We start from the raw sequence: 116,915 nt of genomic DNA, 5'->3' as shown, positions 1-116,915 counted from the left end.
GGCACAAGATTGATCGGGAAAAATTATCAAAAAGTCCTAAATTTATTGTAATTGTGCAAATTCAATTCTAATTTCTTCTTTTACCAATTGAGTCCTAAATCATTTATATTTGTGCAGTTCAGCCCATCCCCCTCGACCAGTTGCCGAGGTTCGATGACCAATTGGAGGAAGAAAAGAAAATGATTAAAATTAAAAGAAAATTAATAATTTGAAATGTATTAAAAAGTGTGCATGCCAGCACCGGCCGTCCACATAAGATAGTTGGCGGCCAAATTAGCGATTTTCAGCTAAAATTGATCGGATGGACCGAACCGGCACAAATTTCAAAGGTTTCGAACTTAATTGGTCAAAAAAAAGTCTAGGACTAAATTGACACAACTACAATAGGTTTAAGGTTTTTTTGGTAATTCTCCCGATTGATCGGCTTAGGTAATACCTGGTTTGTAACTTAGCAATGCCCTACAATTTGAGTTCAATTATATAGGAAAATTATAATGTCAATGGACACATTAAGAATTGAAGGCGAAGCCCAAGTCAATGATTGTGAGTGGTCGACAATAGAAAAGACAATTCATGAATACGAAAGGAGCTGGCATGTAGACAATAGGAGCAATGACACGGGCATGAGCACAAACTAACGCGATCTATTAATGCTTGGGCTACGCTAGCCGGACCGATCCAAACAGAACGCTACAAGGGGCCAGACGGATGAGTGACAAAGTTTAAACTCCTTGGCGAAAGCCGAACCGAAGGTCGAATGAGAGCTCCAAGTGCAATTCCGGGGAGTAACGATGATCGAGCCAATATCGATAAGTGTAGCATTCAAGAAAGGGTCTAGGGTTCGACCCCTAGTACCCAAGAGCCAACTTAGGGACACCATATGCATGAGCTACTTTGATACAACAAGCTTGCTCATGACTTGTGTAATCCACATATGGTGGGGTCAACAATGGACTCTAGCACTCATAGTCATTATAGCCTAAACGGTTCGTTAGATTCTATGAACTACTCATGGATAATTACGATTCCCATTTCTTTATCATCTTCCGCTGCGTAATCATGCTTTGAGTTGGCTTTTGGGGGTTGATGTTGGCGTTTTTGGGAGGATACAATCATGAAAAGGACTCGCGTTCCTGCGTGCGTGGTAACATCACATGATTCATGCCGACCCACGGCCATTTCCTGTTCTCTTTTCTCTCCTTTAAGAGAAAAGAATTGGGAAAGTCGAAGTTGGCCGACCGATAACATTCGAGTTCCTCCACAGTCAAAGGTTCAATGTCGGGATCCACCACTTCGTCTCGACATGCCGAAGTCCTGTTGCAAGATTCTTCATGTGTTTTTATTATTTCAGGGGAGTTGAGGGTTGTGCATTTTGATAGCTTTCGTAGGATTACCTATTTTGGACACCACACGTGAATGTGATTCGAACACGGTACGCTGGATACGATTAGCCAGGAAAAGCATCAAAAAAGTCCTAAATCTATTGTATTAATGTTAATTCAATTATAAACATTTTAATTGTATCAATTTAGTCGCAAATCTTTTGTATTGACATCAACCGAGTCTATTCGGCCAATTTCGATCCGAATAGATAACGTAGACGTTGACCATCCTAGGTGACGTAATCGGCGCCGGCATGGACATCGTTCAATAATTTTTTTTAAGAATATTGAATTTTAATTTTTTTTTCCTTTCATTTTGGCCAACGCCAGCTACTAGGCAAGGGCCCACAAGCCCTTGTTGGCCCAAAAAAAAAAAAGAATACAAAATTTAAAAAAATTATTTTTAAAACGAATAATTAAAAAATGTTCACATTAGCACTGGTCACGCCATAGGACGAATGTCGTCCATAACGGTGATTTCTAGACGTAATTGACTCAATTGATATAAATACAAAAAGTTTAGGATTAAATTAGCACAATTGAAAGGTTTAGAACCGAATTGACACAAATACAATAGGTTTAAGACTTTTTTTTATACTTTTCCCCAATGAGCCGACAATTCTACTGGGATTTCTCGTGTTTTTATTGGAAATCGACTCGTGTTATCAACTTAACTAACGATGCGTGCTATATGAAGGAATTTTGTGTGGTTTACGAAAGGGAATGACATAGTCCCTAAATTTTGGCACAATATGCAATGTTGTCTCTAAATTTTCAGTTTGTTCAATATGGTCTCTAAACTTTAACCCATCATGCAATATCGCCCCTGAACTTTTAACTCGTTCAATGTGAGCCCCGAACTTTTGGTAAATGTTCAATCCAATCCACAATATATATGGAAAATATCCAATATTATCTTTCAATTAATTCAAGTTCAGGATAACATTGAACACTTTGATATAATCCGACAACTAAGTTGAACATGCATTAAAAGTTTAGAGGCCACATTGAACAAGTGAAAAGTTTAGGAACGACAATGTACATAGGGATAAAAGTTCATGAATCACACTGAACAAATTAAAAATTCATGAACGACATTACACGTTGGGTCAAAGTTTATGAATCATTCATGTCATTTTCCCTTTATGAAATTCACTAATTTTCATCCAAGATCTGTGGAAATTATTTCTCCATCAAATGTAGAATCTCAGCTGAATAATTCAAAGAGAATCTCGCACGTTGTGACAAGTTGCTGGAAATCAGAAAAAAAGGAGAAGTAAGAGTTGACACCTTTCTGGAGGTAGGGTTTGTCAAAGAGTTTTAAATGCTTACATTTTTAAGTTTCAATGAATTTAAACTAATGTTAACTTATAACGCGTAAGTTATCATCCCTAAAATGTTGAAATTTTTGAATTTCTTGAGGTTGCCAAACCTCCCGAATGAATTTGAGGATAAAAGGAAAAGTTAGATGGATCAGAATTCTGAAAAGTCCTCTTCTCGTTATATACTTGATAGATACTTCAATGGTGGACCGTGCTTGGAATTACAATAATCCACTTCACTTATATATCGAGCCATTTATATCCTTATATTTATCACGTCTGGGTGACCTATTAACGTTACATTATGTTATAGGCAAAGTTCTTGCATGCATGGTTAATCGAACGATCTACTTATAATAAAGTTGAAAAGCCGTGTTGGGATTGAACTATCTTACATTATATTCTAACTTGACACGACACGACATGACACAAGCATGATCCGCGACCACAAAATAGCGTTGCTGGTAAGAAGCAATCTTGACTATTTGCTAGGCTTTAATTGGGCCTCTCGGCAAATTGCAATTGACCTTCAACAATTTAAGAGTAAAACCAGGCGGCCCAACTTCTGGGATAGCAGGCCAGAACGAAAGCCCATATTCAATATTGATTAACGAGATTGATGCTGTTTTTCCATCTTTCTTTATATGTAATTGATTGGGGGCTCGGAGATTTCATCATTCAAATCTTCACAATCCAAAAAATAATTGCTTGTATCGCTTATAAAAATAAATAAATAAAAAATATCTTCATCAACCATGAAAATAGTTATGTATAAATTGTTGTCAATAGTGAAAACATTTTTCATTGACTAATTTTTTGAAGCTATATAACCAATCATTTTTTGAAAAATATTTTCCATATTTTTCAGTTTTCCATGAAACAAACGCACCAGTAATGCCTACGCTGTTTGGTATCATGATTGACATATTTAATAAGGGGAAGGAGCATTGAGTTCTCGTAGTTCCTCTAAAATCATGATAAACATGGTCCCGTGGGTCTAATGTCCAACATTATTATTAGACATATAAGTTATCAGATCAGAGAATTATTTATTCTTAACTCCCTAGGATTGATACAATTGGCTAATTGCGCGAGTTCTAGATCGATAATTAGAGTCACTCATTCAAATTACACCAACTGTATACAAACTACTTTTAGGGCCACATGTGGAGACTAAAGTCTTAGAATTAATCGGTGCATGGCCTTTGCAAGGCGTTTCATGGGCCTCCGTGTAGTTTGTCTCCATGCATGTGTCCTGAGATAATAAACATATATTGATTCTACTATAATAGAATAATTCGAATAGAATTAGAACTTAAGGCATAACATATGACTATATTAGAATAGAAATTATAATTTGGTAACTATCATTTTAATAGCCAGTCATGGGTGTAATGCCCTATATATATTATCAAGATATTGAATTTTGATATAACTTTTATTTGCTATTTAACAAATAATTTATACTTATGACAAAATTTTAATCACTTAATAGGCCATTACATTACAACACAAAATAATTATTATATAATGGAAAATGACACAAATGGTCTCTAAAATTTGGTCCATTGTGTAATGTGATCCCTAAACTTTTAATTTGACCAATATGGTTCCCGAACTTTAGCCCAATGTGCAATGTGCTTTCTGAAATTTCAATTTGTTAAACGTGGCCTCCAAACTTTTGAAACATATTCAAGTTAGTCCCCGAACTATAAGAAAATATTAAATGTCATTCCTAAACTTGAATTAGTGGAAGAACTACATTGAACAATTTTTCTATAGTTCAAGGACTAAGTTGAACATGTTTAAAAATTTAAGGACCATATTAGACATTGGGTTAAAGTTTAGGGACCATATTGGTTAAATTAAAAGTTCATGGATCACATTGCATATTGAGCCAAAGTCCAATGACCATTTGTGTCAACATATTAACTATTTATCATAATATTCACAATTTCAAAGCTTTGGTTACCGTACCTAATAATAAACAACTAATGCTATGTTAATTACTGTATCATGATACATTTAATATAATAGATAGTCATGGAATGAGTGTCAATGTAAATTTCACTGCCAGGTTGCGGACTAATCACCGTCCCAAGGCCGTAAACTTCTGAAAGGGAAAGGCGTAGAAAAGAAGGGCCAAGAATATATTATAAGAACCTTCTTATTCTCAAGTCAAGCAGAAAAAAAGTGATTCTTTTTTTCAATCAATTCGCAAAGGCTAGATAGCTGACACAACACAATTTGAAAATGGGGTCAAATTGGACCAATTGCAAAGTAGGTTTATAGAGCCTTCTACATAAGATTGGACATATTTTCAAATTAACCTTTTTTATGTCAAATGGTGAATAGCTTGATCACACTTCCTTAAAAAAAAAAATTTGCCTCAATTAGTCAATTCTGATTAATCTAATACATAGGATTACTACACTTACTACCAGCATGTCACATATAGCTCCTACGACTAGGTAACCACTAATTTGTCAACTCAAGTTTGGCCCCTCGATTGAATTTCGGCGACTTTTCTCTAGGAAATTCAAGGATATCTACCTTTCCAAGAAGAGTTAGGTCTGCTCGAAATAACATATCAATTGTCTTATGTGATTAATCCACCTCGATCACAAGGTGGTAAGCATTCTTGAACATATCCAAAATTCGGCTGGAGTTTGGGAATAACTCGACGCCCGTCATTTGGTAATGGTAAGAATGGACCACATGGCCCTCCGACAAGAAACTCGAGTTAAAACACCTGAAACTTTGTCATATCACGTAGATTTCACATCGAACTCAACACAACTAATTTTGATTAAGTTCGTATGTGAGTGATGTTCATAATTTACGGCCATTTACTTAAGAGACCCGATTGGAGGGAGTTTCCTTCGACCGGGATTGGAGGAACATATTCTTCCACATGGAATATGCTTGCATTCCTATGGAAAATCACTATTGGTTACGAGAAAGAAAAAGAATCCAATAGAAAAGAAAAAGGCTTCGTAGAATTGCTGCCCTTCCCCTTTTTCAATGAGGTTAACTCCAACTATGGAACTATGCTCCATCCACGCAACAGATGACACATGCTCTCAATTAAATACTTGCTATAGTCTGACTTTACAAATCTATAGTTTTAGTAACACATTTAAAACGTCTTGAACAGAATAATAAAATTTATCGACGTGAAATTACTGAGTCTCGAAAAAATTTGCCGAACCTAGATTAAAAATCCGGGATTCAGGAATCAGAGGATTTTACGACTTGATCGCAATTTCAATTTTAATAAGCTTTGCATTCACATTCTAGAATATTACTGTATGTAATTGTATCCAAAACACAAGCTAAGCCCGGTCGGTTCAACCCTTCCAACAGAGCATATGCCAAAACCGTCTCTCACCCAGAAATTGACCACTTCATCATCCAACTTGTCAACCACGTCGCTCTCATCTGCCGGCAACCACCGCCAAGGGCGACGCATGAATGGATCAATCAATGTGAACGTGTTGCAGAGAAAGAGAAGACCAAATGAGGTCAACTGAGTGGCAAATTCGTGCACATCTGTAGTCACCTTTCAAAGCAACAAACACAAGCCTTTCTTAATGCTCTCTTCAAGTTCGGCAGTTGAAGGGAAGCTAACAACAGAAGACGAGAGAGACCCACCAAACACAGATTGACCCCAGAGAGAGAGAGAGAGAGAGAGAGAGAGAGAGAGAGAGAGAGAGTTTCAAGTCAGGGGAACCAACAATCGCCTCAAGACAATGAAGTCGAGCGAAATGAAACTCGTAAAAGGAAGGAGAAGAAGTTACCGCACGTACCTGCTCGGTAATGGTCAGGCGAGGCAGCCATGTTTTAAGGTCTCCAGCCCGTGTACTCGTACTTCAGGAAGCCAGTCGACTGAAAGCTCGCGAAGGAAACTCGAAATATTGCAGCAATTGACATTTATTTGCAAGAGGCTCGATGACCAGGGTGGAGAGAGAGATAACAATCCGTCTCACTATTTCCCTTTGCCACCGTAGTGTGTATAAACAATTTCTACATCAGGTTCCGCCTTAATTTTCCATACGCCAACAGGGTAGATGTCAAACATCTAAAAGTAAACGAAACCGCTATAGTGGCCAAGCGAAAAAGGGTAAGAGATGAATCCAAGCCTATTGTCTCCGAAGAGAAGATGCCAGATAATGTTATAGCAAGACGAATGAAAGTGATCAACTGTTGAAACAGGTACAGCGAATCTAAGTGAAAGAAAATTCTCCCTAATTTTGGTATGAATGAGATCTTAAAGTTGGCTTACTCAGGGAAGCGAGGAATAAGACCCCATGAAGAGGATAATCTAAAGGCCATTCAAAAGAAGCTAATCATGGCCAGACCATATTAAACCCTGAGGAGATAATACAGAGTATCAGATATCGAACAGGCAAACATTTTCGCACAGTTTGAACACAACAAATTGGACTACTGGAACGGCTCTCATTTCGGATTCTGTTGATTCTACCATCAGAGAAACAACCAAATTGACAGAACGGGCAACACACCCCTAGTTCAGAAAAATGGCTCCAGTTTCCTTTCCTCCAGCCACTAACTTCAAATTGGAAAAGCCATACTCACTCTGTAGAACTAGCTCTCCTCCATTCCTTGTATTTCCAAACAACCGAAAGAATAGTCTGTCAAATTATTCAAGTAGCTTTTCTTGAAGCCATTCAATCACAAAATGGGGAAGAATAACCTTTCTTAATCCCAGAAAATACAGAACAATCAAGTACAGCTTGAGCAACAGCTCATGCTTGTTATCTTTATTCAACTTTACAAGATACAGAAAACATGTTCTTCAATAAAATCTAAATCTCTTTTTTTTTTTTTTTTTTTGGCTCTGTACAGAAATCTATCCAACAAAAGGTACGAAAGACACAAGAACAACAAACCTGACTCGCCTATGCATCATCCAAAAACCGAACCTTGATCACAAAAAACACGTCCAATTTCATGTCAACCTTCTACCCCCTCACAGGATCATCTCACAGAACAATTGGGATCACCCCGAAGAAGCTGAGCCAAGCTGGTGGCGTTTCTCCTAATCTTCTCATTATCATCCTCCAGCAACCTAATGCACATGTCCAAAACCCCCTGCCTCCTCACTTCCACACAAATTCTCTCACTATAACAACAAAGCGAATACAGAGTCAGTAATGCACATTGAACTCCCTTACAACCCCCATTCCTCAACACCTTCACCAAAACTCTCACACACCCATCACACCTCCCCATCACTTCCCTCCCTTCCCTGCACTTGGCCAACATCGCCAACACCTCGACCGCCCTCTCAAGCCCCGAATCTGCGGCCCTAATCAGAACAGGCACCGACCCGTTTGCAGCCGCCCGTTTCCGGTTATCCGGGAACGAGCATATGGCGAAGAGCGCCGTCGCGGCCTCCTTCTTCTCCCTGCCATTCCCATCCCTCAGAAGCGAAATGAGGGCACTAATCGCAAAAGGGTACTCACCAATCGTGGCCTTGTTGACTTCCACGACCGCCAAGCTGGTGATTATCGTGGCGGCGAGCGCCCGGCAGTCGGCCGAATCCGCCCTCAAGGCGCCGACTATTTTCGAAATCGCCCCTTCGGCCACCAACCCCACCTTGTTATCATCGTCCAAGCTGAGATTCAGCAGCAAGCTGAGAGCCCTCTCGCGCAACAGCCCGTTATCCGAGTCAACACAGTTGAGAACCACCGACACGGTGCCGGACTCGGTGAGCCGCCGCCGGAAACCCGGGTCGCGATTGGAGAGCTTGGTCAAACGGGTCAAAGACTCGAGCTTTGACTCGAGAGGGGACGAACGGGAGGTGAGAGCGGCGACGAGGGTGTTGGGCTCGGGCTTCGGCCCCAGGTCGGGTCGGGAACTGGGGGTGGGAACGAGGGCGAAATTGGAAATGAGGCTGCGGAGGGCGTGGTTTGGGATGAGGGAGGGGTGGTCGGCGAGAGGGAGCTTGGTGATGGGGCAGGTGCGATGGCCGGAGTCGAGCCACCGCTGGATGGAGGAGCGGTCGAAGGTGTGGCCGGAGGACAGGATCACCGGGTCGGACATTATCTCCAGCGAAATCGGGCACCGGAAGTCGTCCGGCAATTGGGTCGACATCTTCTCCCTCTCCCTCTCTCTCTCTCTCTAGTGTTCTCGTCTCCGCCTTCACCCTCTACAGGGGAAAAAGAAGAGGAATTGGAAGCTCGTCAATGACGTTTCGCTCTACTGTCACAGGGTTTATGAGGTTTCTGGAGAACGAGAGAGAGAGAGAGAGAGAGAGAGAGAGAGAGAGGGAGGCGCTTCGTCGATTCGAATTGGAGACGTCCTCCCCGGAATAAAGATTAAGCACAAGTTTTCGTCTTTCCCATTTTTCTTTTTCGGCCCAAAAAACATGATGCGGCAGGTTGACAAACGAAGTTCGGCTTTCGTCTGCTGTTTCCGTGAACGTTCGAAATGCCCAAATTGCACTTCCTACCCTTAGCTTAGATTTTGCCAAACGTTATAGCCACGCCATGCGGTGATATGTAGCGACACGTGCGCGATTTGGCAAGTTAGGTCATCAAGTCGCCGCAACACATTGGAAGCTCTGGGTAGAATAAGGTCGTATTCATTTGCCCTTCTTCACAAATGTGAAAATGTGAAACCTTCAACATTTTCGCACCTGCTCAAAAGTACAATCATTTTTTTTTAAAGCAATTCCATATCTTTCGTGCGCGGTGGGAACGATCTGCTTGAAGCGATACGTAATAATAGCAGCTCGCCTCCAAAAATATTTGGTATACGGAGCTTAACCACCACCTAACGTGGCGGTTATACGTTCCGCGCGAAAAGTGGTATCTCATGATGTGATCGGCTTTCTGAATCGCTCGAAAGGCGGGAACTATCGACAGATGCGTGAACGGCACACAACATTTACGCCACATCACGCTACTTCGCTCGAAATTCATGTTTTCAAGACTATGATTGCGAGGGCGATCGGCCCCTCCCCTCCCCTCCCCTCACCTCCCCTCCCCTCACATCTATCAACATTGATCGCTATCCTTGACTTTTGCCGTTCAGAGCGGATCCGACGGATCGCTCCCCCGAGACTAACGCCCTTCAAAATTAACTACCCATCTTTGCCCCGAGCGGGTCTCAAACCCTCTGGGAAACAAAACGAAACGGAAAGAAGAGCACGAAGAGCAAAACCCCACTCTCTCTCTCTCTCTCTCTCCACGTCCCTTGGAAGTACGCTCTAGTTGGTAGGGTTGGCGTGGCCGCGTCACCCTAGTTAAGGGAACAAAGGAAAGGACAACCTCGGTGTAATAAATTATATACATGGCTGAAAGAAATCGAGGGAGTTTTCCTTTTTTTCTTTTTTGTCTTCTTTTCTCAATTTCTTCTTCTTCTTCTTCTTCTTCCAAAACAGTCTCGTGAGTCAGAATCAGCAATTGGTGCTTGTCGGCTTTACTTTGCCGGAAACAAAGGGGAACAGGAGGGGAAGCGAGAGTCATCATGCTCCTCTCGAACTTTTTCGTTGATGACAAGCCAAAAAAAAAAAAAAAAAAGAAAAAAGGGGGACCAAAAAATGAAAAAAAGGAAAAGAAACAAAAAGCCCTGTTTTCAGCAGATGATGGTGGGGAGAAGGGGGAGGGGCCAAAAAGGTCATTTCGGCCTGCCCCTTCGGGTCCAACGGTCCGATTAGTTTAATACCATTATGGTGGGGCCCAGAGGAGAAAAAGCTGCAGTAACGAAAGGGAAAGTGGGGCCCGCGGCTGTCACGGGGGAAAGTCTACAGTCACAGCCCGTCCGGGGGGGTTTGATCGGACTGCTTGGTTCCCCGTGAATGACGAGCTTTTCTTTGTCAGGTGGTCCCCCGGAGGAAAAAAAAAAAAGTGTCGTTCGAGGAATTATGAATCGCTTGTGTCGCACAACTTCCCCAATTAAAAAAAAAAAAATCTAAAAAAATAATCGCTTATATCGCGTCTACTGTATTTATAATAACGAAATAATTTTTCTAAAAATATGAGCCGTCAGATGTATACGCAAGCTTTTGATTGTGTATATAAATGAATTTCATCGAGAAATCGAGCTTTCGGAAAATGCAAAATGATGATAGGAAAGTCAATTATTAATGGGGATGTCGAATTAGCATTGCGTGATAACATTTTTTTTTTTTTCGTTTTCTATGAAGGAATGTCCATATACAATTGAAGATTTTGTCTTCACAATTGCGATTTATCGACCACGTGTCGGTCCGTGGATGGACCGGGTTGCAGTTGGAATAATTTTAGTGATTTATTCCGTGCCGACGGGGTGGGTCAACTCCTTTACTTCCAATCCGTGGCCCTTTTCTTCGTGCCTTTATCTCAAGCTACGCGTTTTTCCTTTAGTCAATTAATTTCCTTCTGCCCCCTTCTTTTTCTTTTATTTTTTTTTCAGAATTGGTTAAATTTGCAAGACGAAATAAAAATTATTTGAGATTGTGGGGGTCAATTTGTAATCTCGAGAAACTTTTCTCATTGCATTCAGCGACGTGTGCTAATGCATAGGTACATGATCGATGAGCTAGTGCTCTCGAGCTTTGCAAAAAATTGGGAGGAATTGTCTAATCTGTCTAAGACCTATTATACGGATGTTAATTCGGTCCTAAACTTATTAAATTTGTAAATTTAATCCCGAGAGTTTTCCCGCAATATTTCAATGTAGTTATTCCCACCAATTATCATCGGAAATCGCCGGCATGGCGGTATGTCATGTAGGATGGTCAATGATGACTGCACCGTCACACCGGCGATTTGCAGCGAATGTTGATCGGAAGGATTATATTAGAATTCCGCGCGCAGATGTAAGACGAAACTAGTAAAATTAAAAAGTTCATGTTTGGATCGACCCTTTTTCTTGCCATGTTTTCGTCCTATTCATGCCCTGGGGCATTGTAAAATTAATATTCGTTTTCATGATGGCGCGTGTGTCAATTCATCATGTTATATCATTTTCACAAAATTAATTACACGCTTTGTAAAAACAGTTGATGCATTGATTTCCCAGTATTTACTTTCTAAGTGACCCAATTTCCACATACTTTTTTACTTAAGCAGACCCTTGTCATGCTAACTGACATTACATTCGTATGATTCGGTTCAATATTCAATAATTAACATTACCCCTTGGTAATTAATAAAATTAATCTCATCATCTCTCCTCTTCACAAACCGTTAGACACCAAAAACAGCTCGTCCGTCGACACACGTGCCTAGCACGAGGGAAGAAATCAAGGCAAATATCATAACATCAGCAGATCAAGTGCGTACACATGGACGAAATCGTGCATTAGCTGGTTTGTTAAAGGATGTTCATATATCAATCGATGACGGCATATATCGGTGCCATATGTCCAGTTGACAAACATAATGAGGGAATTGAGGTGATTCTAGAATTTCGCACATAAATTTAAGATTAAATTGACAAAATTGAAAAGATTGTGCCTGAATCGACATATATACAATAAGTTTTGGACTGATCGGACAATTTTTTAAAGAAAGAGAGGCCACGTTGGAGTCGTGTCTCGTTGTCCTCAAGATAGGTCAACGGCTTACCATGCGGGGAGAACGAGGATTGAGTTGAAGTAGCCATCCTTTTTCACGTGTCTTGTGCAGTGCAACCCCCGTGCCCGGCTCATATGCTGTTCAACCTTGTGAATAGTGATCGCATTTCGAGGCACGCAATCATTTGGGAAAAAAAATTGTCCAAAAAGCTCTATCAGTCATTGTAAATTTATTAATTCAATTTTAAGCTCTTTTAATTTTGCTTATTTTTTATCTAAAAATTTTGACAATTTTTTATTGTTGAATTTTTTAAGTTTTAAACTTTTTCATGTTTTATCAATTATGTCCATCCGATCAATTTTGATCCGAATTTACTGATATAGACATTGTTCATCTTACATGGCACCGATGTGGATAATTTATAGTAATTTTATTTTCCTTATTTCTGCTTTTCTTATGTTTCTTTTTTTTTTCTTTTTCCTTTTTTTCCCACTTGCTACCGTTAGATCCCGTCGATAGCTCGTTCGAGTTGACTGAGATCACATATAATGATGTAATACTCAGGATAGAATTGAGGTTTCCGACGCCACATAGTCCTTCAGATCTTAGTCCTCAGAAAGCCAAACAACCACAATTTCTATTTCACAGATGATGGTGTAGTAAGCATGTCAAAGTTCATTCTTTTGGCTCTAATGCATTCTTTTACAAGCAATGAAACTAGAAATGAGGGTTTCAGAATAAGTGAGACTAGCTCAGAGGTGTGATGAACATCGGTCTACGATGAAATGTTGGTTCTTCTTGGAGAGTGATACTGTCCATGGACGAGATATACTCGGATGGAGTTCGACAATGTGCCCGGACGGGATATACTCGGCCATGTATCGAACGTATTCACTCTCGACGAAATAACCCAACTTAGGAGAGATGATAAGCTTATATAGGATCATCATTTGTATCCAAAAGAATACGGAAACGAAAGACCGGAAAATAGTCAAAATGAAGGATCGGCTGAGAGGGGGAGAGGTAGTGGCCTCGCGAAGGCGACAGTCGTTGCGGCAGTCACCTGATCTCTCTCTCTCTCGCTCACACATGCGCATGCGGCGTCGTGCGTGAAATTCTGTGCGGCGCCACCACTTGTTTGGACTTTTGGAGACCAACTTGCGGTTGTCATCCTAACGGATGTTCTCTATATCTGTCTGGAAATTTATCATGGATGCATAAATTTGTATTGCCCCGGGGTGGTGGCTGTATTATTCAAGGGACAAATCAGGAGGTGGTCGCTGTCTTAAGCGAAAATGACTAAGTTGGGGTCGTTGTGGTAGGCCTAATATACAAAAAGAAAAAAAATTATCTTAATTTTAGCATATGTTTCAATTATATCTACAATTTTTTATTGTCTCATAGACAATTCTCAACCTTTGTTTTTATTCCAATTCTATTGGCCTAATACAAAAAAAAAAAAAAAATTATAACTTTAGCTTATGTTTCAATTATATCCAAATTTTTTTTATTTTGTTAAAAACCCCCCGCTTTTACTTTTGTCTCGATGCTATCACCGCTAGCCTTCTATCTATAATCATTGTTAGTTAATCCTACATGGCTTCAACATTCTCGCCTAACTTACCAATGAATTTCCGAAATTTGGAAACATGTCTAGCGGATGATGAGATTTGAAAGCGTTCATCCAAATAATCAAATATCCACGTCCGGCCATTCTTTGAGCTGTTGGCTACCGAGCCATCTCGAGTGGCTTTGTGTCTCCCGATAATGTGTAGGAGAAACAAATAACGTAAGAGAAGTTGAATTTTTTTTTATGTCGGCTTTGTTGAGGTGTAATATATTAACGACATAGAAATGCCACATAGAATTACCTAATGACAGTAGTAGAATTGAGACAAAAGTAAAAGTCGAGATTTTTTATAAGACAAAAAAAAAATTGGATATAATTGGGACATATGCTAAAGTTAGAGCTTTTTTTGGGTATTAGGCCGGTAGAATTAGGAAAAAAGTAAAAGTTGGAGATTTTTTATAGGACAAAAAAAGTTTTGGATATCATTGAAATAGATGTTAAAGTTTGGATTTTTTTTTTTTTTTTGTGGTATTGGGCTAGTTATGGTAAAGTGAAAGTGGTTGCAAATAGAAGATATTATACGTGATCATCACACTATATGATAATGACTTAGAGAAGTGATACTCAATAACTAGATGCTAGCATATAAAATTCAAAAGCAAAATGTTGGTTGGGATTAAACATGTCAAATGAGTCTTCCGAGTCTAAGTTCCAAGATCGCATAGAGGTATGAGCCTTTCTCTCGGCCCCTTTACAAGGAGCATAGAAGGGAAGCTCATTTGGAAGCTTTTACGTGAGTGCTCTAGTTAAAGTCCGAAATAAGGGCAAGCGATCAAAGCTAATGTAAAATGTATAAAGACTCTTATCAATTATCCACTTCATAAAAACGTAAGATTGAAAATATCTACTAGAGCAAGGCTATCATAGAAGATGAGTTTGAAGAAAATGGTCTCGTCCAAATTGATTCATTTAACTCGCTTTTACTCATTTTCATGCAATACAAATCTAACGACTTGTACTTGACCCGATTTATACCCAACCCAATACATATCACTAAAACACTTTCATATCTAACCCAATTTATGAAATTTATTTCTCGTAAATTTTTTAAAATAGTTATATTGCTAAAACACTATTGACATTTTTTTTTCTAATTTTTTAAAAGCAATTCCAAATTTTTATTTTTTATTTTATTTTTTCCTTCTAAGTCCGACAAGAGTCCCGACTCTTGTTGAGACATGACGAGGGCCGCAACCCTTGCCCTCTGCCCATAAGGATTTCGCAGCCCTCACCAAGTGGGCAGCAAGGATGGGCCAATAACCCTTGCTGGATTTTGTAGAAAAAAAAAAGGTAAATAAAAAGATGAAGAGAAATTAAAAATTAAATAAAATGAAAAATAACTTGTGTATGATCCACTTAAGCTTGTTAAGTAACCCATTTATGATCCAAGTAAGATAATTTTTAAAATTTAAGTCCCATTTATGACACCCACTATGAGTTTTAGATCCATTTTGCCATCTCTAATTGAAATGTGTATTATTTGGGTGCTCAAAGTACCGTTCAAGGAAATGGGGCTAAGGGATAAAACGTGCATTTGAATGGGGCATACAAAGGTACCATGTAATTGGTTGATTACGTTACAACATCAGTATGATCGATACATAGAATAATTTAGTTCGTCCATGGGGATCTTTAGGTTTCAAATCGATAACTTCTCTCTCTTCTTTAATCTTTCCTTTAATTCCAAAATCTTATTAACTTTCCACGTTGTATATGTAATCTGGTGTGATTCCATACGTGTAAAATACTCAAATTGAATATCATACGTACGACATAATCAAATGATTGATGCTTTGGTTATGGACGGACGCTTCGAAAGGTGCCCTTCTCGAGTTTCGGGCTCTTTCCTTAGGTGGAAGTATCCTTCCATCCCTCGACCGGGAGGGGTGGGGGGACCCACTCCGCGTTCGTACAAAATCACGTTGCCAGCTGTCAAGAAAGTGATGGCTCAAATCGACCGACATGGGACTAGGACTCATTCAACCATCTCGGCCTCCGGTTAAGATTCACCCGAGTGAGGAGAAAAGCCACGAAAGTGGGGGCCAGCTGACGTGGCCTAAAACAATTAAAGTTTAGAACGTGATCCACGACACGACAAGTGAAAAATTCTAGTGGCATGGTAGTTGGGCCGTTGATGTAGGTCAAATTGATTTTTGATTTTCTTTTCTTTTTTTTTTAATGTTTTTATTTTTTTATTGGGGTTTGGTTTAGCTTTTGTTGTCTTGCACGCAAATGACTTTATTTAAAGTCAATCTCAGTCTTTTTTTTTTTTTTTCCCGTTTTCCATGCTTAATGATTAACCTTTTTCTGCTTTCTAACCTCTTGAAGATTTGCGCCTGCCTTTTCCTTAAGCCATTGTCGGAAAAGCCACTTGCCAAATTTCTATCAGATTGTTAACTATTGGCTTATTCTCCTTCTTATATATAATTTTATTTTATTTTTCTAACTTTCGGTTAAGTTGAGAAATCTTATTGAATTTAAAACAAAAGCAAGAGGATAAGCATGGTTACCGCCTAAGCAGCACCGATACCGACACGGAAATAACATGTCGTCATGTCATTTCTAAAAAAAATATAGAAATTCGACGTGTTAGGACACATTGTATACTAATGATAAATTAGCATATATATGTATATATATACACACAAAAATAACATCGGTGAGTTTCTTCTTTTTCCTTTCTTAGAGATTCATGATTAGTTTTTTTTTTTAATGGCCGAGTATATTAATTTTAGGGTGGTTACGTATATGACTTAAATATATATATTTTTGAAAAATTTTCATTTTGGTCCTTAATTTATTTAAAATACTTAAAATTGATCCCATGCGTATCGAAAGGACGTCTCAGAATGTTGGACTCACTTGCCGCCGACATGTTTAGAACGCCGACCACGTATCAGCCACCTGTTGGAGTATCGGACACGACACAGAGCCTCCAAAAAGTATCTGTGCTTCCTAGGCCACCATCCCATCTTTCATGATAAAGCATCCAACAAAACATCAAGGGTCTATATTAATTTCCGTAAAGGAGATTTGTATTAATATGTAGTTGATAAGTGTTATGCATCTTTCTATAATTACATTTTTATTTATATCCTTACCGTAGTTAAGTTAATCTATTAAATACATATCAGGCAAGCACAATTAGGGTCACGCCACCATGTGGTTATCTTCTATTTGACTCCAAATAGTAACATTACATGCACAAAAGGTTCGAGTCAAATTCTTTTGATGCCCTTATTTCCCTCAATTATTACAAAGGTCCAATCTTACTCTTGGTCAAATTTCAAGCTAAGCATGAGGAGAAATGATAGAATAGTTAAATATTAAATTATACGTATCTCCGACATATTAAGTTTTTAGAATAGTAAGCGATGATCTCATAATTTTTTTTGTTGTTGTGGATTTACTCCTCTAAGTACGGCTATGCATATTAAATCACGAGAATAACCTAACTACAATTTTTATTGTATCAAAGTAAACTAAAGAAGCATCATGCAGTATTCAAAACATATCAAACATAAGCAATCCATATCGGTTTGACAGCCCAGGCAAGCAAACGTTTCTCTTCAGGACTTCTGCCGGCTCAATACACCTTGGAATTCTAGTACCCAATACTTCCATAAACTCCTAGGCTTTCAAAGTGAATTTGTGTTTCTATAACTAATCCAGGGCGAGAGAACGGCACAACTAGCGGCCTTCGACCATCGAAATCGTAACGTCATTCGCAGAAGCCGTTCCGTCCCTTGCAGATGGATTCCCGCCATGGTACCTGCTCTTGACAACGTATGCAGGTCGTTTCGGGGATGCAAGAACCACATCTTTATTTGCCAACATGAACACAACGGCGGACATGTTCGGCCTATCCTCAGCCAATTCTTGCACGCACAAAAGACCGATCTGGATGCACCTCAAGGCCTCCTCTTTGGCGCATGAATCACCCATCGACTCGTCGATAACGTCCTCGCAGTTTCCTTCATTCCATAGCTCCCATACCTGCGATTGTGTTGTGCACAAGCGAGTGTTTCAGGCTATGTATTATGTCCTAGGCTCAGTCCTGTCGCCTGTACTTATTAAAGAGTTCAAATACTTACATGGCCTACCAAATTGTATGATGGATTTTCCGGGTGACATGCGGTGTTCCTTTTGCCACTGATGATCTCCAACAGCAAAACTCCGAAGCTATAGACGTCGGATTTTATCGAAAATATACCTCCCATTGCGTACTCTGGCGACATGTACCCGCTGCCGCAGCAAAAAGTGACAGTAAAAGAGGGTTTTGATTGTTCAGTTGAGTTGAGGTTCTTGGACACAGTAAGCACAGAAAGCATTGTGATGGCAAAAATTCTTACTATGTTCCGACTACTCGATTTGTGTTTCCTTGGATCTGATCCGCGCCGCATATCCTAGCCATACCGAAATCCGATATCTTCGGATTCATTGCATCATCGAGTAGGACGTTGCTGGCCTTTAAGTCTCGGTGGATGATCCTAAGCCTCGAATCTTGGTGCAAGTACAAGAGTCCTCGAGCCACCCCGGATGCGATGTCGAACCGTTTCCTCCAATCCAGCATCGATCTTTGCGTTGTGTCTGGACCACGATCTAGATATCAGCAAACCATGGTTCGTCATCATGCGTTGATTATGAAATTGGAGTATTCTAGCTAGTGGGAGAGGAGAGGATGTACCGAAAAGGAAGGCATCCAAGCTTTTGTTTGGCAAATACTCGTAAATTAGCATTTTCTCATCTTCTTCAACACAGCAGCCAAGTAGTCTCACCAGGTTCCGATGTTGAAGCTTTGCAATCAACCGGACTTCGTTCTTAAATTCTTGAACTCCTTGTCCCGAATGTTTCGATAGTCTTTTGACCGCTATTTCCGTTCCATTGCCCATAATGCCCTGTCAAATTACTTTTCAATTAGAAGTCTCTGTCAGTTTTTGTAAGTAGCTTTTTGTGTAATGGAAGGTTACCTTGTATACTGATCCAAAACCACCTTGACCAAGCTTACTGAGGATGGAGAAATTGTTTGTTGCCGAAGCTAAGGTGCTCAGATCAAAGAGTGGCACATCTCTGTTTCCTCTGGGTCCGTCGTCACGGTCTTTTACACTCCGAGAGCCATCCAAATGTGTTGGATTCATGATATCACTCATTAGTGGATTATGGCTTCTGCGATCTGTTTCCAAGACAACCACATAAATGCCATTACAACCTTGGAGAAATTGTGAGATTCTTCATTCGGGAATTCATTTCGTTAAACCAAATGAAAGTTCTATGCTTAATAAAAAGCGTACTGATGGTGAGGACTAAGTGACGCACCCTTTCTCTTCTTGATCATGAAGCGATAGGAGAAGGAGCCAGCGAGCAGTAGAGCTGTCACAACTGAAACCAGAACTATCGCAACCGTCGCCTTTCGGCTGAGGGAGCTTGTTTTCCTGTAACGAGCTGAAAGGAAAGTACGACAGTGTTTCAGATTCAATGACCTCGAATGTGCTTGTGCCAAGAACAGAATGAAAAATTCTCTCAGCCTCAACTTGAAACCCGATATCACCAAGTGGATCTCGAACGATACACAGTTTATGCGAAGCAAAATCTCAAACTAGGTTCCTAAAATCATGGATGTGACTTATTATGCTCATGAATTTAATCTGTTTTGAAGTTCGATTCATCATTTTCTTGACAATGATAATCTAATGGTACAAATGAAGTCGCGGGAGGTAAATCGCATTAACAAAAATAGTATTATTAACATAGAGTAGCAGAAGTAGGAGTACCTAACTCGACCGCATCGACCCGTACATATAAATCTTGACCTATATCGGCAAATGTTCTTGTATCGACTAAATCGCCATGCCATGTGAGGCACCCCAAACCCCCCAGGCCCTCATTGGCGCTAGCATAAGCTGTGCAAGAGCAATCCCCCAGGCATTCCTTCTCACACTCCTTCAAGCTCAAGCTCATGTTAGCACGTGCTTTTGAAGTGTCTGGCACCTTCACGAGTGCAACCTTCACGAATCCTTCCCCGCTTCGACACACTGACACCCCTCCCCTCCTTACACACCCTGCCGATCCATCTCTTAGGTACCAATCGCCCGGGGACTTGGGCTCGAACCCTGGCGGGCATGTGCACTCGAACTGGCCCGCAATATATGGATTGCAGTTGCTGTTGGGCCCACAGTTGCCGTAATAATCGCACTGGTCCTTCGGCGCGTACCAGTATTCTATCCACCGCTGATCTTGGTCGTGCCATGTGGATCGTTGGATTGACCCCGACGGGTTGATCGACATTCTTGTGATGATTGATGTGTTAACAGCGCCATACATTATAGAAACTTCGTCTGGGTCATCTACAAAGCTCACGTTGAAGATGTGAGGGTTAATCATTTCAGGTACGCCGCTCCACCGGTCTCCAATCCATGATCCGGCACGCCAGTACGGAACCCCATCCTTGTACAGAAATAATTGAGGGTAGCCCGTTGGGTCCATCCTATAGGAGCAATTGCCTGGAGTCGGATCCTCCAGGGACTTCCATGATGTTAGGAACCGGTCCAAACCGGTTTTGCGGTTCAACCCGAGTTTCATGAAAGGAAGCATAGTGTCTGTAGGATAATCAAAGCTTTGCCATATCAACCTTTGGCTAAAATCTTGAACCAGGACTAGATTGCCCGAATCCGTAAGCCGGGCTGTAGTGGAATCATTGGATAATGCAGAAGAGACATTTGTGGACCAAACAGGAAAGCTTCCATTTGTCTCGTGGAGCACCAAATTTCCATCAGAATCAATTGAAAGAGCTCCTGAAGTGCCCCTGATTGGTCTCTCTCGATTAGCAACCCAAACAACAGTTAGCTCAGAAATTTGGTGAAACCAAATTCCGACATAACGATTGCTAGAATTACCCGAGCTGAAGAAACCCAGAGCGAATGTTTTACCACTGGAAAGCAAGAGGTTTCCATCTTTGATAGTATTGTTTTGGTCTAGGATGTCCAAGCAAGTACTTACCTGAAGTAGAAAAAGAAGAAGCAGGGCATACACTAACCCCTTTTCTGTGTTCATGTGGTCTTTTTATTGAGGATACTATGATATGATGTCTGAGGCAACAAAAGTGGCTGAGTGAATGGTACCTCGAATACCACGGAGTGTAGTCGAGGTCTTAGGATCCACCTTTCTCCTGAATTTAAGCAAGTAATTGTCACCTTTTTGGTCTAAGCTTCATACTTCCAATCAATATTTCTTGATCGTGAAGCTAGAAAATCGTTCCATACTTTATGTAAGTTGAAGTAATAGTCACGTACCTTGGCGACTTGCCCCGCCTTTCCCTTCACAGCAGCTTAATCCCTTTAACCAACGTGGTCGAAAGAAGTTGCTTGAGGTGTATTTGCTTTCGCATTGAATCTGTTTAAGGTGAAAGAACAGGGTTCCCGGCTAACATCAGGCTGCTCATCATAAAGAGTACTTGACATTCCAAACCGTTGTGACGGAGATGGATACCATGTTGGTTTCCATCGGCTGCGATTTTAACATAGAAACAGTTAGTCGAGCCTGAAAGTTCGAATCTTGACTCTTCTGTTCATAAGCTCACTGCAAAAAGTGAGGAAAAAGAAGAAGAGTCCTCTCTTTTAACTCATTGACTACAGTTGTTGCCAAGAGAGAATGAAAGGTGTATTTTTTTTGTCCATGCCTTCTATGAAGTCAACACGGCTAGTTGGTTCCACCAAAATCTCCATTTCTCAAGTCTTAATCGAGGCTAGGTCAATGTGCCATTTGATTTCCTATGAACCCTTTGCAGATTAGTCCTTTATGGTAGGCTAGTATTCTAGTTTTCATATGGCAGAGCTTAGCTACCATATTTAAGATGATTCTTTTGGCAGGCTGAAGTTAAAATAAAGCCACTAAGTTTAGACAAGTGCGACCGAAATGGGCATATACACCGTGTAAGTAGACTCGAGATTAGTCCTTGGCAATGCTAGGTGGCGTGAGAAAAAGGCAACCTCAAGAACAGACTCCACTAATCTATCTACGGTTGTTTACTTTCCTTAGTTGTCCATGTAGTCATTCTTTTTGTTTATTGTCGCGTTGCTGTCATTTGTCATTAGCACAATCGTATAGGAAAAATTACCAAAAAAGTCATAAATTTAATGTAATGTGTCAATTCAGTCTTAAATATATATATTTTTTGCTAATTGGGTCCTAAAACTTTTACATTTGCACCAATTCAGTATATTTAGCCCGTCGACGTTGAGATGAATAATTTTTTTAATTTTTTAAAATCATTTTTATACATTTGATAACTTTTTTCGTATCTTTTTCTTTTCCTTTCTTTTCTTTTTGTTAGGGCTAGCAGGAGGTCGCCGGTGACCTCCGACGGCCACGAGGCAAGAGTTGCGAGCTGTTGGTCACGCTTGCGCAAGTCATGAGCCCTCGTTCGCAATCGGCCGCCGGCCGTGAGTCTTGCTGCGACCGGTGAGGTGTCGTTGCTCTAGCCTGGTGGCCGGCAAGGGCTTGCAAACATCTCTCGGATCTAGGCAAGGGGCGGCCGGCCCTAAGAAAAGAAAAGAAAAAAGACATGAAAAAAATTATTTAAAATATAAAGAATAATTAAAAAAACTTGAAATATGTTAAAGTATTATAAAAAATTATTTATGTCAATACCGACCGGTCAAATGGACTTAATTGACACAAATGCAAAAGGTTTAGTGCTCAATTAGCCAAAAAAAAATATATTTAAGATTGAATTGGCACAATTATAATAGGTTTAGAATTTTTTTTGATAATTTTCTCTGACAGTGTATCTAGTTCATAAAGGGTGGATGAGATGGTAACCTGAAGAAACCCTAACCTGATTAATCCTTTATGGTAGGCTAGTTTTCTTGTTTTCATTTGACAGAACTTAGCTACCATATTAACCTGATGCTTTTGATTTGATCACACTTACTGTTTGTTGAAAATATGCCTCGAGTTTGAGTCCGAAGCTAAATCTGAATTTTTTGCGAATCGGATATTTTACGGATATCCGAATCCAGCAAAATATAATCTAAAGCTGCGTTGGAGGATTTGGCTACTGGAACGGGAAATTTGAACATGGATTTTGATATGCTCTCGGACTCAATCAACATGCGTGATCCAATAAAAGGAAAGGAAATAAAAGCAAAAAGAGATCTTGGTTTTTTATTGGCGGAATTCTAATAGATATCCTGTGCATTGAGTATCCTGTTCACGCTCGAAGTTCAAATATTGATATAAATGCACGGTGGCTAAGGATAATGATGGATTCGTCTTTTTGTGCCTATCATGCATGTATATATATATGAGAGGAACAACGTCAGGAACAATGAAGTATCGCTGAAGCGCCGCATATGTGAGTGCTTGTGCGTGTCTTCGTGCCGTTCATCCGACGAGTGAAGGTTTGTTCGCAGAATTGCATCAAAAATTCAAGTGTCGAAGCCAATTAAATCTTGAGGTTAGATTTGTGTAATTCCTTTGCGAGATTGAGGGATTGTTTCGCTAGGAATTGTGGGCTAAACACTGTGTGCATTCTTGAATGTAATTGGGGCTAAGAAACACCGAGAGTGTTTGAGTTACTCGAGTGTGGTTCCGTAATCTCCGTGTATCGCTCGTTCTATAGTGGAATTTGTTGCTGCTCTCCCCGTGGACGTAGGTCTCTACGACCGAACCACGTACATCCGGTGTCCGATTTATTTTCTTGTTCTGTCTATTTTATTGTTCGATCGCTTGGTTCCGCGCAACAATTGGTATCAGAGCCAGGTTTGTCAAATTGAAGCGAATCGATGGCAACAGAAGAAGTAAAAGTAAAAATCGACGGATTTGAGGGGAAGGACTTTGGCTTCTGGAAGATGCAGATTGAAGACTATCTATATCAGATGAAGCCGCACTTGCCCCCGTCCGGGGAGAAACCAGAGACGATGAAGCAAGCTGATTGGGAATTGCTGGATAGACGAGCGCTGGGTGTTATTCGACCGACGTTGGCTCGTAACGTCGCGTTTAACATCGTCAAAGAGAAGACAACTGCGGGTTTGATGAAAGCCCTGTCGGATATGTACGAGAAGTCTTCCGTGATCAACAAGGTCTATTTGATGCGACGTCTATTTAATTTGAAGATGAGCGAAGGTGCGTCGGTTGCTAATCATATCAATGAATTCAATGTGATCGTTAGTCAATTGAGTTCAGTTGATATTGACTTTGAAGATGAGGTATGTGCTTTGATTCTATTATCCTCATTGCCCGATAGCTGGAATACTACCGTCACCGCTGTTAGTAATTCCTTTGGGTCAACAAGTTTGACGTTTGATGGTATTCGAGATTTAATTCTGAGCGAGGACATCCGTAGAAGAGAATCCGGTGAATATGTATCTACCGCTTTAGTAGGTGAAAATAGAGGAAGAACCGATACTCGTGTTAGTAGAAGTAGTATGAACTCGAATAGACGCATCGATCTAGGACTGGTGGTGCGGTCTGTTGGAATTGTGGCAAGAGAGGGCATCTTAGAAGAAATTGCTTAAAGCTGAAAAACAAAACGGTTAAGGGAATTAGAGTTGAATCTACAGATGATGTTGCAGCTATAGCCGATGATTCCGATGGTGTCGATAGGATCTTGTCTCACATCGAGCATTCGTCATTTGACGGATGGATTATGAATTCTGGTTGTTCTTTTCATGCTACACCAAATAGAAACTGGTTTGCTACTTATCGGTGCACAGATAGTAGTAAAGTGCGGTTGGGGAACAACGCTGAATGCGATGTTGTGGGTGTTGGTGATGTTAAAATCATGATGCATGATGGTATTGTGAGGACATTGATCGGAGTAAGATACGTTCCAGAATTGAAAAAGAACTTAATTTCCTTGGGTGCCCTAGATTCAGTTGGATACAGGTATTCTTCACAAGGTGGAGTTTTGAAGATTGTTCGAGGTGCCCTAGTGATAATGAAAGGAATCAAGCATGGTGGCCTGTATGAACTTAAAGGTGAAACATTAACAGGGTTTCGCTCGGAGACGTCGACATCTGTTCGAGAGTCTAACGACCGCTCGAGGAAGACCCGGGTGTCTGTACCGGTGCACAAGTTTGATGCTGTTGTTAGGAATACGCGGTCGAGAGCTTTGATCGAAACGGAGACTAATAAGTTGATCAAGCATGTGCGAACCGACAGTAGCATGAAGTTCTGCTCGAAGCTGGTAAATAAATTCTGCATGATAAAGGGCATAGTGAAACACCGCACTAGTGCTAGTAGACCACAACAGTTTGCGGAATTGATGAGCGTAACATTATTAGAGATGACCCGTAAAATGATCTCTAGTGCTGGTATGGCTAGAAGAGTTCTAGCGGATGCGCTTAGTATGGTGAGCTACCCGGTGAACAGATCTCCATCGATTGCGATCGGATATCGGACTCCCGAAGAAGTGTGGTCGGGTAACGTTGCTGATTATTCTGCTTTTAGAATGTTTGATTGCCCGTGTTATTATCGAGTAAGTGATGGTAAGCTCGATGTGAGGGCAAGGTGCATATGCCATGGCTATGCACGAGGTGATCGGGGCTATCGGTTGTGGTGCTCAAATATAAATTCACCTGTTCGCAACAGAAAAGTTACCTTTGACGAGTCTCCGGTACTTCGGGGTAGGAGTGTTTGTGGCGGTGTTAATACGGATCCGGACGGTGTTCGGCTTGAGGTAGAGTTGCAACCAGAAACTCCCGAGGTAGCGAGTACTAGCGTAGTAATCGACACGGATGGTGCTTATAGCGAGGTGGAGCCTATAAAGCCAACGGTTGCTGTAATCGCTGATATTGGCAAGGTACGTATTCGATCTCCCGACAGATATGGATGCGATAAAGGTTTTGCTTTATCTATGGTTAAGAAGCTTGTATCAGAAAGTTCTTGTGGAGCAGTTAAATGTGCATGTTCGGTTGGTATTCTGATGAGGTCTACGGTTATGGCGAAGTTCAAGTGCGACTTGGACTTGAATGAAGTCTGTGGCGGTTGAGCCCATTGGGGCCGTTGGGAGAGTAGTAGCAGATGATGTTTGGATTATAGCGAAGCGATTGAGACTTGACTCAAACGTCGAGCCAAGGTGGAGATTGTTGAAAATATGCCTCGAGTTTGAGTCCGAAGCTAAATCTGAATTTTTTGCGAATCGGATATTTTACGGATATCCGAATCTAGCAAAATATAATCTAAAGCTGCGTTGGAGGATTTGGCTACTGGAACGGGAAATTTGAACATGGATTTTGATATGCTCTCGGACTCAATCAACATGCGTGATCCAATAAAAGGAAAGAAAATAAAAGCAAAAAGAGATCTTGGTTTTTTATTGGCAGAATTCTAATAGATATCCCGTGCATTGAGTATCCTGTTCACGCTCGAAGTTCAAATATTGATATAAATGCACGGTGGCTAAGGATAATGATGGATTCGTCTTTTTGTGCCTATCATGCATGTATATATATGAGAGGAACAACGTCAGGAACAATGAAGTATCGCTGAAGCGCCGCATATGTGAGTGCTTGTGCGTGTCTTCGTGCCGTTCATCCGACGAGTGAAGGTTTGTTCGCAGAATTGCATCAAGAATTCAAGTGTCGAAGCCAATTAAATCTTGAGGTTAGATTTATGTAATTCCTTTGCGAGATTGAGGGATTGTTTCGCTAGGAATTGTGGGCTAAACACTGTATGCGTTCTTGAATGTAATTGGGGCTGGGAAACACCGAGAGTGTTTGAGTTACTCGAGTGTGGTTCTGTAATCTCCGTGTATCGCTCGTTCTATAGTGGAATTTGTTGCTGCTCTCCCCGTGGACGTAGGTCTCTACGACCGAACCACGTACATCTAGTGTCCGATTTATTTTTTTGTTCTGTCTATTTTATTGTTCGATCGCTTGGTTTCGCGCAACACTGTTTGTGCATCCAAATTGCAGATGCAGAAGGTTTATTTTCACCTATTAATGTCAAAAGCTTTTATTAATTTTCTGAAATCTCAAGAGTAAATGCGTTCCATTAGGGTGTATTTCTGACCATTATTGTGCCTATCATCAATGTTTTTGCCATAGTTTTTATATGATAGACGACCGTGCAATCAAAAAACATTGACATTCATTTTTTCCTGCAAACTAGAACAAAGATCATACTTTTCTCCCTTCTTTGATCGGGATTTAGGCTTTCGAAATCAACGAAATAAAGAAAGAACAGAAACTGGTCGACTAGTGTCCTTATGTTGGACTTATAACAGTGGATGACAGATGCCTTGATCACTCGGTCATCCATTTGGCCCCGTCGAGAAAGCATACTTTTTCCTCTTCATTAGATGACTTTGACCGCAAAAGATTAAAAAGAATGTTCATGCACACATCAAGAAATCTGACCCCGAAAAGAAAAAAAAAAGACGGGTCAAGAGACGAAGATGAACCGATGGTTAGTCTAGGCAATGCGAGGTGGCGTGAGAAGAAGGCAATCCCAATAACAAACTCCATCGGACTATCTACGTTTGTTTATTTTACTTAGTTGTCCATTTTGTCACTCATTTGTTTGTTGTTGCCTCGCCTTCATATGCCATCAGCACAATCGTGGGTCATGTAGTTCATGAAGGGTTGATGAGATGGCAACTTGGAGAAACCCCAACCAGGGCTTCTCACCAAAAATGGTGGAAGGAAGTGATGAAGAAAGGGATTTGGATTTCCTGGATTTGAGGCTCAAAAGAAGAGGGGTTAAAGCATGTCCATTCGCACTTGCCTCAGTATGTTAATGTGCCGGTGTCGGTTCGATGTTTCGAACACAATTTGTGCATGATTTTTCTAAGTCCCTTTGGACAAAGCTCCGGTTTTGCATTAGGTACTTGCATTCAGAAGTTAACATACATATGTACTATGCAAATCTTTTTAGAAGTGGCTTTCTGATAATACGGTAAACTTGCTTGTCATGCATTGACCGTAGTAATCCCGACATCATTATCAGAAGCAGAACCAATGCCATTACTAGATAACACATTCGCTCCATGGTAACTAGAAGTTAGCATGATTACAGAGAATGCATTGCAGGTTCTAGATTTTAAAAATTGGGGAATTGGATCTAAGGGGTAGATTTTGGTAGAACTCGGGATTTGAAACTTGGAACAAGTTTTTGTGTTTTTCTTGTTCAATGTATTCGGACCATCTTGCGGTATTTTATGGCATCTTATGATAAGTGTGTAATTTGAAAACACTAGTATAAGCTTCCAATCTAGCAATATCTATGGTTGATACTTTTACTTTGTTAATATTTTACAATTATTCATGTATTTAAATATGAGTTGTGGTTTTAACAAAAAAAATATGAGTTGTGGTCAGTAAATTGTAGCAACAAATGGAGGTGATTAGAGTTGATGATTCACTACAATCGTTTAGTTAATAATATAAGTGAAACCTGGATAGGCCATGGAACCGATCCCGAAATCTGTGATAGGGTAGATTCTAAATTCTAGGATATGTAGTGTAAGTTTCAAGTTTCAAAATTTAGGGAATAGCTTTCGACGAGTAGGTTCAGATTTCAAATGGAATTTGGACTATGGAAACCGTAATATTTTACTTGGTCAAACAAAGAGGAAACGAAAAAAAGAAGAAGGAAAATTGACTTGGTAAAAAAGCATAGACCCGTGTAGACATGGAGAGCACAACGGAATCAACATGGAAAGGAGGTTCTCTCCCACCCTATTTATGATTTTGATTTGATGTGAATTAATTAGAAGAATAAACAATTCATCATCGATAGTCGTCCCTCAAAACAGAGAATAAGTTCAACCTGTAGATTTTTTTCATTATGTAAGAATTTTGTTGGCATCATAGAAAAACTGAGGATGGATTTTGGTAATGTCCCTGGATGGGACATAATCAAACATGTTTCATTCATAAATACTCTGAATTAGATAAAACCCATCTTGGGAGAGATGATAAGCTTAGATAAGATTATTCGCACCCGAAAGAATATTACAAGAAAAACGGAAAAATAGAATGGTGTATTGAGAGGGGGAGAGGTGGCGGCGTCTCGAAGGCGATGGTCGTTGTTCCAATTGCCTAATCTTTACACAGTGCCACTACCTTGGCAAGTCGTACGGTATATCTCGTCATGATCTGTTGTACACTTGTAAATTGATAAAATTAAAAAAAAAAGTCTGAAACCTATTTCAAATGTGTTAATTCAGTTATAAACTTTTTTTTTTGTCAATTGAGTTCTAAATATTTTACATTTGTGCCAACTCGGTTCATCCGGCTAATTTTCGCCATAAAATGTTTACATGGATGCCATCCACCCTATGTAACGAGATCGGCACCGACATAGAAAATTTTTAACAATATTTTTAAATTTTTATTTTATTTTATATTTTTATTCCTTTTCCTTTTTTTTCTTCCTTGTTTCTGGCCGGTTAACGCTCGTTGACGAGCTAGAGGAAGAAGAGAAGAAAAAAAAAGCAAAAAAAAAAAAATGAAAAAAAAGAAAATATCGAGAAAATTAAAATACAATACAAAATTATCAACGTTAGTATTGGGGCCTCGTGTCGGTACGTGGTAAGGTGGTTTGTCACATGGCAACCTCGGGCTACGCGCTCGAGACACGTGTTACGTGCTTGACATGTGCCACCATCCGGTTCAGCTGCAAGCCGTTGAAGCTATTAACTTGTCATAAGGCGACTCTACCGCAAGCTGCCGATTGTAAGCTCACCGGTCTAAGCCGACTGACCTATTATAAATAAAAATCGACGTCAATTCATTCCGTCGGCTCTTGTCGAAAATCTCTGTCGTTACTCTGCTGGAACGCCAATCACTGTCCGACCGCCCTTGGTCATCCGACCACCGTGTACCTCAAGCGCCACCGCTGCACTCTTCACACCACCCTAGCATCATCCGCTGCCTTTGTTTGGTGCCCTACCCATGACCGCCCTTGGTCATCATGGCCAACTTAGCCGTTTGTCCGGCCATTTGTTCGTTTGTTCGTCCGTCCGATCGTTTGTTGATATCTTCCTTAGTCGAGGCAAGTAGATCTCCATCCTTACTACTATACTTTTTATAATTACGGATGCGAGTGTTGGATTCCGGTGAATGATGTTTATGGTATAGATGCTTTGGATATGATTATGAGGTCTTACTATCTATGAGAATCGTGTTTGCTTTGGTAGGATTTTGAAATCTACCGTTGATGTGAGATATGTTTAGTTGTCTTGGATGATTCTCAATTCTGCGATGTTATAGCTGGTTTAGTCGTTTGGCTTAAGAATCCTACTTGGCCTTTGGGTAAGATTTCACCAAGTGAGGAAAGGAACCATGAAACGGAGGGGGGCCCAGCTGATGTGGCCCTAAAAATTTTTAAAAAATAAGAAAATAAAGTTTAGAACGTGATCCACGACACGACAAGTGAAAAATTCTAGTGGTGTGGTAGTTGGGCCGTTGATGTAGGTCAAATTGATTTTAGATTATTTTTTTCTTGGGGTTTGGTTTAGCTTTATTGTCTTGCACGCCAATGACTTTATTTAAGTCAATTTCAGCCTTTTTTTTTTTTCTCGTTTTCCATGCTTGATGATTAACCTTTTTCCGCTTTCTAATCTCTAGAAGATTTGCGCCTGCCTTTTCCTTAAGCCATGTCGGAAAAGCCACTTGCCAAGTTTCTATCAGATTGCTAACTATATATATTCGCTCTAAAACCATAAACTCTCGAGATCTGGAGGCCAGATACAAGAGGATAATAACTATGAACGATTAAAGTAACTATGAAATAGTTCAGTCACGCCTATATCCAAATACTAATCAAAGTAATCAATCCAATTAAAAGTAAGTTCTATTGTAAATTGTATTAAGTTTACGCAAGTTATGATTATAAATATTCGTTTATGACTATATAATATGAAATGAAATATAATTTCAAGCATATAATAAGGAAAGGGTAAATCGATAAGAAGAAGTAAGGATACAAAAGAACAACTATGTAAGACAATAAATTAAGAGCAAACCAACCACAGGATATATATGTATTCTAATTTTGGATTAAGTGAGAAATGTTATTGAATTTAAAACAAAAGCCTAATACCAAGAAAAATCCTAAACTGATACACTTGTGATAAATTTACCCCGAACTAATTTTTGGACCATAAAAGATCCCAAACTGATACATTTGTGATAAATTTATACTATTTTGATAAATATGTTATAAATTTACCTCCATTAGTTTCCGTTAATTTTACCGTCAAATTGTTGACTTAGATGACATGTGGCAGTTAACGGGTTTATTAGTTTGGGGTTTTTAACTCCTCATTTATCATAAATGTATCAATTTGAAGTTTTTCGTGGCATTAACTCTATTTTACGGAAGCTTATGGAGGGTAAATTTGTTATATATGTACCAGTTTGGAATTTTTTTTTGTGGTCAAAGTATTAATTTAGGGTAAATTTATCGTAGTTGTATCAATTTGAGATTTTTGGTGGGAAAAAAAATTAATTTGGAGTAAATTTATTATAGATGTACCAGTTTGGGGTTTTTCAAGGCATTAAACCTAAAGCAAAAGCAAGAGGATAAGCATGGCTACCACCTAAGTAGCATCGACACCGACACCGACACGAGACATGACACGCCGACATATCATTTCCAAAAAAATATAGAGATTCGACATGTTGGGAGACGTATATTAAACATATATCATGTATATACAAAAATATTAGCGGTGACTTTTTTCTTCTTCTTTTATTAGGGCTTCACGATTAGGTTTTTTTTTGGTTGGCTGGGTGTATTAACTTTGGGGTGGCTGGATATATGACTTGAATACATATATATTTTTGATAAATTTACCTATGACTCCTAATTTATTAAAAATGCTTAAAATTGACCCTGTGTGTATCCAAATGGCATGTCGGTTTGCTGACATCTCATATCGTTGGCGTGTTTGGAGCACCGACCACGTATCGATCAAATGTTGGAGAGTATCGGACATGACAAAGAAACTTCGAAAAGTATGTGTGCTTCTTAGGGTACTACCCCATCTTTCATGATAAAGCATCCAACAACCCATCAAGGGTCTATATCAATTTCCGTAAAGGAGATTGGCATTAATATGTAGTTGATAAGCGTTATGCATCTTTCTATAATTACATTTTTATTTATATCCTTCAAGTAGTTAAGTCACTCTAGCAAAAACAAATCAGGCAAACACAATTAGGGTCACGCGACCATGTCGTTATCTTCTATTTGACTCTAAATAGTAACATTACATCAGAACAGGGGGTTCGGAGTTCAATTCTTTCGATGCCCTTATTTGCTTCAATTATTACAAATGTCCAATCTCACTCTTGGCCAATTTTCAACCTAAGCATGAGGAGAAATGATAGAATATTTAAATATATTTTACCACGGATATCTCTAACATATTAAGTTTTTAGAATAGTAAGTAGTGATCTCATGATTTTTTTTTTGTATGGATTTACTCCTCCTAGTACGATAATGCATATGAAATCACGAGAATAACCTAACTTCAACTACAATCTTATTATATCGAAGTTAACTAAAGAAGAAGCATCATGCAATTTGCAGTTTCCAAAATATATCAAACTTATGCAATCCATATCGATTTTACAGCCGAGGCATGCAAACGTTTCTCTTCAGGACTTCTGCCGGCTCAATACACCTTGGAATTCCAGTACCCAATACTTCCATGAACTCCTAGGTTTTCAAAGTGAATTTGTGTTTCTATAACTAATCCAGGGGCGAGAGAACGGCACAACTAGCGGCCTTCGACCATCGAAATTGTAACATCGTTCGCAGAAGCCGTTCCATTGCTCGCAGATAGATTCCCGCCATGGTACCTGCCCTTGACAACGTATGCAGGTCTTTTCGGGGATGCAAGAACCACATCTCTATTTGCCAACATGAACACAATGGTGGACATGTTCGGCCTATCCTCCGCCAGTTCTTGCACGCACAAAAGGCCGATCTGGATGCACCTCAAGGCCTCCTCTTTGGCGCACGAATCACCCATTGACTCGTCGATAACGTCCTCGCAGTTTCCTTCATTCCATAGCTCCCATACCTGCGATTGTGTTGTGCACAAGCGAGTGTTTCAGGCTATGTATTATGTCCTAGGCTCAGTCCTGTCGCCTGTACTTATTAAAGAGTTCAAATACTTACATGGCCAATCAAATTGTAAGATGGATTTTCCGGGTGATATGCGGTGTTCCTTTTGCCACTGATGATCTCCAACAGCAAAACTCCGAAGCTATAGACATCGGATTTTATCGAAAATATACCTCCCATTGCGTACTCTGGCGACATGTACCCGCTGCCACAGCAAAAAATGATAGAAAAAGAGGGTTTTGATTGATTAGTTGAGTTGAGGTTCTTGGACTCAGTAAGCACAGTAAGCATTGCGATGGCGAAAATTCTTACTATGTTCCAACTACTCGATTTGTGTTTCCTTGGATTTGATCCGCGCCGCATATCCTAGCCATACCGAAATCAGATATCTTTGGATTCATCGCAGCGTCGAGTAGGATGTTGCTGGCCTTTAAATCTCGGTGGATGATCCTGAGCCTCGAATCTTGGTGCAAATACAAGAGTCCTCGAGCCACCCCGGATGCGATGTCGAACCTTTTCCTCCAATCCAGCGTCAATCTTTGCGTTGTGTCTGGACCAAGATTGAGATATCAACAAACCATTTGTTTTCATGCGTTGATGTCATGCGTTGATGTATGAAATTGGAGTATTCTAGATAGTGGGAGAGCAGAGGATGTACCGAAAAGGAAGGCATCCAAGCTTTTGTTCGGCAAAAACTCGTAAATTAGCATTTTCTCGTCTTCTTCGACACAGCAGCCAAGTAGTCTCACCAGGTTCCGGTGTTGAAGCTTCGCAATCAACCGAACTTCGTTCTTGAATTCCTCAACACCTTGTCCTGAATGTTTCGATAGTCTTTTGACCGCTATTTCCGTTCCATTGTCCATAACGCCCTGTGAAATTACGTTTCAATTTGCAAGTCTCTATCAGTTTTTGTAAGTAGCTCTTTATGTAATGGAAGGTTACCTTGTATACTGATCCAAAACCGCCTTGACCGAGCTTACTGAGGATGGAGAAATTGTTTGTTGCTGAAGCTATGGTGCTCAGATCAAGGAGTGGCACATCTCGGTTTCCTCTGGGTCCGTCGTCGGGGTCTTTTACACTCCGAGAGCCGTCCAAATGTGTTGGATTCATGATATCACTCATTAGTGGATTATGGCCTCTGCGATCTGTTTCCAAGACAACCACATAAATGCCATTCCAACCTTGGAGAAATTGTGAGATTCTTCATTCAGGAATTCATTTCGTTAAACCAACCGAAAGTTCTTTGCTTAATTAAAAGCGTACTGATGGTGAGGACTAAGTGACGCACCCTTTCTCTTCTTGATCACCAAGCGGTATGAGAAGGAGCTGGCGAGCAGTAGAGCTGTCACAACCGAAACCAGAACTATCGCAATCGTTGCCTTTCGGCTGAGGGAGCTTGTTTTCCTATAACGAGCTGACAGGAAAGTACAACATAGTGTTTCAGATTCAATGACCTCGAATGTGCTTGTGCCAAGAATAGATTGAAAAATTCTCTTAGCCTCAACTTGAAACCAGAAATCACCAAGTGGATCTCTAACGATACACAGTTTATGCGATGCAAAATCTCAAACTAGGTTCCTAAAATCATGGATTTGACTTATTATGCTTATGAATTTAATCATTTTTGAAGTTCAATTCATCATTTGCTTGACAATGATAATCTATTGATACAAATGAAGTTACGGGAGGTAAATCGCATTAACAAAAGTAGGATTATTAACATAGAGTAGCAGAAGCAGGAGTACCTAACTCGACCGCATCGACCCGTACATATAAATCTTGACCTGTAGTGGCAAATGTTCTTGTATCGACTAAATCGCTATGCCATGTGAGGCACCCGAAACCCCCCAGGCTCTCATTGGCGCTAGCATAAGCTGTGCAAGAGCAATCCCTCAGGCATTCCTCTTCACACTCCTTCAAGCTCAAGCTCATGTTAGCACTTGCTTTTGAAGTGTCCGGCACCTTCACTAGTGCCACCTTCACGAATCCTTCCCCGCTTCGACACACTGACACCCCTCCCCTCCTCACACACCCTGCCGATCCATCTCTTAGGTACCAATCGCCCGGGGACTTGGGCTCGAACCCTGGCAGGCATGTGCACTCGAATTGGCCCGCAATATACAGATTGCAGTTGCTGTTGGGCCCACACTTGCCGTAATAATCGCACTGGTCCATTGGAGCGTGCCAGTATTCTATCCACTGCCGATCTCGGTCGTGCCATGTGAATCGTTGGAGTGACCCTGACGCGCTGAGCACCGTTCTTGTGATGGTTGATGGGTTAACGGTGCCATACATTATAGAAATCTCGTCAGGGTCATTTACAAAGCTTACGTTTAAGATGTAAGGGGTAATCATTACAGGTACGCCGCTCCACCGATCTCCAATCCACGATCCGACACGCCAGTACGGAACCCCATCCTTGTACAGAAATAATTGAGCATAGCCTGTTGGGTCAATCCTATAGGAGCAATTGCCGGGTGTCGGATCCTCCAGGGACTTCCATGATGTTAGGAACCGGTCCAAACCGGTTTTGCGGTTCAACCCGAGTTTCATGAAAGGAAGCATAGTGTCTGTAGGATAATCAAAGCTTTGCCATATCAACCTTTGACTAAAATCTTGAACCAGGACTAGATTGCCTGAATCCGTAAGCCGGGCTGTAGTAGAATCATTGGATGATGCAGAAGAAACATTTGTGGACCAAACAGGAAAGCTTCCATTTGTCTCATGGAGCACCAAATTTCCATCAGAATCAATTGAAAGAGCTCCCGAAGTGCCACTGATTGGTCTCTCTCGATTAGCAACCCAAACAACAGTTAGCTCAGAAACTTGGTGATACCAAATTCCGACATAACGATTGCTAGAATTACCCGAGCTGAAGAAACCCAGAGCGAATGTTTTACCACTGGAGAGCAAGAGATTTCCATCTTTGATAGTATTGTTTTGGTCAAGGATGTCCAAGCAAGTACTTACCTGAAGTAGAAAAAGAAGAAGCAGGGGATACACTAACCCCTTTTCTGTGTTCATTGAGTCTTTTTATTGAGGATACTATGATATGATGTCTGAGGCAACAAAAGTGGCTGAGTGAATGGTACCTCGAATACCATGGAGTGTAGTCGAGGTCTTAATTTGTAAGGATCCACCTTTCTCCTGAATTTAAGCAAGTAATTGTCATCTTTTTGGTCCAAGCTTCATACTTCCGATCAATATTTCTCGATCGTGAAACAAGAAAATCGATTGTACTTTATGTAAATTGAAGCAATGGTCACGTACCTTGGCGACTTGCCTTGCCTTGCCTTTCCCTTCACAGCAGCCTAATCCCCTTAACCAACGTGGTCGAAAGAAGTTGCTTGAGGTGCATTTGCTCTCGCATTGAATCGGTTAAAGTTGAAAGAACAGGGTTCAGGGATAACAGCACGCTGCTCATCCTAAAGAGAGCTGGACATTCCAAACCGTTGTGACGGAGATGGATAACACGTCAGTTTCCATATGCTGCTATTTTAACATATAAACTGTAAGTCGAGCCTGAGAGTTCGAATCTTGAATCTTCTGTTCATAAGCTCACTGCAGAAACAGAGAAAAAAAGAAGAGTCCTCTCTTTTGACTCATTGCCTACAGTTGTTGCCAAGAGAGAGCGAAAGGTGTATTTTTCTTTCTGCCCATGCCTTTTATGAAGTCCAAACGCCTAATGGCTTCCACCAAAATGTCCATTTCTCAGGACTTATTCAAGGCTAGGTCAAATGTGCCATTTGATTTCCTATGAACCCTCTTCAAATTAGTCCTTTATGGTATGCTAGTATTCTTGTTTTCATGTGGCAGAACTCAGCTACCATATTTAAGATGACTCTTTTGGCAGACTGAAGTTAAAATAAAGCCACTAAGTTTACACTAGTGCGACCGAAATGGGCATAAACACCGGGTAAGTAGACCCGATTCTGATTTTGTACACTCAATTGTTCCGGATCACCAAATCTATGACCCGATTGACTGCGCTAGAAGATCATGCAATCAAAAACCATGGACATCTATTCAATCCTGCTAACTAGAACAAAGCTCATACTTTTCTCCCTTCTTTGATGGTGATTTATGCTTTCGGAATCAACGAAATAAAGAAAGAACAGAAACGGGTCGAGTAGTGTCCTTTCGTTGGACTTATAACAGCGGATGAGAGATGTCTTGATCACTCGGTCATCCATTTGGCCCCGTTGGGAAAGCATGCTTTTTCCTCTCCGTTAGGTAGCTTTGACCGGAAAAGGTTAAACAGGATGTTCAATCACAGATCAAGAAATCTGACCACAAAAAGAAAAAAAAAAAAAAGACGGGTCAAGAGACGAAGATGAACCGATGGTTAGTCCTCGGCAATGCGAGGTGGCGTGAAAAGAAAAACAACCCCAAGAAGAGACTCCACTAATCTATTTACGGTTGTTTATTTTCCTTAGTTGTCCATTTAGTCGTTCATTTTGTTTATTGTCGCCTCTCCGTCATATGTCATCAGCACAATCGTGTAGGAGAATTACCAAAAAAGTCATAAATACATTGCGCTTGTATCAATCCGGTCTTCAACATTTTTTTTTTTACCAATTGAATCCTAAAAATTTTACATTTGTGTCTATTTAGTACATTTAACCAGCCGGCGTTGACATAAATAATTTTTTATTTTTTCTAAATTATTTTTATGTTTTTAACTATTTTTTTCCTATCATTTTCTTTTCTTTTCTTTTTATTAGGGCTAGCGGGACACCGCCGATGACCTCCGCCGGTCACTAGGCAAGGGCCGCGAGCCCTTGGTCACACCATGGCGGGTCACGAGCCCTCGCTCGCAGTTGAGTGAGGGCCGCGAGTCTTGTTGCGGGTGGTGAGGCCTCACGGCTCTAGCCCGGTGGCCGGCGAGGGCTCGCAACCCTCCGATCTGAGCAAGGGCCTATTGGCTCTAAGAAAAGAAAGGAAAAAGACAGGAAAATTTTTATTAAAAATATAATTTTTTTAAAAAAAATATATGTTAATGTATTATAGAAAATTGTCTATGTCAACATTGACCGGTCAAATGAGCTTAATTGGCACAAATGTAAATTGTTTAGGATTCAATTGGCAAAAAAAAAAAAAAGATTGATGATTGAATTGACATAATTACAATAATTTTAGAATTTTTTTGATAATTTTCTCTGGTAGTGTATCATGTAGTTTATGAAGGGTGGATGAGGTGCTAACCTAGAGAAACCCTAACCTGATTAGTCTTTTATGGTAGGCTAGTATTCTTGTTTTCATATGACAGAAACTTAGCTACCATATTAACCTGATTCTTTTGATTTGATCACAATTACTGTTTGTGCATCCAAGTTGCAGATGCTGAAGGTTTATTTTCACTTATTAGTGTTAAAAGCTTTTATTATATTTTTTCCTGCTAACTAGAACAAAGCTCATACTTTTCTCCCTTCTTTGATGGTGATTTAGGCTTTCGGAATCAACGAAATAAAGAAAGAACAGAAACGGGTCGAGTAGTTTCCTTGATCACTCGGTCATCCATTTGTCCCTCATTTGTTTGTTGTCGCCTCGCCTTCATACCCCATCAGCACAATCGGGAGTCATGTAGTTCATGAAGGGTTGATGAGATGGCAACTTGGAGAAACCCTAACCAGGGCTTCGCACCAAAAATGGTGGAAGGATGTAACACCCTAAAAATTGGGCGATCAAAATAGTGAAATCTAGTCTATGGAACGACTAGAAAATTTTAATTTGATGCCCAAGGTTGGATGTTAAGAAATTAGAAATCGGAAATCGGAAATTTCCGGGACCGTGACTCGAATTGGAATAAATTCCGATTAAATGAGTAATTGCGTCTTAGAATTAGGTTTGGGGTAAATTGACTCGAGTTCGGATTAAATAACCCTCTGTCGGGTTTCCGGACTCACGAATGACCTAGGGTGTGAAATTACCAAAATACCCCTGGCCAAAATGTGAAATTACAAAACTACCCCTGGGGTTTTAGGAACTAGTGGACAAGACTATAATTAGTGGGCCCCACCTTATCACTTCAGCCCTTGGTAAAAAATCTCCAGAATTCTCTCTCTCTCTCTCTCTCTCCCCCTCTCTCTCTCTCACACGTTGGCCCCCCCTTAACCGACTTCACCATCATCTTTTCTTCTCCTTCTTTCTTCATCTTTCGGGCATAATCTCTACTGCCCCAAGCCACCAAGAACAACTACAACACTTCCAGAATATCATCGACACCGCGGGACCACCGTCGCGCCGCCGGAGTCGCCGGAAAACCGGCTGGGAGAAGCCTCAGCGGCATGCTCTGTTTTCTGCCGGGTTGCTGCTGTTGCTGCTTCTCTGTTCTGTTCGGCCTTCCTCAGCCCAGCTCCGCCCTTCCCTGACCTCCACAGACTTCCTCCGACGCCGTCCAACCACCACCAGGTCGAGTCGCATCCGTGCCTCGCCGGAACAGCCACGAACAGCCGGTTTTGTCACTGCCTGTTCTGTTTTTCGCTGCTCCGCCCTGCACCGCCTGAAGCTGCTGCCGCCGCTGTTCCGCCGCCTTCTCCAGCCACCTCCGATCACCATACACCTCCCAACACTCCCTCAGACCTTTTCCCGCAGCCCCGCAAAGTCCCGACGCCGTTCGAGCTCCGGAACAGCCCCGACCAGCTTGCTCTGTTCTGTTTCTTTGCTCTGTTCTGCCTGTTGCAGCTTCTGTTGGCTGCTGCCGGCACTAGCTCCGGCCACCGAGTGCCACCACCGACCACCATCACCCTTCCCCCGCCTCCTCGGACATCCACCGTCGACCCCGGAGCCAACCACCACCCTTCAATCCACGAAACAGCCCCGGATCCCCCTCAATTTCCCCTGTTTTTGGTCTGGGCAGCTCCATTTGGGCCTGAACAGTGGGCCTACGAGCTGGGCCGTGGCCCAAACCGACTTGGGCCGTGATCCAGGGTGTTGGGCCAAGTGATTGGGCCTTTTATTAGGCCCGTGGGCCAAGTGGATCAAGAGTTTAGACTCATTATCCGAGGTTTTGGGCCCACGATCCAATCAAGTTCGAGGTTTGCACCAAAGGTTCTCAAGGATCGCCGTCGCACTCGCCTCACCTATTTGACCGTGAGTTGACCTCTAATCCTTGGTTAAGACGCTAATTACGTTCGAATTTAGTTTAATTATTATTTTAGGGTGTTTAGGTAAATTAATTAGGGCCGATTTAGGGTAAAGCCTTGGTTTAGGCTAAATGGCCCCAATTAGTTAAGTTAGTTCGATTGTGGCTAATTAGAATTAAATTGGGTGACTTAATGATTGTTAATGATTGATCGTGAGCAAGCGGAAGGCTAGAGACGAGCATATGATCGAATAACAAGTCGGGATGGATTATTGCTAGATTAGATTGAATCTTGTTAAGTTGACGTATAAATTGGGATTAATTGGATCGAATATGTGTTATTGACTTGATTGAATGTGCTTGATCGATCGTCTATATCGATAATTTGATTAAATGCTTTGACCGATTGCCAATTGATTTGTCGACTATTGAGGGATGAGCATTCTGTTTATATATGCAAAGTTTGGTAGATAATGTGTGTATCTATGTGACCCTATGTGGGTTCAAGTCGCATGTTTGGCATGAAATGGCCTGTGGCCGAGTCTATGAGCCTGCTCATACGGGTAAATGGCTAAATGTTAAAATGAGAGTTGAGTGGTATTCGACATGCTGGTGTGGCTATTTGATGGTTGGTCCGCCAATCATTGTCTTCTGATTGGCTGGATATCCCCGACAATCACTGTTCTTTGATTGAATCGGATGCACGACGGTCATTGTACTCTGACGGATCGGATGCCGGTCGCAGCTAGTGAAGGACCGAAGCCTTTATAGGGATTCCCGATAGATCCATTCCGTGACGATCGGAATTACACGGACTATTAGATGCCGTCGCCGGAAGTAAGGGACGATGCACGGTGCTGCCAGAAAGAGCACCAATCGACTAGTGTGCTGGCACCAACCGACTAGTGTGCCTGATCGAATGGTTTTGACCATCAATAATTGGACAATGAGTGGTGTTTTGTGTGTGGATTGATATAATATACTGTCGGTGGAGTCACCGCTATGACTGTCACGTCATGGATTGTTTAAATTGTTTAACGCGATTGTCGTGTCACTTTTGCATTATTTATTGCAACCGTCATATCGTGTCTATTTTGTTTTATACGTGTGGCATCCTGGCGGGTAAGTTGCATGTGGTTGAAATATCCGCTCTGTACTATGTGATCCGTTGATAGGACGTTCGAAACGAGTCAACGTCCTAGCCGAGCTTAGGCGTCGACTCACCGAGAAGTATCTCACCCCGTCGTGGTTAACATTTTTCGTGTCCAAAGTGATGGAGTTTAGGATCTTTTGGAGTTGATGCCGATGGCTGTAGCCATATAGCCTCTTTATGGGGTAGTTGAGAAGTGAACCCTTCCCGACCCTATTACCTTTTTGTTGGTCTTAGGAAGCCACCTCAAGTTATGGGGTTGTATAGGACAGAGGCTACGAAGGGTTAGTTATCACCCACTTTTGATATTGTATCGATGACTGTATTTCGTTATTTGACTGTTATGAATGTTCCTACCTTGCTACCCTTGTTATACTTATACATTGGGAGAGTATACGTTTCCGCATGCGTAATAAATTTCAAGGGTCGGTAGCGTGCCCGGGACGCTATCCTTTATGACCCGAGGGACGAGATGGCGGGGACGCCGCGTGCTCGAGGATCGGGGCGTGACAAAGGAAGTGATGGAGAAAGGGATTTGGATTTCTTGGATTTGAAGCTCAATAGAAGAGGGGCTAGTACATGTTCATCCGCACTAGCCTCGGTATGTTAATTTTCCGGCGTCGGTTCCACGTTTCGAATACGATTTACACATGATTTTTCTAAGTCCCTTTTGGACAAAGCTACGGTTTCACATTAGGTACTTGCATTCAGAACTTAACATACATATGTACTATGCAAATCTTTTTAGAAGTGGCTTTCTAATAATAATGTAAACTTGCTTGTCATGCATTGACCGTAGTAATCCCGACATCATTAATAGAAGCAGAACCAATGCCATTACTAGATAACACATTCGCTCCATGGTAACTAGAAGTTAGCATGATTTCGAAGTATGCATTGTAGGTTCTAGGTTTCAAAAATTAGGGACTTGGTTATAAGGGGTAGATTCCGGTAGAACTCGAGATTCGAAACCTAGAACAAGTTTTTGTGTTTTTCTTGTTCTATGTATTCAGGCTATCCTGCGGTATTTTATGGCACCTTATGATGAGTGTGTAATTTGAAAATACTAGTATGAGCTTCCATATCTAGCGATATCTATGGATGATACTTTTACTTTGTTAATATTTTACAATTATTTGTGTATTTAAATATGAGTTGTGGTTTTGATAAAAAAAAAATATGAGTTGTGGTCAATGAATTATAGCAGCAAATGGAGGTGATTAGAGTTGATGATTTACTGTAATCGTTCAGTTAATAATATAAGTGAAACCTGGATAGGCCATGGAATTGATCCCGAAATCCGTGATAGGATAGATTCTAAATTCTAGAATATGTAGTGTAAATTTCAAGTTTCAAAATATAGGGAATAGCTTTCGACGAGTAGGTTCAGATTTCAAATGGAACTTGGACTATGGAAATCGTAATATTTGACTTTGTCAAACAAAGAGGAAACGTAAAAAAGAAGTGGGAAAATTGACTTGGTAAAAAAGCATAGACCCGTGTAGACATGGATAGCACAACGGAATCAACAAGGAAAGGTGGTTCTCTCACACCCTATTTATGATTTTGATTTGATGCGAATTAATTAGTAGAATAAACATTTCATCATTGATCGTCGTACCTCAAAATCGTGAACAACCTGTAGATTTTTTTCATTATGTAAAAATTTTGTTGACATCATAGAAAAACTGAGGATGGATTTTGGTAATGCCCCTGGATGGGATATAATCAGACATGTTTCGTTCATAAATACTCTAAATTAGATAAAACCCAGCTTGGGAGAGATGATAAGCTTAGATAAGATTATTCGTACCCCAAAGAATATTACAAGAAAAAAGGAAAACTAGAACGGTGTATTGAGAGGGGGAGGGGTGGCGGCCTCTCGAAGGTGATGGTTGTTGTTCCGAATGCCTAATCTTTATACAGTACCAGTACATTGGCAAGTCGCACGGTATATCTCTTCAAGATCTGTTGCACACATGTAAATTGATAAAATTGCCAAAAAAGTCTCAAACTTATCGCAATTATGTCAATTCAATCATAATTTTTTTTTTGTCAATTGAGTTCTAAATCTTTTACATCCGTGTCAATTCGGTTCATTCGGCTAATTTTGACCATAAAATGTTTACTTGGACGCCAAATGTTCTAGATAGCGTGGGCGATGCTGACGTGGATTATTATTAATAATATTTTACTTTTTGAATTTTTATTTTATTTTTTATTTATTTCCCTTTCTTTCTTTTTTTGCCCCTGTTTCTGGCCAATTGATGCATGTTGATGGGCTAGAGGAAGAAGGGAAGAAAAAACAAAGAAAGAAAATGAAGAAAAAATGAAAAATATTGAAAAAATTAAAATACCATAAAAAATTATCAACGTCGGTATCGGTCGTGCCACGTATGATAGTCAGCATTCTCATCAATTATTTCCTGTCAAAATTTTCGAATTGATTGAATTGGCATAGTTACAATAGATTTATAATTTTTTTTTTGGTAATTCTTCCTATGTAAATTGGTAGTGGTGGTTGTGTTCCTCAAGGGGAAAATCATGAGGTGATTACCGTAGTGACCACGCTTATGCCATTGTGGTCAAGCGAAATCAGTCATAGAGAGAAGGTCTCTTAAGTGATGACCACATCATGTGACAATGACTTACAGAAATGCCGGGCACTAATTAAAGAAGCAGGTATGCGAAATTCAAAAGCAAAAAGATTGATTAGGATGCATACCATATGATAGCTCAAATAGTTTTGTAAATTACATTAAACAAACTAAAAATCGAGGGATTACACGGTAGACTATCCAGCGACTTAGCTTTAGTGTATACCAATCATGTTGCCAGCTGTCAAGAAAGTGATGGCTCAAGGTGTACAGAAACATATGGACTACTTCAACGATCTCAACCTCTTGTTAAGGTTACCCAAGTAAGTAAAAAATACGAAAGGGACCGGCTGACGTGGCACCACACAATCAATGGTTATAAAATTCTAGTGGTAAGGTAGTTGGGCCGTCCGTTTAAATCAAATTGATTCCTTTTTTTATATTTTTTGTTTTAAATTAACTTCATTGTCTAAGTCGATTTCAGCTTAATGATTAACTGCCTTCTAATCTCTGGAAGATTTGCGCCTGCCTATTACTTATACCAAACATTATGATTCCAGGTTCTAACAAATAGGATTACAGGTCGATGCCGAGTTCGGCAAAGTCTCGAGAACTATTGCGATAGATTTTAGAGTGAATTTGTGTTGTTTGATTAATCAAGGGCTAAGAGAGTGGCAAACTAGTGGCCTTCGATGATCGAGATTGTAAGGCCGTTCGCAGAAGCCGCTTCGTCTCTTGTAGATAGATTCGGGCCATGGTACTTGCTCTTGAAAATGTACGCAGGTCGTTCCGGAGATGTGAGAACCATGTCATTATTTGCCAACATGAGCACAACCGTGGACATGTTCGGCCTATCCTCCGCAGATTCTTTGTCACGTCCCGACCCTCGGATACGTAATATCCCTATCAAATCGCCTCAGGTCATAATGATAACGTCCTAGGTACGCTATCGACCCACGATAACATATGGCACATGCGGAAATGAACAAACTCCCAACCATACAAAACAACAGGGATAGTCAAACATAACACCCGTAACAGTAGGATATCAAAATATATACCTATCAGATAATAACTAGCCCTATGGAGCTACAGACAAGGCAAGATCAAATCCTCATCTACTCCAAAAAGAATCAACGGCTCCCAGCCTACGAATTTCATCACTTCGGACCTGAAAATGTTCCCACAAAGGGGTGAGATAAAAATCCCAACGAGTCAACGCCTAAGCCTCGACGAGGGTGATGATTCATCCGGATACCATATCGGGCAATCACATATTCATATCAATCACATGCAACTTGCTTGACATTAAGTCACGCAGATGTGCACCATGAATATAACGTGAGATCATGCCAACTCGAGACGATCATCAAGGCAATCAAGAATCATGGTACACTTAAACATAAAGCAACATTGGACAGCACACGTAGTTCATTTATTAATGATGATTTTCGTGAATGAAATTCTTTGGATCCATACAACGCAATGCTGGGGTCCATTAATTCGACCCGCACAACACAATGCCGGAATCGACTTCTGATAAACATGCATCGTCCCGACTCCTTTCGGCAACGGCAACCACAAGCGATAACTCGATATCTCAAGTAGGCATTCCCTAAAGGGCTTCGGTCCATCACAAGTCACGACCAAGAACCGACAATCCATGACTCGACATGGAAGGTCGGGCAACCGACAAGTCGTGTGATTCGTACAAAAAGATACGATACGATACGAACTTGACAGGCCACGAATCATCATCCATCATGTGATCACTCAATTCATCCATTAGTCATTCCACTTACTTTATTTAAATTATAACCGGATACCCAAAACTTGAACACGGGCCATTTTCATGCTACGTGCATCACAACAGACAATTGAATGCATATCGCTATCTACCAACTTTTGCAAGTAAATACAGGATGGACGGTTATCAAACGATCATGCAATCATGACAGTCAATGGCCTTCTATTTATAGGCAATCCGTGCTAATAAGTCAAGTTAAATATAAACCCAATTCGACTATGTCAACTAAAATCCATAATAACAAAATTATCGCTAATCAATTATTAACTAATCGATCGCTCTTGGCTAATCAATCCTTCGCTCACTATCAAGCAAGGCCAAACACAAAATAAGCAATCTCAAATCAGACAGCCATAAATATGACTAACCCAACCGATTATGGCCATTTAACCTAAATCCACTTTCTCACCTAGCCGGCCCTAATCGAACTACCTAAACGCCTAATAATATAGGAAGACTAATCCAAACGTAATTAAAGACCTAATCAAGGATTAGAGGTCAACTCACAGTCAAATACTCGAGTTGAGATTGGTGGCGGTCCTCGAAAAATTCTTCGATGCGAGCCTCGAACTCGAACGATCCGCGAACCTTGGTTTCCGTCCAACGAGTCCAATTCTTTAATTTCTTTGGTCCACGGGCCCAATTCAAGGCCCAACTTCGAAGCCCAACAAGGTAAGACACGGCCCAAGTCAAAATGGGCTTTGGCTCCACTCGATAGGCCCAGATAATCTCGGCCCAAGCCCAAAACAGGGCACCCAAGCCCAGAAAACAGGGGAGGCCGAGACTGTTTGGGGCTGGAACGGCGGCTATGGGCGGCGGCCGGAGCTGGGGTCGGCGGCCAAAGGTTGGGGAAGGTCAAAGGGTGTCTTCGGTGGTCGGTGGTGGCCGGAGCAGCGACGGCAAGGGCAGAACAGTCCGGTTTCTCCAAAAACAGGGCAGATTGAGCAGTCCGGACGGCGTCGTGTACAGTTTCAATTTCGGGGACTGATCTGGGGGTTTTATTTAGATGGAAATGTCGTAGAGAGGTAGAGGAAGGTGTGTACAAAGTTTGGGGTGGTTTCGGGCCCTTTTGCTATGCGAACGGGCTCTGTTTCTCCAAGTCAGTCTTTAAAACTGCACTGTACAGCAGCAGGGGAGGGTATTCCGGTTCTGTTTTTTGGTCGTTTGGGGCGGTGGCCGGCGGGATTGAGTGCGGCGGCGGCTGGAACACGTCCAACGGTGTCTGAGGAGGTTGCAGGTGGCCGGAGACAGGAGCTGGAGGCGGCGGAACCGGCGAGCTTGAGCTCACACAGAACCGGCCCCAAAACAGGGGAACCGGGCTGAGCTTCTGGTTTTCCGGCTCTCCAGCGAGCTGCGGCGGTGACGGGCGGTTGGCGACGGTCGAGGGGGTCCTGAGGGGTGGCTTGGTGGTGGTGGTGGGCGTCGGTGGCGACTGGAACGCCGCTGCAGCTCCCAAAACGCAACAGCAGCAAACTCGGCCAAAACAGAGCAGGGGGTGCTGAGTCGCTTCCAGGGGTGATTCCGGCGACTCCCGGTGGCGAAGACGGCGGCGGCGGCCTTCAATGGATAGAGGAGGATGTGATGAAGGTCGGGTGGTGAGCTGGTGGGGCGTCGTTCACTCAAGGGCAGCGAACAAGGGAGAGAAGCTCTGTTGGTTTTTGCCAAAAAAAACAGAGCAGGGGTAGGTTTTCTTAAAAACCTACGTAGAGGGAGAGAGAGAGAGAGGCGGTGGAGAGAGGCGGTGGAGGGAGGGAAAGTCAAAGATGACTTTTGACCCAAGAGAATTCTAGAGAAAAGGTAGGGCCCACCTACATTATAAACTTTGTCTTTTAATCCATAAAACCATAAGGGCACAATCGTAATTTTCCAAAATTTCAGGGGCATTTTTGGTACTTTGACATATGAGGGTAGATTGGACATTTGGCCATCCAATCAAGGGTAATTCAAGATTCTCGAGGGTCGGCTGGACCAATTTGAAGGCTCGAACTCGAGAAATTTCAATCTCAAATCGAATTAACTAATCAATCGTATTTCGATTCTATGCGACAAATTATTCCAAAAACTAATCGATTTTCGATTTTCAAATTCTCAAAATATAATTTTGAGAGACAAACGAAATTCACAGTCATTCTATCGTCTGAATTTCACTATTTATAGAAGACGAGTTTCAAGGCGTCACATTCTTGCACGCACAAAAGACCGATTTGGATGCACCTCAAGGCCTCCTCTTCGGAGCATGAATCAACCATCGACTTGTCGACAATGCCGGCGCAGTTTCCTTCCTTCCATAGCTCCCATACCTGCGATCGGGTTGTGAGCAAGTAACATGTGACGAGTATTTCAGGCTATGTATTATGTCCTAGTTCAGTCCTAGAGTTCAGATACTTACATGGCCTACCAAACTGGAAGAAGGATTTTCATGGTAATGTGCACTGTTCCTTTTGCCACTGATGATCTCCAACAGCAAAACTCTGAAGCTATAGACGTCGGATTTTATTGAAAATATACCTCCCATTGCATACTCCGGTGACATGTACCCGCTGCCGCAGCCAAAATGAGGGAAAAACAAAGAGGTTTTGACTAATTAGTTGAGCTGAGGTTCTTGAACTCAGCAAACACTTACAGCACTGCGAAGGCGAAAATTCTTACAATGTTCCTACTACTCGATTTGTGTTTCCTTGGTTTTGGTCCTTCCCGCATATCCTAGCCATACCAAAATCCGATATCTTTGGATTCATTGCAGTGTCAAGTAGGACGTTGCTGGCCTTTAAGTCTCGGTGGATGATCCTGAGCCTTGAATCTTGGTGCAAGTACAAGAGTCCTCGAGCCACCCCGGATGCGACATCGAACTGTTTCCTCCAATCCAGCCTCGATCTTTTCGTTGTGTCTGGACCAAGATCAAGATATCAGCAAACCATGGTTTGTCGTCATGGGTTGATGTACGAAATCGGAGTATTCTAGCTAGTGGGAGAGCAGAGGATGTACCGAAAAGGAAGGCATCCAAGCTTTTGTTCGGCATGTACTCGTAAATTAGCATTTTCTCGTCTTCTTCGACACAGCAGCCAAGTAGTCTCACCAGGTTCCGGTGTTGAAGCTTCGCAATCAACCGGACTTCGTTCTTAAATTCCTCAACTCCTTGTCCTGAATGTTTCGATAGTCTTTTGACCGCTATTTCCGTTCCATTGTCCATAACGCCCTGTGAAATTACTTTTCAATTTGCAAGTCTCTGTCAGTTTTTGTAAGTAGCTTTTTGTGTAATGGAAGGTTACCTTGTATACTGATCCAAAACCGCCTTGACCGAGCTTACTGAGGATGGAGAAATTGTTTGTTGCTGAAGCTATGGTGCTCAGATCAAAGAGTGGCACATCTCCGTTTCCTCTGGGTCCGTCGTCGGGGTCTTTTACACTCCGAGAGCCGTCCAAATGTGTTGGATTCATGATATCACTCATTAGTGGATTATGGCTTCTGCAATCTGTTTCCAAGACAACCACATAAATGCCATTACAACCTTGGAGAAATTGTGAGATTCTTCATTCAGGAATTCATTTCGTTAAACCAAATGAAAGTTCTAAGCTTAGTAGAAAGCGTACTGATGGTGAGGACTAAGTGACGCACCTTTCTCTTCTTGATCACCAAGCGGTACAAGAAAGAACCGGCGAGCAGTAGAGCTGTCAAAATTGAAACCGGAACTATCGCAACTGTTGCCTTTCGGCTGAGGGATTTTGCTTTCCTATAACGAGCTGAAAGGAAAGTGCAACACAGTGTTTCAGACTCAATGACCTCGAATGTTCTTGTGCCAAGAATAGAATGAAAAATTCTCTCAGCCTCGACTTGAAACCAGATATCACCCTGCACAGCATATGGGATGCAAAAGCTCAAACTACGTTCCTAGAATCATGGATGTGACTTCTTATGCTCAAGAATTTAATCTGTTTTGAAGTTCGATTCATCATTTGATTGACAATGACAATCTAATGGTACAAATGACGTTGCAGGAGGTAAATCGCATTAATAAAAGTAGTATTATTGACATAGAGTAGCAGAAGCAGGAGTGCCTAACTCAACCGCATCGACCCGTACATATAAATCTTGACCTGTGCCGGCAAATGTTCTTGTATCGACTAAATCACCATGCCATATGAGGCACCCAAAACCTCCCAGGCTCTCATTGGCACTAGCGTAAGCTGTGCAGGAGCAATCCCTCAGGCATTCCTCCTCACACTCCTTCAAGCTCAAGCTCAAGTTAGCACGTGCTTTCGAAGTGTCTGGCACCTTCACGAGTGCCACCGTCACAAATCCTTCCCCGCTTCGACACACTGACACCCCACCCCTCCTTGTGCACCCTGCCGATCCATCTCTTAGGTACCAATCGCCGGGGGACTTGGGCTCAAACCCTGGCAGGCATGTGCACTCGAATTGTGTCATGTTATACGGATTGCAGTTGCTGTTGGGCCCACACTTGCCGTAATAATCACACTGGTCCTTCGGAGCATACCAGTAATCTATCCACTGCTGATCTCGGTCATGCCATGTGGATCGTTGGAGTGACCTTGACGCGTTGAGCGCCATTCTTGTGATGATTGATGCGTTAACGATGCCATACATTATAGAAATTTCGTCTGGGTCATTTACAAAGCTTCTGTTGAAGATGTAATGGTTATTTGTTTCAGGTATGCCGCTCAACTGATCTCCAATCCATGATCCGGCACGCCAGTATGGAACCCCATCCTTGTACAAAAATAATTGAGGGTAGCACGTTGGGTCAATCCTATAGGAGCAATTGCCTGGTGTCGGATTGTCCAGGGACTTCCATGATGTTAGGAACCAGTCCAAACCGGTTTTGCCTGGTCCGGATCACCAAATCTATGACCTGATTGACCGCGCTAGAAGATCATGCAATCAAAAAACATGGACATCTATTCAATCCTGCTAACTAGAACAAAGCTCATACTTTTCTCCCTTCTTTGATGGTGATTTAGGCTTTCGGAATCAACGAAATAAAGAAAGAACAGAAACGGGTCGAGTAGTTTCCTTGATCACTCGGTCATCCATTTGTCCCTCATTTGTTTGTTGTCGCCTCGCCTTCATACGCCATCAGCACAATCGGGAGTCATGTAGTTCATGAAGGGTTGATGAGATGGCAACTTGGAGAAACCCTAACCAGGGCTTCGCACCAAAAATGGTGGAAGGAAGTGATGGAGAAAGGGATTTGGATTTCTTGGATTTGAGGCTCAAAAGAAGAGGGGTTAGAGCATGTTCATTCGCACTCGCCTCAGTATGTTAATATGCCGGTGTCGGTTCGATGTTTCGAACACAATTTACGCATGATTTTTCTAAGTCCCTTTTGGACAAAGCTACAGTTTCGCATCAGGTATTTGCATTCACAAGTTAACATACATATGTACTATACAAATCTTTTTAGAAGTGGCTTTGTGATAATAATGTAAACTTGCTTATCATGCATTGACCGTAGTAATCCCGACATCATTAACAGAAGCAGAACCAATGCCCTTACTAGATAACATATTCGCTCCATGGTAACTAGAAGTTAGCATGATTCCAGAGTATGCATTGCAAGTTTTAGGTTTCAAAAATTGGGGAATTGGTTCAAAGGGGTAGATTCTAGTAGAACTCGGGATTCGAAACCTGGAACAAGTTTTTGTGTTTTTCTTGTTCTATGTATTCGGGCGATCTTGCAGTATTTTATGGCACCTCATGATGAATGTGTAATTTGAAAACACTAGTATGAGCGTCCAATCTAGCATGATATATGGCTGATATTTTTACTTTGTTAATATTTTACAATTATTCATGTATTTAAATATGAGTTGTGGTTTTGACAAAAAAAAAAAAATATGAGTTGTGGTTAGTGAATTGTAGCAACAAATGGAGATTATTAGAGTTGATAATTTATTGCAATCGTTCGCTTAAGAGTATAAGTGAAACCTGGATAGGTCATGGAACCGATCTTGAAATCTGTGATAGGGTAGATTCTAAATTCTAGGATATATAGTGTAAGTTTCAAGTTTCAAAATTTAGGGAATAGCTTTCGACGAGTAGGTTCAGATTTCAAATGGAATTTGGACTATGGAAATCGCAATATTTGAATTGGTCAAAAAAGAGGAAACATAAAAAAGAGGAAGGAAAATTGACTTGGTAAAAGGTCGCTTTTTTAGACCCCGCGTAGACATGGAGAGCACAACGGAATCAACACGGAAAGGAGGTTCTCTCCCACCCTATTTATGATATTGATTTGATGCGAATTAATTAGAAGAATAAACATTTCATCATCAACCGTCGTACCTCAAAATCGTGGATAAGTTCAACTTGCAGATTTTTTTCATTATGTAAAAATTTTGTTGGCATCATAGAAAAACTGAGGATGGATTTTGGTAATGTCCCTTGATGGGATATAATCATACATGTTTTGTTCATAAGTACTCCAAATTAGATAAAACCCAGCTTGGGAGAGATGATAAGCTTAGATAAGATTATTCGCACCTGAAAGAATATTACAATAAAAACAGAAAAATAGAATGGTGTATTGAGAGGGGGAGAGGTGGCGGCCTCTCGAAGGCGATGGTCGTTGTTCCAATTGCCTAATCTTTATACAGTACCGGTACCTTGGAAAGTTGTACGGTATATCTCTTCATGATCTGTTGTACACTTGTAAATTGATAAAATTACAAAAAAAAATCTTAAACCTATTTCAATTGTGTTAATTCATTCCTAATTTTTTTTTTGTCAATTGAGTTCTAAACATTTTACATTTGTGCCAATTCAGTAAATCCGGTTAATTTTCACCATAAAATGTTTACATGGACGCCATCCCTATGTGACGTGATCGGCACCGACATAGATAAATTTTAATACTATTTTTAAAATTTTATTTTATTTTATATTTTTATTCCTTTTCTTTTTTTTCTTCCTTGCTTCTGGCCAGTTGACGCTTGTTGATGAGCTAGAGGAAGAACGGAAGAAAAAAATGAAGAAAAAAAAGGAAAATATCGAGAAAATTTAAATACAATACAAAATTATCAACGTTAGTGTTGGGGCCACGTGTCGGTACATGTTAAGGCGGTTTGCTACGTGGCAGCCGCGGGCGACGCACTCGAGACACGTGTTACGTGCTTGACATGTGTCACCGTCCGGTTTAGCCGCAAGCCGCCGAGGCCGTTAACTCGTCATAAGCTAACTCTACCGCAAGCCGCCGATTGTAAGCTTACCGGTCTAAGCCGATCGACCTATTATAAATGAAAATCGACGTCAATTCATTCTGTCGCCTCTTGTCGGAAATCTCCGTCGTTACTTTGCTGGAACGTAGATCACCGTCCGATCGCCCTTGGTCATCCGACCACCGTGCGCCTCAAGCGCCACCGCTGCACTCTCCACGCCACCCTAGCATCATCCGCTGCCTTTGTTTGGTGCCCTACCCACGACCGCCCTTGGTTATCGTGGCCAACCTAGCCGTTTGTCCGGCCATCCGTTCGTTTGTTCGTCCGTCCGATCGTTTGTTGATATCTCGCTTAGTCGAGGCAAGTAAATCTCCATCCTTACTGCTATACTTTTTATAATTACGGATGCGAGTGTTGAATTCCGGTGAATGATGTTTGTGGTATAGATGCTTTGGATATGATTCCGAGATCTTACTATCTATGAGAATCGTGTTTGCTTTGGTAGGATTCTGAAATCTACCGTTGATGTGAGATATGTTTAGTTGTCTTGGATGATTCTCAATTTTGCGATGTTATAGCTAGTTTAGTCGTTTGGCTTAGGAATCCTACTTGACCTTCGGGTAAGATTTCACCAAGTGAGGAAAGGAACCACGAAACGGAGGGGGGCCCAGCTGATGTGGCCCTAAAAAATTTTAAAAAATAAGAAAATAAAGTTTAGAACGCGATCCACGACACGACAAGTGAAATATTCTAGTGGTGTGGTAGTTGGGCCGTTGATGTAGGTCCAATTGATTTTAGATTTTTTTTTTCTTGGGGTTTGGTTTAGCTTTATTGTCTTGCACGCCAATGACTTTATTTAAGTCAATTTCAGCCTTTTTTTTTCTCGTTTTCCATGCTTGATGATTAACCTTTTTCCGCTTTCTAATCTCCAGAAGATTTGCGCCTGCCTTTTCCTTAAGCCATGTCGGAAAAGCCACTTGCCAAGTTTCTATCAAATTGCTAACTATATATATTCGCTCTGAAACCATAAACTCTCGAGATCTGGAGGCCAGATACAAGAGGAGAATAACTATGAACGATTAAAGTAACTATGAAATAGTTCAGTCACGCCTATATCCAAATACTAATCAAAGTAATCAATCCAATTAAAAGTAAGTTCTATTGTAAATTGTATTAAGTTTACGCAAGTTATGATTATAAATATTCGTTTATGACTATATAATATGAAATGAAATATAATTTCAAGCATATAATAAGAAAAGGGTAAGTCGATAAGAAGAAGTAAGGATATAAAAGAACAACTATGTAAGACAATAAATTAAGAGAAAACCAACCACAGGATATATATGTATTCTAATTTTGGATTAAGTGAGAAATGTTATTGAATTTAAAACAAAAGCCTAATACCAAGAAAAATCCTAAACCGATACACTTGTGATAAATTTACCCCGAACTAATTTTTGGACCACAAAAGATCCTAAACTGATATATTTGTGATAAATTTATACCATTTTGATAAATATGTTATAAATTTGCCCCCATTAGTTTCCGTTAATTTTACCGTCAAATTGTTGACTTAGATGACATGTGGCGCTTAACGGATTTATCAGTTTGGGGTTTTTTACTCCCCATTGATCATAAATGTATCAATTTGAAGTTTTTCGTGTCATTAACTCTATTTTACGAAAGCTTATGAAGGGTAAATTTGTTATATATGTACCAGTTTGAAATTTTTTTTTGTGGTCAAAATATTAATTTAGGGTAAATTTATCACAGTTGTATCAATTTGAGATTTTTGGTGGGAAAAAAAATTAATTTGGAGTAAATTTGTCATAAATATACCAGTATGGGGTTTTTCAAAGCATTAACCCTAAAGCAAAAGCAAGAGGATAAGCATGGCTACCACCTAAGTAGCATCAACACCGACACCGACACGAGACATGACACGCCGACATATCATTTCCAAAAAAATATAGAGATTCGACATGTTGGGAGACATATATTAAACATATATCATGTATATACAAAAATATTAGCGGTGACTTTTTTCTTCTTCTTTTATTAGGGCTTCACGATTAGTTTTTTTTTTTTTGGTTGGCTGGGTGTATTAACTTTGGGGTGGCTGGATATATGACTTGAATACATATATATTTTTGATAAATTTACCTATGACTCCTAATTTATTGAAAATGCTTAAAATTGACCCCGTGTGTATCCAAATGGCATGTCGGAATGCTGAAATCTCATATCGTTAGCGTGTTTGGAGCACCGACCACGTATCAATCGCATGTTGGAGAGTGTCGGACATGACAAAGAAACTTCGAAAAGTATGTGTGCTTCTTAGGGTACTACCCCATCTTTCATGATAAAGCATCCAACAACCCATCAAGGGTCTATATCAATTTCCGTAAAGGAGATTGGCATTAATATGTAGTTGATAAGTGTTATGCATCTTTCTATATTTACATTTTTATTTATATCCTTCAAGTAGTTAAGTCACTCTAGCAAAAACATATCAGGCAAACACAATTAGGGTCACACCACCATGTCGTTATCTTCTATTTGACTCTAAATAGTAACATTACATTAGAACATGGGGTTCGGAGTTCAATTCTTTCGATGCCCTTATTTGCTTCAATTATTACAACTGTCCAATCTCACTCTTGGCCAATTTTCAACCTAAGCATGAGGAGAAATGATAGAATATTTAAATATATCTTACCACGGATATGTCCGACATATTAAGTTTTTAGAATAGTAAGTAGTGATCTCATGAATTTTTTTTTTTTTGTATGGATTTACTCCTCCTAGTACAATAATGCATATGAAATCACGAGAATAACCTAACTTCATCTACAATCTTATTATATCGAAGTTAACTAAAGAAGAAGCATCATGCAATTTGCAGTTTCCAAAATATATCAAACTTATGCAATCCATATCGATTTTACAGCCGAGGCATGCAAACGTTTCTCTTCAGGACTTCTGCCGGCTCAATACACCTTGGAATTCCTGTACCCAATACTTCCATGAACTCCTAGGTTTTCAAAGTGAATTTGTGTTTCTATAACTAATCCAGGGGCGAGAGAACGGCACAACTAGCGGCCTTCGACCATCGAAATCGTAACATCGTTCGCAGAAGCCGTTCCATTGCTCGCAGATAGATTCCCGCCATGGTACCTGCCCTTGACAACGTATGCAGGTCTTTTCGGGGATGCAAGAACCACATCTCTATTTGCCAACATGAACACAATGGCGGACATGTTCGGCCTATCCTCCGCCAGTTCTTGCACGCACAAAAGGCCGATCTGGATGCACCTCAAGGCCTCCTCTTTGGCGCACGAATCACCCATTGACTCGTCGATAACGTCCTCGCAGTTTCCTTCATTCCATAGCTCCCATACCTGCGATTGTGTTGTGCACAAGCGAGTGTTTCAGGCTATGTGTTATGTCCTAGGCTCAGTCCTGTCGCCTGTACTTATTAAAGAGTTCAAATACTTACATGGCCTATCAAATTGTAAGATGGATTTTCCGGGTGATATGCGGTGTTCCTTTTGCCACTGATGATCTCCAACAGCAAAACTCCGAAGCTATAGACATCGGATTTTATCGAAAATATACCTCCCATTGCGTACTCTGGCGACATGTACCCGCTGCCACAGCAAAAAATGATAGAAAAAGAGGGTTTTGATTGATTAGTTGAGTTGAGGTTCTTGGACTCAGTAAGCACAGTAAGCATTGCGATGGCGAAAATTCTTACTATGTTCCGACTACTCGATTTGTGTTTCCTTGGATTTGATCCGCGCCGCATATCCTAGCCATACCGAAATCAGATATCTTTGGATTCATCGCAGCGTCGAGTAGGATGTTGCTGGCCTTTAAATCTCGGTGGATGATCCTGAGCCTCGAATCTTGGTGCAAATACAAGAGTCCTCGAGCCACCCCGGATGCGATGTCGAACCTTTTCCTCCAATCCAGCGTCAATCTTTGCGTTGTGTCTGGACCAAGATTGAGATATCAGCAACCATTTGTTTTCATGCGTTGATGTCATGCGTTGATGTATGAAATTGGAGTATTCTAGAAAGTGGGAGAGCAGAGGATGTACCGAAAAGGAAGGCATCCAAGCTTTTGTTCGGCAAAAACTCGTAAATTAGCATTTTCTCGTATTCTTCGACACAGCAGCCAAGTAGTCTCACCAGGTTCCGGTGTTGAAGCTTCGCAATCAACCGGACTTCGTTCTTAAATTCTTCAACTCCTTGTCCCGAATGTTTCGATAGTCTTTTAACCGCTATTTCCATTCCATTGCCCAAAATGCCCTGTCAAATTACTTTTCAATTGCAAGTCTGTGTCAGTTTTTGTAAGTAGCTTTTTGTGTAATGGAAGGTTACCTTGTATACTGATCCAAAACCGCCTTGACCGAGCTCACTGAGGATGGAGAAATTGTTTGTTGCCGAAGCTACAGTGCTCAGATCAAAGAGTGGCACATCTCTGTTTCCTCTGGGTCTGTTGTCGTGGTCATTTACACTCCGAGAGCCGTCCAAATGTGTTGGATTCATGATATCACTCATTAGTGGATTATGGTTCCTGCGATCTGTTTCCAAGACAACCACATAAATGCCATTACAACCTTGGAGAAATTGTGAGATTCGAATTCATTTCATTAAACCAAATGAAAGTTCTAAGCTTAGTAGAAAGCGAACTGACGGTGAGGACTAAGTGACGCACCCTTTCTCTTCTTGATCACCAAGCGGTACAAGAAAGAGCCGGCGAGCAGTAGAGCTGTCAAAATTGAAACCAGAACTATCGCAACCGTTGCCTTTCGGCTGAGGGATTTTGCTTTCCTATAACGAGCTGAAAGGAAAGTACAACACAATGTTTCAGACTCAATGACCTCGAATGTGCTTGTGCCAAGAATAGAATGAAAAATTCTCTCAGCCTCAACTTGAAACCAGATATCACCCTGCACAGTTTATGCGATGCAAAAGCTCAAACTAGGTTCCTTGAATCATGGATGTGACTTCTTATGCTCAAGAATTTAATCTGTTTTGAAGTTCGATTCAGCATTTGATTGACAATGATAATCTGATGGTACAGAGGACGTTACGGAAGGCAAATCCCATTAATAATAGTAGTATTATTGACATAGAGTAGCAGGAGCAGGAGTACCTAACTCGACCGCATCGACCCGTACATATAAATCTTGACCTGTGCCGGCAAATGTTCTTGTATCGACTAAATCGCCATGCCATATGAGGCACCCGAAACCTCCCAGGCTCTCATTGGCACTAGCATAAGCTGTGCAAGAGCAATCCCTCAGGCATTCCTCCTCACACTCCTTCAAGCTCCAGCTCAAGTTAGCACGTGCTTTCGAAGTGTCTGGCACCTTCACGAGTGGCACCGTCACAAATCCTTCCCCACTTCGACACACTGACACCCCTTCCCTCCTTATGCACCCTGCCGATCCATCTCTTAGGTACCAATCGCCCGGGGACTTGGGCTCGAACCCCGGCAGGCATGTGCACTCGAACTGTGCAGCATTATATGGATTGCAGTTGCTGTTGGGCCCACACTTGCCGTAATAATCGCACTGGTCCCTCGGAGCGTGCCAGTATTCTATCCACTGCTGATCTCGGTCGTGCCATGTGAATCGTTGGAGTGACCCTGATGCGTTGAGCACCATTCTTGTGATGATTGATGCGTTAACGGTGCCATACATTATAGAAATCTCGTCTGGGTCATTTACAAAGCTTACGTTGAAGATGTAAGGGGTAATCATTACAGGTACGCCGCTCCACCGATCTCCAATCCATGATCCGGCACGCCAGTACGGAACCCCATCCTTGTACAGAAATAATTGAGCATAGCCTGTTGGGTCAATCCTATAGGAGCAATTGCCGGGTGTTGGATCCTCCGGAAACTTCCATGATGTTAGGAACCGGTCCAAGCCGGTTTTGCGGTTCAACCCGAGTTTCATGAAAGGAAGCATAGTGTCTGTTGGATAATCAAAGCTTTGCCATATTAACCTTTGGCTAAAATCTTGAACCAGGACTAGATTGCCTGAATCCATAAGCCAGGCTGTAGTAGAATCATTAGACAATCCAGAAGAAACATTTGTGGACCAAACAGGGAAGCTTCCATTCGTCTCACGGAGCACCAAATTTCCATCAGAATGAATTGAAAGAACTCCCGAAGTGCCACTGATTGGTATCTCTCGATTAGCAACCCAAACAACAGTTGGCTCAGAAACTTGGTGATACCAAATTCCGACATAACGGTGGCTAGAATTGCCCGAGCTGAAGAAACCCAGAGCGAATGTTTTACCACTGGAGAGCAAGAGATCGCCATCTTTGATAGGAGTGTTTTGGTCTAGGATGTCCAAGTCCAAGCAAGTACTTACCTGAAGTAGAAAAAGAAGAAACAGGGCATATACTAACCCATTTTCTGTGTTCATGTTGTCTTTTTATCGATGATACTATGATATGATGTCTGAGGCAACAAAAGGGGCTGACCGAATGATCCCTCAAGTACCACGGAGTGTAGTCGAGGTCTTAACTAGTGAGGATCCACCTTTCCCGTGAGTTTAAGCAAGTAATTGTCACCTTTTTGGTCATCCATGTAAATGGAGTGCAAGCTGCAACACCTGTGTTATCCTTTCTAAGCTTCATATTTTCGGTCAATATTTCTCGATCGTGAAACAAGAAAATCGATCGTACTTCATGTAAATTGAAGTAGTGGTCACGTACCTTGGCGACTCACCTCTCCTCCCCTTTCCCTTCACAGCAGCCTAATCCCTTTAACCAACGTGGTCGAAAGAAGTTGCTTGAGGTGTATTTGCTTTCGCATTGAATCGGTTTAAGGTGAAAGAAGAGGGTTCCAGGATAAGAGCACGCTGCTCATCCTAAAGAGCGCTGGACATTCCAAACCGTTGTGACGGAGATGGATAACACGTCGGTTTCCAAATGCTGCGATCTTGACACAGAAACTCTTAGTCGAGCCTGAGAGTTCGAATCTTGAATCTTCTGTTCCTAAGCTCACTGCAGAAACTGAGAAAAAAAGAAGAGTCCTCTCTGTTGACTCATTAACTACAGTTGTTGCCAAGAGAGAGCGAAAGGTGTATTTTTCTTTCTGCCCATGCCTTTTATGAAGTCCAAACGCCTAATGGCTTCCACCAAAATGTCCATTTCTCAGGACTTACTCAAGGCTAGGTCAAATGTGCCATTTGATTTCCTATGAACCCTCTTCAAACTAGTCCTTTATGGTACGCTAGTATTCTTGTTTTCATGTGGCAGAACTCAGCTACCATATTTAAGATGATTCTTTTGGCAGGCTGAAGTTAAATAAAGCCACTAAGTTTACACTAGTGCGACCGAAATGGGCATAAACACCGGGTAAGTAGACCCGATTCTGATTTTGTACACTCAATTGTTCCGGATCACCAAATCTATGACCCGATTGACTGCGCTAGAAGATCATGCAATAAAAAAACATGGACATCTATTCAATCCTGCTGACTAGAACAAAGCTCATACTTTTCTCCCTTCTTTGATGGTGATTTAGGCTTTCGGAATCAACGAAATAAAGAAAGAACAGAAACGGGTCGAGTAGTGTCCTTTCGTTGGACTTATAACAGCGGATGAGAGATGCCTTGATCACTCGGTCATCCATTTGGCCCCGTCGGGAAAGCATACTTTTTCCTCTTCGTTAGGTAACTTTGACCGGGAAAGGTCAAACAGGATGTTCAATCACACATCAAGAAATCTGACCGCAAAAAGGAAAAAAAAAAAAAAAACGGGTCAAGAGACGAAGATGAACCGATGGTTAGTCCTTGGCAATGCGAGGTGGCGTGAGAAAAAGGCAACCCCAAGAACAGACTCCACTAATCTATTTACGGTTGTTTATTTTCCTTAGTTGTCCATTTAGTCATTCATTTTCTTTATTGTCGCCTCTCCGTTATATGTCATCAGCACAATCGTGTAGGAGAATTACCAAAAAGTCATAAATTCACTGCAATTGTATCAATTCGGTCTTCAACATTTTTTTTTTTACCAACTGAATCCTAAAAATTTTACATTTGCACCAATTCAGTATATTTAACCAACCGGCGTTGACATGAATAATTTTTTATTTTTTCTAAATAATTTTTATGATTTTAGCAATTTTTTTCCTATCGTTTTCTTTTCTTTTCTTTTTGTTAGGGCTAGCAGGATGCAGCTGGTGACCTTCGCCCGTTACTAGGCGAGGGCCGCGAGCCCTTGGTCACAGCTGGGCGGGTCACGAGCCCTCGCTCGTAGTTGATTGAGGGCCACGAGTCTCACCGCGGCTGGTGAGGGCTCGTGGCTCTAGCCCAATGGCCGGCGAGGGCTCGCAACCCTTTGATCCGAGTAAGGGCTTGCCGGCTCTAAGAAAAGAAAGGAAAAAGACAGGAAATTTTTTATTAAAAATATAAAAAAATTTGAAAAAATATGTTAACGTATTATAAAAAATTGTCTATGTCAACACCGACCGGTCAAATGAGCTTAATTGGCATAAATGCAAAGTGTTTAGGACTTAATTGGTAAAAAAAAAAGATTTAGGACTGAATTGGTATAATTACAATAATTTCAGAATTTTTTTGATAATTTTCTCCGATAGTGTAGCATGTAGTTTATGAAGGATGGATGAGGTGGTAACCTAGAGAAACCCTAACCTGATTAGTCGTTTATGGTAGGCTAGTATTCTTGTTTTCATATGACAGAACTTAGCTACCATATTAACCTTATTCTTTTGATTTGATCACAATTACTGTTTGTGCATCCAAGTTGCAGATGCAGAAGGTTTATTTTCACTTATTAGTGTTAAAAGCTTTTATTATATTTTTTCCTGCTAACTAGAACAAAGCTCATACTTTTCTCCCTTCTTTGATGGTGATTTAGGCTTTCGGAATCAACGGAATAAAGAAAGAACAGAAACGGGTCGAGTAGTTTCCTTGATCACTCGGTCATCCATTTGTCCCTCATTTGTTTGTTGTCGCCTCGCCTTCATATGCCATCAGCACAACCGCGAGTTATGTAGTTCATGAAGGGTTGATGAGATGGCAACTTGGAGAAACCCTAACCAGGGCTTCTCACCAAAAATGGTGGAATGAAGTGATGGAGAAAGGGATTTGGATTTCTTAGATTTGAGGCTCAATAGAAGAGGGGCTAGTACATGTTCATCCGCACTAGCCTCAGTATGTTAATTTGCCGGCGTCGGTTCCACGTTTCGAATACGATTCACACATGATTTTTCTAAGTCCCTTTTGGACAAAGCTCCGGTTTCACATTAGGTACTTGCATTCAGAACATAACATACGTATGTACTATGCAAATGTTTTTAGAAGTGGCTTTCTGATAATAATGTGAACTTGCTTGTCATGCATTGACCGTAGTAATCCCGACATCATTAACAGAAGCAGAACCAATGCCATTACTAGATAACACATTTGCTCCATGGTAACTAGAAGTTAGCATGATTTCAGAGTATGCATTTTAGGTTCTAGGTTTCAAAAATTGGGGACTTGGTTATAAGGGGTAGATTCCGGTAGAACTCGAGATTCAAAACCCGGAACTAATTTTTGTGTTTTTCTTGTTCTATGTATTCGGGCTATCCTGCAGTATTTTATGGCACCTTATGATGAGTGTGCAATTGGAAAACACTAGTATGAGCTTCCATATCTAGCGGTATCTATGGATGATACTTTTACTTTGTTAATATTTTACAATTATTTGTGTATTTAAATATGAGTTGTGGTTTTGATAAAAAAACAAATGAGTTGTGGTCAATGAATTATAGCAGCAAATGGAAGTGATTAGAGTTGATGATTTACTGCAATCGTTCAGTTAATAATATAAGTGAAACCTGGATAGGCCATGGAATTGATCTTGAAATCTGTGATAGGGTAGATTCTAAATTCTAGAATATGTAGTGTAAATTTCAAGTTTCAAAATTTAGGAAATAGCTTTCGACAAGTAGGTTCAGATTTCAAATGGAATTTGGACTATGGAAATCGTAATATTTGACTTTGTCAAACAAAGAGGAAACGTAAAAAAGAAGTAGGAAAATTGACTTGGTAAAAAAGCGTAGACCCGTGTAGACATGGACAGCACAACGGAATCAACAAGGAAAGGTGGTTCTCTCCCACCCTATTTATGATTTTGATTTGATGTGAATTAATTAGTAGAATAAACATTTCATCATTGACCGTCGTACCTCAAAATCGTGAACAACCTGTAGATTTTTTTCATTATGTAAAAATTTTGTTGGCATCATAGAAATACTGAGGATGGATTTTGGTAATGCCCCTGGATGGGATATAATCATACATGTTTCGTTCATAAATACTCTAAATTAGATAAAACCCAGCTTGGGAGAGATGATAAGCTTAGATAAGATTATTCATACCCGAAAGAATATTACAAGAAAAAAGGAAAAATAGAACGGTGTATTGAGAGGGGGAGGGGTGGCGGCCTCTCGAAGGTGATGGTTGTTGTTCTGATTGCCTAATATTTATACAGTGCTAGTACCTTGGCAAGTCGTACAGTATATCTCTTCAAGATCTGTTGCACACATGTAAATTGATAAAATTGCCAAAAAAGTTTCAAACTTATTGCAATTATGTCAATTCAGTCATAAACTTTTTTTTTGGTCAATTGAGTTCTAGATCTTTTACATCTGTGCCAATTCGGTTCATCCAGCTAATTTTGGCCATAAAATGTTTGCCTGGACGCCGGCCGTTCTAGATAGCGTGATCGATGTTGGCGTGGATAATTTTTAATAATACTTTACTTTTTCAATTTTTATTTTATTTTTTATTTATGTTCATTTATTTTTATTTTTTTCCCCTGCTTCTGGCCAATTGATGCGTGTTGATGGGCTAGAGGAAGAAGGGAAGAAAAAAAAAAGAAAGAAAATGAAGAAAAAATGAAAAATATTGAAAAAATTAAAATACCATTAAAAATTATCAAAGTCGATATCGGTCATGCCATGTAAGATAGTCAGCATTCTCATCAATTATTTCCTCACAAAATTTTTCAGCTGACTGAATTGGCATAATTACAATAGATTTATAATTTTTTTTTTTGGTAATTCTTCCTATGTAAATTGGTAGTGGTGGTTGTGTTCCTCAAGGGGAAAATCATGAGGTGATTACCGTAGTGACCCCGTTTATGCCATTGTGGTCAAGCGAAAGGAGTCATAGAGAGAAGGTATCTTAAGTGATGACCACATCACGTGACAATGACTTATAGAAACGCTGGGCACTAATTAAAGAAGCAGGTGTGCGAAATTCAAAAGAAAAAGGGTTGATTAGGATGCGTATCATATGAGAGCTCGAATAGTTTTGTAAATTACATTGAACAAACTAAAAATCGACGGATTACACGGTAGACTATCGAGTGACTTAGCTTTAGGGTATACCAATTAGGGGTGTCAAAACTGAATCGAAATTAAACCGAACCGAACCGAATTGAATTTTTGTATATTTTCAATTCAGTTCGATTTCAGTTCGATTAATAGCAAAAGAATTTGGATACCTTAACAGTTCAGTTCGGATCAGTTCGCGGATACCAACCCAGAGAGACTGAGCAATCACATCATGTCAGCACATTGCTCCTCCTTCACAAAGTTGTTGACTGTATTGTCTACCTTGCATTTAAAGCACCCCTCTCTCTCTCCATGACTTTTTTTCAAACATACGACGAATTGGAGGAAAATTGGTGCGGCTTTTATGGCGAGGGCCTCAGCGGCAGAGGGAGTTAGAGGAAAATCGGTGCGGCTTTATGGCGAGGGCCTCGGCGGCAGAGGCGGGGCCTAGGCCGTGGCGGTGATTGAGCAGCGCCGCGTCAAACGAGGGGCGGCTGAAGCTGCTGCAGCTACCGTAGTAGCTGTTGCTCATCGAACTGGCATGGCTGGCATTCAAAGCCTCGACACTGCTGAGTTCATCGTCCGAGTCACAACGGTGTTCAATCATCCTCTTAAGAGAGAAAAGCCCAAGCCCTAACGCGCTCTCAAGAACTTGGTTCTCTCTCTAGAAGAGGAGGCAGAGAAGAGACTTGGAATTTGAAATCAAAATCAAAATCCAAAAAAGAAAAAATTGAGAATCAAATCGAAAATCGAACCGAACCGAACCGAACCGAACTGAGTTTTTCAATTCAATTCGGTTCGGTTCACGACGAGTTTTGGTTCAGTTTATTCATATTTCTTAATGGTTCAATTTAGTTTGGTTTTTCAAAAATCGAGCTGAACTGAACTATTGACACTCCTAATACCAATCATGTGCCAGCTGTCAAGAAAGTGATGGCTCAAGGTGTACAGAAACATATAGACTACTTCAACGATCTCAACCTCTTGTTAAGGTTACCCGAGTAAGGAAAAAATACGAAAGGGGCCGACTATTCCTTTTTTTTTTTTTTTAAATTAACTTCAATGTCTAAGTCGATTTCAGCTTAATGATTAACTGCTTTCTAATCTCTGGAAGGTTTGCGCCTGCCTATTACTTAATACCAAACATTATGATTCCAGGTTCTAACAAAATAGGATTACAGGTCGATGCCGAGTTCGGCAAAGTCTCGAGAACTATTGCGATAGATTTTAGAGTGAATTTGCGTTGTTTGATTAATCAAGGGCTAAGAGAACGGCAAACTAGCGGCCTTCGACCATCGAGATTGTAACGTCGTTCGCAGAAGCCGCTTCGTCTCTTGCAGATAGATTTGTGCCATGGTACCTGCTCTTGAAAACGTACGTAGTGAAGGGATTTATCGAAACCGAATCGACAATCACACGAGAGAATCAAGAAAAATTGGAATGACGCACGAGATTACCTAGGTTCACCCCAAGATTAGGGCTACATCCTGCAAAGAGATTTCACTATATTTGTCGGTTTACAGCCAATTCAACACTTACAATGATAAAATCGAGCAAAATATATATGCCCAAAAAAGGGCTAAAAAAACCTAAAATCTCTTAATTCCAACCATATGAGCCAGCTTAAATAAAAGCCCAAATCCATAGAAGTTTTGGGGGCACTACCCCCGAACCCCCGCCTGCTCACCGACGAGCGGGGCAGCTGTCCGCCGACCGGGCAGCAGAACCCCCGTCGGGAGGCGTTACCCCTGAACCCCCGCTCGGCGACCGGGCAGCGAGACACCCGTGTCAGGGGCGCTGCTCCCGAACCCCTGCATCCCGCGCGCGGTGGTCACAAGTCGTTGGGTAACACTTCAGCTTCCTAAGTTCACGTGGGCGTACCTGGTGTGAGAAACAAGGGTCCCCGAAGTATTCACCAACTCCAACACGCAGGTCGTTTCGGAGATGCGAGAACCACGTCGTTATTTGCCAACATGAACACAACCGTGGACATGTTCAGCCCATCGTCCGCAGATTCTTGCACGCACAAAAGACCGATTTGGATGCACCTCAAGGCCTCCTCTTCGGAGCACGAATCACTCATCGACTTGTCGACAATGCCGGCACAGTTTCCTTCCTTCCATAGCTCCCATACCTGCGATTGGGTTGTGAACAAGTAACATGTGACAAGTATTTCAGGCTATGTATTATGTCCTAGTTCAGTCCTAGAGTTCAGATACTTACATGGCCTACCAAACTGGAAGAAGGATTTTCATGGTAATATGCACTGTTCCTTTTGCCACTGATGATCTCCAACAGCAAAACTCCGAAGCTATAGATGTCGGATTTTGTTGAAAATATACCTCCCATTGCATACTCCGGTGACATGTACCCGCTGCCGCAGCCAAAATGAAGGAGAAACAAAGAGGTTTTGACTAATTAGTTGAGCTGAGGTTCTTGAAATCGGCAAGCACTTAAAGCACTGCGAAGGCGAAAATTCTTACAATGTTCCTACTACTCGATTTGCGTTTCCTTGGGTTTGGTCCTTCCCGCATATCCTAGCCATACTGAAATCTGATATCTTTGGATTCATCGCGTCAAGTAGGACGTTGCTGGCCTTTAAGTCACGGTGGATGATCCTAAGCCTCAAATCTTGGTGCAAGTACAAGAGTCCTCGAGCCACCGTGGATGCGATGTTGAACCGTTTCCTCCAATCCAGCATCAATCTTTTCGTTGTGTCTGGACCAACATCGAGATATCAGCAAACCATGGTTCGTCGTCATGGGTTGATGTATGAATCGGAGTATTCTAGCTAGTGGGAGAGCGGAGGATTACCGAAAAGGAAGGCATCCAAGCTTTTGTTCGGCAAATATTCGTAAATTAGCATTTTCTCGTCTTCTTCGACACAGCAGCCAAGTATTCTCACCAGGTTCCGGTGTTGGAGCTTTGCAATCAACCGGACTTCGTTCTTAAATTCTTCAACTCCTTGTCCCGAATGTTTCGATAGTCGTTTGACCGCTATTTCCGTTCCATTGTCCATAATGCCCTGTCAAATTATTTTTCAATTCGCAGGTCTATATCAACTTTTTGTAAGTAGCTTTCTTGTGTAATGAAAGTTTACCTTGTATACTGATCCAAAACCGCCTTGACCGAGCTTACTGAGGATGGAGAAATTATTTGTTGCCGAAGCTACAATGCTCAGATCAAAGAGTGGCACATCTCTATTTCCTCCGGGTCTGTTGTCCCAGTCTTTTACACTCCGAGAGCCGTCGAAATATGTTGAATTCATGATATCATTTAGTGGATTATGGCTTCTGCGATCTGTTTCCAAGACGACCACATAAATGCTGTTACAACCTTGGAGAAATTGTGAGATTCTTCATTCAGGAATTAATTTCGTTAAACCAAATGACAGTTGTAAGCTTAATAAGATCTTCGCAAGCATTTTTATATCTGTTTTCCTGGTAAATATATTGATGTACTGTATGAGTTCATCTCTTGGACCTTGATTAATTTTAGCAGATGAATTAGCCGGAAAATATAATAAAAAGCGTATCGATGTTGAGGACTAAGGGTCCGTTTGGCGGTGATTCTGTTCCCAAAAAATGATTCCGATCAAAATCACTTTTTTTTATTCCGTTCCCTGGATGATTTTTTGAGAATCAAAACGCGTTTGGTAACTATTTAAAATTTTTGTTCTTGGAACAGAAACGCGTTTGGTAGCTATACAAAATTTCCGTTCCCAATTTTTCATTTAAATCAAATAATTATATAATCACATTTGATGGCAAAGAGGGAAAATAATCAAATAGTGATTATGGAGCAAAAAAAAAAAAGTAACAAAATTTCCGTTCCCAATTCGTTTGTCGATTTTTCATGAGTATGCAATCGTTTATATTGTTTGAAAAGTAATTCGTATTACATTTACAGAATTTGTCTAAATCATTTGTTTGTTATTATTTATCGTGACTTTTAGATTGATTACCCAAAAAAAATGAAAGAAAATATCCTCATTGTGCAACCGCCTATAGTTTTGCACTCTTGTAATTACACATCGTAAAAGCTTACAAGACCCGCAACTCAACTACATTGATTTTTTCTTCACCCGACTCGACAAAATTTTTGTGCGGTTCGAAAAATGGAGAAAAAATGGAGATTTAGTTGACGACGCGGAGGGTTGGGTCTAATCTTTAATAATAAAAAAAAAGATAAAAGTTGAAAAAACATAATAGGAAATAAAAAATAAAACTTAATTAGAATAAAAAATAAAATAGCTAAAAATTTGAAAAAAAATGCGTATTAGAGGTCCCTTAATATAAAAAATAAATTAGATTTAAAATTTTTCTAAAAACTAATTTTTTAAATATAAATTTAAATTTAAATTGAATTTAAAAATAGGCTTAAAATTTTACAAAAAAAAACAATTTTTTTTAAAAAAAAAAGGGGGAGGGGGAGGGGAAGATCCGATGATGAGAATTTTTTTTCAAAATTTTAGCTATTTTCAATCTAAATTTTTTTAATTATTTTTAAATTATTAAATTAAAAATCTAAATATTTTTTTATTTCCCCCATTTCTTAAATTTTTAATTTTTTTATTAAATTTTCCTTAAATAAAATTTTTAATTTAAGAAAATTAGTTTTTAGCAATTTTTAAAATTGAATTTTAATTTATTTTAATTTATGTAAAGTTGAAAATCCACGTGGACTTTTTTTTAAAATAATACCATTTTATATTAAAATTTTAATTATAAGTATAAGGGATAAGTCATAAGTATATTGTGTAAAAATGTGATCCTCAAAAGTGTTCCAAAACACCAGAATCATCTTTTTTTTGCTTCTGAAAAGTGGTCCAAAAGTGTTTCCGGGACCAGAATCAAAATCATTTTTTTTCCATTACCAAACATGTTTCTGATCCTTTTTTGTTTCTCGGAACGCAAACAGAGAATCAGAATCACCGCCAAACAGACCCTAAGTGACGCACCCTTTCTCTTCCCGATCACCAAGCGGTATGAGAAGGAGCCGGCGAGCAGTAGAGCACTCAAAATCGAAACCAGAACTATCGCAACCGTTGCCTTTCGGCTGAGGGATTTTCTTTTCCTATAATGAGCTGAAAGGAAAGTACAACACAGTGTTTCAGACTCAATACAACACAGTGTTTCAGACTCAATGACCTCGAATGTGCTTGTGCCAAGAATAGAGTGAAAAATTCTCTCCGCCTCAACTTGAAACCAGATATCACCAAACGGATCTCGAATGTTTATGCGAGGCAAAATATCAATCTTGGTTCTTAGAATCATGGATGCAAATTCTAATGCTCATGAATTCAATATACTTTCAAGTTCGATTCATCATTTTTTTGACAATGGTAATTTGATGAAACAAATGACGTTGCGGGAGGTACATCACATTAAAGAAAGTAGTGCTAGTGACATAGAGTAGCAAAAGATGGAGTACCTAACTCGATAGCATAGACCCATACATATAAATCTTGACCTAAATCGTTATATGTTCTTGGGGAAAAGTATACTAGAAATGCCATAACTTGTGTACGACGTTCACTTGAGTGCCATGACTTTCAAAACGTTCACTTAAGTGCCATAACTTTCAAAAATCGTTCACTTGAGTGCTACGTCGGAGTAAAATCGTTCACTTGAGTGCTACAGTAACTTTTCCGGCTTGCCACGTCGGCTTTCCGACATGCCACGTCAGCTTTTCGGCATATACAGTAACTTTTCCGGCGTGCTACAGTACCTTTTCTGGTTGCTACGAGATTTTCTGGCTGTCACGTCGGCTTTTCCGACTGCCACATCAACATGGCACTCAAATGAACAATTTTTGAAAGTGATGGCACTTAAGTGAACGTTTTGAAAGTTATGGCACTTAAGTGAACGCCGTACAAAAGTTATGGCACTTCTAGTGTACTCTTCCCTATGTTCTTGTATCGACTAAGTCGCCATACCATATGAGGCATCCGAAACCTCCCAGGCTCTCATTGGCACTAGCATAAGCTGTGCAAGAGCAATCCCCCAGGCATTCCTCCTCACATTCCTTCAAGCTCAAGCTCATGTTAGCATGTGCTTTTGAGGTGTCCGGCACCTTGACGCTTGCCACCTTTACGAATCCATCCCCGCTTCGACATGCCGATGCCCTGAGCTTCCTTACGCACCCTGCATATCCTTCCCTTATGTACCAATTGCCCGGGGAGTTGGGCTCAAACCCTGGCAGGCATGTGCAATCGAATTGTGTCATGTTATACGGATTGCAGTTGCTATTGGGCCCACAATTGCCGTAATAATAGCACTGGTCCCTCGGGGAGAACCAGAATTCTATCCACCGCTGGTGTCGGTCATTCCATGTGGATTGTTGGAGTGACCCCGACTCATTGAGCACCATTCTTGGGATGATTGATGCGTTAATGATGTCATACATTATAGAAACCTCGTCTGGGTCATTTACAAAGCTTACATGGAAGATGTAATGGTTATTTGTTTTAGGTATGCTGCTCCACCGATCTCCAATCCATGATCCGGCACGTCAGTATGGATCCCCATCCTTGTACAGAAATAATTGAGGGTAGCCCGTTGGGTCAATCCTATAGGAGCAATTGCCAGGTGTTGGGTCCTCTGCGGACTTCCATGATGTTAGGAACCAGTCCAAACCGGTTTTGCGGTTCAACCCAAGTTTCATGAAAGGAAGCAGAGTGTCTGTTAGATAATCAAAGCTTTGCCATATCAACCTATTGCCAAAATCTTGAAACAGGACTAGATTGCCTGAATCCATAAGCCGGGCTGTAGTAGAATCATTGGATAACGCAGAAGAAACATTTGTGGATCAAACAGGAAAGCTTCCATTTGTCTCATGGAGCACCAAATTTCCGTCAGAGTCAATTGAAAGAGCTCCTGAAGTGCCACTGATTGGTCTCTCTCGATTAGCAACCCAAACAGCACTTAGCTCAGAAACTTGGTAATACCAAATTCCAACATAACGATGGCTAGAATTACCCGGGCTGAAGAAACCGAGAGCGAACATTTTACCACTGAAGTGCAAGAGATCGCCATCTGTGATAGTAGTGTTTTGGTCTAGGATGTCCAAGTCCAAGCTAGTACTTATCTGAAGTAGAAAAAGAAGAAGCAGGGCGTATACTAACCCCTTTTCTGTGTTCATGTTGTCTTTTTATTGATGATACTATGATATGATGTCTGAGACAACAAACGGGACCGAGCAAATGATCCCTCAAGTACCCCGGAGTGTAGTCGAGGTCTTAATTGTCACCTTTTTGGTCAACCATGTAAATGGAGTGCAAGCTGCAACACCTGTGTTATCCTTTCTAAGCTTCATATTTTCGGCCGATATTTCTCGATCGTGAAACAAGAAAATCATTCCTTCTTCATGTAAATTGAAGTAATGGTCATGTACCTTGGTTACTCGCCTCGCCTTTTCCTTCACAGCAGCCTAATCCCTTTAATCACTGTGGTAGAAAGAAATTGCTTGAGGTTCATTTGCTTTCGCCTTGAATCGATTTAAGGTGAAAGGACAGGGTTCTGGGTTAACATCACGCTGCTCATCCTGAAGGGAACTTGACATTTCGAACCGTTGTGATGGCGATGGATACCACGTCGAAAAATTTCCATCGGCTGCGATTTTAACATGGAAACAGATAGTCGAGCCTGAAAGTTCGAATCTTGAATCTTCTATTCATAAGCTCATTGCAGAAACTGAGAAAAAAAGAAAGAAAGAAGTAGTCCTCTCTTTTGACTCATTGACTTCAGTAGTTGCCAAGAGAGAATGGAAGGTGTATTGTATTTCTTAGGTCTTATTCAAGGCTAGTTCAAATGTGCCATTTGATTTCCTACAAACCCTTTTCAGATTAGTCCATTATGGTAGGCTAGTCTTCTTGTTTTCATATTCTTTTGATTTGATCACAGTTGCAGATGCAGAGAGGTTTGTTTCACTTGTTAATGTCAACAGCTTTTTATTAATTTTGTGAAATCTCAAGAATGAATGCGTTCCATTAGGGAGTATTTCTACAAAAAGTTAATCTTGTAAGCTACTTATGGGTTGTATATCTACTCTACAAAAAGTTAATCTTGGCAGGCTGAAGTTGAAACTCAAAATAAAGCCACTAAGTTTAGACCAGTGGGACCGAAATGGGCATAAACTCCATGTAAGTAGACCCGATTCTGAATTTGTACACTTGGGGCACACATGATAATCATTATGTTCCCAGAAGCTATTTCTAGCCAGAAATAGATTTTTCTTTTTCTATTCCCTAAACAGGTTTCTGAGCAGAAAAACATATTTGCCAATGACACAAAACTTTTGTTCTCAGAAAAAAAATTCGCTGGATAACAGTATAAATTCTATGGTTGCTGACTAGATATTGGCCAATGGTGACAGGGACACGAGAGAGAGGAAGACCACATGCGAGAGATAGTGAGTAATTGATATGAGAATAATTCTTATTTCTGTTTTTGTTCTAGAAATAGAAAAATAGAAAAAATCTATTTCTCAATTGTGTTTCAAACCTATTTCTGATTTACAAATTTGTTCCGAAAAAAAAAATGAACTTGTTTTACCAAACGAATTTCTATTTCAAACCCAGGAACCAAAAAATAGAAAAAAAATGGTTATTATTCGCACCCTCACTTGTTCCGAATTACCAAATCTATGACCCAATTGACTGGCCTAGACCATCATGCAATCAAAAAACATCGACATCTATTCTTTCCTGCTAACTAGAACAAAGCTCACTTTTTTCTCCCTTCTTTGATCGTGATTTAGGCTTTTGGAATCAACGAAATAAAGAAAGGACATAAACTGGTCGAGTAGTGTCCTTTTGTTGGACTTATAATGGCGGATGAGAGATGCCTTCATCACTCCGTCATTGATGCAGCCCGCATTAAACAGCACACTCAACCAAGAAGATTAGCCCCCATAGAAACTCGATGAGCCTCTCATCAATAAGTCCAAGAGTCCCACATTCAAGTCTCCGCAGTCAAGTTCAATATTAATATTCCCAGAGCCTAATCGATAGTCTTCATCATAAAGCCTTTGACATCTCCCATGCATTGGAAACTCTACAAGTCACTTTGGAACCACTGCAAACATTAATAGCTTCTAGTTTCTAAGTGCTTCCGGTTTCTATGTTCTTTAAGGCTTTATAGTTTCCAGATTAAACTTTAGTTTTTTGTTCTTTATCTATTTTGCCATAAAAGGTCATCAAGTTTTTGTAGAAATGAAGATGACTTTCATTAATGAAAATTGTCTAGTGCATTTCTTTGAACTTCGAAGAGTTCATATCCTTGAAAACCTATAAGAGTTTTCACTCCGTCCTTGAAGAGTCGAAGCTTCTCCCCTTGAAAATCTAGAAGAGGTTTCACTTCGTTCTAGAAGAGTCGGAGCTTTTCAAAGTCTACATTATTTAAGAGTTACAGCTATCAATCTAGAAGAATTGATGCCTTATCGACTTCTTTGGAGGCCTGGAAGAGCAACCATTGAAGTTCCTGTCCTTTTTTTATTCTATTCATTGACGAACAATCCACTTCAACCCCCCATCAACACTTCTACAGTCCTTATCTCATAAAAATCAAAACACGAAAGTTGTAGATGTCACAACTCCTCTCTAGTCCCACATTGCCTAGGAGGAGGTCTTGGGAAGGCTTTATAAGCCTTGGGGTTGCCCTTAGACTTGCAAGACGCGTTTTCCGGGCGTTGTATGGGCGACGCTTGGAGGAACAAAACCGTGAGGATTGTGTGTCCAAAGCGGACAATATCTTGCAAAGTGGCGCAGCGGAAGTGTGTGGGGCCCAGGCCGTTACAGGTGGTATCAGAGCCGACCTTCGACCGCATGTGGGGCCACGGTGGGCGCTCGGCGGTGCTAGAGGGCACAGCGGGGACGCTATGCCTTTGAGGGGGGGAGTTTGTCACAACTCCTCCCTAGTCTCACATTGCCTAGGAGGAGGTCTTGGGAAGGCTTTATAAGTCTTAGGGTTGCCCTTAGACTTGAAAGACGCGTTTTTCGGGCGTTGTATGGGCAACGCTCGGAGGAACAAAATCGTGAGGACTGTGGGTCCAAAGCGGACAATATCTTGCAAAGTGGCACAGCGGAAGAGCGTGGGGTCCAGGCCGTTACGGTAGATCTACGAGTCCTCAAAATATTGGCAATGGAATCGAGTCATTACGATCCGTATTGAAAGAGCTGCGTCTATTCTCCTAAGATCGCGCAGAATTAAAATTTATACTTTTTAGAGATATAAAAAGGGTATAATGGTCTTTTGGTTATCTAGGGTTTATTGTGTATATAGACATGGAATTTTATCAATAAAATTATTACGTTCTCTCCTTTCACATGGTATCAGAGCCCTAAAATCATCTTCTCCATGTACGACTCCTTCTAACGTCAAAATACCCACATACGACACCAAATCAAACACCCGACTCTACATACGACACTAGATCCGACACCTACTAGGGTTGGCGACCCTTTTTCGGGGGTTGCCCAAACCCGATGACTCTCTGCTAGGCATCGCCCTGGCTCGACAAACCCTCGCCTAAAGTTGCCTAGGTTGCTCGGGCCAAGCTACCCTATTTTGGGCGTCGCTTGAAGTCATCCAGGCTAGGCGACCCATTCCCGGTGTCTTCTGACTTCACTGGTCGAGGTACGACCTCTTCTTGTGGTCGCTGGTTGAGGTGCAACCCTTCCTTAGTAGTTACACGAACCCGTAGTCGCCCGACATTGTTGATCAAGGCGTGATCTTCCCCGATGGTTGCTATTTGAAGGTTCGATGCAATGAATATGTACTTTGGTTAGGCGTGATGCTAGTACATTTGAAGGTATTTCGTACGATGTTACTATATTGGTGTTGATTTGCTATTGAGAATGTGGTGATTTGTGCGGCTGGTTATGAATTTTCTTCTAGAATCCTAGCTTTTGTTGGTGGTATCTTGTTAATGTGGCTGCTAGGATCAAAATTTGGTGCTATTTTTGACTTATTTTTGGTATTGTGATGCACAACCGAGAAGGTGACGTTTTGTGAAATTTGTGGAATGTGGCTTCTTTGACTTATATTTTGAGATTTTTTGTGATTGTGACACTTTGTGAGGAATTTACTGATTTCGTGAAGTTATTGAGTTGTTGGAGTTGATTTAAAGTGGTCATCTATTGTCATGCCCCGACTCTCAAGCTTACGACATCCCTACCTTACTCATCTCAGGTCATGAATGATATCGTTCCGGGTAGGCTATCGACCTATGAATTTACGGTGCATACGGAACGTGCAACTCTTCCATACAACAACAACGGCGGGATAGAACAGTAGGAAAATCAACACAGTCAATTTACAAAACAATTTCATTCAAAAGCCAAAGCAGACGAATCTTAACCCTACCGAGCTACGGTAAATACATACAACCCCATTCTTCGGGGCGGCTCACTAGGACCTTAAAAAGACACGAGGTCGGGTAAGGTTAATCCCTCGTCTACTCCCAAAAATCCTACCATAATTCTCCAAGTTCAACGTCCACTACCTCTATCACTGCCCGAAAATTGTTAACCACGACGGGGTGAGAAATTAATCTCGGTGAGCCAACGCCTAAGCCCGGTTAGGACGTTGATTCGCTCGTACACCCTAAAAATTATCACATTAGCATAGAGCAAATATTTCAATCACAAGACAAATTACCCTCCAGGCCACACGTAATGCAATGCGGACTCGACTCAACAATCAACCAATCAAACCAATTCAACCCACTACAAAGCATCACAGCACTTGCATGCACAAGACACCACACGTAGTCCATTTATTAACGGATTCGACCCGTAGGTCCAGCACACTAGTCGGTTGGTGCTCTCCCGACAGGACCAGGCATCGTCCCTTACTTCCGGCGACGGCTTCTGATAGTCTATGTGACTCCGCTCGACCAACCGGAAGACAATGATTATCGACACGGCACGGAGCTAACAGGAATCCTAAAAAGGTTTCGGCCCATCACAAGCTACGATCGGCAAACGTACAGCCAAAAGACAATGATCGACGCGCATCCAAAGAACTTAAGACAATGATTGCTAGGATCGATCGACCCGAAGATAATGATCATCGGAATTATCCCATTATGTGACCACTTAGGCACTTCGACAACCAGCCAGTTCATTTCTTGGATTTAGGTCGAATGCTCACGCTTGCATGTTCAAATACTTGGCCCAAGGCCGTTTTCGTGCAAAAACATACAATTTTATCTCATACGTGATCACATGAATGCGCAATTTATATCGACCGACTGACCAAGCAATTTGGGGCGATTAACCTCTAATCGGATCCTCACGGCAATCAACGACCAAACTAGCACTCATAGCCAACATTCAATAATTCAATTAATTAATTGCAGCCAATCGACTATTAATCCCAATTTCAATTCCAATTACGCACTCGTCTCTGACCTATGGCTCGCTCGCGATCAATCAATACAATCAATCGGATCAATCAATTCTAACCAATCAATCTCATCTAATTAGGCATATAATCCTAACTAATTAGACTAACTTAACCAATTAGGGCCATTGAACCTAAACCAAGTTTCTAACCTAAACCGGCCCTAATCGAGCTACCTAAATACCTAATAATCTAATTAAACTAATCCGAACGCAATTAGCGTCCTAACCAAGAGTTAGCGGCTAACTCACAAAATTAATAGCTCGGGCGGTCTCAACTCGAGCGGCGGCGACATGAACTCGGCCCGGCCCGCGACGATTATTGGCGACCCGCGATCTAACTTGAACTTCGTACTTCAACTCGGTCCGGGACGGTCCAAACGACTTGGCGACACTTCGGGAATGTGGCACGGGGTTCGGGGGTGGCGGTTGGTGGCTCAAGCCGACCGGAACAATGGCGGCCGGCAATGAACAAGAGCGAAACAGGGGCGGCCAGAATAGGGCAGTAGGCGTCGGGGGCCGTTTTGGGGGGTTTTCGGTGGTTCAAGGCCGGGAAAAGGTTCGGCCAAGGTCGGGTGGTATCCGGGGTTGCTGCAGGTGGCACCGGCGGTGGCCGAAGGAGACGCAAGGCGGCGAATGGAGGCCGGACAGAACCGGGCGTCGAAACAGGGGACGCGGGTCCGAAATAGGGGAGGTGGTTTCCGGGTTGTTCGGGGCTCTACGGGCGGCGATCAACTTCCGGTGGCCTTGGGGGATGATGAGGGGTCGAGGGTGGTCGCTCGGGGTGGCTAGCAACTGGCGGAGCAAGGCCGAGAGGGCTGGAATGGGCGCGGTGGCCGAGTGACACGTAAACAGGGGACGTCGGCCGTGGGGGCTGTTCACCACGGTCCGGCGAGAAGCGGGCGGCGGGATGGGGTCGAGGGGGCTGTGGTGAAGGCGTAGGATGACAAGACAATGGCTAGAGGCGGTCCGGAGTGGTGACAAGGCCTGGTCGATGCTCACGCCGCCCACCGACACGAAACAGGGTAGGTTGGGCACCGGGGCTTTCGGGATCGCTCGCGGCGATCTCAACTCGAGCGGCGGCGACACGAACTCGGCCCGGCCCGACGACGACAACGACTCCGACTCGTGGCTCGATCCACTTAAGCTACGGCTTCCAATTCTATCAAAGGCGATCCGCGGAACTTGGCGACACTCCGGGACAACGACATGGGACTTCGGGGGTGGCGGCCAGAATAGGGGATTGCGTTTTAGGGGCTTTTTTGGGGCGGCTTCAAGGGTTTCCGGTGGCTCACGGGCCGGGCCAAAGTTCGGCCATTGTCGGGGGTCTTTGGGGGAGCCGCTGGGTAGCGTCGATGGCGGTGGCCGGAGGCGGCCAAACCGTGGCCGAGCGTAACCGTTGCAAGGGCGATGCCAAAACAGGGGAGGCGCGGGCAGAACAGGGGAGGTGGTTCCGGGGTGGTTTCGAGGCTCTTCGGGCGGCGGCCGGCCTCCGATGGCCTTGGGGGATGGTGAGGGGTAGTTGGTGGTTAGTCGGGGTGGCCGGCGACCGGCGGAGGCGGCCGGAGCAATCGCGATCGTAGACAACGGATAGCGGGGCGGGCCGGTGTAGGGGGCTCCCGGGGGTTGTCCGATGGGTCCGCGGCGGCGCACGGCGGTGGGGTGGTGTCCGGGGGTCGAGGGGGAGGTGATGCGGTGGTGGGTGGTGGTCGAAGGCGGCCGCAAGGGCGGTCGAAGCCCGAACAGCCCGCCGGACTTGAAACAGAGCGGCGCCAAAGCGGGGTTGATTCCGGAGCTTCCCGACGGCGAACGCCGGTCGGAAAGGCGGCGGTGACGGCGAGCAGTGGTGGACGGAGGTTGGGGGTGGCTGTCGGACAAATATCACGAACAAAGGAGGAGGATGAAGGCTTTAGTGAGTGAGGAGGAGGGGGAGCTCACACGAAGAACCGTGAGGAAGAGAGAGAAAAGAGAGGAGAGAGAGCATGAGCAGATGGGGAGTGGACTGGTGGTTGGGGAAAAGACAAGTGGTTCCCACAAGTCCACTCACCATTTAAAACTCTTGTCTCACATGCATTATTGGTGGGGCAAAATGGTAATCCGACAAATCGAGACCGAATGGATTTTTGGCTCAACCAATTGGGACCGAAATTTGGATTTTCATGGGCTAGGTTCGGTGCAAAAAAAGGCTAGGCGCGAGGATTAAAAATCCTAAGCCAAGGTGACCACGATTTCGAGACCCAATCGAAATCGAATGACAAATCGGGAAACGTCCAAAAATCGCCACTTATGTCCTTGCGATCCAAAAATTTGCACCGACTAAAATTCAATTTCTTCCTTTTTATTGAATTCGGGCAAATTACATGGTTCGAATTTCCCAAGCGTCACATCTATTATAATGGCTGATCCTAAGAAGAGTGGTACAGTGACGACCGAGGTAATTTTCTCTTTGTCTTCTCGAATTGCTGATAAGAAACTTGAGGGTATTACCAACTTTCAGCAATGGAAGAAGATTGTTAAGTTCGTCTTGACAGGTAGAAATCAGCATACACACTTGACCGGAACTAAGCTCGCTAATGATGCAACTTGGGATGTTATTGATGCACGCCTTATGGGTTAGCTTTTGAACTCTATGGGGAGTAATATTATAGATTTGGTAACTCACATTGATACAATCAAGGAATTGTGGGCGTCTTGAGATGTATTGTATTATGGGCAAAACAATATTTCGAGGATATATGAACGATCACAGGAGTTCGATTGATTTGAGATCAAGGGGCGTTCCATTGATTAGTATTTTGTTGATTTTAATAGAATGTATGAAGAGTTGAATGCAATTCTTCCTATTTTGTCTAATACTGAACAAATGCGACTTCAAAGAGAACAACTGGCTGTGATGAATTTTCTAGGTGGTCTTAATCCAACTTATGATTCTATTCGGTCTCAGATTCTTGGTGGAGAGACTATTGCCACTTCGCAATACATATGCTCGAGTTCTTCGGGTATCCCGTGGTCATTCTCAGAGCACCACAACTGTCGTTGATAGTTCAGCTCTTGTCTCTTAATATCAAACTGGTGGAGGTAGAGGTGATGAAGGAAATCGGGGAGGATATAATGGTCATGGTGGCCGTGGTGGTCGAAGCACGGGAATAGGAAGAGGCCAATGACAAAGACAGCTTTATGGGCAGTCCCAAACTTCTACCGAGAGCCCGGGGACTATTCGGACTGGTCATTATTGTGGAAAACATGGCCATAATAAGAAATTTTGCTACAAGTTACATGGTAGATCAAGACAAGAATAGCATTTTGCAAATGTTGCATTAGGTACTAACTCTTTGTCCCTACCACAGTCTTCCCAAGGCAATGTAGTGGTTATGTCTAATGAGGAATATGCGCGGTACAACCAATCTCATATTTCACAACCTACTTCTTCTTCCACTGCTACTCTAGTCCGGACATGTAATGCTACTGCGTGCATTTCAGCTAATTCTCGCCCTTGGGTCATTGATTCGGGGGCATCCGATCATATGTCGGGTCTTTCAGGTATATTTTCCTCTCTTACTTCATCATCATCCATTGTTACTTTAGCTAATGGTTCATCTTCTCAAGTTTAGGGAGTTGGTATAGTTTATCCAATCCCTTATTTATCATTATCCTCGGTACTTCATATTCCAAAATTTCCTTTCAATCTCATGTCTATTAGTAAATTAACCAAACGCTTTTAGTGTTCAATGACTTTTTACCTCGATTCTTGTATTTTTTAGGATCCGGCTACGAAGAAGACAATTGGTAGAGGACGAGAGACGGGGAGGGGGGGGCTGTATGTGCTTGAAGATGCTCCTTCCATTGCTTGCCCCAAGATTGCTTCTCCACATCAGATTCATTGTCGTCTTGGACATCCTTCACTATAGAGTCTTCGAAAATTGGATTCTAGTGTTTAGTCTCTTTCTAGTTTAGAGTGTGAATCATGCCAACTTGGCAAATTGCATCGTGTCGGTTACCCGTCTCGAGTCAATAAAAGAGTGGTGTCACCTTTTTCATTAGTCCATTCAAATATTTGGGGTTCTTGTCATTTGATTTCCAATTTGGGTTTTAGATACTTTATTACTTTTGTTGATGATTATTCCAGAGTTACTTGATTATATTTAATGAAAATTCGTTTGGAATTGTTTTCTATATTTCGAGCCGTCATTTCTGAAATCTATACTCATTTTGGTGTGCATGTCAAAGTTTTGCGTTCTGATAATGCTAAAGAGTATTTTTCTGCACCTTTTTTTGACTTTATGACTCAACGTGGTATGATTCATGAATTCTCTTGTTCTTATACGCCTCAACAAAATGGTGTAGCTAAAAGGAAGAATAGACATTTATTGGAAGTCACGAGGTCCATGTTATTTGAGATGAAGGTTCCTAAAACCTTTTCCTCTAATGCTGTTCTTACTACATGCTATCTTATTAATCGTATACCTTCTTCTGTTTTAAGATGAGGTATTCCTTTCTCCACATTGTTTCCCAATTAGCTTTTGTTTGCCTTACCACCTCATACTTTTGGTTGTGTCTGTTTTGTTCGTGATCATCAACCTGGAGTATCAAAACTTGATCATAGGACTATTAAATGTATGTTTTTGGGCTATTCTTGTACTCAAAAAGGCTATTGTTGCTATTCCCCAATCTTGAGAAAAAACTTTATAATTGCTGATGTTTCATTCTATGAGTCTACTCCTTATCATGAAGTTCCAATCACTGTTTCTAAGATGGATGAAGATTTACATGTGACTATTATTCAATCACTTGCGCCAACTGTTTCACCAATGTCCGCACAGGAATCTCCTCCTCTCAAGGTTTATACTCGGCCTTCTCGAGCAGCCACCGATCCCCCTAATGCTCTTGTCACTACTACGTCATCTTCAGCTCCGGATCTACCTTTAGCTGATCCTTAGGTAATATCCGATCTTGATCTTCTTATTGCTCACCGTAAAGGTATACGTGCCTGCACTCAACACTCAATTGCAAACTTTGTCTCATACACTTCAGTGTCTTCTTCTTTTCAATCCTTTTTATCCACTGTTGATCAATATCCTATTCCCAAGTCTGTAGCCGAGGCATTACAAAGCCCTGGCTGGAGGACAGCTATGGAAGAAGAATTAGAGGCATTACAGGTTAATGAAACTTGGGACTTAGTGCCTCTTCCATCCGGCAAAATTGCTATTGGCTGTCGTTGGGTGTATACTATGAAAGTCAATCCCGATGGTTCTCTTGCTCGCTTGAAAGCAAGACTTGTTGCAAAAGGATATGCTCGGGTGTATAGGGTTGACTATCCGGACACCTTTTCTCCTATTGCTAAGCTTACATTTGTTCGTATTTTGATCTCTCTTGCTACCACATATAAATGATCCTTATTTCAACTTGATGTAAAGAATGCTTTCTTGCATGGTACTCTTGATGAGGAGGTGTATATAGAGCAACCTCCCGGATTTGTTGCTTAGGGGGAGTATGGTGGATTGGTTTGTAAGTCAAAGAAGTCATTGTATGGCTTGAAGCAGTCTCCACAAGCATGGTTTGGAAGATTCTCCGAATTTTTACTCTTATTTGGATTGTCTAGATGTGGGAATTATCATTCTTTCTTTTATAAACAATCAGAGAGAGGCAAGATTTTCTTGATTGTATATGTTGATGATATTATCATTACAAAAGATGACTCGACGGGTATAGCTGAATTAAAAATCTATCTCAAGCAACATTTTCAGACCAATGACTTAGGAAAGTTGAAGTATTTCCTAGGAATTGAGGTGGCACAATCAAAGAAAGGTACTGTCCTATCACAAATGAAGTATGTCATGGATTTGCTCACCGAGACAGGTATGTTGGGGTCAAAGCCTCTTAATTCACCTATGAAATAGGGAGTTAAACTGGTAGTTGATGTAGGAGAAATTCTTGATAATCCCGAGAGATATATAAAACTGGTAGGTAAGCTGAATAATCCGACAGTTACTCGACCGGACATTGCCTTTCCAGTTAGTATGGTAAGTCGGTTCCTGTCTTCCCCTCGTACATCTCACTGGGATGCAGTTATTCGAATTTTGAGATACTTGAAGAAGGCTCTATAGAAAGGCATTGTTTATCAAAATCATGGCCATAGTAGAGTTGAAGGATTCTCTTATGATGATTGGGCAGGATCTCTAGATGATAGAAGATTAACTACAAGCTCTTGCACCTTGGTTGGAGGAAATCTAGTGTCGTCGAAGAGTAAGAAACAAAGTGTTGTTGCTCGTTCCAAAGCTAAGTCAGAATATAGAGCCATGGCATAAGTGACATGTGAATTGATGTGGATTCAACAACTTCTGACTGAATTGAGCTTTAAAGCTTCGGCTCCTATGGTTCTATGGTGTGATAACAAGGCAGCAAGACATAAAGCTTCTAATCTTGTGTTTTATGAGAGAACAAAACACATCGAGGTCGACTGTCATTTTATTTGAGAGAAGCTCCAGAGTGGAATGATTCTTCCCACTTATATTGGGACTGGTGAAAACTTGCAGATATTTTTACTAAACCTTTAGGTAATGAGAGGATATGATATGTTTGTAACAAGCTGGGCATGATTGATATTTATGCACCAGCTTGAGGGGGAGTGTTAGAGATGTAAAAAGGGTACAATGGTCTTTTGGTTATCTACGGTTTATTGTGTATATATACATGAAATTTTATCAATAAAATTATTAAGTTCTCTCCTTTAACACTACTCGTGTTCGTGTGAAGTCACTCTCCCTATCCTATTGTTCAAGCAGTCGATACCAAGACTACATCGATCATCCATTTGGCCCGCCCCGTCAAGAAAGGGTACTTTTTCCTCTTCATTAGATGACTTTGACCGCAAGAGATTAAACAAGATGTTCAATCATACGTCATGAAATCTGACCCCAAAAAGCAAAAAAAGACGGGTCAAGAGACGAAGATGAGCCGATGGTTAGTCTTGGCAATGCGGGGTGGCGTGGGAAGAAGACAACCCCAAGAACAGACTCCACCAGTTTATCTACAGTTGTTTATTTTCCTTCGTTGTCCATTTTGTCACTTATTTGTTTGTCGTTGCCTGGCATTCATATGTCATCAGCACAATCGTGAGTCATGTAGTTCATGAAGGGTTGATGAGACGGCAACTTGCAGAAACTCTAACCAGGGCTTCTCACCAAAAATGGTGGAAGAAAGTGATGACGAGAGAGATTTGGATTTTTCGGATGTGAGGCTCAATAGAAGAGAGAATAGTACATGTTCTTTAGCGCTAGCCTCGGTATGTTAATATGCTGATGTCGGTTCGATGTTTCTAATTTATGCATGATTTTCTAAGTGCCTTTTGTACAAAGCTACTGTCAATATACTTCGCATCAGGTATTTACGTTCAGAACTTAACATACATATGTGCTATGTAAATCTTTTTAGAAGTGGCTTTTTGAAGTAATGTAAACTTGCTTATCGCGCATTGATTGCAGTAATCCTGACATCACTAACAGAAGCATAACCAATGCCATTATTGGATATCACATTTGCTCCATGGTAGCTAGGAGTGAGCATGGTTCCAGGGTCCAAAAATTGAAGAACCGTTTCCGGAGGATAGGTTCCAGGTTGTGTTTTTCTAGTTTCATGTCTTTAAGGGATCCTGTGCTATTTTTGGCATCTCATGATGAGTCCGGACTTCCATTCCGACAATATCCATTTCTGAGGTTTTTATTTTGTTAATGTTTCATATTGTTCGTGTATTTAAATATGAGTTGTGGTAAGTGGATTGTAGCAGCAACCTAAATTGTACAATCACTAACATGCGACATGACATGCCAATACGTCATTTTTCAAAAATAGAGAATTCTAATATGTTGGGATATGTTGTATATTAAATGCATATTTACATACTAAATTATAATTTTTACGATTATTTTCAATCAAGTTAATTTGATTCAAATCCACAAATAATAAATAATAAAATAAGAGCATAGAATGAATTTGCACTAAAAATATTAATCCACCATTTGTTAGTATCATTCATCGTTTCAAATTGACAAATTCAACTACATTCCATTCTAATAATTCATAAAACTTGGAGAAAATAAAATACAATCAATCCACATTCCACCGAAACATTAATCCAACATTTGTTAGTTCATGAAGGGTTGATGACATGTCAACTTGGAGAAACCCTAACCAGGGCTTCTCACCAAAAATGGTGGAAGAAAGTGATGAGGAGAGGGATTTAGATTTTTTTGGATGTGAGGGCCAATAGAAGAGAGATTAGTACATGTTCTCTAGTACTAGCCTCGGTACGTTAATATGCCGAAGTCGGTTCGAAGTTTCTAATTTATGCACGATTTTTCTTTCTCCCTTTTGTACAAAGCTGTTGTCAATGTACTTCGCATCAGGTATTTACATTTAGAACTTAACATGCATATGTGCTACGCAAATCTTTTTAGAAACGGCTTTTTGAAAATAATGTAAACTAGCTTATTGACCGTAGTAATCCTAACATTGTTAACAGAATCAGAACCGAGTAATCCTGACATCATTAACAGAAGCATAATCGATGCCATTACTAGGTAACACATTTGCTCCATGGTAGTTAGGAGTGAGCATGGTTCTAGGTTATGCAGGGTACCTAAAACCTAGAACAAATATGTATTTTTCTTATTCCATGTCTCGTACGATCCTGCGATTTTACTGCATCTCATGATAAGTGTGTTATGTGGAAACACTACTCTGAACTTCTATTTTCGACAATATGCATGACTGAGATTTTTATTTTACTAATGTTTCATAATATTTATGTGTTTAGATATGAGTTGTGGTCGGTGTATTGTAATAGTAAATGAAAGTCATTATATATGCTGATTCACTGTAATTGTTCAATTAAGAATACATGTAAAATTTGGGTAGATCTTGGACTCGACCCTAAGGCCCGTGACAAGATAGGTTCTAGGTTCTATGATATATAGGAAAGGTTTCAAGTTTCAAAAATTAGTGAATTATTTAGACGTGTATGTTTCATATTTCAAGTAGAATATGGACCGACAGCTAGGTTCGAGATTTGAAGAAAAGCAGGCTGTTTCGGAGATGGAGCCATAAGATTTGACTTGGTCAAATAAAGGGGCAAAAATCAGACAAAAAAGTAAATAAATAAAGAGGGAAAAAAAAAGGAAAATTGACTTGGTAAATTGGGACCAAAGCGCTTTTTTAGACTCGTGTAGACATGGAGAGCACTGTGGAGTCAATAGAAGCTTCTCTCCTACCGTATTTATGGTAGGGTTAATATTACAAAAAATCTCAAACTGATACACTTATGAAAAATTTACTCTAAATTAATTTTTTATTAGAAAAAAATTTAAATTAGTATACCCGTGATAAATTTACCCGAAACTAATCTTTTGACCACAAAAAATCCTATTTTGATACACTTAAGACAAATTTAGCCTAAAATGGTACATTTATGGTAAATTTACCCTTCATTAGTTTTTATAAAATTGAGTTAATATCACGAAAAACTCTAAATTGATACACTTGTGACAAAATGGAGAGTAAAAATCCCAAAATTGATAAATCAGTCAACTACCACATGCCATCTAACTCAGTAATTTAATGACAAAATTTACGAAAACTAACAGAGAGTAAATTTATCCATAGTGTACCAATTTAGGGTAAATTTGTCACAAGTATATTAGTTTGAGGTTTTTGTGGTAAAAAATTTACTTCGGAGTAAATTTGCCACAAGTGTGCCAATTTGGGGAATTTTTCATGGCATTAAACCTTTATGATATTGATTTGATGTGAATTAATTAGCTAAAGAGGAAAAAAAAAAAAACAAAATCCATCCTCAGCTTTTCTTGATGCAAAATTTTTACATAATAAAAACATCTACAGGTTGAACTTTATCACGGGCTTGAGGTGCGACGGTGGATGATGAAACGTTTATTCTTCTTGGAGATTGATAATGTTCGTGAATGAGATGTACTCGGATGGAGTTTGGTAAAGTCTCTAGATGGGATATACTCTAGATTAAATAAAACGACTTATGTATCTAGAGAATAGTCGCTTCAAAGTGAATTTTCCTAGATACATCTACTCAATTGAATTCTGGATTGATCATGGATATATAAACTATGCTAAAGTTGAAATAAAAGCCTATTTCATCTAGGCCTTTTTTTTAATTAAAAAAACTAAACAAAAAAGAAAGACAATTTCCAATTTATTCTTCTATAAATGGGTTGTGAAATGCTTTTTCTATTTCTATTTGTGTTACATCTTCTATGCAAAAACATTCCAATTTCATAAGGTCGTTTTTCGACTCTTATTCAAAATGGTCAAATAATGCATGTATATTGCACCTTTTGAGGTAATTTTAGGTCCTGGAAGGCAATTCTAATTGGTTAATAAAAATACATTTCAATGCCTCTCGAAGACTATGGTTGTCATTACGATTGCCTAATCTCTATACAGTGTCGCTATATATTTTGCCAAGATTTGTTGTGGAATGGAAATTGGTATCACCTCGAGGTAGTCATCGTAATGAGCACGTTTATGCCATTGTGGTCAAGCGAAAGCGGTCGCGGCGCAGAGAGAGAAGGTATTTTAGGTTTTAATGACTTGTAGAAACGCCGGGCACTAATTAAGAAGTGGGCATCCGAAATTCAAAAGCCAAAAAATTCGATTGGTTCGCACATCACATAAGAGATCGGATAGCTTTGGGATTATATTTAACGAATTAAAAATTTTAGAGACCACGTTATACGATAACCTATAAAGGGGCTCAGCTTCAGTTCGTACGAAATTGTGTTGCCGGCTGTCAATAAAGTGATGGCTCAAGCTGAACAGACATATGGACTAGTTCAAGGGTCTCAACCCCTTGCTAAGATTTCCCAAGTAAGGACAAACTACGAAAGGGGCCGGCTGACGTGGCACCACACGATCGAAGGTTATAAAATTCACAATGACAAGAAAATACAAAAAAGAAAAGAAAGATAAGTTCGGAACGCGATCCACGAGAATTGAAAATTCTCGTGCTAAGGTAGTTGGGCCGTTGATTTAGGTTAAATTGATTTCTTTATCAATTTTTTTTTAAATTCACTTTATGTCTTGCACGCAAAAGAGTTTGTCAATGCCAACTTCAGCCTTTTTAATTTTTTTTTTAATTTTTATTTTCCAGGCTTAATATTTAATCCTTTTTTTGCTTTCTAATCCAACATCAACAGTACATCAGGGCTCTATGCCAAACTTTGTAATTACAGGTTCAAAGAAATCAGGATTACAGATGGATGACGAGTTCGGCAAAATCACGAGACCTTATTACGATAGATTTTAAAGTGAATCTGCGTCATATTATTAATCCAGGGCAAGAGAACGGCAAAGCTAGCGGCCTTCGACTATCGAGACCGTAACGTCGTTCGCAGAAGTCGTTCCGTCGTTCGCAGAAGTCGTTCCGTCGCTCCTAGATAGACTCTCCCCATGGTACTTTCTCTTGAAAATGTACGCAGGTCGTTTCGGAGGTGCGAGAACCACGTCGTTGTTTGCCAACATGAACACAACCGCGGACATGTTCGGCCTATCATCTGCGAATTCTTGCACGCACAAAAGACCGATTTGGATGCACCTCAAGGCCTCCTCTTTGGAGCATGAGTCACCCATCGACTCGTTGACAATGTCGGTGCAGTTTCCTTCCTTCCATAGCTCCCATACCTGCGATCGAGTTGTGAACAAGTAACATATGACAAGCATTTTCAGGCTATGTATTATGTCCTAGTTCAGTCCTAGAGTTCCGATACTTACATGGCCTACCAAATTGGAAGAAGGGTTTTCATGGTAATATGCACTGTTCCTTTTGCCACTGATGATCTCCAAAAGCAAAACTCCGAAGCTATAGACATCGGATTTTATCGAAAATATACCTTCCATTGCGTACTCTGGCGACATGTACCCGCTGCCGCAGGGAGAAATGCAGGGGAAAAAAGGGTTTTGTTTGATTAGTTGAGTTGAGGATCTTTGACTCGATAAGCTAGTAAAGCATTGCGACGGCGAAAAATCTTACTATGTTCCGACTACCCGATTTGTGCTTCCTTGGATTTGGTCCCCACCGCATATCCTAGCCATACCGAAATCCGATATCTTCGGATTCATCGCATCGTCGAGTAGGACATTGCTGGCCTTTAAGTCTCAGTGTATGATCCTGAGCCTCGAATCTTGGTGCAAGTACAAGAGTCCTCGAGCCACCCCCGATGCGATTTCGAACCGTTTTCGCCAATCCAGCAACGATCTTTTCGCTTTGTCTGGACCAAGATCGAGATATCAAAAAACCATAGTCCGTCAGTCATGGCTTGATGTATGAAATCAGAGTATTCTAGCTAGTGGGAGAGACAGAGGATCTACCGAAAAGGAAGGCATCCAAGCTTTTGTTCGGCAAGTACTCGTAAATTACCATTTTCTCGTCTTCTTCGACACAGCAGCCGAGTATTCTCACCAGGTTCCGGTGTTGGAGCTTCGCAATCAACCGGACTTCGTTCTTAAATTCTTCAACTCCTTGTCCCGAATGTTGCGATAGTCTTTTGACCGCTATTTCCGTTCCATTGTCCATAACGCCCTGTCAAATTAACTTCCAATTTGCAAGTCTGTATCAATCTTTCTAAGTAGCTTTTTGGTGCAATGGAAGTTTACCTTGTACACTGATCCAAAACCGCCTTGTCCGAGCTTATTGAGGAAGGAGAAATTGTTTGTTGCCGAAGCTATGGTGCTCAGATCAAAGAGCGGCACATCTCTGTTTCCTCTAGGTTCATCGTCACAGTCTTTTACGCTTGGAGAGCCCTCAAAATATGTTGAATTCGTCATTTCACTCATCAGTAGATTTTGGCTTCTGCGATCTGTTTCCACGGAAATGCTCAATACAACCATGGAGAAATTGTGAGATTCTTCATTCAGCAAATTCATTTCGCTAAACGAAATTAGAGTTTTAAGCTTGAAAAGATATTTGCAAACATTTTTATGTCTGTTTTCCTGGTAAATATATTGATGTACTGTATGGTTTCTTCGTCTCTTGTCCCCTGAAACTTGCCTTGTGCTGGTTTGGTTTCAATGTTGCAACGCATGCCGCATTAAGAATTGAACTGCCATCATCATGCTTTCTTTGGTTCAAGGTTCTTAGTTTCGGAATCGCTCAAACAAAAGCACAGATTTTGCTAACTTCCTATAGCTAAGAATAGTTCCAAGACTCTACTGTACAAAATTAAATGGTGAACAAGAGTGGAATAATTTTTGCAGACGAATTTCGCGGAAAGAAAAATACAAAGCGTACTCTTGTTGAGGACTAAGCAACGCACCGTTTCTCTTCTTGATCACCAAGCAGTAGGAGAAGGAGCTGGTGAGCAGTAGCGCTGTCAAAACCGAAACCGAAATTATCGCAATCCTCGCCCTTTCACTGAGGGAACTTGTTTTGCTCCTATAACGAGCTGAAAGGAAAGTACAACACCGTTTTTCAGATTCAATGTGGGAGATACATTACATTAAGAAGTACACCTAGTAACAGCAGAAGCAGGAGTACCTAACTCGATGGCATCGACCCGTACATATAAATCTTGACCTGAATCGGCGAATGTTCTTGTATCGACCAAATCACCATGCCACATAAGGCACCCAAAACTTCCCAGGCCCTCTTGGGCACTAGCATAAGCTGTGCAAGAGCAATTCCCCAAGCATTCCTTCTCACAATCGTTCAAGCTAAAGCTCATGTTGGCGTGTGCTTTTGAAGTGTCCGGAACCTTCACAAGCGCCACCTTCACAAATCCTTCCCCGCCTTGACATGACGATGCCCTGGGCCTCGTTACGCACCCGGCGGATCCATCCCTTAGGTCCCAATCACCCGGGGACTTGGGCACGAACCCTGGCAGGCATGTGCACTCGAACCGTCCCTCATTATACGGATTGCAGTTGCTGTTGGGCCCGCACTTGCCGTAATAATCGCACTGGTCCATCGGATCAGACCAGAATCCTATCCACCGCTGTTGCCGGGCATGCCATGTGAATCGTTGGACCAACCCCAATTCGTTCACCACCATTCTTGAGATGATCGACGCGTTGATGATGACATACATTACAGAAACCTCGTCTGGGTTATTTACAAAGCTCACGTTGAAGATGAAATGGCGAGTCATTTCGGGTATGCCACTCCACCGATCTCCGGTCCATGATCCGGAACGCCAGTATGGATCCCCGTCCTTGTACAGGAACAATTGAGCATAGCCCGTTGGGTCGATCCTATAAGAGTAATTGCCGGGTGCCGGATCCTCCGGGGACTTCCATGATGTTAGGAACCGGTTCAAACCGGTTTTGAGGTCCAATCCGAGTTTCATGAAAGGAAGCAGAGTGTCCGTAGGATAATCAAAGCTTTGCCATATCACCCTTTTGCTAAAATCTTGAACCAGAACGAGATTACCTGAATCCATAAGCCGAGCTGTAGTAGAATAGTTCGATAACGCAGAAGAATCTTTTGCCGACCACACAGGAAAGCTTCCATTTTTCTCATGAAGCACCAAATTTCCATCAGAATCAATTGAAAGTGCTCCCGAAGTGCCACTGATTGGTCTCTCCCGATTAGCAACCCAAACAACGGTTTTCTCAGAAACTTGGTAATACCAAATTCCGACATAACGGAGGCTAGAATTACCCGGGCTGAAGAAACCAAGAGCGAACGTTTTGCCACTGGAGACCAAGAGATCGCCATCTTTGATATTGTTGTTTTGGTTTAGGATGTCCAAGCAAGTACTTACCTGAAGCAGAAGAGGAAGAAGCAGGGCATATCCGAACACCCTTTCCGTGTTCATGTTGTCTTTTCACTTGAGGATACTATTGTATGATTTCTGAGGCAATAAAGGTGACTGAGTGAATGATACCTCAAGCTCTGTGGGAGTGTAGTTGAGGTCTTAATTAGTGAGGATCCACCTCTTTCATTAATTCATGCAAGTACATGTCATTTTCAGTCCAACGTGTAACTGTAATGCAAGCTGTGATGGTGACGCTGCCCTTCCTAAGCTTGATATTTTCGGGCGACATTTCTCGATCATCAGACAAGAAAATGATTCCTACTTCATGTAAATTCAGGTAATGGTCACGTCCCTTGGTGACTTGCATGGCCTTTCGCTTCCCAGCAGCCTAATCCCTTTAATTAATGTGGTCGAGTTTAGTCGCTTGACGTGTATTTGCCATTGCTTTCAACTGTTTTAAGGTGAAAGAACAGGGGTGGTTCTGGGTGGATCTGACGCCGCAGATCAGATTGTGAGGAAAGAGAACTTGACATTAGAAGTAGGAGAGGCATTGCGCGGCTTCTTGCATAGCGCTTTCGCCTGATGGTGAGCAGCATGCTGTTGGTTTCAAGCTGTTGTGACAGAGATGGATACCATGTCGACAGTTATTTCATAGAAACAGTTAGTCGAGCCTGCAAGTTCACCTCCTGAATCTTCTGGTCATAAGCTCATTGTAGAATGACAGAATCTGAGAGTAAAAGAGAAGACTCAGTCCTTTTTAACTCATTAACTACGCTAGTTGCCAAGAAAATTGAAAGGTGCCTCGTATTGTCCAATGCCTCCTATCAAGTGATCTGTTAGTGTTGAAAGAGGGAGAAGAGAAATCTAATGAAGTGGTAATCGGCTACTCTAAATTAGCTCTAACATGCACAACGTCAGGTAAAATTTGTGGCTCAGAATGAAGTTGAAAGGCCTACTTGCTACCACAAAAAATTACAGTTCTTAGGTCCTTTTCAAGACTAAGTCAAAGAGTGGGAAAATTACCAAGACAATCCTAAAACAATTTAGTTTTAAACTTTTTTTTTTACTGATTTAGTCTTAAACCTTTTGTAATTGTGCCAATTCAGTCCATCAAGCCAATTTTAGCTGGCCAGCGCTGACATGGATGCTAGACGGCTGACATAATATTTGTTTTTTTTCAAATTTTTTTCCCTTTTTTCCTTTTCTTTTTCTTTTTTTCCCCCTTCCCTATTCTTACTTCGGCAGCCACGGCGAGGCTCGTCTCGCCATTCACCGATGGGGGTGAGCTTCACATAAGGCCGGCGAGGTTCAACGACCGGCTGGAGGAAGAAGAGGGAAGGGAAAGGGAAAAAAAAGAAAAGAAAAAAAGAAACATGGAAAAAATTAAATAAAAATTGAAAAACATATTAAAATATTATGTTGCTGGACGGTCGGTACCGACTTGCCAAAATTGGTTGGATGGAATGAATTGATATAATTGTGAAAGGTTGAGGGTGAATAAGCAAAAAAGAAAAAAATTTAGGACTGAAGTGGTAAAATTGTAATAGATTTAGGATCTTTTTGGTAATTTCTCCGTCAAAGAGTAGCAATGCCATTTAATTGCCTACAAACCCTTTTAAGATCAGTCCTCTAAGCTGGGTATAATTCTTGTTTTCATATGACAGAACCTACCATATTAAGAAAATTCTTTTGATTTCATCGCAATTTCTGTAGTATGTGGAATCACTTCACTGCTTGTGCTTCTAATTTGCAGTTGCAGAGAGGTTTGGTTCACTGATCAATGTCTACAGGTTCTGGAAATTTTCCGAAATCTCGAGTGAATGCCTTCCATTAACGTGTATATCTGACCAACAAGCGAGACAAGGTGATCGACAACTACTCTTGTAAATGCGAGGTGGGGCGAGAAGAAGGCCACCACATGGAACAGAAATGTCCTCGATATATCGAACCTTTTTTTTTTTTTTTTGTGTTTCTGTATATGTACTCTTTCATGTGCTTAGTACCTGTTTCATATGTCATTAGCAGAGCACAAGTGTGGATCACTTAGTCATGAAAGGGCTGACAAACAGGTAACGTGGAGAAACTCTAACCAGGGCTTCTCACGAAAAATGGTGGAAAAAGAAGAGAGACCATTCATTTCTTATTGAACCACCTTAGTCCTTTCGTGACCCCATCAATATCTGTTCCCTTTGCTGGAGTACATGGGTAATCATTGCGGTCTGCCCATGCGAGCAACCACACCCTACCCATTTGCCGATAACCATCAAGGCAGTAATCAACAGTTATTTATTTTTTTTGAAACGTGAAAAAAAAAAATCACGTCTTTTGGAAAGACGTAACTTCTCTCTCTCCCATTCAGTCTGTCGTTCATTCAGCAGAACACCAAGACACTGAGAAAACAATGATGCTCCTCTCTGCTCTCCAAACGCGCCATCGAAGCGAGGAAACTCTCGGAATTGCAAAGGCGACATCTAATCCGAGGCAATTACGGTATGTCCTTCGTTTATCGATCAGTGATACAAGTTAGGTTAAGGCATGTTTCCGCATGTTTACTATTTAGAATCAAGGATTTAGTATCCTTCACTCTTAAATGCATTCTTATATAAAGCTTCCCTGCCCTCCATGGAAGTCTCCTTTGGTCCAAATAAGAAGCTACGACTTTGATTGAAGTTACGGTATGTACAAAAGAAATTCATACATGATCGCTATCGGATGGACATAATATTATCACAGACAAAAAATGTTTGGAGTGCATCAATTGTGTTCTAACAGAAGCCGACGAACATTCCCACGTCTTCTCTGCAAAAACGTCCATGTCAATTTGAGGTTTCAAATTCAATTTATGTATGATCTTTCTTACGGTCAATGTAATTTGCATTCAGGTAATTGCATTGAGAATTTCTTATATATACGTAATATGCAAGTCACTTTAGCAGTGGGATTTCAAAATATAATGAACTTGCTTATCGCGCCTTGACCGTAGTAATTGTGACATCATTAACAGAAGCAGAAGCAGAAGCAGTGGCATTACTAGATGACATATTTGCTCCATGTTACCTCTTCTTGAAGACAAACGCATGCTGTTTTGGGGACGGAAGCGGCGCATGTTAATGGAATGCATGTGACTAGCGAGCTTCAACAACAGTAACTGTAACTCCATTAACAGAACATGTTCTGTTGCTTGCTGACTGAATATCTCCATTGTAGTCACTCTCATCAATGAACGCAGGCTGTTTCGGGGATGGAAGTACCACATCGGCGTTCCCCAACATGAAAACCACCGTGGACATAGTCGGTCTGTCCGATGCAGATCTTTGCACGCACAAAAGACCGATTTGAGTGCACCTCGATGCCATTTCCTCAGAATATGTCTTGTCCATTGATTTGTCGACAATGTCCATGCATTTTCCTTCTTTCCACAGCTGCCATACCTGGGAAGAACACAAACCAAACACCTTGGACTGTGATGATGTGAATGTAGAGGCTGGTCAAGTTGTGCCTTGCATTGAATTGCATAAGAGTTCATACTTACATGGCCAATTAGACTGCTAAAGGGGTTAATATGACAGCACCCACTATTTCTTTGGCCTGTAATGATTTCTAACAACAAAACTCCATAGCTGTACACATCTGATTTTACTGAAAACCGGCCTTGCATTGCATACTCTGGTGCCATGTACCCGCTACAGAAGCAGGAGAGTAGTAATCAACATGTCATTTATCGCACAAACTTCCTGTGTTGAATTTTGGGTGACATAACTAAAGTTTGAAACTTTAGGATGAAGGACAGAATAGTTGGTCTTTTCCTCTGTTCTAATTTCTCATTGCCTAATCAGGTGAAGCAGAATTTAATCCTCAAGAAGAACACTTACTATGTACCCATCACACGCTTCGTTTTTCCTTCAATTTGGTCTCCTCTGCATATCCTCGCTATCCCAAAATCTGAAATCTTTGGGTACAATGCATCGTCCAGTAAGACATTGCTAGCTTTCAAATCTCTGTGGATTATCCTCAACGTTGAATCCTGGTGTAGATACATGAGTCCTCGAGCTACCCCATAAGCGATTTCAAACCTTTTTTCCCAATCCAGAAGTGATTTCTTTGTTTCATCTGGACCAAATTTCGGAATTTCCTCCAGTTATTATCCATAATATTAGCTGTAGATTCTGGCCACTGGAAGAGAGGACTTACCAAAAAGGAATGAATCCAAGCTTTTATTGGGCAAATACTCATAAATCAACAGTTTCTCGTCTTCTTCAATGCAGCAACCTAAGATTTTCACCAGATTCCGGTGTTGGAGTTTGGCAATCAACCTGACTTCATTCTTGAACTCTTCATTTCCTTGTCTAGAATATTTCGAGAGTCTTTTAACTGCTATTTCTGTTCCGTTATCCATCACACCCTGTGAAAATGAACACATCACAAAATAAAAATTAAGACCTGTCAGACAAAGCTGGTTGCTAAAAAGCTGTTATGAGTAGATTCTAACGACTTATTAGATAGTTAAACTTGCAGAGGATGTGGTAGTTACACTTGTTACATGCTGTATAACCTAGGAAAATAATGTAGCACCATGACTTGTGCTGTGCTCTACTTCTTCTCCCTTGTCTTTTGTTAGTCACTTCCCCGGTTCGTCATGACTGGAAGATTAGAATTGCTACTAGAGACACCTCCATGGATATGGTGGAAGTAACCAGATCAACCACCTTTTGAGAATTTCGAAAGAGGAAATGGTCCTTTACAATGAAACTGGCTCGTTTCCGAGCATTTTCTTTGAGGACATCAATCCACATAAGAGACAGACAAAATGAAGTTAGTAGACTACACATATTTAATTTTAACCATTTGGATACTGTGGAAAAGGGAGATTAATTACCTTATATACAGAACCAAAACCGCCTTGGCCAAGCTCATTGATGGAGGAAAAATTTCTTGTGGCAGCAGCTACAGTTTCAAAATCAAAGAATGGTAGATCTGTTTTTCGTCTACCTTTGCTGTCGAGGTCTTTGAGACCCAGGAGTTCATCGAAATATGTTGAGCTTGTGGTAACACGAACAAGATGATTATTCCCTCTTCTATCTTCTGTCGCACAGTTAAAAAAGATGTTTAGAAAGATGATGAAAGCAACCTACTGCTTGTTACTTAAGATGAATTCACGTAGGCTGATGAATCACAATACAGTGTTCTCTAATTATCTAGCAGTCTGTGCAGCTTCGTTGATCAAGGTTTCCAGTATTGAAATCAATCATCCTTTAACCTAAAATCTTGGCTGGATTTGGCTCCAGTTCAATTTTTAATCTATTTCTTAACCCTGCACATCGAAATAATACCTACTTGTCAAACAGACTGAGAAACACATATGGAAGAAAAAGCTTCTATCTGGGCTAGATCACCGCACCTCTTTTCCTCTTGAACAGAAGGCAGTACATAAGGGAGCCTAAGAGCAGTAATACTAGTGCAGATACTGTTGCCACGATCGCCTTCTTGACAAGAGTACTCCGTTTCCTTTGGCGAGCTGTAAAAGAAGCATGAGAAGCATGCCAATGACATTGACCGTGGAAATCTTACGGAAATGAATGCAAAAAGTGAAGTTCATAATTTCAACTATGAGAAGCGAACAGTTTCATCAAGACAAGAGATCATGGAACAATAATGACAACCCCACGACAGCAGCACAAGTATTTGAAGTAGATATTAGCAATGAGTACCTAAGTCCATTGCATCGACCCGCACATATAAATCTTGACCCAAGTCTGAAAATGCTCTTGTATCCACTAAATTTCCATGCCATTTGAGACATCCATGCTCCCCCACACTTTCATCTGCACTCGAATAAGCTGTGCAGCTGCAATCCCTCAAGCATTCCTGCTCACACTCCTTCAAGCTCAGGCTCATATTGACATGTGCTGTTGAAGTGTCTGGCAACTTCAGCCGTGTCACCTTCACGAAACCTTCCCCTCTTCGACACATTGACGCACCTTGCTTCCTCTTGCACCCACCTGATCCATTCCTTAGGTACCAATCTCCCGGGGACTCGGGTTCAAAGCCAGGCAGGCACGTGCAGTCTGACTGGTCTGCGTTGTTTGCACCACAGTTGCCATTAGGCCCACACTTACTGTAGTAGTCACACTGCTCCTTTGGATAGTAATTAAACTCGCTCCACCGCTGCTCTTCATCATGCCATATGAAGTGTGAAAGTAACCCTGACTCGTGCAACACATGCCTAGACACAACCCATGTGTCCAACATAAAAGAAACCTCTGTCGCATTATTCACAATTGTGACATTGTAATTGAAATTGTCAGGCATTGAGGGAACGCTACCATGTGGTTTCCAAATTATTGGTCCACCGCGGTAATACGGAGCTCGATCCTTGTAAGTGAACAACTGTCGGTACCCTGGTGATTCAAACCTGTAAGAACAACTGCCCGGTGCTGGATCATTTTCGGACTTCCAAGATGTCAGGAACCATTTCAAACCGGTTCTTCGATCCAACCCAAGCTTCATGGACGGAAGCAAGGTATCTGTGGGATAATCAAAGCTCTGCCAAATAACTTCTTTGCTCAAATCATGATTCAAAACCAGATTACCTGAATCCAAAAGCTGGGCAGTGGTAGAACCATTCAAAGTCGTGGAGGAAACAATACTTGACCAAATGGGAAAGCTCCCATTGTTTTCACGGATCACCAGGTTTCCATCATGCTCAAACGCAAGGACTCCTGAAGTATCATTCACTGGATTCTCTCTGTTAGCAACCCAAACGACGGTTCGCTTCGGTAGTCCATAGTACCAAATCCCCACGTAACGCAAGCTTGAATTACCTGGGCTGAAGAAACCGAGAGCAAATTTTCTTCCTCGGGAGATTAAGACATCACCATCTCTCAGGGTATCGTTTAGGGCAAGGGTGTCCAAAGAATCAATCAAATGAAGCAGAAGAAACAAAAACAGGATGTGTAATGACACTGTTCTAGTGTTCATGTTGTTCTTTGATGGGGATGCAGCGTGCTAATGTTTCAGACAAGAAAGCAGAGACATGGCTTTTGCTTCATAACCAATAAAACAGAAACATCTGAATGTAGTTGAGGTTTTAATCGACGACGGGGACCACAATTTGTGACCATTCCCAGGAATACCATGCACCATCCAGATTGTAACCCTGTGGAAAATGAACCATCAAGCGACGACTTTAAATAATCTGTCCTAGCTTGACTTGTCTTCTTTCCTCTCCGGGTACTCCCAGAATGTGTTTTGTAGACTTAGAAGTCAATGGAAGGCGCTTTAAGAAATAGGGAACCGAGGAAAACCACTCATTCATCCGGTCAACATCCTCTCCCTTTCCCTCCGGGAAGCACCGTCAGTCTCCGTGGCTCCGTGCTGATGTCGGACATGAGCCTGACACACATCCAACGCGTGGTCAACTCTACTGGACACGCAACGATATGCGAGTTGGGAATCCCAACACCCTAATCCGACACGTGTGGGTCAGTTTTGAAAATTTTCAATAATACTGTGGTAAAATTGGAAATCTTTCAAAAACTAAAAGCCAAATGTTTCTTATTTCATAATTTTTTTAACAAGGATTGTTTCTTTTTGTTGGATTTATTATTAAATGTTAAATTTAATGGTGGAATGGGGATGGATTTTTCTTTTTCTGTTCAAGTTTTATGGAATATTAGAATGGGATGTAGTTGAATTTGTCAATTCGAAATAATGAATGATACTAGCAAATGGTGAATTACTGTTTTAAGTATAAATTGTTTCTAGGCTCTTTATTATTATTTATTTATTTGTGGATTTGAATCGAATTAACTTGATTCTTTTTTATATAAAAAATATTTTTAATATACTACTTGTCCTTACGTGTTGGAATTATCAATTTTTGAGAAATAATGTTTGGCTTGTTGTGCCTTGTCGCATATCGGTATCGATGCTACTTAGTTTTCCCTTTTGAAAGACCCCAATAAGTCCAAGTTAATGGCATATCATTGCCCATTGGTATTTGCTATTGAGTGTATTTAATTAGGGATAATGGCACAACTAGTTCTTTGAACTTTCACTTAATATTCAATTTTGTCCTTAAACGCCTTTCTTGTTCGATTTGGTCTTTGAACTCTTTTATTTTGTTCAATATGATCCTTTAATTTATAAATTCTCCCCAACTATTATCTACATTCTATCTATTGATATAATTCAATTAAGAAAACACAAGACGTAAAAACTTGAAAATGTAATCTTTCTAACAAATTAGGAACAAGATTTAGATTAGTATAAGTACAAGCATCTAGGTATATTAATATTGTCTTTAGATATCCTATTGAAACACTTGGACTTGAAATAGTAGGAAAATCAATCCGATACAACTCTAAATGAAGTTCCACTTTTTCTAACATAGAAAACATAAGCTAAAGATATGCCTAACCTTATATTTATACAGACCGAAAGGTAAAAAGGCAATAAACATAATCTTTTTATTGATTTAGGAAATGTATTAGAAGGAAAAGATATTCTAAAATCTAGGCAATAGTGTATTTATGAAAACATGTGAATAGTATCAAACAACTAATTTGACTTTATTATGAAAAATAGAGGGATTAGATTGAACAAATTAAAAATTACAAGAACAGATGACAAATCTCCTCATAGTTTATGGACTTGTGGTGAATTTATCCCTTCAAATAAACATTCCCTTCCTTCAGCTGCATCCGAAAATTACGTACCCCATGGTTCTCCACCGTAGCATGAATATAGTAATGCTGAAGACAGAAAAATGCATACTTTCTATGGGACCATCTGAGGGGTATCCCGCAGGTTGATTGGATATGAGCAATTCCCGGGTGCCGGATCCTTGTTGGATTTCCAAGATGTTAGGAACCGGTTCAAATCGATTTTCAAGTCCAACCCGATTTTCATGAAAGGAATAAGGGCATCTGTAGGATGATCAAAGCTTTGCCAAACTACCTTTTGCTCAGATCATGGATGTTAAAAAATTACCCAAATCCAGAAGGTGAGCTGTAGTTGAATAAATCAATATCATAGAGGAAACATTCTTCAACCAAATAGGGAAGCAATCAATTTGGTCATGGAGCACTAGATTTTCACTAGGACCAAGTGAAATGTTGAAGTTTTGCTAATTATAATGTAATCCTCTACTGGACATAACCATTATTTAAGGGTGAACCACGATAAGCCTTGTGTCTCAATTTCTCTTTTGCTCTTTAGCGCTCTGTTTTGTTGTGGTTGTTCGCCGACTCCTAACATTTGGTATTAGAGTGAGGTTTGAAGTTAAGGTTTTCTTGGTGAAGGGAGATCTAAAAAATCAAATCTAGGGAAGACATCATCTAGTCAATCATGAATTGAAGTAGAGAAGTTTCAGGGAAAAGTTTTCAAGCTATAAAAGTTGAAAATGGAGGCTTTGCTTGTGGATAGAGAATTGTGGCATGTCATGTCATTGAAGATGATAAACCCGAGGTGAATCCCAAAGGAAAGGCAAAGGAGGACGAAGCAAAGGATTCCACATCTAGTGAATAGAAGGAGTGGATTAGTAGCGATCAGAATGCATGAAGCCTGATTTAACAATGTCTTGTTGATAACGCCTCGGTGAAAGCGACCTCCGAAAAGACAACAAAAGATCTTTGAACGAAGCTAGTAAGCCTTTTTCAGAGCAAGTCACTCGTGAGTAGGTTGTTTCTATGAAAGCAATTGTACAACCTTTGGATGGGTGAATGTGATTCTTTTTTTGCACCCTTAAATGAGTTTAATAGTATTTGTGGGCAACTTGCATCTATTGATGTTAATCTAGATGAGGAAGATAAAGCATGTTCCTTGTTGTGCTCACTGCCTAACTCATACAACATATAATTATTTTGATTTGCACCGATGTTGGTGCACTATCCTTGGAGAACATTGTATCTACTTGATTGTCCGAGGAGATAAGGAGAGTAGGTTTTGATAATGCAACGAATGAGGTTCTTTTCGTAAGACGAAGGAATAATTAATGATCCAAATCTAGATTTGGTGACGGGAAGTGCGAAAAGGCTAGATACTTAAAGAAGGATTGCAGAAGCAAAAGTGTAGGTCTAGAGAAGCGAGATAAGGCACTATCCTCTAGTACAAAGAAGGATGATGACAACAATACATAAGACATGTATGTCTTCCGCAACTTATCTCGGGTTGATCGCAATGCATTGATAATTGATATTGAAGTGTCTTTCCATGTGACATCTAATAGAGATTGGTTCTATTGTTACTAGCCTCATTAGGGAAGTACAGTGCGAATGGGGGATGATACGATGCTTGCTATTGTTGTCGTGGAAAGATGAAGCTAAAGATGAAAGATGAGACAGTGAAGAATCTTCCGGATGTGATGTATATTCTTGATCTTTTTGGGAATCTTAATTCTATGGGAGCTATTGCAGATGTGGCGTTCGAAAAAATCCCTAAATGATTTTACAGTTGACAAAATAATCTATGGTCTTTAATATCCGAGTAGATTATCATAATGTACATTCAAGTCCCTTCACAAATGAGCTCCATAAACTCTTTAAAGAAGCAAGAAGCGTGGAAGATGCCAAACAGTGGGAGAAAGCTATGAAAGATGAGATTGACTCCTGTGTCTTGAAGCTTGGCTTTGTTTGCTATGAGGCTACGGCAAGGGCGCTGTGCCCGTAATGGGGGGAGAATGTGACGACCTAGAATTGATAAGTACGGATGGATGGGCTAGTGTAATGCCTTGGCAGCACGCGGGCAAGGCTAAGTACATGTCTTCTATCTCACATCGCTTAGGGGTAATCCTAGGGCATTACACGGAGTAGAGAACCCCAAGCCTTGTCAACTAGCCCAGGATAACTCCCCCAAGTGATGTGGGTGGGCCCATTGGCCCTCATGGTTTGAAAATATGTTACATAGCGTAGAGAACCCTAAGCATTATCAACTAGCTCAAGATTATCCCCCAAGCTAAGTAGAACAGAAGACATGCGTTTAGCCTCTCCTGCACACCCGAGGACCGCTAAGGCATTACGGTAGCTCGTCCTTATGTACTTTGGGTTGTCACCTTCTCCCCTCTTTCGAGGACAGAGCCCTCGTTACGGCCCTACACACAATCGGGAGTTGGCTCTCATACCACCCGAAAGGACCTAAGAGTTTGACATTGTGTAATATTGTCCGCTTTGGGCCCACTAGCCCTCTAAGCGATGTAGGATAGAAGATATGCGCTTAGTTTCGCCCGCGTACTGCCAAGGCATTGCACTAACCTGTCCCTCCGTACTTTTCAAGTCCGGGCCATCACATATATATTGATGATATGCTGCTAGTTGGGAATTGTGATGGCCTGAATTTGTATCAAATTATTTAACAAGTAGATTTGGTGATTTTGAACCTAAGTGTTAGAAATTATAACTTGAGGTTTAACTAACACGCAGTGGGGCATTAATATTGGTTACTTGAATCGTTAAGGAAACTGTTGTGTCGGAATTGATTCACGGTTTGGGCGCCAGGACTTTTTGGCCCACACTTTCACCCCCGAGACTGTTCAAATTGTGTATTGCAATGAATTAGGCAAGAGTTTCACACTTACATAGGCAATTAAATTTCTTTGGCCTGTAATGATCTCCAACAACAAAACTCCATAACCGTACACATCTTATTTTATCGAAAAGCGGCCTTGCATAGCATACTGCGGTGCCATATACCCACTCCAAAAGCCAAAAAAGAGAGCATAATCAACATCTCATTCACCCTATACTTGTTGAATTTTCAGAAACATAACTAAAGGTTGAAACTTAAGTATTAAAGACAGAAAATGGTTGGCCCAAGTTCTTTTTCTTTGTTCTAATTTTGTCATTGCTTAATCAGGTGAAGCAGAATTTAATGCTCAAGAAAAACACTTACAATGTCCCGATTGTTAAAATATGTCTCGAGTTTGAGCCCAAAGCGAAAAACCGAATTTCGAATATAAATATATTCTTAATCGTGAAAGATAACAGATTATTTCTACGTTGAAGAAGCAATCAAGATTTGAACGAAATCTGTTTTGTTATCCATGGATGTTTATCCCTTTGAGCTATTAGAGTCGTGCAAAAGAAAAAAAAAAAAAGGAAGAGATTCTGAATGATATCCAGTGAATTAAAAGGCCCGAATATCCGTGTATGGGTTTGAGTTGACTTCAACGTTTCCTAGTTCAAGTCGGGTTGGTTTCCTTCATGCATATATATATATAGAATATATATCAATGGGCGTTTCTTACGGAGACCTAGACTAGTGCTGCCGTGAAACCGTGAAGCACCGATTTCGCGTGAGTGCTTGGTGTGCCAAAGTTGATGCAGAGTTGTTGAAGCACCGTTTATCGAGTGCTTGTTCATGGGGTTTATTCTCCGGAATCATATCAAGAATTCAAGTGTCGAAGCTGATTAAATTTTGAGGTTAGATTTGTGTAATTCCTTTGCGAGATTGAGAGATTATTTCGTTAGGAATTTGAGGCTAAACACTGTGTGCATTCTTGGATGTAATTGGGGCTTGGGAAATACTGAGAGTGTTTGAGTAACTCGAGTATGGTTTGTAATCTCCGTGTATCACTTGATTTATAGTGAAATTCGTTGCTGCTCTCCCCGTGGATGTAGGTCTCTACGACCGAATCACGTACATCCGGTGTCCGATTTATTTTCTTGTTCTATCTATTTTATTGTTCGATCGCTTGTTCCACGCAACAATTGGTATCAGAGCTAGGCTTTGTCGAATTGAAGCGAATCGATGGCGACAAAAGAAGTAAAAGTAAAAATCGACGGATTTGAGGGGAATGACTTTGGTTTCTGGAAGATGCAGATTGAAGACTATCTATATCAAATAAAGCTGCACTTGCCCCTGTGCGGGGAGAAACCGGAGACGATGAAGTAAGTTGATTGGGAATTGTTGGATAGACGAGCGCTGGGTGTTATTCGGCCGACGTTCGCTCGTAACGTCGCGTTTAATATCGTCAAAGAGAAGACCACTGCGGGTTTGATGAAAGCCATGTCAGATATGTATGAGAAGCCCTCTGTGATCAACAAGGTCTATCCGGTGCGACGTCTGTTTAATTTGAAGATGAGCGAAAGTGCGTCTGTTACTAATCATATCAATGAATTCAATGTGATTGTTAGTCAATTGAGTTCGGTTAATATTGACTTTGAATATGATGTATGTGCTTTGATTCCGTTATCCTCATTGCACGATAGTTGGAATACTACTGTTACTGCTGTTAGTAATTCCTCCGGATCAATAAGTTTAACTTTTGATGGGATTCGGGATTTAATTCTGAGCGAGGACATCCGTAGAAGAGAATCCGGTGAATCTATATCTACTGCTTTAGTAGGTGAAAATAGAGGAAGAACCGGTACTCGTGGTAGTAGAAGTAGTATGAACTCAAATAGACGCAGTCGGTCTAGGTATGATGGTGTTGTCTGTTGGGACTGTGGCAAGAGAGGGCATCTTAGAAGGAATTGCTTAAAGCTAAAAAACGAGAAGGGTAAGGAAATTAGAGTTGAATCTGCGGATGATATTGCAGCTGTGGCTGATGATTCTGATGGTGTCGATAGGATCTTGTCTATCACCGAGAATTCGTCATTTCACGGATGGATTATGGATTACGGTCGTTCTTTTCATGCTACACCAAATAGGAATTGGTTTGCTACTTATTAGTGCACGGATAGTAGTAAAGTGCGGTTGGGGAACAACGCCGAATGCGATGTTGCGGGTGTTGGTGATGTTAAAATCATGATGCATGATGGTATTGTGAGGACATTGATTGGAGTAAGACACGTTCCAGAATTGAAAAAGAACTTAATTTCCTTGGGTGCTCTAGATTCAGTTGGATGCGGGTATTCTTCACAAGGTGGAGCTCTGAAGATTGTTCGAGGTGCCCCGGTGATAATGAAAGGAATCAAGCATGGTGGCCTGTATGAACTTCAAGGTGAGACATTGACAAGTTTCGCTTCAGAGACGTCGGCATCGGTTTGAGAGTCTAATGATTGCTCGAGGAAGACCCGGGTATCTCTGCTGAGGTACAAGTTTGATGTTGTTGTCAAGAATACGCGGTCGAGAGCTTTGATCGAAACGGAGGCTAGTTAGTCGATCAAGCATGTGCGAACCGATAGTAGCATGAAGTCATGCTCAAAGCTGGTAAATAAATTCTGCATGATAAAGGGCATAGTGAAACACCGCACTAGTGCTAGTAGACCATAACGGTTTGTAGAATTGATGAGCATAACATTATTAAAGACAGCCCATAAAATGATCTCTAGTGCTGGTATGGCTAGAAGAGTTTTAGCGGATGTGCTTAATATGGCGAGCTACCCGATGAACAGATCTCCATCGATCGTGATCGGATTTCGGACTCCCGAAGAAGTGTGGTCGGGTAACGTTGCTGATTATTCTATTTTTAGAATATTTAGTTGCCCATGTTATTATCGAGTAAGTGATGGTAAGCTCGATGTGAGGGCAATGTGCATATTCCATGGCTATGCACGAGGTGAGTGGGGTTATTAGTTGTGGTGCCCGAATATAAATCCACCCGTTCGTAGCAGAAAAGTTACCTTTGATGAGTCTCCAAGACTTCCGGCTAGGAGTGATTATAGCAGTATTCATATGGATCTAGGCGGTGTTCAGCTTGAGGTGGAGTTGCAACTAGAAACTCCCGAGGTAGCGGATATTAGCGCGGTAATCGATACAGATGGTACTTGTAGCGAGGTGGAGTCCGTAGAACCAATAGTTCTTTATGCTGCTGATATTGACAAGGTACGTATTCGATCTTTTGACAGATATAGATGCAATGAAGGTTTTGCTTTATCCGTGATTAAGGAGCTTGTATTAGAAAGTACTTGTGGAGCGATTAAAGGTGCATGTTCGGTTGATATTCTGATGAGGTCCATGGTTATGGCGAAGTTCAAGCGCGGCTTGGACTTGGAAAGCGGCTGTGGCGGTTGAGCCTATTGAGGTTGTTGGGATAGTAGTTGCGATGATGTTCGGATTATCAGCGAAGCGATTGTGACTTGGCCCAAACGTCGAGCCAAGGTGGAGATTGTTAAAATATGTCTCAAGTTTAAGCCCGAAGCGAAAATCCGAATTTCGAATATAAATATATTCTTAATCATGAAAGATAACAGATTATTTCTACGTTGAAGAAGCAATCAAGATTTGAACAAAATCTGTTTTGTTATCCATGGATGTTTATCCCTTTGAGCTATTAGAGTCGTGCAAAAGAAAAAAAAAAGGAAGAGATTTTGAATGATATCCAGTGAATTAAAAGGTCCGAATATCCGTGTATGGGTTTGAGTTGACTTCAACGTTTCCTAGTTCAAGTCAGGTTGGTTTCCTTCATGCATATCTATATAGAATATATATCAATGGGCGTTTCTTACGGAGACCTAGACTAGTGCTGTCATGAAGCCGTGAAGCACCGATTTCGTGTGAGTGCTTGGTGTGCCGAAGTTGATGCAGAGTTGTTGAAGCACCGTTTATCGAGTGCTTGTTCATGGGGTTTATTCTGCGGAATCACATCAAGAATTCAAGTGTCGAAGCTGATTAAATCTTGAGGTTAGATTTGTGTAATTCCTTTGCGAGATTGAGAGATTATTTCGTGAGGAATTTGGGGCTAAACACTGTGTGCATTCTTGGATGTAATTGGGGCTTGGGAAATACCGAGAGTGTTTGAGTAACTCGAGTGTGGTTTGTAATCTCCGTGTATCGCTTGATCTATAGTGAAATTTGTTGTTGCTCTCCCCGTGGACGTAGGTCTCTACGACCGAACCACGTACATTTGGTGTCCGATTTATTTTCTTGTTCTGTCTATTTTATTGTTCGATCGCTTGTTCCGCGCAACACCGACCACCCACTTCGCTTTTCCGTCAATTTGGTCTCCTCCACATATTCTAGCTATCCCAAAATCTGAAATCTTCGGGTTCAATGCAACATCCAGTAAGACATTACTAGCTTTCAGGTCTCTGTGGATTATCCTCAACATCGAATCCTGGTGTAAATGCAAGAGTCGTCGAGCTACCCCATATGCAATGCCGAAGCTTCTTCCCCACTCCAGAAGTGATCTTTTCGTTTCATCTGGACCAAATTTGGAACTTCCTCAAGTTATTATCCATGATTCTAGCTTCAGAACAGAAATTCTAGCCACTGTGAATAGAGGACTTACCAAAAATGAATGAATCCAAGCTTTTATTGGGCAAATACTCATAAATTAACAGTTTCTTGTCTTCGTGAATGCAGCAACCTAAGATTTTCACCAGATTCCGGCGTTGGAGTTTGGCAATCAACCTGACTTCATTCTTGAACTCTTCATTTCCTTGTCCAGAACATTTCGAGAGTCTTTTAACTGCTATTTCGGTTCCGTAATTAATCGTCCCCTGTAAAAAGTAATGCATCACAAGAATATATATTGAGGCTTGTCAGATGAAGTGGTCGCTCAAAACCTGTTATGAGTAGATTTTAAGATTCATTAGGTAGTTAAACTTGCTGGGAGGATTGTTGGTTAAATTCATTACATGTCGTTTGACCAAGAGAAATAAAGAAGCAACACAACTTGTGCTGTTGTCTACTTCTTCTCCCTTGTTTGTCACTTGGTTTGGGATGACTGGAAGATGAGAATCGCTACGAGACATGCCACCTTAGATATAGTGGAAGCAACCAGATTGCGATATCTTTGGAGAATTTTGAAAGAGAAAAAGACCCTTTGGAAAAAAGAAAAATACTAGCTTGTTTCTGTGCATTTTTTTTTTTCCAGGACAGCAATCCCATAAGAGAGAGACAAATGAAGTTAGTAGATTAAACATAGTTAATTCACTAACTATTTGGATTCTGTGAAATAGGGAGATTTATTACCTTATAGACCGATCCAAAACCGCCTTTGCCAAGCTCATTGAGAGAGGAAAAATTGCTTGTGGCTGCAGCAACAGTTCCAAAATCAAGGAACGGTAGATCTGTTTTTTGTCTTGCATTGCGGTCGAGGTATTTCAGACCTTGAAGTTCAACCAAGTATGTTGAGCTTGTGGTAGTACTAGAAGGATGATTGCGCCCTCTTCTATCTGCTGTCACACAGTTGAATAAAATGCTTAAAAAGGTAAACGAAAGCAATTCTGTGATGCTTCTGGTTTTGCCATTCTGTAATACGGATTTTGCCTTCAACAAAGAGCTCATCGCGTGTTGCCTAAGATCAATTCACCGAGGCCTGATTTCAAGATGCATCACAATACAATGTTGACTAATTATCAAGCACTCTCTGGGCAGCTTCAGTGATCATGGCTTCCAGTAGTAAATTAACTACCCTTGCCTAACATCCAGGCAAGATTAGCTTCATTTTTAATTTAATTAATTTCTTAATCTAATTATCGAAACGATTATATCTCCTTGTAAAGTGGACTGAGTACTATATATGGCAGTAAAAGCTTCTGTGAAGGTTAATGATCACGCACCTCTTTTCCTCTTCAACAGAAGGCAGTACATAAGGGAGCCCAAGAGCAGCAACACTAGTGCAGATATCGATATCGTTGGCACCATTGCCTTCTTGACAAGAATACTCCTTTTCCTATAGCGAGCTGTAAAAGAAGGCACGGGTAGCGTGCCAATGACATTGAACACGGAAATCTTAGGGAAATCAATTGAACAATTGCAGTTTCCAATATGAACTGTCAGAAAGCAAACGGTTTCGTCAAGACAAGAGACCAGGAGATATTGGGACAACAATACCAACCCCACAACAACAGAAAAAGTATTTGAAGTATAGATTAGCAATGAGTACCTAAGTTGAGACGCTCTGAAAATTCGACTTCTATTTAATGGTAAAAGCCAGTCAATGGAATGATTGTGAATTCCAATTTGTTATTCAACATGGGATATTAAGGAATTAGAAATCGAAAATTGGAAATTTCCCAGATCGTTGATCGGATTGGATTAGGTTTCGATTAAGTGAGTCGTCGCGCTCTAGAACTAGAAATTTTTGTACCGGGTCTTATTCTGATTGAATTGGCTCAAATTTGGATTAAATTACCCTTGGTCGGATTTCCGGATTCGGAACTACCCTAGGATGAAAAATTATCAAAATACCCCCCACCCAACTTTCGAAATTACAAAAATACCCCTAATACTTTGTGAGCTATGGGACAACACTATTAATTAGTAGGCCCCACCTCATCACTTCAGCCCTCAGTCACCAGATTTTTCTCTCTCTTGTGCCCGACACCGCCCCACCCTCCTCTCCCCCCACCCCCCCCGGGAAAACGACTTTCCCCTCCTCTTCTTCTCCTTCTTTCTTCATTTTTCTGGCAACGACACTCCCTCACTGAGCTACCACCCCATACTACACCCACCACAGAACCCCACCGTCACCGTCGGACCACCGCCGCACTGCTAGAGTCGCCGGAAAGTCGGCTAGAAGAAGCTTTAGCAACCTGCTCTGTTTCCGCCGGGTTTGCTGCTGCTGCTGCTTCTCTGTTCTGTTCAGCCATCCTCAGCCCAGCTCCGCCCTCCCCCGACCTCCACAGACTTCCTCCAACGCTGCCCAGCCACCACCAGGTCGAATCTCAGCCGTAGCATGCCGGAATAGCCACGAACAGCCCCCTTCTGCCACTGCCTGCCCTGTTGTTTTCGCTGCCCTGCCCTGCACTACTTGCAGTTGCTGCTGCCGCTGTTCTGCCACCTTTTCCAGCCACCTCCGGCCACCATACACTCCCCAACACTCCCTCAGACCTTTGCCACCAGCCCCACGAAGCCCAGACGCCGCTGGAGCTCTGGAACAGCCCCGACCAGCTTGCCCTGTTTCTGTTCCGCCTGCTGCAGCTTCTGATAGCTGCTGCCGGCGCCAGCTCCGGCCACCACAAGCCACCTCCAACCACCTCCAGCTACCTCACATCCCCCTCAAACCTCTTGCCACTCGCCGCCGCCTCAACGCCCGCCACAGCCACGAACAGCCAGCTCCGCGCCTGACCTGTTCTGCCATGCCCTGTTTTTGGGCCTGGGCCGGTTCTGTGGGCCTGCGAATTGGGCTGAAGCCCAATCTGTTTTTGGGCTTGAAGCTGGGCTTTGTAATAGGCCCGTGGACCCATTAAGCCTGAAGTTTGGGCCCGTAGTCCGAGGTTCTTGATTCGCGATTCGATCGAGCCCAACGCGCGCGCCAAAGATTTCTAAGGACCACAGCCGCATTCGCTTCACTTATTTGACTATGAGTCGACCTCTAATCCTTAGTTAGGTCGCTAATTACGTTTGTATTAGCGTAATTAGATTATTAGGTGTTTAGGTAGTTCGATTAGGGCCGGTTTAGGTTAGAAACTTGGTTTAGGTTCAATGGCCCTAATTGGTTAAATTAGTTTGGTTAGCTAGGGTTCTATGGCTAATTAGATTTAACCGATTGATTGAATGACTATTATTGCTTGATTGCGAGCGAGCAATAGGTTAGAGACAAGTGTACGTTCGGTTGACGAATCGGATTAGTTAATAATGAATCTATGTGCTAATCGAGTCTAAATAAGCGAGATTGGATTGAATTCTCGTATTGATATGCTTGGCCTTGATTGAATCGATCGTCATATCGATTGTTTGATTGAATGGATTGATTATCTATCGATTGATTGAACGTTCGATTTGGGAGTTAATTGTCTCGCTATGCATGCAGAGTTACTTGGATAATTCTATGCATTCGTATGATCACATTTGGCATCAATTGCATATATTGGCATGAAAACGGCCTTGGGCCGAGTCACGAACATGTCGTGTGAACATATGGCTAAAAATGAAATTGTGAATTGATGGATTGCCAAATGTGTTTGAATGGTCATATAATGGATTTTCCCTAATAATGTCGTGTCGTGTCAATCGGAATTCCACGACTTGTTGGATGCACGCCTTTCCGTGTCGTCGGATTGAGCAGATGCCGGTCGCGGCTTGTGACGGACCGAAGCCCTTTTTGGGATTCCTGGTAGTTCCGTGCCGTGTCCATCGGAATCACACGGACTATCGATCACCGTCGCCGGAAGTAAGGGACGAAGCCTGGTCTTGCCGGTAGACATTGCCGATCGTAGTGTAAAGTCATACCGGTTGTGTGCAATTAGGCCGGATGACCGTTAATAACCGGATCACATGTGATGTCTGCGTGTGCGATTGATGTGAAGTTCATGGATTGCTATGTGTGGCACGTTGAGTCAAGTATTGCATACCGTGTGATTTTTAGCATGTGAACTGCATGTGATTGAATTGTTTATATATCAATATGTGCTTGGCCGATAGGACCCTCTTAACAAATCAACGCCCTAGCCGGGTTTAGGCGTTGACTTACGGAAATTTTTTTATCTCACCTCGTGTTAACCATTTCGAGTCCATAGTGATGCGGTGACCCGTCGGGTTCGGGGTCCCAGTCGACCGGTCCTACGATATTGTGTATCGTCCGGAACCGAGTACAAATAGGACTTGGGAACTTCACATCACCACTATTTGGGTGGACGAAGGTTTGCCGCAATGTGTGGCACATGTCTTTAAAGCCTAGTTCTTGGATGATGGGGTGGAAACTTAGGGCCCATTCCGTGGACTTCAGGGGCCACTTGACATGGTTTCACCTATTCTGTCCCGGCTTCCGATGGAACTCGATACGCCAGATGGTGAGATCGTAAACCACGAACACGACTCCGACCCCGACCCCGACTTGATTGAGGAAGATATCGTTGAGCCTTCTTTAGAGTGTTCGTTGGCTTCCGATTGCGACCCTTCACCATGACTTCGAGGGTTCGTAGTCTTTTGATAGGTACTAACGTGGATTTTTGGGAGTAAATGAGAACTTAACCCTACTTGACCCTCATACCTTTTGTTGGTCTTAGAGAGCCGCCCTAAAGAATGGGGTTGTATTTGACTGCAACTTTGTAAGGTTAAAAATCATCTGCTTTTGGTACTATATTAACAGTTGTTACGGTATATGACTGATGTTGTTGATCTTATTTCTATCTCTATTGTTTTCTTGAATGGGGAGAGTTCGCGTTTCCGCATGCATGCTAGGGTATCATTGGTCAATAACGCACCCGGGACGTTATATTTTATGACCCGAGGCGTTTTGGTAGGAATGTCGCGTACTCGAGAATCGGGGCATGACATAAGTTAGTTGCATTGACCCGCACATATAGATCTTGACCCAAGTCTGAATATGCTCTTGTATCTTGTAAATCTCCATACCATTTGAGGCATCCATATTCCCCCATACCTCCATTTGCACTCGAATAAGCTGTGCAGTTGCAATCCCTCAAGCATTCCTTCAAGGTCAGGCTCATGTCGACGTGTGCTGTTGAAGTGTCCGGCAACTTCAGCTGTTTCACCTTCACGAAACCTCCCCCACTTTGACAAATTGACGCGCCTTGCCTCCTCTTGCAGCCGCCTGTTCCGTCCCCTAGGTACCAATCACCCGGAGACTTGGGCTCGAAGCCCGGCAGGCATGTGCAGTTGAACTGGTCTGCATCGTTTGCACCACAGATGCCATTAGGCCCACACTTGTTGTAGTAGTCACACAGTTCCTTTGGATGGTAATTAAACTCGGTCCACCGCTGCTCTTCATCGTGCCACATGAAGTGTTTAATTAACCCTGACTCATGCACCACATATCTGGAGAGAACCGATGCATTGATGACGGCACACATCAGAGAAACCTCGGTCGCGCTATTCACAATTATGATATTATATATAAAATCGTTAGCCATCCTGACAAGGCTACCCTGCCACTTTATAATTATTGGTCCGGGCCGCCAGTACGGAGCTCGATCCTTGTAAAGGAACAACTGTGGGTAACCTGTCGGTTCAAACTTGTATGAACAACGGCCCGATGCTGGATCATCTTCGGATATCCAAGATGTCAGGAACGAGTTCAAACCTGTTCTCCGGTCCAACCTAAGCTTCATGGACGGAAGAAAGGTATCTGCGGGATAGTGAAAGCTCTGCCAAATGACCACTTCGCTCATACCATGATTCAAAACCAGGTTACCTGAATCCAAAAGCTGAGCAGTAGTCGAATTATGTAAAGTCGTGGAGGAAACATTGGTTGACCAAATGGGAAAGCTCCCATTGTTTTCATGGATCACTAAGTTTCCATCATGATCAAATGCAAGGACCCCGGAAGTATCATTCACCGGATTTCCTCTGTTAGCAACCCAAACGATGGTTCGCTCCGGTTGTCCATGATACCAAATCCCCAGGTAACGCAAGCCGGAATTACCTGGGCTAAAGAAACCGCGAGCAAATCTTCCTCCTCGAGAGATTAAGACATCACCATCTTTCATGGTATCATTTGAGCCAAGGATGTCCAAAGAATCAATCAAATGAAATAGAAGTGTTGACGCCTAAATTTTGATTAATCTATTTTTTGCATAAAAATTATAAAAAATCATCTCACATATTTATTTTTAGCGTACATTGCATTGGCATATAATCGGGCAAGCAGAACACTTAATTTAGCATGCGTCTAGACTAGGCACGGGATGGAAAAATACACCGAGAAGATTTGAAACTTCAAGGACTGTATTGCAAATACTTAAAATTTCGGGGACCGTATTGCAAATACTTGGAACTTCGGGGACTGTATTGCAAATACCAAAAGAAGATGAAGAAGGGAAGATGATGAAGGGAAGATAATGAAAAGAAGATGAAGAAGGGAAGATGATGAAGGGAAGATAATGAAGGGAAGATGAAAATGGAAGGTGAAGAAATGAAGATGAAGAAGGGAAGATGAAAATGGAAGGTGAAGAAATGAAGATGAAGAAGAGAAGATGAAGATGGAAGGTGAAGAAATGAAGGTGAAGAATGAAGGATGAAGAACTTTGCCTATAAAAGAGAGAGCTCTTGAGAAGAGTTTTAGAGAGAAAATTTGAAGAGAATTAAGAGAATTTTGGTGATAGAGAATGTAGAGAGCTCTTGAGAAGAGTTTTAGAGAGAAAATTTGAAGAGAATTAGGAGAATTTTGGTGATAGAGAAGGTAAAGAGCTCTTGAGAAGAGTTTTAGGAGGGGGAGAGTGGAAGAGAATTGAGAGAGTTTTGAGGGAGTTTTTGAGAGGAATTTTTAGAGAGGAAAAAGAGAGTTCTTGAGAAAAATTAGAAGAGAAAATTCGAGAGTGAAGAAAAGAATTTTAGTCGAGCATCATCTTCGACGAGTCCCGACACATATTTCGTCTCTCACCACCCAACAACGCCATTGCTTGCCATTTTCGACGACAGCCGCGTTCTTCCAGCTCCGAGATCTTGAAGGGAACTATAACGTGTATGTGAGTAAGATTTTGTGTAATACAAGGTAATCCTTTCCATCTCGATCTACAAAAATGTAATCGTTTGGTTTGAACATTTGTTTGTTTATTTTAGACATGCCACGTGTTCCAAATTTTAGCATTATTATATGTTAATTTATTTTTATAAATACTCGTGATTGGCTGCGTTTTCTTTCTTTCTAAATCACCCATGGTGTATATCGTACAAAGTTCAATGTTTTACATCCCCATAAAAAAGAAGAAAAAACCAAAAAAATTGCATATTTGAATTTCAAGGAAAATCCATCAAAATTGCCAAATCAAATATTTTTCATGAAAATGGTACCGAAAGGGCGTTAGAGAAATCTAGCGTAACCAAATCCCCGAATTCAAAATCTACGGTTCGCGGAAATAAAATAGTTTTCTCCCGCTATTTTATTTAGGTTTCTAATCAACCTACCGAAAATGATTAGTGGCGACTCCAAATTCAAAACACGTTGCATGTTAATTATTTGAACCTTAAGTTGCGATTTGGTATGGACTTGGGAGAGTCCGAGTTAGGTTAGTTAATTAATTAACATGATAATCCATTAGCCCGAAAATTAACTTGTCTATTTTTTTAGAAGGTCGCGACAGCTTGGCGACTCCACCGGGGATTCAAAGAGGACTTAGGCCAGATAATTTCATGAAAAAGAAATCACTTGATTTGGTAAACTTTGGTTGAATTCTCATTCTTAAGTGTTAAATGTTTTTGCAGATTGGGAGTTATAAGGGGAGGAGTGATCGGCTAACCCTTTGTTTTGCAGGCTTGGTGAATTGGAATTGTGATTTAACTTTTGAATCATTGAAGCGGTGTTTGCCTTTAATTGTTGTGCATGATTTATCGTATTTGCACTACACTGCACACAACCCGTGACTGGACCCGGGTCACACTAATAGTTTTAAGATGGTATTTAGATGGTTCTTTAACCTTGGTGGTAAGGTTTCGCTAAAGGTTATCCCATCTGGATCCCGAAAATTTTTTCAAAAAATGGCTCAAGGGTCGTTCTCATACCCGTGAGGCTACGATGCATGAGAATTGCCCTTGTCGACCGAACCAAGCCGAAGTGATTGGACCCGACTAGTCATGACTATTGTACGCGAGGTTGCGACTAGTCATGATGATGAGTGTCTTGAGGCTGCGACATGTCGTTTCGTTCATCATTTCAATTTGCAAAAGCCTTTTGGATAGATAGAATAAGATTTAAACTCACAATTCATGCGCATGTCTTTGTGATTGGCATTTTCTTCGTATGAGAGGTAATTTCTTGTCTCTTGTACCCTGTTATCTCATTTTTATTTTGGGCCGGTCCATGGTTTAGGTTGATTGTTTGGAAGTTTCATTGTCTTATTTCCAATTTTGCACTTTGCTTCCGTAGCTTTTACAATTTCATCAGCTGTCCTCAATTCTGATTTAGCTTATTCCTATTGTGCGATTTTTACTAAATTCTACGATCGAGCTTTGAGTAAGTGCCAAACACAAAAGTTGTAGACCTATGTTTCAACTAATATCTCGCAAAATTTCAAAATTAAATTCATGATTTAAGATGGCCTTTCGTTTTTTCAACTACCTGCGGTTATAACAGTTTTTTGAATGCGATTTTTTGGAAAAACACATTAAACTGATTTGATCCGCACATTTCTAGTCCGATTGGCCAACATAAAAGTTGTTCATCATCTTCTCAACTACAAGCTCGTAAAATTTGGACATGTTTTGATCAGCGTACGAATTAATACGAATTTTTTCGTAAAAGCGGACAAACTGAAAATTACATGTTTCAATCCTTTGGTCATAATCACTTTGTTCATTTGAGTCTAGAGGGATGTCATGGGCCGGCTCACTATTCTTGTACTCATTTTGGGTTTGTTACTGCATACAGGTAATTTATCACGGATTCTCCACATATTACTCGATCGGTCGCGAAGAGGATGGCCGACATTAACGCCACCGTTAGTGCTGCCCTAGACGAGAAACTTGACTCCTTGACCGAGCGATTTGAAGGGATGATGTCCCGAAAGATGGAAGAAATGATGGCCGCCTTCACCGCCAAACTTCAATCATCCACCTCCAGCCCGCTGCTAATCATTCATGCTCGAATTCCTCCTGCGGATAACTCCGGTAAAGCCTTGGAAGCTGCTCCCTATCAGATAATGCCGCTAGAAGATGTGATCATCACGGGCATGAGCTCGAGCACGCCACCCGTAGTCCCAATCCCTCAAGCCAGCCCCGTGACCCCCGGATTGAATGGTGATGAGGCCAAGCTGTTGGCCCAAATGGAACAGAGGATCCGAGAGGTTGAGGGGACTCACAACATACCCCAGA

The 116,915-nt window shown here is 41.3% G+C and overlaps 12 protein-coding genes and 1 pseudogene across 13 annotated transcripts; 1 reads left to right on the top strand and 12 right to left on the bottom strand.

The window, feature by feature from the left end:
• Positions 1-7,440: 7,440 nt before the first annotated feature.
• Positions 7,441-9,105, bottom strand: LOC115739781 (U-box domain-containing protein 8). Its single transcript, XM_030673035.2, has one exon. It carries the CDS (start codon positions 8,822-8,824, stop codon positions 7,706-7,708), a length of 1,119 nt encoding a protein of 372 aa, XP_030528895.2. The 5' UTR covers positions 8,825-9,105; the 3' UTR covers positions 7,441-7,705.
• An 8,261-nt stretch (positions 9,106-17,366) lies between these two features.
• On the bottom strand, positions 17,367-21,008 carry LOC115739796 (G-type lectin S-receptor-like serine/threonine-protein kinase RKS1). The gene is made up of 7 exons (XM_048284825.1): positions 19,636-21,008; positions 19,181-19,306; positions 18,835-19,037; positions 18,552-18,762; positions 18,217-18,454; positions 17,959-18,109; positions 17,367-17,860 (listed from the first exon to the last, which is right to left on the bottom strand). Exons 1-7 carry the CDS (start codon positions 20,912-20,914, stop codon positions 17,555-17,557), a joined length of 2,514 nt encoding a protein of 837 aa, XP_048140782.1. The 5' UTR covers positions 20,915-21,008; the 3' UTR covers positions 17,367-17,554.
• An 11,329-nt stretch (positions 21,009-32,337) lies between these two features.
• Positions 32,338-36,428, bottom strand: LOC115739791 (G-type lectin S-receptor-like serine/threonine-protein kinase RKS1). The gene is made up of 8 exons (XM_030673046.2): positions 36,215-36,428; positions 34,690-36,084; positions 34,233-34,358; positions 33,887-34,089; positions 33,603-33,813; positions 33,257-33,494; positions 32,999-33,149; positions 32,338-32,900 (listed from the first exon to the last, which is right to left on the bottom strand). The coding sequence occupies exons 2-8, from the start codon at positions 35,966-35,968 to the stop codon at positions 32,595-32,597; spliced, it is 2,514 nt and encodes an 837-aa protein (XP_030528906.2). The 5' UTR covers positions 35,969-36,084; positions 36,215-36,428; the 3' UTR covers positions 32,338-32,594.
• A 1,856-nt stretch (positions 36,429-38,284) lies between these two features.
• LOC115731820 lies at positions 38,285-39,868 on the top strand. Its single transcript, XM_048284824.1, has 2 exons — positions 38,285-38,293; positions 39,128-39,868. Exons 1-2 carry the CDS (start codon positions 38,285-38,287, stop codon positions 39,866-39,868), a joined length of 750 nt encoding a protein of 249 aa, XP_048140781.1.
• A 6,814-nt stretch (positions 39,869-46,682) lies between these two features.
• Positions 46,683-48,115, bottom strand: LOC125316482 (G-type lectin S-receptor-like serine/threonine-protein kinase At4g03230). The gene is made up of 3 exons (XM_048284823.1): positions 47,972-48,115; positions 47,797-47,882; positions 46,683-47,025 (listed from the first exon to the last, which is right to left on the bottom strand). The coding sequence occupies exons 1-3, from the start codon at positions 48,113-48,115 to the stop codon at positions 46,683-46,685; spliced, it is 573 nt and encodes a 190-aa protein (XP_048140780.1).
• A 126-nt stretch (positions 48,116-48,241) lies between these two features.
• LOC125316481 (G-type lectin S-receptor-like serine/threonine-protein kinase At1g11410) lies at positions 48,242-50,677 on the bottom strand. Its single transcript, XM_048284822.1, has 5 exons — positions 50,665-50,677; positions 49,638-50,426; positions 49,193-49,322; positions 48,852-49,056; positions 48,242-48,778 (listed from the first exon to the last, which is right to left on the bottom strand). Exons 1-5 carry the CDS (start codon positions 50,675-50,677, stop codon positions 48,350-48,352), a joined length of 1,566 nt encoding a protein of 521 aa, XP_048140779.1. The 3' UTR covers positions 48,242-48,349.
• Positions 50,678-55,641: 4,964 nt separating this feature from the next.
• Positions 55,642-59,422, bottom strand: LOC115731468 (G-type lectin S-receptor-like serine/threonine-protein kinase RKS1). The gene is made up of 8 exons (XM_048284821.1): positions 59,357-59,422; positions 57,924-59,154; positions 57,483-57,608; positions 57,146-57,348; positions 56,863-57,073; positions 56,518-56,755; positions 56,260-56,410; positions 55,642-56,161 (listed from the first exon to the last, which is right to left on the bottom strand). The coding sequence occupies exons 1-8, from the start codon at positions 59,420-59,422 to the stop codon at positions 55,856-55,858; spliced, it is 2,532 nt and encodes an 843-aa protein (XP_048140778.1). The 3' UTR covers positions 55,642-55,855.
• Positions 59,423-64,512: 5,090 nt separating this feature from the next.
• On the bottom strand, positions 64,513-70,508 carry LOC115739784 (G-type lectin S-receptor-like serine/threonine-protein kinase RKS1). Its single transcript, XM_048284820.1, has 8 exons — positions 70,094-70,508; positions 69,097-69,222; positions 67,237-67,436; positions 66,951-67,161; positions 66,620-66,854; positions 66,360-66,510; positions 66,091-66,270; positions 64,513-64,800 (listed from the first exon to the last, which is right to left on the bottom strand). Exons 1-8 carry the CDS (start codon positions 70,506-70,508, stop codon positions 64,513-64,515), a joined length of 1,806 nt encoding a protein of 601 aa, XP_048140777.1.
• A 108-nt stretch (positions 70,509-70,616) lies between these two features.
• LOC125316509 lies at positions 70,617-71,255 on the bottom strand (annotated as a pseudogene).
• Positions 71,256-87,776: 16,521 nt separating this feature from the next.
• LOC125316508 (G-type lectin S-receptor-like serine/threonine-protein kinase At1g11410) lies at positions 87,777-88,739 on the bottom strand. The gene is made up of 3 exons (XM_048284872.1): positions 88,598-88,739; positions 88,339-88,489; positions 87,777-88,248 (listed from the first exon to the last, which is right to left on the bottom strand). The coding sequence occupies exons 1-3, from the start codon at positions 88,684-88,686 to the stop codon at positions 87,922-87,924; spliced, it is 567 nt and encodes a 188-aa protein (XP_048140829.1). The 5' UTR covers positions 88,687-88,739; the 3' UTR covers positions 87,777-87,921.
• LOC115739789 (G-type lectin S-receptor-like serine/threonine-protein kinase At1g11410) lies at positions 88,694-91,460 on the bottom strand. Its single transcript, XM_030673043.2, has 5 exons — positions 90,101-91,460; positions 89,880-90,008; positions 89,221-89,423; positions 88,936-89,146; positions 88,694-88,835 (listed from the first exon to the last, which is right to left on the bottom strand). Exons 1-5 carry the CDS (start codon positions 91,377-91,379, stop codon positions 88,723-88,725), a joined length of 1,935 nt encoding a protein of 644 aa, XP_030528903.2. The 5' UTR covers positions 91,380-91,460; the 3' UTR covers positions 88,694-88,722.
• Positions 91,461-94,442: 2,982 nt separating this feature from the next.
• On the bottom strand, positions 94,443-98,402 carry LOC115739798 (G-type lectin S-receptor-like serine/threonine-protein kinase RKS1). 2 transcript variants are annotated; one of them, XM_048285174.1, is made up of 8 exons: positions 98,141-98,402; positions 97,028-97,843; positions 96,718-96,834; positions 96,196-96,398; positions 95,511-95,721; positions 95,192-95,429; positions 94,852-95,002; positions 94,443-94,750 (listed from the first exon to the last, which is right to left on the bottom strand). In XM_048285174.1, the coding sequence occupies exons 1-8, from the start codon at positions 98,295-98,297 to the stop codon at positions 94,445-94,447; spliced, it is 2,199 nt and encodes a 732-aa protein (XP_048141131.1). In that variant the 5' UTR covers positions 98,298-98,402; the 3' UTR covers positions 94,443-94,444. The 2 variants fall into 2 exon arrangements, with proteins under 2 accessions (XP_048141131.1, XP_048141130.1); XM_048285173.1 differs by having other exon boundaries at positions 97,028-98,402.
• Positions 98,403-106,725: 8,323 nt separating this feature from the next.
• Positions 106,726-113,596, bottom strand: LOC125316480 (G-type lectin S-receptor-like serine/threonine-protein kinase RKS1). The gene is made up of 8 exons (XM_048284819.1): positions 112,531-113,596; positions 110,193-110,397; positions 109,824-110,077; positions 108,764-108,976; positions 108,174-108,376; positions 107,488-107,698; positions 107,173-107,399; positions 106,726-106,830 (listed from the first exon to the last, which is right to left on the bottom strand). Exons 1-8 carry the CDS (start codon positions 113,594-113,596, stop codon positions 106,726-106,728), a joined length of 2,484 nt encoding a protein of 827 aa, XP_048140776.1.
• Between the last annotated feature and the right edge of the window lie 3,319 nt (positions 113,597-116,915).

This window comes from Rhodamnia argentea, chromosome 9, assembly GCF_020921035.1.
Source record: "Rhodamnia argentea isolate NSW1041297 chromosome 9, ASM2092103v1, whole genome shotgun sequence".
NCBI lineage: Eukaryota > Viridiplantae > Streptophyta > Magnoliopsida > Myrtales > Myrtaceae > Rhodamnia > Rhodamnia argentea.
The sequence above is the reverse complement of the archived record's forward strand: the minus strand, read 5'-3'. Positions and strand labels throughout refer to the sequence as shown.

Bases quoted from the DNA above. Each gene is read 5' to 3' on its own strand.
- LOC115731468 (XM_048284821.1), bottom strand. From the start codon at position 59,422: ATGAAGCTTAGAAAGGATAACACAGGTGTTGCAGCTTGCACTCCATTT. The intron at 57,609-57,923 runs GTACTCCTGCTC...CTTTCCTTTCAG, and splicing joins GGTCGATGCGGTCGAGTTAG to CTCGTTATAGGAAAGCAAAA. The intron at 57,074-57,145 runs GTAACCTTCCAT...GTAATTTGACAG, and splicing joins GTTTTGGATCAGTATACAAG to GGCATTTTGGGCAATGGAAT.
- LOC115739798 (XM_048285173.1), bottom strand. From the start codon at position 98,297: ATGAACACTAGAACAGTGTCATTACACATCCTGTTTTTGTTTCTTCTG. The intron at 95,722-96,195 runs GTAATTAATCTC...TCATTTTCACAG, and splicing joins GTTTTGGTTCTGTATATAAG to GGTGTGATGGATAACGGAAC. The intron at 95,003-95,191 runs GTAAGTGTTCTT...CTGCTTCTGTAG, and splicing joins AAGCGTGTGATGGGTACATA to CGGGTACATGGCACCAGAGT.
- LOC125316508 (XM_048284872.1), bottom strand. From the start codon at position 88,686: ATGAATCCGAAGATATCGGATTTCGGTATGGCTAGGATATGCGGTGGG. The intron at 88,490-88,597 runs GTAAGATTTTTC...TCCCTGCGGCAG, and splicing joins AATCGGGTAGTCGGAACATA to CGGGTACATGTCGCCAGAGT. The intron at 88,249-88,338 runs GTAAGTATCGGA...ACTCGATCGCAG, and splicing joins CTTCCAATTTGGTAGGCCAT to GTATGGGAGCTATGGAAGGA.
- LOC115739796 (XM_048284825.1), bottom strand. From the start codon at position 20,914: ATGAACACAGAAAAGGGGTTAGTGTATGCCCTGCTTCTTCTTTTTCTA. The intron at 18,455-18,551 runs GTACATCCTCTC...ATCGTGGTCCAG, and splicing joins CTTGGATGCCTTCCTTTTCG to ACACAACGCAAAGATCGATG. The intron at 17,861-17,958 runs GTAAGTATTTGA...ACACAATCGCAG, and splicing joins CATACAATTTGGTAGGCCAT to GTATGGGAGCTATGGAATGA.
- LOC115739781 (XM_030673035.2), bottom strand. From the start codon at position 8,824: ATGTCGACCCAATTGCCGGACGACTTCCGGTGCCCGATTTCGCTGGAG.
- LOC115739789 (XM_030673043.2), bottom strand. From the start codon at position 91,379: ATGAACACGGAAAGGGTGTTCGGATATGCCCTGCTTCTTCCTCTTCTG. The intron at 90,009-90,100 runs GTACTCCTGCTT...CTTTCCTTTCAG, and splicing joins GGTCGATGCCATCGAGTTAG to CTCGTTATAGGAGCAAAACA. The intron at 89,147-89,220 runs GTAAACTTCCAT...TTAATTTGACAG, and splicing joins GTTTTGGATCAGTGTACAAG to GGCGTTATGGACAATGGAAC.
- LOC125316482 (XM_048284823.1), bottom strand. From the start codon at position 48,115: ATGTCACCGGAGTATGCAATGGGAGGTATATTTTCAATAAAATCCGAC. The intron at 47,883-47,971 runs GTAAGTATCTGA...ACCCGATCGCAG, and splicing joins CTTCCAGTTTGGTAGGCCAT to GTATGGGAGCTATGGAAGGA. The intron at 47,026-47,796 runs GTGCATCCAAAT...TGGGAGCTGCAG, and splicing joins TCCGAAGAGGAGGCCTTGAG to CGGCGTTCCAGTCGCCACCG.
- LOC125316481 (XM_048284822.1), bottom strand. The intron at 49,323-49,637 runs GCACTCCTGCTT...CTTTCCTTTCAG, and splicing joins GGTCGATGCGGTTGAGTTAG to CTCGTTATAGGAAAGCAAAA. The intron at 48,779-48,851 runs GTAACCTTCCAT...GTAATTTCACAG, and splicing joins GTTTTGGATCAGTATACAAG to GGCGTTATGGACAATGGAAC.
- LOC115739791 (XM_030673046.2), bottom strand. From the start codon at position 35,968: ATGAACACAGAAAAGGGGTTAGTGTATCCCCTGCTTCTTCTTTTTCTA. The intron at 34,359-34,689 runs GTACTCCTGCTT...CTTTCCTGTCAG, and splicing joins GGTCGATGCGGTCGAGTTAG to CTCGTTATAGGAAAACAAGC. The intron at 33,150-33,256 runs GTAAGAATTTTC...TTGCTGTGGCAG, and splicing joins AATCGAGTAGTTGGAACATA to CGGGTACATGTCGCCAGAGT.
- LOC115739784 (XM_048284820.1), bottom strand. From the start codon at position 70,508: ATGGTGCTCAATGAGTCGGGGTCACTCCAACAATCCACATGGAATGAC. The intron at 69,223-70,093 runs GTTTCGGATGCC...CTTTCCTTTCAG, and splicing joins TGCCAATGAGAGCCTGGGAG to CTCATTATAGGAAAAGAAAA. The intron at 66,855-66,950 runs GTAATCCTCCGC...ATGTTGGTCCAG, and splicing joins CTTGGATGCCTTCCTTTTCG to ACACAACGAAAAGATTGATG.
- LOC125316480 (XM_048284819.1), bottom strand. From the start codon at position 113,596: ATGAAAGATGGTGATGTCTTAATCTCTCGAGGAGGAAGATTTGCTCGC. The intron at 108,977-109,823 runs GTCGGGGGAGGG...GCTTTCTGACAG, and splicing joins GTTGGAGGAAGTCTGTGGAG to TTCATATTGGAAACTGCAAT. The intron at 107,699-108,173 runs GTAATAAATCTC...TACTTTTTACAG, and splicing joins GTTTTGGATCGGTCTATAAG to GGGACGATTAATTACGGAAC.